The 144,179-nt window shown below is 37.9% G+C and overlaps 4 protein-coding genes across 5 annotated transcripts; 1 reads left to right on the top strand and 3 right to left on the bottom strand.

Annotated features, from left to right (window-relative positions):
- Positions 1-1,171: 1,171 nt before the first annotated feature.
- foxa2 (forkhead box A2) lies at positions 1,172-3,665 on the bottom strand. Its single transcript, XM_081393942.1, has 2 exons — positions 3,321-3,665; positions 1,172-2,640 (listed from the first exon to the last, which is right to left on the bottom strand). The coding sequence occupies exons 1-2, from the start codon at positions 3,390-3,392 to the stop codon at positions 1,480-1,482; spliced, it is 1,233 nt and encodes a 410-aa protein (XP_081250068.1). The 5' UTR covers positions 3,393-3,665; the 3' UTR covers positions 1,172-1,479.
- A 26,599-nt stretch (positions 3,666-30,264) lies between these two features.
- On the bottom strand, positions 30,265-112,917 carry prkd3 (protein kinase D3). Its single transcript, XM_081347630.1, has 19 exons — positions 112,494-112,917; positions 111,470-112,123; positions 70,646-70,784; positions 59,017-59,148; positions 56,130-56,287; positions 48,352-48,544; positions 48,184-48,255; positions 47,910-48,093; positions 46,386-46,509; positions 45,114-45,191; positions 41,626-41,917; positions 39,012-39,064; positions 38,697-38,769; positions 37,909-38,015; positions 37,600-37,761; positions 35,980-36,078; positions 35,059-35,326; positions 33,180-33,265; positions 30,265-33,090 (listed from the first exon to the last, which is right to left on the bottom strand). The coding sequence occupies exons 2-19, from the start codon at positions 111,755-111,757 to the stop codon at positions 32,917-32,919; spliced, it is 2,682 nt and encodes an 893-aa protein (XP_081203756.1). The 5' UTR covers positions 111,758-112,123; positions 112,494-112,917; the 3' UTR covers positions 30,265-32,916.
- A 953-nt stretch (positions 112,918-113,870) lies between these two features.
- On the bottom strand, positions 113,871-124,038 carry mocs3 (molybdenum cofactor synthesis 3). The gene is made up of 13 exons (XM_081394291.1): positions 123,823-124,038; positions 123,288-123,420; positions 123,078-123,170; positions 120,296-120,416; positions 120,127-120,218; positions 119,926-120,026; positions 118,665-118,773; positions 117,543-117,605; positions 117,264-117,427; positions 116,822-116,869; positions 116,478-116,574; positions 115,193-115,294; positions 113,871-114,068 (listed from the first exon to the last, which is right to left on the bottom strand). Exons 1-13 carry the CDS (start codon positions 123,913-123,915, stop codon positions 113,911-113,913), a joined length of 1,374 nt encoding a protein of 457 aa, XP_081250417.1. The 5' UTR covers positions 123,916-124,038; the 3' UTR covers positions 113,871-113,910.
- A 966-nt stretch (positions 124,039-125,004) lies between these two features.
- qpct (glutaminyl-peptide cyclotransferase) lies at positions 125,005-136,608 on the top strand. 2 transcript variants are annotated; one of them, XM_081347269.1, is made up of 8 exons: positions 125,005-125,260; positions 129,366-129,512; positions 129,598-129,879; positions 132,963-133,130; positions 133,514-133,613; positions 134,837-134,953; positions 135,345-135,460; positions 136,257-136,608. In XM_081347269.1, exons 1-8 carry the CDS (start codon positions 125,165-125,167, stop codon positions 136,269-136,271), a joined length of 1,041 nt encoding a protein of 346 aa, XP_081203395.1. In that variant the 5' UTR covers positions 125,005-125,164; the 3' UTR covers positions 136,272-136,608. The 2 variants fall into 2 exon arrangements, with proteins under 2 accessions (XP_081203395.1, XP_081203394.1); XM_081347268.1 differs by lacking the exon at positions 136,257-136,608 and having other exon boundaries at positions 135,345-135,665.
- Positions 136,609-144,179: the final 7,571 nt, after the last annotated feature.

Below are 144,179 nucleotides of genomic sequence, written 5' to 3'. Positions count from 1 at the left end.
CTCATATATACCCCTCCACTCAAATATTTATTTTTCTGTTTTTAATTAATATGGCGTATTTTTCCACTGTTTACATCAAATGCGTCTCACGTCTTTATTCATATGTTGGAAAGAAACGAGAGACTTCATAAACATGACAGAAGATGTTTCTCAGTTCAGAAGTTTTCAGTTTTATTTATGTCTGTTATATGCCTCATTTTGTTAAATGATGCTCATCTTATATTTGTTGCAATTACCGCCATTAAACTATATGAGAGAAAGAGAGCTTTATATAAATATAAATATATTTATATAAATATAATATATATATATATATATATATATATATATATATATATATAATACATTTCATATATATGTGTGTGTGTGTGTGTGTGTGTGTGTGTGTGTGTGTGTGTGTGTGTATATATATATATATATATATATATAGGCTATATATATAATAAATTGCATATATATATATATATATATATATATATATATATATATATATATATATATATATATATATATATATATATATATATATATATTGTAACGACATATATTGTAACGACAGACAAAGGAGGTTCCGTATGGATACGCAAATTATTTGCATATAAAATATACAAGAGCTATAATTTAGCTAATGTGTATAGTAAATATATATAAATGTGTGGGGCATATTATATTAATATTATATGCAAATAATTTGCGAAGTCATATATGATTTTTAAAATGGGTTTATGAACACAACACTATTGTCGTGATAGGGAAAAATATATTTCAAATGTTTTTTTACGTAAAATGCAACATCTTTCAAGAAGCATCATTTGTAAGTAGTTTACAGCTGAATATTTAGGGCATTGATGAATGTTTCGAAATATTAACAATTAAACGCATTTCAGCTTATTTCATTTATCAAAAAAAAACTAATTTCATGATCTATTTTTCTGTTTTTATTGCTGATATTAATTTAGGTCAGGTTTGAAATGCAAACCAATTCAAAAACATTTCAATCAAATTAATTCGATCTATATAATTTATCTGTGGCATGATTCGATATAAATGTAGCTTCACAAGTAACAAGTGGTTCGTATATGTGCAAATCCACTGATAATTCGTTGAGCAAAATGACGCTTATTATTATTATTGTCGTTGTTGACAACACAAAAGAGAGAAAATCAGAATTGAGAAAAAAATCCAAATAACACTTTAATATAGATTCTGTTCTTGTCATCAACTACAAGAATACACATTTACAAGCCATAAATAAGTTTACACAAGTGATTGAAGAAGTTCAATCCGTCCGCAGTCCTTCGGTGTGATTTTGGTCCATTTTCAAAAGCCGCCTCGAAGAGTTCGTCACATTGTCAACATTTCTTTTACAAAAGAATTACTAATGAACATCTAAATGAACGGGAAACGTCAAAAAATCAGCAGAATACATATACACAACCATTTTACAAATGTACAAATTGTCACAAGGTCCGTGCGGGTTTAGGAAGAGTTCAGGATGGGCCTGGAGTACACACCTTGGTAATAGGATGTGTCCGGGGAATCCAGGCCCGCTTTGCTGGCCATGGAGCCCATGGATAACGCGCCGGCCATCGGAGAGCCGTAACCGTAATGCATCACTTGCTCATATGTCTTTAGGTCCATTTTGTGATGCTGTTGCTCCGAGGACATGAGGTTGTTGATGGAGAAGGGGTGATTGAAGGAATAGTGGTGTTCTGGCTTCAGGTGTCCTTCATGCGCCAAAACAGAGTGATGTTGCGCCAGGAGATGCTGCGCCTGGGAGGTCGGAGAGGCTGTGTGCTCCGGGCTCAGACCCTGACCCGACTTCATGTCAGACAGGGATCTTTTGTGCTCGTTGCTAGACGAGTTGGAATGAGGAGACTCGTTCCCGTTGCAGCTCTCGGAGCTGCTGTTCGATCCGCCCTCCGAAGTTTTCCGACCCGGCTCCTTGCTAAGTTTCTTAACGTCGCACTTGAAGCGCTTTTGCCTTCTCAGATAGCAGCCGTTTTCGAACATGTTCCCGGAGTCGGGATGAAGGGTCCAGAACGAACCTTTGCCTGGCTTATCCGGGGAGCGCGGGACTTTCAGGAAACAGTCGTTGAAGGACAGCGAGTGGCGGATAGAGTTCTGCCAGCGCTGCTGGTTCTGTCGGTAAAAAGGGAAAAGGTCCATTATCCACTGGTAGATCTCGCTGAGGGTCAGCATCTTACTGGGGGACTGCTGGATGGCCATGGTTATTAGGGAAATGTACGAGTAGGGTGGCTTGGCGTGCGTGTAGCTCCTCCGGTAGGTCTTCGGGTCCCTCGATCTGTTTATGTTCGACTGGCCGTACATGGGGCTCATAGCGTTCATGTTGCTGTACGAGGTTAAGGCGTTCATGGAGGGTGCTTGCGCTGCCATTGGGCTCATGGTCGGGCTCAGGGCTGCACTCATGCCCGTCATACCCGCGCCCATGCCGGCCATCGCTCCCGCACCGGGGGACATGCCTGTCATTGAAGGACTCATACCCGTGTTGACATAGGACATGTTCATGGTGTTTGCTGCTGTCATGTTCGCAGTCGAACTCATTCCGGACATAGTCATGTAAGTGTTCATGGAGTTCATTCCCAGTCCAGTGTTCATGTTGCTGACCGAGGTGTAACACTGCGAAGGAAATCAGATAAAGCGATTAATTAATGCAACTCCAAGTTGTATACGTTTAAAATTCATTTGGCTTGGCTAACATAAAAATAAAAACATTAAAGTAACTTTGGGTTCCCTAAAGGTTCTTTAATCATAGCCAAATCAGAATTGTTTTTATTAAATAGCTCATTTAGTTGGGGTTTTAAAAACTATAAAACTGCTAGATATTTAGAACCATGCGTCAGGATAAAGTGAAAGTTTGTTTTCGGGAGGATATTTACTTTTATTTTATTTTTTGGTCAGTTTTAGGTTTCCAACATATTGCAGCAAAACGCTGTTGTTGAGTCGATATTACCGCCGCTCAGAAATTAAAAAAACAATAGTAGCCTGGATCTGTTCAAAAGTCAAACGCCCGCGGTTATTTTCGCTTCTGGACGCCCGATGTTGTTGAATAATAAAACCCATGTATTCGTCGGTATCCATAATTGGAAATGAAAAGTTTGCATTGCATGTCAAGCACAACTTTGTTAGGATAGTGCAGGGCGTCGAGATGATGGGGGAGGATTTGGAGGCGCCTCAAGTCAATATTTGATCTCAAAGTTAATATTATCTCAGGGCTAATATTGAGTTGTATAAAACCGGATCGGATTTCGACGAGGAGAAAAAAAATACATATATATTTATTTAGGTGAGTTACCCACCTCGGGCTCTCCGTAGTAAGCGCTCCAGTCTGCTGCGTGTTCGTGTCCCTCCATTTTGACAGCACCGAGCATCCTGGAAAAAAACTCCTTCTACTTTTCAAAACGCTTCCCCACACGAGAAATGCTGGTATTGTGTGTCCTTTGGCAGCCAAAGGTGGTACAACCACGGGATACACTCGTGTCGTCGTTGTGCTCTCCTCCTGTCAAGAGCTGGCGCATGTGTGTATGTGTGTGTGTGTGTGTGTTTCTGGTTGAAATGACGCCTGCTGCTGGCTCTTAGCGCTGTGATATAGCTCTGTGCGCCCGGGCGAGCCTCCAATCCCTACTGCTTCACTCGGCCCCTATTTGAATAATCTGCTCACACCTAGACGTGAGACTTCTCCATTTGCCCCCCTATTGTACACCTGCGCAGCTTGAAAAGAGCAGCCCCATTTGAAAAGATTCATTATATCCTAATCTTATTGTATTCCAGCGGGAGAAAGGGGGGAATAGAAGTTTGGACTACCGTGAGAGGAGTGGTTTGAAATCACATCCAGATAAAATTGAGGAGAACGCCAAAAGCTCTGGGTTCAAGTAGGCTATATAGCCTAGTCTTTATTCAGATGAATCATCTGCCTACATGTCTTGTTTTAGTTTTGTTTTGTTTTGTTATTCATAATTCACAAGCAGCGTTTATTATGCACAGCAAATGTTAATTGATGTTAAATGCATGACATAAGCAAATCAATCTCACTTTCTTTTATTATTAGCCTATTATATTTTATTAGTTCTTTTTCTTTTAAAGCCCATACATTTCCATTAAACAAAATGTTTAACTGTTCATTAAATCTTTAAAAGTAGCCTAATTGAAAAAGGACAGCTGGCTGTTTTTAAAAATATAGCCTTTAATTCTGTAATAAGATTAAATATGAGAGAAAGGATGACAATGATACAGGGATAGATCAAAACGCGTAAATGTTTTCGGCTGTTTTGAATTAATTTGTTTGCCTGCGCTCTAGTTTATGTAACTAATAGCGGTACACAGTTTGCTGATGTAAGAGCAGGTCATCGGTGTTGATTCTGCAAAGCTCAGTGGCAAGATTTGATTGCCTTCATTAAACAAAGTATCCTAACATTTATTCACTTTGTTTGACTCTCCACGATATTTAGCTGGTGGTGGCTTGGTGCACAGACTGAAGACAACGAAATAACAGTTTACTTTATACAACTTAACTGCTTAGATACTTTTTAAGCCTACATTTCATATCCTTCTTTTGGCCTTTGATGGTATGCGATTTGGTATAAAAAAAAAAAATGAGTGCGCCCTCTCTTGGTATACAAATTGATTTTTCCACAGAATAGCCTACGTGGATGCGCTCAGGTGTAATCGCCTTAAAATAACGTTCATGATTATTTACTTGTTTATCACCGTATAACATTGTTTAATGTTTAACAGATCACTTCAGTTAGTGCCATTCAAACAGGCTCGAAACATGTCACGAAATATATTTTTATGTAGCCAACACCAATGCTCAAAGCAAGCGTGTAGCCTACATCAAATATAGGCTACTGCTTTTTTTTATGCATTACATAGGCTAATGAAACATGTAATATATAAATGATCAAAACCACAAACGTTACAGTTTGGTTTCAATTGATTTGATATATTTAGATTTTAGCTAATTTTGCAGACTGAGCATTCCTTAGGCAATCATTTTAATCAAACAATTTCTTTAAATAATCAGCGAGACATCAACTCTTCGACGTGACACGTGCCTCACCAGCATCGTAATGAGATCAGATATAGTGTGTATTTGCGTATAACAGGGATAACCATTTGCAAATATAATCACGGAGTTTATTTGGACCTGTGTGTATTGTGTAAACGGTGTAAGTTTGACGTGCTCACAGACACCGCTAAACGCGTGGAACGTCGCCGAAGAAAAAAACGTCTGCAAATTCGTCGCAGTTTCTAATTGTGGATTGTCATGTTGTATGGTATTAGCATCTTATAAGATGGTACTGTTATGAAGGCAAACCTTCTTTCACAACGTTCGATGAAATATTGTAACAGTAGCCTACTAACTCGTACTCAATTAAAACTGGGTCATTACTGGACATTTTGGCTTAATATTTGCTGAATATATGTAGGCTACCTTGTTTGGAGAACTCGTTGAGTATTAAGAAACTGTATTCCTTCTGTTTAAATGAAAATGGCCTGTCATTAAAATATTTGTGTTTAGTTGCCGTTAGTTGGCAGTTAAATTATTAGAGGCAGAAAAGTTTGACATTGCTGCCATTTGTAGTCGTATTAACACTTGTCCATTGTATTGATCATTTTCATTAAGTACGTTCATTCTATGTTTCTATAATTTATTTTATGATTTAAAATAAACTAATAAAAACAGCCCTATCATTTCAGCAAGCTACTACATCTAATGACATTGAAGTGTGTGTGTATGTGTGTGTGTGTGTGTGTGTGTGTGTGTGTGTCTCTCTCTGTGTGTGTGTGTCCTACTTTATGGGGTCAAAACAAAGATGGCAATATCTGAAATCCTTGTCCTTGTGGGGACATTTTTTGGGGTAGTGAAAGGGGACAGAATCTACAGTTTGTACAGTATAAAAATCATTATGTCTATGGAAAGTCCCCATAAAACATAACAACACAAGTGTGTGTGTGTGTGTGTGTGTGTGTGTGTGTGTGTGTGTGTGTGTGTGTGTGTGTGTGTGTGTGTGTGTGTGTGTGTGTGTGTGTGTGTGTGTGTGTGTGTGTGTGTGTGTGTGTGGTGGACTGCTACATTTGCTAACTATTAATTTAGGTCATAAAATATACATACAAATAACAACATAACAGTAATTCCAATAACAATGATGGCACTTTTCATTATCAGTCTCTGGTAGAAAGCATGGACCATCTCACAATTTGACACAAATGGTCAGACCAGTTATCTTAATACAAAGAATCCTCATATGACTAGATAAATACTACATATTCTCTGAACATCAAGTCCCTACAGCATTGACCAGGTGTCCAAATCTAAATCACACAATTTACATGAATACGCCTTGACATTTTTTTATCCAGTTTTGCCAATCCAGACTAAACTAAGTAACTAGGCTTACATTTTGAGAAAACAATGTAACTACTTTTTAAATTACATGACACAGTGTGCTCCTGGATTATTTTGAAGTTAATTATTAATAGACAAGGGACAGACTGTGAACGCATTCTGTGTAGAAGGTCACTATCTTGTATTTGGTGAAAATGCAAAAGGACCATGTCTTTGAGTAAACACACCACGTTGGAGCATTGGTATAAACTTTGATCGCCTCTGAACTTAGGTTGGCATATGTCACGTTTTTGGAAACATTGAGCTCTAAAACAATAGATGGCACAACTTTTTGGTTTTATTGAGGAGCGCTGCGTTTCTCTATAGCTTCAGGATTTTCCCTGCTTCTCTGCTCGATCATTCATCATGCAGTTCAGCTCGCTCTATGTGTTGCAATGTACTGTCACTGTGGGTGGCGCCTTGGTGATCCTCCTGAATCTGATACATTAGGGCATGTATTCTCAGTAAATATTGCCATGGAATCTCCAAACACTGACCTCCATTCTCCTTTTTGTCACCAGGAATTCATGTTTGAGATCGTAGAGAGTTCAGGATATTTTTACATTTCTAGAACCTGCCTTAGATAGATAGATAGATAGATAGATAGATAGATAGATAGATAGATAGATAGATAGATAGATAGATAGATAGATAGATAGATAGATAGATAGATAGATAGATAGATAGATAGATAGATAGATAGATAGATAGATAGATAGATAGATAGATAGATAGATAGATAGATAGATAGAAACTCGGATGTCAGTAAATGGGTTGGTAAATGAGGAAGCAGGATTTCAGTTAATTCCCTGCTGCTGTTTGCAGGAATGTGTTACTTGGAGCTCCTCTTTCAAAGCTTTTAAACCACAAAAGAGGTCTTTAAACAAAAGTGTGTTTGTTCTAATTTCTTCTTCTTCTTTTTTTTGCCATTTGCACTTTTACCCCTTCATTTATCTGCTGAAGTAAAAAAGGGCCAACAGGTTAAGCTTATGACTCATCTGTGTGAAACTGATAACTGGATCTCTTTCTTTCCAAATAAAAGATGCAAAAATGTCTGTGGTGACAGTAAACATTCCGGAGCGAGGCAGGAGTTTGTTCTGGCTATTATCTGGCACAGCTGTGACAACCCCTGTTGGCTGCAGGTTTGCGGCCAACCAAAGCATGTTTACCTGGAAATGAATCTCTAAAGTATTGCGACGGGGAACGCACACAACGCTGGTTGGATGCAGAGGGGGGGGAAATGCAGACCCGCCATTGAAATGCCATTCAAAGCCAAAGGGGTGGTACGGAAGATATTGCACAGGGGCCTGGGGCGCAAACAGTGGCGTAAATGGGCTAAAGGACTTCCTCAAATACGCACATTTTGATATTGAGAAGCATTCGCAGAGGGCTGCCCCGTAGTGCACTTCTGTTTGGTCTGTAACCAAGGCCCACTGCAATACACTTCTCTTGTAATGCAAAAACACCACAGCACAACCATGCATACCTCAAACAAGGTGCCAATCCACGTCCTGCGAGGGCCTGAATGCACAAAATCAGACATCTCTTCATTTCAGCTAAATGGCAGAAGTTAAACGGGGTGACAGAGGGAACAAAACAAAGGCTATCGAAAGGCTTGAGATGGTAAATCTCTTAATTGATCAGATTAATGCATTATAATGCTTTGGCATGTCTGACAAACTATTTCCCCGTTGAGGACAAAAAGGTTCGGATTAAATCTGTTATTTTAATCCTTCCATTTTAATGTATGCCGCAGCAAAAATGTAATATCACATAACCCTCCATTGCTATTCATCAGTGAGGGAACTGCAAAGTCAACACACGTTTTAATTACAAGCCAAAAGCAATTAAACGTGAGGACAAGCGTCAGTATGCTAATTAAATGGCAGGCTCCCGTGGGAAGAGAAGCTCTTAAATATCACTGCTATCAGTCCAGATTGAGCACTACGAGCTGCCATCGTTCACACTCACCTGACACATTTTCACCTCCGAGCTGCAGTAAAGTAAACACAGGCTTGACTGAAATCAATTCATTAGGGAAACTTATTAAAGAGGTGACAGCATGTGTAAAGTGAAGTTAGCAAGAGATTAGAGTTTCCTGTGTTTCCTTGCCATCTCTTTCTCTCGTTTCATTAGCATGCTTTAGTTTAAGACCAGCAGCAGTAGATTTTTAGATATAAGAATATGTATCTAGAAAGCCCAGAAAATGTCTTAATTGGTAGATTCAGTAAATCAATGCCAGTCATTACCAGTGTTTCCATCGCTTGAACTGACCGATGCAGGCGTTCAGACCCCCTTAAGAAAACAGACACGTATCTCGTTTTACATCAGTCAGAAGGCATTTGACTGTTCCCATTTTCCATTATTCCCGTGTCTGCCAGAGGGCAGTCTTATCTGTATTCCGGGCTGATAGTGAGTTTGGGATTAATGTAGCTGGAATGAAGGCTGACCCAAGACAACCATCACCATGAGCTTTACTCTCTTTTCAGCTTCACGTATTCATATACTAACTTCTTTGACACATTCTATATGCCTAATAAATATAACGATTGTTGCAAAATTCATTTAAGCCTTATGTAGTTTTTATCCCCAGTATCATATTTGATACATACATTTTTAAGACCTGTAAATTATGTCCATGAGCAAAACTGAAAAACCTGTTGTACACAATCTACTACATGCCTTCTATCATCTGATTGTACTTTTGATTATACTTTTGAAAGGTCTTTTAGTATAATTGTACAAACGTCCCTCTTCATGTCATGATTTTTATCATTCAAACACATAAGAATAACTTTTACATTGGTTTTAATAATTCAATATGACCATATACACATATGATACGTCAGGCTTTTGAGGAAGGTTTGTTTATCTCTCAGTCCTTATTATATTGTATCGCATTATGTTTTAAAACAGCTTTGATTATAAAACTAAGCATTCAAATATCTTACTAAGACATATTATTGAAATATATAGGGTGACATCTGATATTTATATGCATTTTATGTATAAAGATCTCACTGATTTACATTATCAGAATTTCATCTTACTTTTTGGTCATATAAATATCAGCAACTGCATCAAATTGCATATCTTTGCTTCATAGTTTTTCTCCTTGAGTACAAGATCCATATTCTCCCCTATATGGGCCAAATGTATCAAATATGATGCAAAACATAAAAGACAGACCTTTTTTTTTTTCAGGTTCAATAAACTGTTCCCTTTCATAAAATTAGATTTTTCTGACCCTAATTTCATATGTCAGGTATTCCAGGGTAAATCGTAAGTATGAATGCTTAGATTTTGGGCTATAAATGTGTTAATAAACACTGATATGTGCTGAAATCTACTCAGTCACCTGTCAGACTCATGTTATTAGAATTCTGCCCTGCAATTCCTTCCTGCCTCACCTGAAGATCCATCCATATGCAGATGGCTAATTTGTAATGTTTACTGAAAAACAGCATGGGGGAACCGGGGAAGCTCAATCTTTTTGTCATCCCAGCCGTTCATTCAAAGGTCCCCCAGACACCACCGCCCCAACATCAGTGCCCAATCTGTGTTTGCTTACCCATGAACAGTGGCAGAATTCAGGGAGGGAAGCCCATAAATTCAAGCTCTGTTTTACAGGCCCGGATAGCTAACAAGCTAGCCCGCTAACAAGGAGACTCCAATGGCAAGCCCCTCAACAGATTAGCACCTCATCAGCCTCCCGTGGCTAAGGACAAATATAGCCTTCCCTCCCGTAAAATACAATGGGACTGCCGGCGATAAACAACACCCCAGCAGGGGTCCGATTCCCCCTCACTAAACTTCCTGACCTTCCCCTTCTCTCTGCCTCACAGCTGCCTGAGCCACGAAGCCCTGCTCCAGCCCTGTGGCCCAATTGAAGAGTTGTGTGTATTTCAGGTGAGCAAATATTGCCACTTGCTTGAGAGTTCAATGGTTGCCCCCTTCAGAGGTTGCGTATTGCAGTCACTCGCTTGCAGGAAGTAGGTGTGAAGCTCTGGGAATTCCTCTCAGCACAGCTGGAGTCATCCAATCAGTCCATTCTTGGATTGGCCCTTAGATTTCAGCCTCTTTGTGGATTCTGTCGGCCTCATTTAACTCTGACGTATGGACCGCTGGAAAGGGAAAGTGTCATTTCTTCTGAAACGGACACTCTTTGGATGGTCGATTCCATAACTCCCAGTAACAGAGGACTGACCTAATGAAGCACCTGCTGTTTCTGAGACACATTTGTCCTCAGTAAGCATTAATAAATGTGCCAACTGGCTATTTAGCTCCTAACTTAATGCAAAGACATTTGAAGTGACTGAGCCGAATAGGCACTAAAAGGAGCTTGATCGTGCGAGTTTTCAGTGAACAGAGAAGAATTTACTTTAGTTCTCTCTTCAAACCAAATCAAGTCACAAATCACGAACACAACAATCTACACACTTTTGCATACAGGAAAATGCGCACAGTAGCCTATACACACACAGAACAGTTTCAGAGAGAACTTAAAACAGTTCCAGTTGCAGTGACGAACAAATGGAATGCATTAGTTCTCTTTAGTTACAACATTATAATGTGAAAGATTATTATTTATTATATTACAACATTATAATGTGAAAGATTATTATTTATTTATTATTTATAAGGCCTTCACACTCACTGTTCCTTGGTGGTGAAACAAACTCCCAACCTTCAACTGAATAATAGTCTTTGATCCCAAACCCTGAAATATATATATATATACTGTAGGTCCTTTTTTGCCTTTATCTTTTAGGGTTCAACAGCTTGTCAACTGGGTCCCTTGTAAAAAGTTTATTTTAAGTATACTACTATCGATGTACTAGTAGTATACTTGTAAGTGTACTATTTCAATACTACTTGGGACTAATTTGGTCCAGTTTTTAGTGCATAAAAGTATACTTTAAAATATACTGTAAGTGTAACAGTAGTAAACTTTGAGTACACAACTAGTGTAGGTTTTTCATTTGTACTTCAACTATACTACAAGTGTACTGATAGTTTACTAGATAAATACTTATAGCACATTTTTTAGTTTAGAAAAGTACTCTTTGAAGTATACTCTCAGTAAACTACTAGTTTAGTAGTTTTTTAATGCAAGTTTACTTGTAAGTTTTCTTTAAGTGAAGTTAACATCGAACTTCTAGGTTAATATTAATATATTATTTTTGCACTTTATGTAGGCCTATACTACTATGTTTCTATTTAGGTATTCATTTTTATACTTGAAATACCTTTAACTGTACTTTAACTCATTCCCCGCAAGCGTTTTATACGTTTTTTTACGTTTCCAGCCAGCACTGACATTTTGATCATTTTCATAAAACATTCTTGGCCCCCAGAATATTTTGTTGTATGAATATCTGACCATGCAATATTACCCACAAAATGACCTGTTTCATACATGCTGTTTCATGTCTGATGATCACATTAGATTACATGCACGTAAGCAATGCTTATATCACTTGTAGTGATGAGGAGTCAATTCCTCAACTCTGAGTAGTCCTGTAGAGTCAGGGTCGACTCCAGCACAGGAATCAACTCTCATTGTCGACTCTGTTGCTGTGTCCGAAATCGCTCACTTGTTCACTGATAATCTAATCACTATATACGTATGTGTGGCCGTTGGGTGCACTATATCAGCAAGGAGTGAACGAGGAATTTGGAAACTGATGTATTACACAGTGCGTCTGAGAGCTGGAGCTGTCGCACTAACAACTTTTTTCACATACTTCTATCCTAAAATAGCTTACTTTAGAAATAAATAACAGTCATTGTTATTTTAATTTGTAATTATACATTTCTTTGTAGTTTTATTTATGCTAATGCAATAAATATATATACTACTAAATATTGTTAATTTCATTAAAACTACTCATAAATCATCAAAAACTCATATTAAGAATAAACACATCAATAAGTGTACATTTATTGTATGTATTTTTTATGTACAGTATTGTATTAATGTTTAATATTTAACTCTCCTGTTCAAGCAGCTTTTTTAAGACAATAATCGTGTGCGTTTAGCATCATCACTCGACCATTATAATGAGATGAATTCATTTAAAAATACCTTCTTTCTGGTTTAATTCTGACATTACATTAAACCACGTCTGTTTCTCATGACATTGCCCTCTGTAAAATTTGCTATCAGCAACAGCTAGGTAACGACATTGATAGCTACTCTTCATTTCAAGGAAATGTCTTTACTAAATTAGACTAATCTGGACAGTCACGCTAAAAGTAGTTTGTTTTAATAAGGGAATTTAAGGCTTAGTGTAAAAAAAATCATGAAGTGTGTAATAACGACTGCAAAATGAATTACACATAGCAGATCAATAAAGGTGGAGCTGGGGAGGGTGGAGGGTTTCTGAAAGCGAGCTGCGACTGCCACAGCAAATGCTTACCAAGAATTTGAAGGTTGAGCAGCGAGCTCATTGGCTACTGATGCAGCAGGAACCAATCAGCTGTGCCCTAAAGAGAATAATGTGATTGTCAACACCATCTAGAGTTTCACGGCAGAAATTATACACACAAGGCACTATGACAGTATTTATATTTCTACATACAACACACACACTTAAAAGTAGTAAAGGTATTCATAGTGAAATATTTACTAGACAAGAATGAAATCTGTTAAAAGATTTAAAAAAACAAAAAAAAAAAAGTGCCCAGTTTACGAAACATCAGTCAGTTGGCTTTATATTCAGCATTGGACCCTCCAAATAAAGGTTCTTTATTGGCATTAATTGTTACATGAAGAACGTCTTTCCATTGCACAAAAGGTTCTTTAAGTCAAGGCACCTTCATTTACAGTATATAGCGCTTTTTACAATACAGATTGTTTCAAAGCAGCTTTACAGTGATAACAGTAAAATAATGCAACAAAGTTTGTTTCGGTTGTACAGGAGATCTAGAAGAAAATAGCGTTATAGTCCAGCTTAAGTAAGTTCAGTGATGGTTAATTTTTTTTGTAAAAAATGTATCTATACAGCCGCTCTGGAGAAAACAGTGATACCATCGTCCAGCTCAGTTCAGTTCTCATATAATGGTGTCAATGCAGGCAGATCAAAAAATATTGTTGAATATAAAGTGTCTCCGACTAAGTAAGCCAAAAGACTAAAGCGACAAAGGCGACAGTGGCATGGAGCCAAAACTCAATCAGGTGACAGAATGGAGATAATAAACTTTCAAGATTATTTTGGCAAGTAAGAATCAATCAGTTAACAAAAACAGAATTTATGTTCACATCTATATGCATCTATACCGACATCCACAGCCAAATGTCGACCTGTCAACAAAACCAGCAGCATGTCACGTGAGAACGGCAGCGCTCAGACAATGCATTCCAACAAGACGTAACGTCAAAGACACACAGCTGGAGAGAGCTATACCTCTGTGGTCAATCTAAGACAGACTACTCTAGAGGGGGTGTCCATGAAAAAGACCCTTCTCAACTGTAATCAGCTCTCTCACACCTCAAATGAAGCTGCTCCTGATCCTGTTTACTCTTTGTGTGTTTGCTTGTTTGTTGGTTTGTTTGTTTGCTATAATGCCTGTCGATGCCTTGCATTGTGAAGGCAGACAGCAGCTAGACGACGCTCCACATGGACCACCCTTGGAGTTGGCTGAGGAATGCTGATGCTAGACCGAATTATACTTAGATCATGGTGCTTTATATGCATTTATGCTTGATCAGAAGCAGAGTTCTGGAATGGAAAGAAAGTTATGTTTATCAGCAGATAATATTAATTGCATACACTGAGTAACTCACAGATCCCATACTTAAAGATAATCTGACAGACATATTTTATTGACTGCAATAGAGCAGGTTATTTCACTGATGTTTAATATTTGGGCCATAGTTATTTCTGATATCTGATGACAAAGTTTATTAAACAGAATACAATGAAAACGGCACAATTTGACGACAGACAAGTGTACTTTATTGACTCCTGGGAGGAAATTCAGGAATTAAGAAATAATTAAATAATTAAGCAATCAATTCATATTTAAAGCTGCAGTCTGTAACTTTTTTTGTGTTCAAAATGTATATAATTAGCGAGTACCCTGAATCATTGCGGTACACCTAAAATAAGTGTTTATATTGGGACTTTTTTACAATGTTCTTCTGCAAGGTGCATGCAGTTCTGTTTGTTAACCTCTAGAGCACCAATAGTTTCGGACCAAGCGGCAAGCTTCCGGTCCCTCTATTGAAGCCAACGCGGAAGTGACTTAAACTGCAATTCATCGATTGGCCAATAGAGACAGGCTCCAAAAGAGAGTCAATCCCATAGACCCCCCATGTTAAAATGGCAGCTTTTAACTTTACAGAAAAAATGTGTTTACAGCCTGGTATAACTAATGATCTTTGCTACGGAAGTGAATCCATCAATCAAAACTAACTCTAGCTGGACAATAACTTTAATCTAGAGCTGCTGTAAAGCCAAAACATTCTCTGTTATTGTAATTTCCTATTATCACTGTAAAGCTGCTTTGAAACAATCTAGATTGTTAAAAGCACTTTATAAATAAAGGTGACTTGACTTGACATGACTTGACTTGGTACAAAAAGTGGTTTTGGTCTATATAGCTAATTTTGCCCTTCATGACAACTGTGAGGAGGGGTGATTTTTTTATAACTCCTCCGTTTACATTATATTAATATAATTTCTGCATTAATTTAGGGTGTGGCCACTTGAGTGACAGGTGGATTGCCGCTGCTGTCACTACTAGTCGCTTGTCTGCTGTCTGTTAGCATCACGTCACCTCAGCTAATCCCGCCTCTTTGCCCATTTTCAGTTATCCGCCCACTTTGGGCTTCAAAAATGCTCTTCAGAAACCTACGGGTCATGTCACGAACACAACGTCCATTGTTATATACAGTCTATGTTTCGGACTGCAGCTTTAAGCAATTAAGCAATAATTAAACAATTGTTAATTAATAATTTAGTGACATAAAATGTACCACTGTGGCTGCGTCCGAAATCGCATGCTCTCTTGAGTATAGACACTTATTTTGAATAAGTACTTACTGGACATACTATATTCACCATGTTGTCATTATCATGTGACTTACGTCGCATCACTGCCATTCACAAACCCTCTCCCGTGAGGCCTCATGGGATAGCAAAGTGTCAATTGTATGCACACTTCAGAATCTCAGCAGAAGTAGGTCAGTGAATTCAGACAGACTTCTTTTGTCATATACTGTTTTTTCTTTCTACATAGTAGGGAATTATACAATTTCGGATGCAGCTGGTTTTAACATAGGGTGAGTTGTAACACCATCAGTTAAGCTTATGAGAAATGAGTTACAGAGATGAAAGAACTATCATACAGTACATAACCACCTCCATCAACGATCATTAGTTATTAACTTAGGGGCCACTACAACACCACAACACCGTTCTAACAGAAAACCCTTAAGTTCTCTCTGCGCAAACTTTAAAAACGCGAACCTGTGAGAATGCTGATGGCGTGCACATGCGTATTATGTGTTTAGTCTATAGGTTTGCGCGTTTGAATATATATGTGCGCAGGCGTGTAGTCCTTCCCTACAAATCAACCCTCAACATACTACTTGTCTGGCCTTAAAATTTAGAATACAGAATTTTTATCACTTCCACGTAGCCACGCGAACCAGAATTATCCCAACAACATCTTATCTGTACAGAGGTAAAGGGAAGGAAAGGAGGCCTTCACAGGGGAGAGACTAGTTGACACTTCAGCACTGCGTTGTCGTCGCGTCCAGGCGCAGGTCCTTCATCAGATCTGGATACGGCCTGGATCCAGGTGGAATGCGGTAAACCTCGGGATAAACAGAGAGACTAATATTAGCGTAGATGCCATTCTTCTTATGATGTAACGAGTACATCAGGATTTATGAGAAGTGTTCCCGGTTTCAGCTGACCTAATCTATGCAGCCTAACATTGAATTATAGAAGTTTATAATGTGTTATGTATATGCTAGGTCAAAGAGATGTGTCTTTAGTCTAGATTTGAACTGACAGAGTGTGTCTGCTTCACCGGACAATGTTAGGAAAACTGTAACGTGAAGACGTGAAGAACTATAATGCGTTAAGAGCTCGCTCAAGTACTGCGGAGCTAAACCATTTAGCACTTTGTAAGTAATCAGCAATATTTTAAAATTTATATGACGTTCAATAGGGAGCCAATGTAGTGTTGACAGATCCGGGATAATATGGTCATACTTCCTGGTTCTGGTAAGAACTCGAGCTGCTGCGTTTTGAACTAGCTGTAGTTTGTTTATTAAGCGTGCAGGGCAACCACCCAGTAGAGCATTACAATAATCTAGCCTTGAGGTCATGAACGCAGGAACTAATTGTTCTGCATTTTTCATTGAGAGCATATGACGTAATTAAGATATATTTTTAAGATGGAAAAATGCGGTTTTACAGATACTAGACACGTGACTTTCAAATGAAAGATTGGTATCAAAGAGCACACCCAGGTTCCTAACCGACGGCGAAGACTTAACAGAGCAGCCATCAAGTGTTAGACAGTATTCTAGATTATTACGTGAGGAAGTTTTTTGTCCAATAATTAAAATCTTTGTTTTTTTCAGAGTTAAGTAGTAGGAAATTACTAGTCATCCAATTTTTTATATCAGCTATGCATTCCGTTAATTTTGTGAGTTGGTAAGTTTCGTTAGGTTTTGAAGAAATATAGAGCTGAGTATCGTCGACATAACAGTGAAAACTAATGCCATGCTTCCTAATGATATCTCCTAATGGTAGCATGTACAAAGTGAACAGCAACGGTCCTAGTACTGAGCCTTGTGGTACGCCATACTGAACTTTTTGATTGATAAGACATCTCATCATTTACTGCTACAAACTGATAACGGTCAGATAAGTATGATTTAAATCATGCTAATGCAATTCCACTAATGCCAACATAATTTTCGAGTCTATTTAAAAGAATGTTGTGGTCAATGGTGTCAAATGCAGCACTAAGATCGAGTAACACTAATAGAGAGACACAACCACGATCGGATGATAATTGCAAATCATTTGTGTCTCTAATGAGAGCTGTCTCGGTACTATGGTACGGTCTAAATCCTGACTGGAAATCCTTGCAGATATCATTTCTTTCTAAAAAGGAACATAATTGTGAGGATAATGCCTTCTCTAGTATCTTTGACAGAAAAGGTTCAAGATCGGCCTGTAATTGACTAATTCTGTAGGATCAAGTAGCATTTTTTAACAAGCAGTTTAATCATAGCTAGCTTAAAAGTTTTTGGTACATACCCTAATGACAAAGATGAATTAATGATATTAAGAAGAGGATCTATGACCTCTGGAAGTATCTCTTTCAGTAGCTTAGTCGGTATAGGGTCTAACATACATGTTGTCGATTTAGATGATTTAACGAGTTTAGAAAATTCTTCCTCTCCTATAGCATGAATGAATGGAATTTCATTGCTATTGGATAGTGATAATACATGTTGAAATTAAGTGTTATTTTATGTGTTTTAAAGCTGTTATGTTTGACATTTAAAAGAGTTTCCGCTATGCTGAAGTTTACCATTGTGCTGAAGAGTAGAGTTTGTTAGGTTAAGTTGTGGGTGGCTACATGATGGTATACATTCACCATATGAGCAATGACAGATAATATCTTGTTCATCATATTTGCATGTTAAGTAAGTTACATTGAGCTTGTTTTATGCTAGCTGCTATTTTTTTCATTTAAGCTGAATTGGTTTCAGGGCACTCATGGGGCATCGTCACTTATTAATGACGCAAAGAAAAAAAAATTAAATCCAGAAATAATATCCAACCAAAATGTTTTTACATGTTAGTATTATCATATGACATCCCCTCCAGCCAATACAATTAAAAACTTTGTGCCATGTACTTGACATTTTTGGCAACAAGAAAGTGAATGAGACATTAGCACACAGGCTGTTAGGTCACATGCTGTCAAGGCACCACAGGTGAGTTAATTTTAGAGTAAAATATATCATTGTACATCCAAATTTCTAAAGTTTCTAAAGTTTTTGGTAATTTTTCATGCACACTTTGTAAAACAACAACTCAAAGACCAAAACATCTGTGCATCAAGTCCTTTTAGGGGATACATGTTTTCTGTACCTTTTCCAGAGAGTCCACTTCTTGGCAACCTAAAAAAGGTCAAAGGTCAGATGTAGAAAAAAAACCTTTGGAAAATGATTTTAGCCCTAAACTAGTTGTGCATTTTCTAGACCCATAGAGGTTTAAGATTATTTAAAACTTTTTTTAAATAATCTACTTACAAATTTGTGTTTATGCTATTGTCAGTTGACCATGATTTCATTAGAAGTTGTCAGTTCAAAAAGAATGATGCAAACTGCTGTGTTAAATATTTTTTTGAGTCAAAACATCTGTTTTTAGAGTGTATTGTGCAATAATTTTATTTGTGATCATCTTAATGAATATTAAATGAAATAAACTGCACTGGACAGACCTAATCTAAATCAGCAGGTTATCTTGTTTTAATTTGACCAAAAAATCTGACTGTTCAACCTAAAATTCTGCACTCCAGGAATTCCTCAATTAAGGTGTCTTTGATCATGGGAACTAGAACATATAGTGTTGTTGTTGTTTTTTTTGTTTTTTTTTACATCACTAGCCCTAATGTACATGTTTGGGTCATATACATGCCCTGTATGCTTACTATGGTGCACAATGTACCTAAACTTGCATTACTCTGGTAATGCATTTTTAATTTTAATTTTTCATCTGCTATATAAGAAAAAGTTACCTAAATGTTTTACAGTGTTCATGTTCATATTTGTATGTAATTTGCAAGTATAGCTAATCCTAGTCCACATAAAGCGGATAGAGGTTAGATGCAGATTAAGCACATGGATCACTCCAATGATAGTCTTCTTTTTTTCATGAAAACTCAGCCTTCCAAACAACAATCGCTTTTTCACATTGAGGGTTATGCCTATTATTTATTTTACTTGTTTTGATGGGCATCTGCATTAATAACCTTAAATGAAACCGGAGCCAAAAAATAGACAGAGGGAGAAGGTATAGGATTGCAACATTACAAAATCCGGATTCGAATCTGAGCACTAACATTTTAATGATAGGTATATACACCACAAAGACGCACTGCCCACAAAAAGATTTATCTGAATTCTATGAGCAGAATGCCCTCTAGTGGCTAGAAAATGAAATGAGGTCTGCCCAACCCTTCCAAAAAGAATAGATGATGAGTTCATGCACACATGATCACATTAATTTAAAAATGATATAATTTTATTATGTTATTATAATATATATATATAATCATTTTAAAAGATTACTGCAGATCTCAACTCTACATTTCCATAAGAATCATTGCACGTATGCTAACATAACCAGCACACATATGCCTTCATGTGATGCCATTAATCAAGATTAATGGGCTGTGATTTAACCAGCACACATATGCAAATGTGTTATCATGTTGTCTCATAATTGACTGAATGAGCTTTTAATCCCTCAATGGCATCTATAACAAATGTGTCTAAATAGGTAATGCAGATGAGAAGGAATAAGACCTACAGGCTCCCCTTTAACTCTGCTTCCCCTTCTGGAGCAGCATCTGGAGTTCATTAACCCATATTTACACAATATGTGCATTTAAGCACGTTTTGATCTCTACGTTTTCCCTCAATCTTTCCAGCATTTAATGGACTGCCAAGCCTTACATCTAGATTGAGGCTGAATCTACAGCAATAAATCTTTCCTCACGACCGCAAGCACAGAGCTCTGCTTCTCAGTGCTTCATGGTTTGTGTGGCATTGGATGGGTGTACTTTTCCTAAAGGACTGGTCAAAGCAGCGCTGTCTGGGGCCGTGCCAAGCCCTGTGGCTGGAGTCTGCATGGTAAAGATGGTATATTCCAGGCTTTATGGAAAGTGAGACCACATGTGTGTGTGTTCCTGTGCAGTAAAAATGAAGTGAACATTCAAACATTCATGATGACTGTGAGCAGGTTGGGATGAATGATGATGATACAACCAGGGGCATCGATGGGCCTTTTTAAATGGCGAAACTGCTGTGCATGTTGTGATTTTATCTTCAAAAAAATGGTACAAAAGCTGTCCCTGTGGCAGTACCCTTTCGAAAGGTACATGTTTATACCTTATATACCCCCTAAGCACATATTAGTACCTTAAAGGTATCCTACATGTGTACCTAAAGTTTACATATTAGTACCTCAATGGTGTATTATTAGGCTACCTTTTAAAAGGGTTTGGCCCCTGTGACAGATTTTGTACCTTTTTTTTAAGGATCAGCACCAAACTATCTCCCTGACCTTCTGAGTGCAAATACACTTGTTAGATGTCTGAGGTCATCTGAGCAGAAATTATTGACTGACTTCAGATCTAGGCTAAAGTTGAAGGGTCACAGTGCCTTTTTCATTCGAGCCAAAACTGTGGAATAGTCTTCCGGTTTCCTCTGAGTAATTTCAAAACATATCTTTTGGGAAGGCTAATATCTGCTCAAAGAGTCCAAGTTAGAACCTCTCATAAGTGTTTTGATTTTTCCTCTTTGCATTCCATTGTGTTTTAATTTATATGCACTTTCCAATGTTTTGATGTCTATTTTAGTTTAACTGTAGCTACAGCACAGCGGTCAACTACTATTACTTTATACATACCATTTGTTCCCTTTCGAATGGGAACTCACACTGCATCCCCTAGAGGACACTATGGGGGAATGCCTCTGGCATGACCGGTGTCTTAAAGGGGTCATCGGATGCCCATTTTCCACAAGTTGGTATGATTTTTTGGGGTCTTCATGTAAAGTTTGTAACATACTTTGGTTAAATTTCCTCAATGGTTGTGTAAAACAACACCCTTTTTACACCCGTTTTGGTGATAATGAGCAACTGCTCAACCCACCCCTCTCTTCCATGGGGGGTGTCGACACAAGACATATAAAGTGCTGCCTTGGCGGACAGTATACAAATGGCTGAGGACGGAAATATGTTAATACGGGACAGTCCCGTCAGTGGTCCTGGGCGGAGCATGAGCAATTTGACATCATATTGCTCAGAAAATCCGAATGGCTTGATAATTTAGTGTTTAGACTTTTTGAGGATTAAAAAAAAGGAGTGAATGTTTTTTTTTCCATTGTATGGTGGTTGTGTCCACACACTGCAAAGACACATTTATATGCAAACACCATATAAAAGTGAATTTTGCATCCGATGACCCCTTTAAGCACTTTTCTAAACATGACAATTGCATTGGCCGGTAACAGCCTATGGCGTCATTACCGGTGTGACTGTGAGTATAAAAGGGTGCCTGAGGAACACGTTGTCCTCTTCTTTGTCTTCAGGGATTTGCGTTTGTTGTGACCGATATCAGTTTGTAGCAGTAAATGAAGAGATCACAAGTTCAGTATGGAGTACCGCAAGGCTCAGTGCTAGGAACGTTGCTGTTCACTCTGTACATGCTACCCTTGGGAGATATAATTAGGAAGCATTGGATTAGCTTTTTCTTTGTGCCATTACGAAACTTACCAATTCACAAACTTAACTGAATAAAAAAGTGGAAGACTAGTCATTTTCCTACTACTTAATTCTGAAAAAAACAGAGATTCTAATTATTGGACCAAAAACTTCTGCATGTAATAACCTAGAATACTATTTAAGACTTAATGGCTGCTATGTCAAGTCGTCGTCATCAGTAAGGAACCTGGGTGTGCTCTTTGATACCAATCTTTCATTTGAAAGTGCTCCAGTTTCACCTTCTGAGTTGTTCGGCACATCCGTTGAGGCGGTGGTCGGTAAATTCAAGGAGGGAAGGTGCCATAGCATCTTTTAAACATTCATACCACGCAGTCCATGCACAAACCAGTGGGGAGACCTGGCCCCTCTCAGTTTGCGGATCAGAGACAGGGCCTGAAAGCAGGTGTGGCTACCCGTAGCCCTCCTCCTCCAAGGAGTAGGTCACAAAGGAGGCGCGAGTACGAGAGCTCATCCAGTGGATCACTTCCCGCGGTCAGCACTCCGGAGCTGGTAGGGGTAAAAAACATCCACCCTCCTTCCCTGTTCGAAGACTATAACATCTCTTTCATCCTCCTGCCCCCCTCCCCCTGTTGATGTGACAGTGTTTTAGCTAGGTGGGGTAAAAGATGAAAGATTGTCTCTGACATAGAGTGTAGTTAGGCCTCCTCTCAGTTTAGAGAGACGTTTTTGCTGAGGCTTCCACTCTTTGAGCTCTGTTTAGCGAGTATGGTTGAGCACAGTAGGCCTCCCCTCGCTCTTGAGGGTCGTTAAGCAGAGTACTTTGCTCCCAAGAGCTCTGTTCGACGGTTATATCAAGTTGATTGGCTCTGTGAGCCTCATTGATAAGCTGTTCTCCCTGACTTTAGAGGGTAGTTAGGCAGAGTATTCCGCTCCCTAGATTTCTGCACACTTACAGTAACAAGTTGTTAGGCTCTCTGCGAGCCTCCTTGATGTATAGATCCTGGAGAGCCTTCTCTGGGCAAAATGAAAATGAGTAGAGGCTCTACTTTCCAGGACTGTTGTCTCTGGGTTCTGGTGTGAAGTGCCATTGTCTCTAAAAATGCAATCCCTTCTCCTTGGGGTCCTCTTTGAGAATGCTAAATCTAGAGATTCTGCTTAGGCAGACAGGTCATAGGCTTTTTCTGACAAGTGGAACTAGCCTCCCTGGTGGTTTCAGAAGTGACGCTGTTATCCCGCTGAGGTGACAGGCTGGTTAATGTCATTTTGGCCCTGGCCATATTCCCTGTAAAGGTTGACAGAAATGCAATATCATATACATAACTATGTTTTTTGTTTTTAGTGGTGTATAAAGACATTACATAATGAACCGTTATGTTTTTCTTACCTTAGAATGAGCCATTTCTATCTACATACACAACGGGTCCCCTTACTTTGAAATGCGCCAACATGTTTCTACAAGAGCCCTAAACGGACAAACGCGTATCGTCACTATGTTGTTCTTCGTGCAAAGAAACTAGCTAAAGTCAGCAAATAAAACACTGACACAATGATGAACAAGTAACAATAATATTTTCAATAACATTTAGTTTTACTGAATAATTAAGTAAACATAATTTCTTACTTCATCTTTCTAAAGAAACCTCATTGCTTAACTGGCTACTCTCTGCTGTCTCAGACGACAACATCTTTTCCTGCCGGCCACCGTAACCTCTGTTGGTTGCAATTCGCAACCTCACCACTAGATGTCGCTAAAATTCACACACTGCACCTTTAAGGAATGTATTTTTTTAAGTATGATTCCAAGCTTTTGAGCTGTACCCTTTGGCCAAGCCTTTTTTGCCCCTGCAATTGAGGGAGCATCTTCCTCGTTTAAGGTATGTAGCTTGGGCAATGGCCGTAGGAAATAGTATCACTGACAGCTAGCTGGTGCATCCTTTAAGGAAATTTTGACTCCCTCATGTTGGTACTGTAGATTCAATGTTGAGTGCTTATGTCACAAAGGCATGCAATCCCCTCAGCATGGTGGAGTGGGTATTTGTTCACCATAGTGTCCTCTTGGATGCAGTGCAAGTTCCCATTCGAAAGGGAATGTCTCAGGTTACGCATGAAAACATGGTTCCCTGAGAAGGGGAATGAGACACTGCGTCCTCCAGAGGACACTATGGGGAATAGCTCAGACATGACCGATGTCTGAAGCACGTGTCTAAATGCACTTACAGTGAGGAAAATAAGTATTTGAACACCCTGCTATTTTGCAAGTTCTCCCACTTGGAAACCATGAAGGGGTCTGAAATTGTCATCGTAGGTGCATGTCCACTGTGAGAGACATAATCTAAAAAAAAAAATCCAGAAATCACAATATATGATTTTTTAAACAATTTATTTGTATGATACAGCTGCAAATAAGTATTTGAACACCTGTCTATCAGCTAGAATTCTGACCCTCAAAGACCTGTAAGTCTGCCTTTAAAATGTCCACCTCCACTCCATTTATTATCCTAAATTAGATGCACCTGTTTGAGGTCGTTAGCTGCATAAAGACACCTGTCCACCCCATACAATCAGTAAGAATCCAACTACTAACATGGCCAAGACCAAAGAGCTGTCCATGACACTAGAGACAAAATTGTACACCTCCACAAGGCTGGAAAGGGCTACGGGGAAATTGCCAAGCAGCTTGGTGAAAAAAGGTCCACTGTTGGAGCAATCATTAGAAAATGGAAGAAGCTAAACATGACTGTCAATCTCCCTCGGACTGGGGCTCCATGCAAGATCTCACCTCGTGGGGTCTCAATGATCCTAAGAAAGGTGAGAAATCAGCCCAGAACTACACGGGAGGAGCTGGTCAATGACCTGAAAAGAGCTGGGACCACTGTTTCCAAGGTTACTGTTGGTAATACACTAAGACGTCATGGTTTGAAATCATGCATGGCACGGAAGGTTCCCCTGCTTAAACCAGCACATGTCAAGGCCGGTCTTAAGTTTGCCAATGACCATTTGGATTATCCAGAGGAGTCATGGGAGAAAGTCATGTGGTCAGATGAGACCAAAATATAACTTTTTGGTCATAATTCCACTAAACGTGTTTGGAGGAAGAAGAATGATGAGTACCATCCCAAGAACACCATCCCTACTGTGAAGCATGGGGGTGGTAGCATCATGCTTTGGGGGTGTTTTTCTGCACATGGGACAGGGCGACTGCACTGTATTAAGGAGAGTATGACCGGGGCCATGTATTGCGAGATTTTGGGGAACAACCTCCTTCCCTCAGTTAGAGCATTGAAGATGGGTCGAGGCTGGGTCTTCCAACATGACAATGACCCGAAGCACACAGCCAGGATAACCAAGGAGTGGCTCTGTAAGAAGCATATCAAGGTTCTGGCGTGGCCTAGCCAGTCTCCAGACCTGAACCCAATAGAGAATCTTTGGAGGGAGCTCAAACTCCGTGTTTCTCAGCGACAGCCCAGAAACCGGACTGATCTAGAGAAGATCTGTGTGGAGGAGTGGGCCAAAATCCCTCCTGCAGTGTGTGCAAACCTGGTGAAAAACTACAGGAAACGTTTGACCTCTGTAATTGCAAACAAAGGCTACTGTACCAAATATTAACATTGATTTTCTCAGGTGTTCAAATACTTATTTGCAGCTGTATCATACAAATAAATAGTTAAAAAATCATACATTGTGATTTCTGGATTTATTTTTTTAGATTATGTCTCTCACAGTGGACATGCACCTATGATGACAATTTCAGACCCCTCCATGATTTCTAAGTGGGAGAACTTGCAAAATAGCAGGGTGTTCAAATACTTATTTTCCTCACTGTATCTAAGATGCCTGCTATGTCTCCTTCAGACAAAGTGGATGACTTGTTTCTCAGGCACCCTTTTGTACTTACAGTCGCATCAGTAATGACGTCATAGGCTGTCGCTGGCCAGTGCAATTGTCGCATTTAGATACATGCTTCAGACATCGGTCATGCCGGAGCCATTCCCATAGTGTCCTCTAGAGGATGCAGTGTCTCATTCCCCTTCTCAGGGAACCATAGTTACATGTGTAACCTGAGACGATATGATTTATCAGTGGTTTAGAATCAGAATTAGTGATTTGTGAATTAATTAATATAATTGGTCCTTCAGGTTTATAAAGACGTTTGCGATTCAATTTGATTCATCCGGACAGTTCAGTTCACTCACGCATTGAATCGTTTGTAGCGGTTTCACACACCCCAGACAGCAACATAGTGTTGGCCCAGATCCGGCCCACATCTGGGCCATGTGGAATCCACGTATACCAGATGTGGGCTGGATCCGGGCTGACACTTTGTTGTTGTCTGGGAACGTAACGGGACACTTTAAGACAGAAAGCAAAACTAGCGCTGGATTAGGTGATACAATCCATTGTATGAAACAAAACTCGCAAATGTATTATATCGGTTGTGTGTCTGCGATGAAGCAGCTCTTTATTGAGCGTGCAGCTTCTGAAATAACATGCTCTGTACTGCAGGTAAAGTCAGTATTTATATCTACATATCAAAAACTGTATCTTAAAAAAGGAGTATCAAAATATGTGGAAATGTTTTTTTGTATTTTTTTTTTGTTTTGTTTTTTTATTAGGGCTTGTGGCCCAGTACTTATGAAAGGCTAGAAACGCTCTCTTGGAGTACAGTACTGGACCTACTGATTTTCATATACAGTGTCACATTCACCTTCATGCCATTCCAAACCTGTTTGCCTTTTTTTAAATTTACATTTCTTGAAATATCTTTATGTTCCATGAAAATAAAAAAATAAAAAATAATGTCAACACAAGCGTTGTTATTTTACTGTTTCTGAGTCTTTATCAATAAATAAAAAGGTCTAGTTTTATGTTAGCTCATATTATTCTGAGAATGATTGTCTTATTTCCGATCTCAGGCCTGTTGGTCCCTTATCTAAACCAGTTTATGATAAAAACCAAATGTATCCTTGGTTTGCAAGGTCTGGTCATGAAATAAAATTTATCTGCCCCGTTTTCCTGTCTCTCGAAGATGAACACTTATCAGTCAGCCATGTGGCACGCCGCACATCTTTAAGCCATTTGCGGAGAGAGGAGATAAAGAAGCTCATTCAGGGTCCCTTCATCTCAGGGGAAGTGGATGAGACTCACTCTTAAGAGACTGACTGACAGCAGACCTCTGTGCGCGCTGTCCTCAGTACGCTTTAGTTCTGATTCTTTTAACGCGTTTTGATAGATCTTAAATATCTGCATATCACTGCTGAACCATTCAAGCTTTTTAATTAAAGAAATAGTTGACCCAAAAATTCTCATCCTGTAATTAATGCAATTCCAAAAAAGGTAATTCAATAATAGCCAGTGTGATTCAGTGTTGCTTAGACTGCAATGTTTTTCTATACAGAGGTTTGGAACCACATGGAGTAAATTTAATTTAATTTTTATTTATTTATTTGTCTGTTTGTGGTGAACTATCGCTTTAAATCCTTGTAAAACATTTCTGCATATTACACTACTGTTCAGAAGTTTGGGGTCTCTTATGCTCAGCAATGCTGCATTTATTTGATAAAAAATAATAATAGTGAAGACAGTAATATTGTGAAATATATTCACAATTTTAAATAACTGTTTTCTATTTGAATATAATGTAAAATGTAATTTATTCCTGTGATGGAAAAGCTGCATTTTCAGCATCAATACTCCAGTCTTCAGTGTCACATGATCCTTCAGAAATCATTAAATTATCAACACCAAATTATTATTATCAGTGATGAAAACCGTTTTTGCTGCATCTTTTTAGGATTATTTGATGAATAGAAAGTCCAAAAAATAGCATTTATTTAAAAGAAATGTTCAATCTTTTGTAACATTATAAATGTCTTTACTGCCACTTTTGAACAATCTAATGCATCCTTGCTGAATACAAGTATTCATTTCTTTCTTTCTTTAAAAATAATCTTATTGACCACAAGCTTTTGAACGGTAGTATATGTTCAATATTTGTATTTATTTTCTCATAGTTTAATCAGCATGGCATTATGGATTTCACGCAATATAAACTCAGTCCCTTTCTGTATTTTAAAGATAATTTAGTAAAATCTAAATAAGCGTTACAGATCTTTATTGGAAAGGGTTTCGTGCTTGCAGCTTGTTCAGTGAACCATAAACAATTGCATATGCTCCTGTGGAACAGTCCTTAAATCAGCCGATGGAAACACCAGATCCTGACTGCCACTTGCGACATTGACCCCCACTCCGTTCAGGGACTCATTATTCCATTTCTGTTTAGCAAATGTCTTTGAAACTTGTTTATGTCTCAGTTGTTGAATCTTGTTATGCCCATAGTACATACACGGTAATACATTTGCTGGAAATAAAAGCAGTTGAAAGTGAGAGGACGTTTCTTCTTTTTGTTGAGTTTATGTGCTAATCTCTGAGTAACATGAAGACATACCAGCACATTTAAATATGAAAGTAAACTAAGCCAGTCCTCTTCTGTTTCATAAATGTGAGTGTTGTGAGGAAAGCCACAGTGCCTGATCTCAGCGGGTACATAACTGCATCCAGCTGTTGTTGACTGGAGCTGATTTGTGGTGTCTTACTGTATACTGTGGAGAACTGCTATGGAGGACGCACACACTGATAAAGGCTCGCCCGCACTAAAAGATTTTTAAAATCTTATCAGATTTACAAAATGTGAGAGACCACAAACATGATGATAAAAAATAAAAATCATTCCACATTTGTGGAGTGCTGCGATGTGATCAAGACAGCACACCATACACAAACCTTCACAAACAACCAGAGTCCCGACTGTGAACAAGGGAAATCTGGCAAAATCTCTTGCCTTTAAATGTGACTTTAGACTAGAGTAAACAAACATGGTGGAGGAGAGGCAAGAAGAAATGGTGATAGTAGAGTTACTGAAAATTCGCAGAAAAAAAAAACAAAGTTTGGATGATGTCGTGTTATGCCTCCGACAGCTCGCTTTCTGATTGGGTATCTTTTCGTTCCACGTGAAGATCTACAGAGTGTGCACACGTTTGTCCTCTGGGTTCCCCCCAGGATTTCTCATCATAAATATTGTTGGATATGTACGCTTTGAAATAAGTGCGGCCCCAACGTTCTTCTGAGTAGTTTCGGTCACTCTCAACACACCTCACACCACAGGGAAATCTGATTAGATAATCTAGAACCATCAAGATAATCGGGATTTTACCTAGGATTGTTGGAATGGGAGACTTATCTTGAAGTGTGTGGGTGCCTTAAAGTCCCCCTGTAGTCAATAAATGTATCCCTTAAAACTCATCTTTGAGCACCAAAATGATATTTATTTTTTCCTTGAAATAAAATTATTCATGCCTTAAAATAACTCTACACCTTTGCCTCATTTAGCATATGCGGTTCTATGAATATGCAAATTATCCCCGCCTCCACTCACTCACACAGCTCAGAGATCCACTGGTTGACGATCACACGTTGACCTGATTGGTTACAAGCTAGTTTGTGACGTCAGAAACACCAGCGATTTCAAATCGCGTTTTTGAGACTGTCTTTGGTTCACTGCAGTTTTAAGGAGAAAACTATGCATTTGCACATGGTTTGTCTTAAAGCATATTAAAAACACCACATAGACGTATAAACACTATTACAAACCTTGATTTTCATTAAAATCTTTAAGATCACCAACACAGAAGCAGAGACCCCAAAAAACAGGCTCCTTAAAGGGATATACTCCACTTTAAAATGAAAATTCTGTCATGATATATTCACCCTCATGTTGTTTCAATCCTTTATGAATTTCTTTCTTCTGCTGAACACAAAGGAAGATATTTAGAAGAATGTCAGTAACCAGACAGTTTCTGGGTCCCATTGACTTCCATAGTATATATTTTTTCCTACTATGGAAGTCAATGGGACCCAGAAACTGTCTGGTTACTGACATTCTTCTAAATATCTTCCTTTGTGTTCAGCAGAAGAAAGAAATTCATAAAGGATTGAAACAACATGAGGGTGAGTATATGATGACAGAATTTTCATTTTAAAGTGGAGTATCCCTTTAACAAAGTGTAAAAACGGTGATGCCATGATAAACGTGTGCCCTGGTTAAGGCTGGTAAATGTGGTCGGAGATTAGCTCATCTTTCCATTGAACACAGTTCTGTCATGAAACTCTAGATGGCGCAGGCTGATTGGTCCTTAACTTAATCTGCTTGCTATCACATTGTTCTCTATAGGGCACCGCTGATTTGTACTCCAGTAGCATATTTTTTATATATACATATTATTCAGAAACCCTTCACCTTCCCCAGCTCCACCTATATAGATCGTCTACAGATCTGGTAATACATTTATGTACAGCAGCAACATGTGTAACTTGCTCACCGCAGAGTGTCGTGTATTTATTTGCAATAGCAAGTCCCATACTAGATCTATTCCACAAAGACCAAATATATCAACATTGTCATACACATTACCATGCCAAACACTGATGACAGAAATTTATTTCTATAATACATACACTTCTTGTAAAAAAAGTGGTGCTAGCCCACAGTTGCCAGGGTATTAAAATGAAGTTGCTAAAATATTCTAAATGGTTTTAGTGGGTTGCTACATGGTTGTTTGGCACAACTCCAAAGAAGTAAGGGTCACGGAGACGCGATTTTAAAAATGCTGTGCTTCTGTGAGGAGTGGCGCAATGGTCAAAGGCGTCCATTTAGCGAATGTTTAAACAGAAAAATAAAACAATTGAAAAGCAATGCAATAAAGCACAAAAATGTGTTATTTTGATCTGCGAGTGCTTGGCCAGTGCTCTCACTTGAATTAGGCTATACTTGAACACAACAACATGCAAAGTGGACATTGCATCGCTAGAAACGAATAACTGAATGCAATTACACAGATTGGCTGAGAACTCACAGCTAGAATCACGTAATTATGTTTAAGTATTTCTGGCCTTATGCTTTGTTCACACATGGCAATTTACTGGTAATGTTATAACTCTTCATCCCTGCAAATTTCCAGAACTGTTTTACCCGTATTTCTCAAAAGGTCTTGTTCACACAAGATCGGTAAACAGAAATTTTGCAGAAAGAACTAACTGTGTGAAGCTGAGCCTAGTTTCTCCAAAGTTTTATTTCTCCATTCTGTCACCTGATTATGTTTTGGTTCCTTGCTTTTGGCTTGCTTAGTTGGGGACACTTCATATTCAACAATATTACTGCTCTGCTTACACTGACACCATTATATGAGAACTGAACTGAGCTGGACGATGGCATCACTGTTTTCTCCAGAACGGCTGTATAGATGAAGTGAACTAAATTAATACCTTTTTTACAACAAAATGAAACATCACTGAACTTACTTAAGCTGGACTATGACTTTGTTGCATTATTTTCCTGTTATCTCTGTAAACAATCAGTATTGTAAAAAGTGCTATATAAATAAAGGTGACTTGACTTGACTTGACAGCTTATGATATTCTGGTCCTTAGACATGATATGACCAAGGTCCCTCAAATATTTGTCCACAGTATTTTCCCACCAATTTATGACCTGCCGAGGCTATTTGTAAAATCAATCTCTCCTTAACAAGGGGCAAATCCAAAACCTTAAAACTGAAAAATCACCCCACACTCATGGAGTGTATTTTTTTTTTTTTATTGAATCAGGATGTACTAAAATATACAGAACACTGACACTTGCCAATCCAGCGGCAACATAGAGGTGCAATGATTTAGAGAAATTCTCGATTCTTTTCTCCCAGATTTCAATGTGTATGGAACAGCTTTCATTTCATGGACGGTGAAAAGAAACTGCATAGAAATGGCTTATTTTACCCTGATATTCGTTAATTCTCGCTAGGGTGTGTGTGTGTAGAGGAATGTGGGTACAATGTACTGCCCACTTTCAGAAACCCAATTCATCCAGCTTTATTTTAATGTTGTAGGTAGTATTTACAACAAAAAGTCCAAAAATATTTTTTCCGATTTTCCAGTTCTGGGATTCATAGTTAGAAAGGTTCATTCTTTGGTACAGCACATACCAAAAAAAAAAAAAAAAAAAAAAAACGAAAGAAAGAAACAAAAGAAAAGAAAAAAGATAACACTGTTCATCTTCTTTCTCTAATAAAAGTTGTTAGCAGTTGTTTTCAATACATTATTTTTTTTTTGTATTAAAAAGAGCTTTGCTAATAGGTCATAAAGCTTTCTCACAGTAGGCGTTTGACCAACACATCTCTCTGCACTGCTTAGCTGTTATTAGACTTTAAGACTGCAGTATGAGGAATAAATAAAAAGAATGGCTCTGTAAAGAATGCAGCTGAGGACAACAGCTCTAAAACGATGTAAGAACAAGAGTCACGACAGACACAAATGTCTTTGGTCCGAGGAAGATGCTATCTCCCAATCCATCTGACAGATTCAGTTCAGACATTTATTCAGAGTTTAAACACACTGTAGATTAAGTGTGGTTCTCGTTTTATCCGCCGATCCTCTGGGTTCTTGAAGAATGGTGTGCTGTCATCTCACATAATTCATTTAATTGTACCAGCTGCAGTGGTTGTATTGTTTAGTGCAACAACAAAAAAACGACCCTTTTGAAATCATTCAATCTGCTGTAAAACGTATGTCGTAAAATGAATTAGAAAATAATATAACAGGAATTAAAAAATGCATGTTCCAGTTTGATGCATTCAAAATGAAAGGCTGTGAACGACCACATCGCTCTCTCTGTTACTATCCTCTGTGTGATTGTAACGTGAGTTTCTGACATAGTGAACACACACCTCGATAAGAAACAAACACAACAGCACCTTTTGGAAAAGAATGCACTTCCAACATGGAAATCCACAGTTTCCATGACTCTCGCTGACATCCCGAGAGCGCTCAACCTCGCTGGCCTCGAGACAGTTTGCTCTCCTCATCGTCCGCTTCCGATTGCTGATGTGTTTCAGTCTCCATAGCGACACACCATTAACAGGTTGCTGTCTTCAAATGACCCCGTTCTTAGTTCAGCTCGTATGGCCACTAGGGGTCCTCGTCCATATCGTCCAGGTTTGGAGCCATGATGAAGTGCTTAGGGTACATCAGACTGTGCTCGAAAGCGTACTTTTCCCAGCGTGCGTCATCGCTTTCGTGAGTGATGTAGCGCTCCCCTCTGCGCGTCTCAAACTCTCGCAGATCAAGCCACGTCTGGTAGTCCTGGGACAGCACAGACATGGACAGGTTGAGGTATAAAGTTACAATAAAACTTTCAGAGAAGGGATTTTACAGGTCTCTAGGCTCCTTACCTGTAGCCATGGATGACTGAGAGTCTTATCCACACTGTAACGCTTCCTCATCTTCACTTGGAGAAGATTGTTGATCAGATCTGTAGCTATGGAGTTCAAATACATGATAAGGATGTTACAGAATTACAGATCTGGGCCGCATTTACCAAAAGAGTTATCTGAACACATAACAAAAAAGTGAGCTGTTAGTATACTTCGTTTCAATTAAAAATAAGACAGTACGCATTCAGTCTAGTTTTATGTACATATCAGAGATATACTTATAAGAGTTATAAGAAAGAGTTACAATTATAGAAAAATAAGACAAGAATACTTGGCATATACTGACAGTTATACAGAAAATATATTTGGCCTACTTGAAATGTATAATCAACCCTAGTAAAGCCTGACATGGAAAAACAGTCCATAGAAAAATCCATGTATAAAAAAAGATTAAATGCTGATAGACTATAATGTAAATAATTCGATCTTTATAGCAGTATAACAGACCACTTACATAAAATGCATATAAATATCAGTTGCCATTCTATATCTGCTAATAATATTTATTAAGTCTGATATTTAAATGTTTAGTTTTATGATCAAAGCTCTGTAGTTTTTATTGAGAGATGAACAAATAAACATTCATCAAAAGCCTGATGGATCATATTTGATCCTCAAATTTGAACAATAATGCATGGATAATCAAGTAAACCAGGTTGCTTCAGTCCAGCAGGTGTTTATTTTGAAATATTACTAAAAATATAAAGGTTAATCTTACGTTTACTTTATAAAACTGATTAAAGATTTCACAGCAAAAAGAAGGTGAAGGTGGAGGTTTGTACAATTATACTAAAAGATCTTTTACTTGCTAAAAACGTATAAACTATAATCAGGCGACAGAAGGCATGTGGTGGATTGTGCGCAAAAGGTTTTTTCTTCTGCTCACCAAGGATGCATTTATTTGATAAACAGCCCACAGTAGAAACAACAATATTGTGAAATATTGTGTAATACCGTGAAATTTAAATGTAATTTATGCATTTAAAATATAAAATGCAATTTACTCCTGAGATGCAAAGCTGAAATTTCACATGATCCTTCAGAAATCATTGATGCTAATATGCTGCTCAATAAACCTTTCTTATTATTATCATCAATGTTGAAAACAGTTGTGCTGCTTAATATTTTTGCGGAAACCGTAATCCTTTTTTTTTTAAGATTATTTGATGAATAGAAAATTCAGAACAGCATTTATTGGATATATAAATCTTTTTCAACATCATAAATGTCTTAATGTCACTTTTATCAAATGAATAAAGCCTTGCACAATAAAATTGAATTACTGACCCCCAAAATTTGGAACGGAAACAAATATAGAGCTGTACAGAGGGTTTCTTCACACACAATTCAACATTAAATCCAACTAATGTAATGATGAATTTAAGTATAATTGCTCCCACAAAAATAAACCAAGCTATAAAACTAAATTCGTAATGATGTGAAATGTAGAGACAGAGAAATGACATTTATAGAGTTGTAGAGGAGTAGGACAGACTGAAATTGGGAGAGGCTGGTATAATCTCTCAGGTCTCGGGCGGAAAGAACTATTCTAAACACACATGGGGGTGGACAGTCTGCTCGCTGTCTGACACACATCTAGACATCTCCCTCTTTCTACTGCGGCGGAAGACAGAAATCACGCAGTATAGCACATATTCATATGAAAAACACCTTAGTCGTTTGTAAAACAAAGTCATACATTATTGCCTTTATATTTGGTTGCAACTGGTGCAAATGGTTTTTGTAGCAAAAACATGGTGGTGCTGAGAAAACAGATTCATTTTTTAGAAAGTAGCTGTGTATGAGTTCAGGTAAACCAGTAAAGCAGGGGACTTACCATCTGCAGAGATCTCTTTCCAGGGTGTTGAAGGGTACATGAACGCTGCGTTCTGGATTTGGTCATTAATATCCTCGTCCTCATTAAAGGGGAAGGTGCCACTCAAACTGACGTAGATAATGACTCCCACTGACCACATATCGAGGGAGCGGTTGTAGCCTTTGCTGCGCAGCACCTCCGGGGCCAAGTACGCTGGTGTTCCCACCACTGAGCGCCGGAAAGATTTCTCCCCGATGATCCGAGCAAACCCAAAGTCACACAGTTTTACCTGGAACATGAGAGCAAGCGGTTGAGTTTGGTCATGTGTTGTTACAGGGAATTTCAAATTTGGATTACCAGATGTGACCCAAAGCATTTACTCGAACGAGAAGTTAATACTTCAATATAAATATAATATTTTGCAAATAAAGTGGTAAAATATGTATTGCAATCACACCTCTTCATTAAATTGAGGTTAAACCACTGGAGTCACATGGATACAGTACATTCATGTAAATCAATATTTACTATATAGCAAATATCAGTGATTATTTATATTGCTGCAAAACATAAACATATTATCACCCAGCTCTTTGTATAAAGTATGTTCAGAACTTTATCTGCAGTCATAACAGTATACTCACTTAAAGCGATATATACTATAGCAAATCTCAACAGCCTGCTTGTTTGTGTAGTCCCAAAATGAAACTATATTATCGTCTAGCTCTAATCTGCTAAATGTCACTATAAGGCATGAAGATAATTATAAACATTAACATCATGATTTTCTGTAAAGCAGCTATGAAACAATGTGTATTGTGAGAAGTGCTTTACAAATCATTTTGACTTCACTTTAAAAAACCCAGAGGTTCCCCAACTCCACTTATGTGTTATTATTTAGTAATTCCTCAAGGATAGCATGGTTTATTCACTGTTGTTTACCTGAGGAAACGGCTCCGCAGACGCCAACAGCACATTTTCTGGCTTCAGGTCACAGTGAACAATGTTCTTGAAATGGAGATGTCGCAAAGCCACAAGGATCTATGACAGTAAAGCAGTCACTTAATTCCATGCATTCATCAACTGGATGGTGTTTCTAAAGCTTTAACTGGCCATCAATGTAATATCCACTTTAGATGTCAAGAATAACCTTTGATTTGTTTCTGATTATCATCAACAGAAACTTTGAAACACTGTCATGTTGCTCTATCTGATTGAATAAATCAGAGAATTTCTAAATGAGCAGCTACTGTAAAGGTTTCATATGACAGTTTGACATATGACAAGTTTTCTAGCTTTCTGGACTGACATTTTAGGGTAATGCCAGTAACACACAGTAACAATTCATAACATCACATCCCATGGATATTACACTTAATCATAGTACTGTTCCAGATGTAAAGATTCAATTTTTTTTTTCAACAAAATGGAAGCAGAGAAACAGTGACAACATGACTGGTTGATGGGTGGTTAGAGAGATGGTTGGTAAATTCTTGTTTAAGATTCATGCTGTGCAAGAAAAAGGTTAATCAACACAGTAAAAGGTAAAACAGGCAAGAGGAAATATAAAATTGTTTGATTAAGATTAAGTACCCAAAACAAAAACTCATGTCCATTATCCATTATTGACTTTATCCCATCTCATATTACATTACACTTAAAAGTTTGGGGTCAATTGCATTTTTATTTTATTTAAAGAAATTAATACCTTTATTCAGCAAGAGGCTACAAGTTGATCAAAAGTGACAGTTGCATTTTTACAAATAAAAAATAATAATATTTTTTTCTATTCTTAAAATAAATCCTGAAAAAATGTTTCACTGTTTCCACAAAAATATTAAACTGTTTTCAGTAATAATGAGCAATGTTTCTTGAGCAACAAATTAGAATATTAGAATGATTTGTGAAGGATCATGTGACACTGAAGACTGGAGTAATGATGCTGAAAATTCAGCTTTGATCACAGGAATAAATGATATTTCAAAATATATTACAATGAAAACAGTTATTTAAAATTGTTATAATATTCTACAATATTCTAGTTCTTACTGTATTTTTAAGCAAGTAAATGCAGCCTAGATGAGCAAGAAGTATTTTTCAAAAACATTAACAGATCTTTCTGACCCCAAACTTTTGAAAGTAGTGTATGAATGCTTTATTTGATAGGATGACACAGTTGGGTTGAACATAGACAACAATAGCAACAACAACGTTCATTCCTTTCAATGTTTAAACCAAAGCAAAGTCACTGACTATCAGGGTGAAATCACAATCATTCAATGTTTCCATTTACTTTCATAGAAGCACTGGCTCCTGACACCGCAGACAGAAGCATCTTAACCACATGGCAGCAGCTCTGGGGCTTTAGATCCATGGCTAATGGATGAGCTCCCGCGGCCCCCAGGGGCCCCACTGCTCTAATCAACCCACAGACAGGCCGCTCTAATTTAGCTCTAGATGACATCCAGATTACTGCCTCATCTAAACAAAATGCACTTCAGAATAGAAAAACGGAGAAATTTGATTTGAAGGGATAGGAGGAGAAGGAAAGTATCTGCAAACCTGTGTGACCAGAAACTTGGTGTTGCGCTCTGGAAGTTTGCTCTTCTCACTGGACAGGATCATCTCCAGCATGTCACCATGGAGTTTCTCCATGACAACAAACACTCGTTCTGGAGTCTCAAACATACGCTCCAGGTTTACAATACCAGGATGGTGCAAATTCTACAAGAAAAGAACAACCACGTCAAATACATTAAAGAGAACAGCTCTCTCCACCATAATGCATTAAGGAAGTCATTAACATTTTTGCAGTGGTGTCCACATCCACGACTCTTATCTTGCCATAATCACGTTAAAAAGACTGATTACCTGTAAGATGGCAACCTCGTTTCTCAGCTGGCTCTCCTGTTTGGTGGGAAATCTCATTTTGTCTATTACTTTGATGGCCACATCTCTGCCTGTTTTTCTATGTTTCCCTTGAAACAGAATAGAAAATCATTAGAAACGCAGCACAAACACATTTAAGGAAAAGATTTAACAAAAAATGCTTTTAGGTTTTGAGTTATAAAACAACAGATCGTTCAAAATTGAGACGAAATGTATTTGGTGTGTACAGTGTATATTATAAATAGTACATGTAAGGGGACACTGTATATAAGCCCTACATAAGAAACCCAGATAGAGCAAACTTGTAAGATCCTGAAAGGAGACCGGATAATAATCCAGCTACTTATCAAATAGATAAATAGATTAGCATGAAATGATTTTATAAGAGTTTATATTGTAAGATTTATAATGAGAGAAATGATTTTAGAATGTCAGAAGAATAATATACTGTGAGATATGGGAAAGCAGCAGATATATGGTCAGTAATATAATTTAACAGTCATTATTCTTAAATATTTGAAAACTGACCCATCAGAATCAAGTAATCCATTGTGCGGTGCAGTGTAGTTTTTATTAATATTTTTAATTAGTTTTAATTTTTCCATTTTCAGTTTTCCTTTTAATTTTTTAGTCTATATACTTTTTATTATTTTTATTTCAATTTTAGTTATTTTAGTACATCAAGTTAAACTAACCGTAAAGGAGAAATTTTAACCTTGGTGCTGTGTATTATATATACATATATATAAAGAATACTTTTTCCTCTGTACCTCCATAAACGATGCCAAACTGTCCAGAGCCCAACACTTCATCAGCAAATATCTGATAGATTGAGCTGATGTCCTAAAGACAAAGCAAACAAAGTTCAAGATTGACAAATATTAAAATCAACTATAATTTTACCAGTACATTCAACCCAATACCAATTTCTCAGTCTAAATATTGATAACCCTAAATTTTCTCTCTCAGCTTTTCATAGTTTTCTTGTGGTGTGACTTGACCGTGGCCATGACCGAACAAGCAGAAGTGTGTATAATAAGGGATGTAATTGTGAAATATTGTCAGTAAACACAGTCAAAACTCACCACATTTTCCTGGATTTGACTGTTAGCTACAGAAATGCTGATGGACAGTTCCTCTGCAAATGCACACGCACACACACAAAACAAAATACAGACATTTGGATTAGCCTTGACATTTCTTAATAAATAGGTAATATGATTTCAAATTTGTATGTGGGAAAATGTGAGGCAGAAAAATATTTAATTTTAATTAGTATCACATTCAACACATGCAACAAATTGTAATGTAACATTTATCAATTTGATTGCCGAGACATATTTTCCACCATCCTTTTTCTGTTTGCCTGTGCAAAATGTGAGAATAATTTAAGCAAATCCTATCTGAAGTATATAATAAATTGCACATTACTAGAATGACAAGAAGGGTGAGCTAGACAGTAATTGTAAAGGTGTTTTTTTTTCTGATTATATTTTGGGTTGGATTTGCACAGGCTTCGCTTGTCTTCAGACAAGCTCTTAATTAAGAATGCCATTCATCTATGGGCTGAAATCTCCTCTGAATACTGAATTAAAAGTGTGTTTGTTTCATAACTAAACAGCTTTCATTAATCCAGACCTGTCAAACCTCTTTAATCTTCTGTCTCTCAACACAATTAAATGAAGGTGCATCAGGATATTAAAGACTAAAGCTCAGCCGTTTACTCTCCAGAATAGAGCTGCAAATCTGCCTGAGAGTCACAACTCAACCATCAGATTAAAGGCACAGTACATTTCTGTTTTTGTTTCGTTTGCTCTTCTTCTTTTCTGTTGTCTTGGGCTTTATACTGACACCTATCAATGTAGATGCACAAATTTTGTTCATTAACTGCTACCACGTTTTTTTTTTTAAATCTGTGAATGAATAAATAAAATTTCATGAATAAAATAATAATAATTTCATGAATAAAAATTTCATACAAAACTAAATAAAAATTGCATCCTTGAATCTTCATGAATCATAATCTGTGGTGTGGAAGCCACACTTGTCTCAGTTTGTACTATTGCTTCATCAATGACTGCTTGTTTGAACATTTAAGATTTCCAAACGTATGAATGAATGAATGAAGCATTTATATAGCGCTTTCATATGTACTACTGTACACCCAAAGTACATTACAAAGGCCTTTATCACATGTGAATGTACAGCATTTTAATCATTAATATGTAGCAATTAAGGTAACACTATTACACTACCATTCAAAAGTTTGGGGTTGGTAAGATTTGTTAATGTTTTTGAAAGTCTCTTATGCTCAGCAAGGCTGCCATTAAATACAGTAAATGTAGTAAAATATTCTTACAATTTAAAAGAACTGTTTTCTATTTTAAAATATTTTAAAATGTTATTTATTCCTGTGATCAAAGCTTAATTTTCAGTATCATTACTCCAGTCTTCAGTATCACATGATCCTTCAGAAATCATTCTAATATGCGGATTTAGTGCTCAATAAACATTTCTCATTAATATCAATGTAATATCAAAGCTGCTTTTTTTCAGGATTTTTTGACGAATAGAACATTTAAAAAAACAGACTTTATTAAAAATATTCACTTTACTGTCACTCTTCATCAGTTTAATGCATCTTTGCTGAACAAAAATATGAATGTCTTTCAAAAACAAAACACATTGAACTGTATATTAAATAATGCATTAATGGACACAAGAGATATCTACTGATTTTTTATTTGCCACTTTTATCTTTGTTGGTGTGTAATAGTGCTTTGACAAACAACTACTGTAATAGTGCTTTGACAAACAACCAAAATGTTAAACCAAACCTTTTTATTAAAGGAATAGTTCACCCAAAAAATGAAGCCATCCTAGGTGTACAGTATATGACTTTTTTCTTTCAGCCGAACACAATCGTTATATCAAAAAATATCCTGGGTCTATCCAGTTTTGTAATGACATTTTGTAAGATTTTTGTAAGAAAAATATCCCCATTTAAAACTTTGTACACTATAATCACTTGGCTTCCAGCAACGGCTGTACACGCGTTCACGAGAGAGTCGAGTTTAGGTGGAAGGGTGACCTCTGACCCGACATATGCGTAGGACGTATGAAGTAGGCGTAGCGTAAGCTTAGCTGAGAACTGAAGAAAGCAGAAGTGCAGAGGATGGAGTAAAACAAAACGCCGGTCACGAATTAGAAGTCATGTTAAACATGTTAAAGGTACTGTTTTTCTAAAAAAAGAAATTTCATTTGTCATAAAGTGCCAGATGCACAAAATATACAATGATAGCTTAAATTTTGGTCTCTTCCTCACAAAAAGCTATCGTACGACTTGAAACGTACACGTTAAAAAAATGTTTTTTTTTAAAGTTGTAAAGAAAACTAAGATCATTGGAGTACGTTTTATAAGAAATCACCATTTCAGCCATGTTTATTCCAAAATTTCACATTTAATCCATTGTGTTACTTGCCGTATCTTTGCAATAACTAATAATGTAATTATAGTGTAATTCACTAGCAATTTCTGAGTGAAAATCGTTTCAAAGTAAATCCTGCACCTAATTTTTCATAGAGACTTTTTTTTCTTTTTTCTTTTTGGAGCTTGGTGGTAGAAGCTGGCAACCACTTTAACTTATGGAAAAGAACAGTATGAACACTTCACATGTTTTTGAAGACTTAACTACTCACTGTGATCTTTATTCTGTCCCGCAGCGGCGCCCACGCTGGGCTGTGGTGTTACTGGAACGGGCATCAGGGCCTGGCGGATGGCCCTCTCCCAGCTCTGGGCCACCTCCAGCCCCACGCCTCCAGCCGCCAGCGCAGGGTTGTGTATGTGGAGGTGGGGGCCGCCAGTGTTCTCCCCAACGTAGTACACCATGGTGGCTGTGATGACCTCAAAGCAGTGTGGATTGCCTCCCAGGGCTAAACTACTGAAGTCACGCGCAACCTCCACCTGCAAGATCTCTGACAGGGGAATCTCCTGCGGGTCAGACAATGAGTCAGAAATTCAGACGCTGACTCACTGACAGTTAGATAAGACTGTTTAAACAATTAAACAACCTTGGATTTTGCTCTTTGAGTCTGGATATGAGTCATTAAATTAGTCCATGTGATGCTGAATAAAAATCTCCAGTCTAGTTTGAAGTTTGGCTTGAAAATTTCATTAATTCTATGGTGTCTCGTTGATGAAATCTAAAGAGTCCATGTAGTTCCTCCAAGTTCAAACAGATCTTCCTTATCACGTCAAAAAAGCACCATCTACAAACGTAGATAAAGGTTGCCATCCAGAGTTAAGCGTCAATCTTCACTGACGATGCAAAGCCTAATGCGCCAAGTCTGATAAAGACAGTCTCTTAAGAGTCCACCTTCTGCTCAGCCCCCAAACTTGCTCTCAGAAAAACAGTAGCTGTGGCCAATCAGAGCGAATGCTGCGCCTGCGGTCTTCTCTGAATATGAGATGAAGTGCTTGTGGTTTGGTGGGTGAATCATGTGACCCAACCCTATGAAGAGCCCCATGATTACAGGGCCGAGCAGCAGAAGCGTGTGTGTATACGTGTATGAGTGTGTAGGCAAGTCTTACTCTAGCCACTGATACATTATGAAGGAGATGGCCACACTTATGGGGGTGGGCTGCGGTTATCCCAAGAAAGGCCTGAAACCCCCTTACCCAAAAACCAAAAGTAGAGGGCTTCAATCTTCAAAAGAGAACACTATGATTTCCAAATGTGCAAATCTGACTGGTTCTGTTAAGTTATAGATGGAAATCAAATGCATGATCATGTCTCGCGCTGTACTTTAAGTTATAAGGTTTAAAGCATAAGGTTGTTTTGAGGATCATATACTGTACTCATTTTGCTGAGAAGTATGTGCTTCTTTACCTCACAATCAATTTAGCTGAGAAAAAATTTACAATAAAGCCAAATGAGAGCCTTTGTTACCAAATTGGTCAAGTTACTCTTTAGGATAATGTACAATAGTGCTTCAATAATGGTGAATCTCTCTTATTTTGCCAAGAGTATGGATTAATGTCAAAACTTAAAAGAAGTAGTACTGTATCTCTTTTAGGATTTAAGACCCGAGCAGAGCGCCAAGATGATAATAAAGTGGTGTGTAAAACAGTCTTAAACACACCCTGAAGTCTCACACAGGGCGGTGAGGTTTCCAGACTTTAGTTTTACAGCTGGGAATACAGGAACAATCACAGAAACACACAAGTTCTTAAAAAAAAAAAAATATATATATTTTTTTTTCAAATCTATGGCAATAAGACCTTCACATCCACAGATGTGCGCTCATTAGAGAAGACGTAACCAAAGCACAATTCCCAGGGGTAGTCATTACACTCGGTTCTGAAGTTTGAGGTTGGTACGATTTTTTTATGTTTTTGAAAGAAATATGCATTTTTTGATCAAAGGCAAAGCTGAATTTTAAGCATCAATACTCCAGTCTTCAGTGTCACATGATCCATTAGTAATTATTCTAAAATGATGGTTGCTGTTGTGATGCATTATAAATTATAGATTTATTTGTCAGCATTCTTCGATTAATAGAAAGTTTGGATCCACTTTAAATTAAGTGTCTTTAACTATACAGTGTGTACTAACATTTAAAAAATACATTATTTGATACAGTGCACTTATTGTGTACATACATATATATATATTTTTTTAAATTGTACTTTTATTTAAAAAATACCTGCATGTAACTACATCAGTATTTCATTTCTGTAATTACTGTTGACCCTTGCCTTAAACCTTAACCCAACCCTAATTACCCATACCACCAAACCTGTCCCTAACCATACCCGTATCCCACCTCAATAGCAGCAAGGGTTTTGCAATACAGCATGAATTCAACATAAAATGTATATACCAAAATGTTTTTCAACTTCCAAAGTAGATAGTAGTTAAAGAATATAAAGTTGGACTGGAAGTTTAAAATAACAGCATTCATTTTTTTTTATCAATTGAATGGATCCTTACTGAATAAAAGTATTATTAAAAGAAATTCTCACCAGTGGTGCGTTTAAGTTGTCCACTTATATTAAAATGCATCTGAAACACGCATTCTGAGCATATACAACCTATACTCACTATACTAATATCTAGCCATACAACTAACTACACATATATCAATGCACATTTAACATCTTATATTATCATACTCATTATGTAGAGTTCATTTTTGTGAAGTTAACTTTTCATTGTTAATTTTTATGGAATCCAGACTCATTAAATATAATTTAATTGTAATAAAACATGCATAAAGGCTATTTAGTAAAAATTATTTTCCAAAGTTGTAAATAATAATAATAATAATAAAAAAAGAGTATTGGGGTATTCTCAACAAGAAAATATTGTATTAGTCTTAAAAATGTAATGTTTAATTAAAAAAAATTACTTGTTGTTTCTTACATTTTGGAGAAATGTACTAGCAATTCTGAGTGAAAATTATACAGTAAGTAAAGAAATAAGAAAATACTACATTCGTTTTTTTCAGTGTATTTACCTAATTAAATTGCAGACTTATAAGGTTTAATAATAACATTTGGTCAACTCAGCATTCCAGTTTACTTAAAAGTGAACATACATCCTTTAAAATGCGAAGGAGCATTAAATGATCTACCACCATACTTGGTGTACTACTAGAATGTACAAACACATACTGTATAATGCAATACAGAAATGCAGTGATGCCATTCAAGTCTCAGTATAAGAGTTATTATATTGGTTTGTTCAATACAGAAGTAGAATATAGCAATAACCATATCACTACACAGTGTATTTGATGCATGTCCTGTCTCTTTCTAAATGGCTTTTGGCTGCACTGAAGCAGAGGAGGAGGAGGGGGTATTCTGTGGTACTTACCAGAGACCTCAGTGGTATTTATGAGAGGGGAAAATACTACTGCCTTTAGCTGTCAGCAATGCTCTAGATGAGCAATTAATTATAATGTTCTGACATTACAAAGATCAAAGATGAACTACAGCATAATCAGTTTCGTTTGAAGTATATGAGCAATATTATAATTTCCAGTGACATTCTAAAGGTTGTTCTCAATAACATTAAAATATAAAAACCAACAGAGAATATAATTTATACATGAACCCTGACAATTATAACACACATTTTTTTTGTAATCAAAGTATTTTAGTTAAATATGAGTAAAACTCTTACTTTGTAATATTTGGCTCCTGAGTCATTCTGAAACAGAGTCAGACTCTTGCTGTCCAGTCTCCAGTAGTGTCTCTTTCTCTGAGGACAAAACAGATTTAACTGACATCAAAACTAAGCAAACAATACAGTACATTTACTCTAATGTAAATTAATTTGACGTACGAGACGATGGTATAAGGTTTATGCTACTTATAAAGTGTAACTGCAGACAGGACATTTGTGGGTGGAACAGGTGGGACATGTTCCCACCGCTTTTTGCCAGGGTCGATATTGTCCATACCACTTTCTGAAAACTATACTAGGGTGGATTAGAACCCAGAACCTCTGAAACGCTTAACAAAAATTCTACCACCAATCCATCAGTGTGAATCTATGTATTTATTCACTGACATGAAAGAATCTCGGAACTAACAATATATTTTACTATAGTAGATGTAAGAATGAAACTTAAAAGTAAACTCAATGTACTAGTAATAGATTTTTGGGCATGGTATTTTTTTTTTTTACACATATCTGATTAAGCATTGCATGAGCAACCAGCTGAGCTACTGAAAAATGGCTAACACAGTGTCCTAACCAGTCGCGATGCGATAAGATTCCAGCGACAAACACTAGAAGCGATGCGACTGCAAGATGCGTCAAAATCAATCAAATCCCACAGCCAATCAGAACAGCGTGTGGGCGGAGTCTTGACGGCACTCACAAGAAAATGGATAAGTACATAATCAAATTCACAAATATTATACCATTTAAACATTATTAAAAATACATAGGCTACTGAGTTACTAAAACAATCTTTGTCAAAGAATACACTTGTTTGTTCACAGTTTGAATGTTCTTGTTTCCGTTTGTTTAATTTCAAAATCTGAGGTGAATTATCCATTGTTGCTTTTACAGCTACAAAGCTGGAGCTCTAAATTATATTTAAAGTCACATTACACGCTTTTAACATTAAATAAAGCACATAAAGACTACCTGAGATTATCATTGCCACACTTTGTGTTTGTTGTTTCAGCGCGACATCGCAGAAAAATAGAAACCGTTTCTAAAACAGAATCGTCACGTGTCGCAGTCGCGGCTGGTTAGGACAAAAACCTTTTATCGCGCGTCATGTGTAGTTAGGACCCGGTGTAACACTAACTAGCAGTTTCAGTTAGTTATTCATCCAGTTATACAGTTATGCCCATAGCAGATGCTTTCTTATTAAAGTGCATTCATCACATAAATAAACAAAACAGCAGTTTTACATGTAAATATGGAATCAAATCTTACAAGATTGTCTCGGCTGGTGTAGTGCACCATCCAACCTTCTTTGACCATAGTGGAGCTCCTCCGTTTGGTGTGTTTGATGGACTGAACTACACGCATCAGTGGGATATTGGTGCTGGTTGAGGGGCTTCAAAGAGACACGAAAAAACATCAGATCTATTGCGTGAATGTGGATCAGTGATCAAGAAAAACTCAGAACTTTGGTAAATTTGCATATTTCTCACTTTAATTTGTTAAGGAAGGAGGACTTTGATATGGAAATCTTGTAAACATTTTAGGATTATGTATGTAATCCTGGTTCCCTGACAAGGTAATGAGACGCTGCATCAGTTGCTGATGCTATGGGTATGTGTACCACTGAACCCGGTGTCAGAGGCATGTGTAAATTAACGTCAATCTTAAAATCACACTTAAAAAGTCCACAGCCGAAGCAGGTGACAGATGAAGTGTGAAGTCGCTCTCAGCAAATCTACATATCATCATACCGGCCACTAACACCCCAGCTTAAGGGAACAGCGCACCGAAGGAAGCGTGCAGGGCATATTCATCAGTTCTCTATCTGTCCAGTCTAAATGAACTGGAGAGGGCAACAGAGAATAGATCGCTAACCACAATAAAGTCCATCCAGCTCTGCAAAAGGCCCCGCTCTGACCTTCATTTAGCCTGTAATGGGCATCAACTTTGCAAGTTTCTCCTCCTTTTTTTAACAAAAAAATATATACCCCACAAACGACCATTTGTAGAGGTCGAGTGCCTGAGCAGGATGAGCCAGATCAGACGAGGAATAAACTTCCTTAAGGCAGTTGGCTGCACTCTCGCCTCTATTAACTTCACCACCGTCTCAATGGCAGTGCCGAAAAGTCCAGAGGTTGTCAAGGAGGACGGTCTAATCACACCCCTAAATGCTCGACACGTGCACAGTTCCTTGACTGCCTCAGGGGACAACCCCACACCCTGGTCAAGGTCTTCAAGAAGGCCGGCCTTCAAGGCATGCCTTGCCCACCAGCCGCAATGTTGTCTGACGTGGCTTAGAGAGCAAGATGGGACGGGGGCTAGCTAGGTTCTCTTCAACCCGGGGCATCCTCACATATCCCTGCATGCATAGTCCCTCTGCATTCGAATAATTCATCTGTGCAGAGGTAATTACACAAGCTGAATAAGGATTCTTCCATGAACCAGTCACCTCAGTGTGCAGGTCCAGGAGAAATGGAAGGCTCACTGGAGAGGGCCAACCGACTACAAGCGATTCCTGCGTCACACCAGACCAGTTTAAACTTAATCTGGCCATATCATGGGTCATAAGCTCCACCAATTCGTAATATCCATCTCTACTTACTCCACGTGTAGTTCCCTGGAACTAGATGCGAGTAACATGCTCTCAGCCAATGATCAGGCATGAGTGCCTTGGAGCTAGCAGAGAAGCCAGAGAAAGGCCTTTTTGATTATAGAATTTTCAGTTTTGGGTAAACTATTCCTTTATGCTTTAACTCCAACCTTCACAAGATATTTATTGTCCAGAGCATATACCTGATGGTCTTTACAGGTTCTTCATCTTTCTCACGGTCCATGAAGGGGGAGTCCATAAAGAATATCTTGTCTTCTGGAGTGGTAGGTTCCTCTGAATCATCCAGACCCCGACTGCTATCGCTGTTCACATCACTGCTGTCTACTTCCATCGTGGTATCAGAGTCAGGACCAGGGCTGGCCGGCTCTGAAAGAACATACAGTAGACTTATGTGATGATTTTTAATGTTAGCACATTGTTTCTCATTTTAATTGGATGTGGCTGAAATGACCATACCTCCATTGAAGACTCCAAGGCAGTCTTTTGGGACCTTTGAAGCACACCGCTTATGGCAATTGAATTTACAGTCTGTTGAAGAAAACATTTTGTGGTAATTTTTTCCCCTACATTTGACTAGAAATATTTAATTTATTGGAAAGAGTGAAGGAAGACAGCGATACACACCTTTACACTGCATGCCCTGGCGAAAAAGCCCTTTTAGCAGCCGTTTGCAGTACTGGCAGATGGTGGGACGGGTGTAGTTGTGAATCACAAAGGTGTGAGGTACCTTCACACGTCCCAGCACCATCTTCTCCATCCAGATTGGCCGACCGCTCCACGATGGCATCCGCTTACCTGGCTCCTGAAGGAGGCGCTGCTGCAGTGGAGAGCAATGGAAGAAAAAGAAAAAGAAAAAGAAGATTCAGAAAAGAATAAAAGTGCAATTCACATACTGTTCACAGTGCACATACACATACTGCATACCGCAGAATAATATAAGCAGTACGTTATGACGAACATACACTCCGGTTCAAAAGAAAATATTATATTATTATTATTATTTATTTATTTTTTAAAGAAATTAAATAAAGCTTTTATTCAACAAGGATGCATTAAATTGACCAAAAGTCATAGTACAGTCTTTCACATTGAAGCATTTTTTTTCTTTTAAATAAATAAATACTGTTCTTTTGAACTTTCTATTCATCAAAGAATGCTAAAAAAAGTTTCACAGTTTCCACACAAATATTAAGCAGCACAACTGTTTTCAAAAAAAAAAAAAATATATATATATTTTTTGAACAGCAAATCAGCATATTAGAGTTTTTTTAGAGTGCTGCAGCAATTTGTCTAGATGCATGTGAAAGAGTGGAAATTATCTTTACTGATTTGCTTTTCACATATTACAGTAACAACATTCTGGAATGGCAGCTCAGATTCATTACTGCAAATAAATAGAGAACTGAAATCTTCATTGCGGTCTTCTCAAGAATGTTTCGAAACTGACCACTTAGTTAAAATAAAACCTGTTCAACCATAGATGATTTTACAAACATAGATGATTTTTGAGACTGACCGATAAAAAAGTGCGAAATCAGAAATTCTTGATCTGATTTGCCTTAATTCTATTTTTTTTAAATATCTTTTGTTTTCTATGCATTCATGCACTTGTGTGGAAAAAGTTTCATTAGGTCTGAACTGCAACCAGCCTGATTTTGTTATATTTCACAATGTACCCATGCTTTAAATACAGCTGCAAGCTTTGGCGGGGACAGTAAATGCAGTGCCAGGCCTCAAGAGTTGTTTATTTGAAATAAAATGAGCATAAAATTAAAAGGGAAAATAAAGTGTTCAAGGGGGATATTGTGAGACAACTAAAAGGGACATAATGTCCTTGCCATGTTTGGGTTTCGGCTAATGCAAGGCCATCGCTTTATCACATGCATATCCTTTAACCCATTTGTCACAAAACAGTGTTAAATTGAACTAGCATTATGAATTAATGATGGGTGAAAGCATAAAAATTATTTGGATACCTATCCCACATTTAAACAGTATGTACAGATGGTGGACAACGCGGCGGCAAAATTGGGATGTGTATTTGCTGCCTTTTACCGCTGAGTGGCGCTGTAATCACAGACTTTGAAAAGTGTCAGTTTATTCTCTTTATGATGTAATCTGCCGCGGCAGTAATCTGAGCTGAGGTCACAGATAAATTCAAGATAAATATTGTGGTTAAACGAATTCAAATTCATTAAATTTAAACAAAGTAGACACACGTTAACATTGTGTGCCCAGTTTTTCTATAATTTAGAAAGGCTATGTCAATAGGTTACTTGTCATTTTCTTCGTGTTATTTTAATGTGTTTGTAGATTTATTAACTGACACATAACAGTGAAATAAATTAAAATAATTTACCGTGAAATTAAAACATTTTCAGGACTTGCAGCTCCTAACCGATGTAGTCGGTTTAAGCATTCTTTGTTATATTCAGAACTAAATAGCCTTACATGTTACAAACTTTTAAAACAGAGAAAATAGTAGCCGTTGGCTATTCAGACGGTAGCTCTGTGGTCAAAGCATTAACAAGAGCCTCTCGGAGCTTCAAACGATCTGAGATCGAATCTCAGTGTAGCCGAAAGTGTTTATGTTTTTCCGTTCTTGATGCTTAAAGGTGCATTGCGCAAGTCTCTGAGTTTTTGCAGAACTATGCCCCCTCTGGCGACAAGCGAAACTGCAACACTGCAACTGAACGCGCATGACGTCACGCCCAGTCTCAAATTCCGACCCGAATCCCTCTTATTTATTTTACTGTACAGGATTATAGAGGCAATCGCAGTGATCAGAGAAGGGCTCATTCAGCCCATCAGGCAATTGTTTAAAGGGGTCATATAATGGTACATGCACTTTTACAAGTTGATTGCACTAAAATGTCTGTTGGCAGTGCCTGTACACAACCATCCTATCATGATAAAAATCCATCCAGTGGTTTTGTTTTAATCTCCTTATATGTTTGACCCTCTGTGAAATCAAGCCGTTCGATATTGTGACGTCATAAGATCGTACGCCCCTCCCGCTATTGTGATTGACAGCCGTGTTTCAACACAAGACCCGCCCTGAGCAAGCTGTGACAGCCGTCGTCATAGTAGTCCGCCATTGTTGATATGCTGGAGTAGAATGGCGTCTAAGCGATTGTGGTGTTCTGTTCTTAGATGTAATAAGGAACACAGCAGTCATTTGGATGTTCCTAAATCCGAGCCGTTGAAGAAGCAGTGGCTGAGTTTTGTTTTTGAAGCGATATGCCCAAAGGATTGACGCGGGGATTCCCTCACGGGGATTCCCCACGATCGTCTGTGCTTTCATGTTTGCGCGAATCATTTCACACCAGACAGCTTCACAAACGAGAAAAAACGGATCGGTACCAACGTGTTCCTGCTGAACCTCCAGAAGATGTGAGTGTAATGTTTTATTAACCTTTATATTAGTATTTATATTAATCTTTGCGAAATTTGCAAACCTTGCTGCAGGCTTCACGATGAATGCGTCTAAGGTTTACACTCAGGGTACATTACGGCATGTTTTCTATGTACGACGTTCTCAATATAATTCATAATCCCACGTTTATAACGAATAACACGTGGTTATTGTGTTAGATACGGTCAGAGAATGTCTAATACGGTGTACCCACAGTACAGAGGGGCGGGGTGAGCAAAGCTCATTATCATTTAAAGACACATGCACTGAAACGGCGTGCTGAAAACAGAGCTGTTTTTGACCAGGTAAAATTAGTGTTTTCTTACAATACTAATGAGAATTTTTAATTAAAGTATATTACAAACTTTTAATTTAGACCCTAAAGAATCATATTAGCTTGTACAAAAATGGCATTATATGACCCCTTTAAGCATGTATGGGTTAGAAAAACGGATATTTTTAACATGAAATGTTGCGCAATGCACCTTTAAATATGTATCTGTTTATTAAAGTCAATCATCTTGTTTAATTATCAATTGTACATTACAACATAAATTTGCTACATTCCCGCTGCAAAGACGACACATCTGATGAAGGAAGACTGTCAGCCGATTGCACCAGAAAATGAAGATGATTCGTCTTTAATCTGCTAAATAATTTTTTGTGTGTGTGTGAATCATTCACGAGATTGAGATGACAGACAGTGATATGGCCCGGCCATAGCAACGGAAGACATTTTTCAAAACAGATCGAACAAATCAGAAAAATACTTTCAATACAGTATTGCTTTCAATTAAAAAATAAACAATGAAAATGTAAAAGAAAAAGAAAATTAATTAAGTTTGAAAACCCATCGCACATTTTAAGATATGAATAAAGTGTCAGGACAGTTTATTTATTTAAACAGGGTTGCATCGATAGAGTTTATTCCCGTTGTGATGCAAAATAAGAAACACAGAATAGGCCTATTCTTGCAACATTTTAAATTTCTATTGTCAAAGAAATTGCAGCTAAATTAAAAAATTAAAACGGTACAAAACGAAAAAAGTTCAAAGCAACATAAATTAAGAACAGGCGTTTTTCTTTGCCTCTCTCGCGCTGGATATTTTTTTAGTAAGTTTGGTCTCCCTCACTGCGCGCGGCGGGTCTTTCTCGAAATTAAGCATTTCAGCGTAAAAAAACACCATACAGCTGATAATGCTGTATATGTCGCTGTGTGTCATCCACACAAATCACGAAAGAAAAAACTGTAACAAATAGCTTTTGTTCCTTCAAAGATACAACATGCCTTGCTGAATTCACCTCACAATAAAACGAGGTGGGTCGCGAATTAAAGAGCAATGTATCTGCTAAATTGAAATTGTTTGTGGAAAACCTTTAAATACAATCAATAAAACTACAATATATAATTTAATAAGATATAGGGCCTACTGTACATAGGCTATGGACTTTTGGAGATTTTGAGATTAATCCTTAAAAGAATTTTGCCTTTGCCTGCTCATCAGGCTGGCTCCGACACTCTCCATATGAAAGACGGAACATTAACACCTCTGTCCTGCACCCCCGCGATAAAGCAACTATTGCCTTCTCCAAACCCCCCACAGGCTAGCTGAGTTTGCAAAACAAAACAAAGAGTTTGCCACTCGTCGTGCCAAACACTTTATTATAAACTTCAATATTTCATTCAAAACAATCTCAAAACGCTTTGAGGCATTTTGAAAAGCCGTGGATGCATTACTGCCACTGGAACCATGAATGCAACAGAATGGTTCTGATTTTATTGTTTGTCGTTTAAACGTCATATATATAAATTATTATAGGCTACAGAAGTAAAGTCATTGTATAATATTTGTTCCTTAGTGTAAAATGGAAATGCATGGCGATTTTATTTTGTAAATAGGCTATAAGCAAAAAACTATGTTTTAGAAGACAAATCTCTCTGCATCAACAATAGACTATAAAATGCATTAATAGGCTAACATAAAAAACACCAGTAGTCCAAGGTAGATCGGGATTCGAACCCGTGTCATCTAAATGATCGTAACGTACGTTTAACCACTCGGCCACTATTCACTCTTTGCTACATGGCCTAACGTTCCAGTGTGTGTTCGCTCACACGAGCGAGAAGCGCTCTTCATTCAAATGAACGCGCCGCCACGTTTGTCGAACACTAATTCAACATGCCAGAATAAAACCTGGCTTTAGAACAATGCATAGCGCCACTCGTCGTGGTGTGCCAAAAAATTACAATAATTTAGTTTAATTTATTTCAGTGTTAATGTTTGAGTTAAAAAAATCCTCTACAAATTAAATTAACCCAAAGTCGGCTATAAGAGTCCTTTAGGCTACGTAAAAAAGCAAAGGGCTTACAGTCTTAACATTTAGGCTACTTTGCTTAAATTCGATACATTTATTTTCAGTAGGGCCCAATACATTTGTAGTAGGGATGTAATTTCAGTATGCTTTACCAACGCTATGTATTCAATTAAAGTTCCAAGAGGTCTGGTTTATATATTTCCTTCCCAGCTGACACTAATATGCAAGTGCACAGCAAAAATCACAACTTGTGCTTGCTGCGAACGCAAGTTATTTAAGGTGTCTCAACTGTACACAGTCTACCCTACAGTGTGAATTCGTTACAAGGTTTCATTTAATTACATTAACGTGCAGCAATTTGTACAAATAGAGTCTATAGGCCTACTATACTGTTGTAGACATTTAATAATCTCATTTAGTATCATATTTGTTAAAATATTATAATGTTGTTTTTTCCATCTATGTTGAATATGAAAATATGAACAGCACGAAGATAGGATGCATTATATCGAGAGATGGATATGGAGTGGGTCAGACATGATTTTGACCACTTCATTAAGTTTTGTTTAGTAGAAAACCTTTTTTTTAAAGTGAATTTTGTTTTCTATAAATTGTATCTTAATTTTAATCATTTTTTCATCACCCAATTGTCTGGATTCAATAAGTAAGAGAAGCAAACAGACACTAATCATGGAGGCGCCCGCGCGGTCACTTGTATTGCATGTCAGCTGGAGCGCATCTCATCCTCCTAATTTAACGAAACTCAGCATATGCCTCACACAGACATGATAAATACATCAAATACACAAAGCTTGAAATGTCTTCAAACGAAATAATTCAAAACGAAAAAGAAAAAGGCTACTCTCTGATTATGTCTTTGTGCATTTCTCTCTAGGTGCGTTCACTACAAATATGGCGATCGTCAACTTCATCTTTGCAGTCGACACTGTCAGAAAACACTAGTTTATTGATAAAAATCATATGAAGACAAGGCATATATTAAGTTATTTTAGCTGTTATGAGAAAAATAAATCTAACGAAACCTAAAATCTAAATCTAATAAATAAAAATAAAAAATATTAACGCCAATTCAACATGCCAGAATAAAACCTGATTTTTGAACAATGCGTAACGCCACTCGGCCTGGTGTGCCAAAACACTTCATTTTAAACTTCAATGTTTAATTTAAAACAATCTTAAAACGCGTTGTGAATTTTTTTTAAAGCAGTAGCCTAGCCTATATACATTAAGGGCATTGAAACCAGGATCTAACTAAAACGTGTTCCGCGTAATCTCTCAAAAATTATGCCACACTACTCCATGTAATTATTATTTTTTTTTTTAAGGACTGCTTTTGAAATCACTATAAATTACTGTGCAATTGTATCGCTCACGAGAGCTCTTCGTTTATCTAATTCCTCAATAGAATAGTAAAAATATTCAGCGTCATTGCTCCTAATATCGTCTCTATTTCTAACTTTTGATTCTATTTTTTCAGCTGTAAAATTGATTCTATCTTTGGTTCTATTCTGTTGTAGCCTAATAGGCCTATTTATATATATGAAAAATATGCCTATTAGGCTTAGGGTTTTATATTTAACCCACTTACATTTTAAAATACGGCAATTGCTGCTGTTTTGCACAATGTCCCTTTGCGCCACCTGGCGGTCATTTCGGGAACGACTTTGAAATGCGGCTGGTTTATTTTCACTGCGCCGGCTGGCGCGGCGGTAATAGGCATTCTGGTTGTCCACCATCTGTATTCCACTTCATAAAATATCAAACCAAGTAGTATACAAGAAATCATACTAGACATTTTCTAACTAACTTAATATTCCTCACTACTAATTTTTTTGTTAAAATGTGGTCAATTTTAAAAAGCTTGTGTCCAGGTGTCAGTTCCCCTAAGGTTTACACAGGTAACATGTAATATTTTATATTATAAATTAAATATAATAAATGTATATTTCATATTTTTATTAATAATTTATAGGGGTGTAACAATATATCATATCACAATATTTCGCAATGCAAAAATGCAACAATATGTATCGTGGATTGTAACAATATGTATTGTGTATAGTTCAAGCCCAAAATAAAAATGACTGTTTTCAATTCAAGTTTACAGAGTTTTAGTAGTACATTAAACTACTATATATATATATATTGTTGAATATAATGTATAATAATGCAATGGCGGAATATTTGTGGGTCCTGATAATGCCAAATGTCTGATGTTAACAGTAGAAAGTGGCCTACGTTATTTTAAATATATACAGTATCTAGTCAGTGCAAGCATATTCGTCTAAAATAATTCTGTATTTTAAACTTCAGAATCATGAATATTTTTATTCTGGTGTTACCATTGTCCTGTGCATTGGGTTCAATGCATCAAGTCCAGGCCAATACATTTACACCCACAATGTAATACCTAAATTTAGCATTTTACCATATGTCTTGGAGTATCGCAATAATATTGTATCGTGAGTTCAGTATCGTGATATGTATCGAATTGTGACAGGAGGGTATCGTTACACCCCTAATAATTTATAATAACCCTAATAAATGCCACTTTTGATTTTGATTCCTTGTAGAGAGCTATGGAAAGATTCCTAGATGATTTTGAATTTTCAAAATAAATAAATAGTAAGTAAGTCAGATCTTTCCTCACCTCTTCCAGGCCCACGACAGCATGCTCGGCTGGTGAAGGACGGGGAACAGACAGCGAAGGTCCGGGCAGAGACTGATTGGAAAGGCGTCTTTTCCTTACACCGCTACAGTTGTTAGGGATCTTAAAGGCGCATCTCTTGTGATAGTTCAGGCCACATCCTAAAAATCCACAAGGAAAGCTTTAGTGTTTAGGATTAGAGTCAGAAGAAAGCATGAGATTTGGTTTAAAACAAGATCAGGAATAGGATTAGGGTTCGGTATAAGGTAAAGAAGATACAAATCGAGTATAAGGTTTAAGGACTCAAGATAAGATTACACAGACACACACACAAGGCTAATTTCATCAGACCTCCAGCAGAGGGCTCCGCTTCTCTTTTCAAACTTACAGACCTGCGGCCAGATCCTCCTGAGAAACCAAATGAATCTCCTGAGGACTGGGTGGGGATTTTAGATCTAAACTTCATGAGTCTGAAGCGTAAAGTGTTTTAGCATGCCTCTACATATGAACAGCTTGTATCCATCAGTGCGGCTTCTTACAACTGGAGCCCATAATCTTCATGCAGCTTTTGAATGTCACATCCAGCGCTTGGCAGAAACACTGGGTTCCATTCAAACAGCCCCTGATTTCAGCTTCAAAGACTGATGGCAGCACTGACACATCACACCGCGTGCCTGAATCCATCCGAGATCTTTAAAGCAGACTCAATAAGAACACTTTGAACCAGAAGAATCCTTTGATTCAGGTCACTTGTTCTTTTGTTGCTGTCTTTTGAACCATTCAATAGTTTGTTATGTAATTTTCATCAACTCAATCTGAAATTATTTTAATTGAAAAGTGCAAAATGCAAAATGACAAAAAATGTAACCGGCAAAAAGCATTAATCATCCAATTGCTGCTAAAACAGCTTTCCCTCTTCTTTGGGTAGTTTTCCACAAGTTGGAATATGAATGCAGGGATTCACTCCCATTCAGACACAAGAGCATCAGGGAGATCAGTCACCTAGATCACTCGGCAAACAAAGATTGGATTACATAAATCCTTTCTAAATTTTTCTTCTTTTCATAACAATGGTAGTAATGATTTGTGAGAGCTTCTATTGTGCTACGATTAGCTACTTACCCCTAGCTGGTTTTTACTAAACACCTGTTTTTTATTGAGTTAATTATATTCTGTAAAGTGATTATTATCAATAATAAAGCTGTAGTCACACTAGACTTTGCACTATACTGACTTCAATTCATACGAACATGGACATGGGAGACTGAAAACAAGATGTTTCACGTAAAAACCCAGATAGAATTCAAGCTAAATCAAAGAATAAACTGGTTTCAAACAAAATCAGGCCAAAACAAAGTTCATTTTGGGAATTCTAAGCAGCGTGAAAAAAACAAAACATGAACATAGCTTTAAAAAAAATATACAACCAATATGTGTTTTCCCGTGTATTATTGTATATTTTTGAAGCATTGAAAAAAGGTTTTAAAAACTCAATGAGATTCTGACTTTGTTTCAGTAAACAGCAAATTAATATAAACATGCAAAAAAATATGATATCATTTGTTTTGTTGGCTTTTTGATAGTGTAAAGAAAACAGTTTTCCAGAAACCTGGAAACACCTTGTAACAAACAAATTTAACATGGATTTGCATATCATCCACCACTCCATGCACATGTATTTATATCAAATATATGTATATGTTCGAATGTTTTATACCCGTATTGTTCCGAATGGGTCGTCTCATATTCAGGGTCTAGACTTTCACATATCAATAATACACCCGCAACAATAGGGAGCGCCAAATACGTGTAAGAAATACGGTGTAACGGTGCTTGTCCACTGGTGCGGAGCAAAGCGAGCGTTTTCAATTCAGCTTAGCTCAACTTCAATAGGACTTAACTAAAAATGTTCGATCCGCTCCGCTCGCTTCGTGCCAGTGGACACGCACTGTAAAGCCTTGATTAAAGAATGATGCGGTGCAATCTATTAGCATTACGCCACAGAACAAGTCTTGCTCAGCACTTGCCCTCCGACTTCAGCGAGAAACTGCTGTCTTTTCAGCTTTATGTGATTGGCCTAAGGAAAAAACATTCATATCCCCTAGATCAGATAGGTAATGCGGATCAAACACCTGTGTTTTCTGACATGCCAGCATTCGTCACTGAACATAAAAAAGGTGAGAAATCAGTCATTGTGAAATCTATTGGAAATGAGAACTAGGTTATTTTTATGGTATGCCATAAAGTGTTTAGTTTTGTGATTGTTGGTTCTTTTTACCAATATAAAATATGAATTAATTGTCTTCAATATTTGAGATTTATATTATATATATATATAGATTTTTCCATTAGCATTCTTCCTGCAGTCCATGTAAAATGTCTGGCCAGTAAAATAAAATAATTTACTAGCCAATGGCGAATCAAGCTTCAGTGTGTCCGTAGAGGTTTGTTATGTTACCCATGGTGGCGATATACTGTATACTAGGATCAAAATTATTATTGGCACACCTGCCAAAGTAAGTGAATTAAGAAAATATATTTAAAAAATTAATAATAATAATACTATAACCTTTCTAATGCACAGATGGGGCATGAATACAGTATACACACAGTAATAACAATTGTGGGACATGATGTGTCAAGTGCATGAACGATTGTTGAGATTGTTAATCCTTGTGCAATGATTGTTAATCCTTGTGCAATGATTGTCATGGCAATGGCAAGTATAAAATAGTGGTAGACTGTTGACAGAGATATTAGTTTAGTCATAACTGCAGCATTCTACACACAATAATACTAAAATTTACTTAAATTCACATGCTTAAACAATGATGAAAACCACTGGAGCAAATATTTATTTAGAATATAAATGTTTTTATATGACTGCTACCTTCACATTTGAGGCCCTGCCGGACGAGTCCCCACAGCATCTCTCCACAGTAGTCACAGAACGTGGGCGCTTTGTAGGAGTGGACGTAAAGAGCATGAGGTCGGATCTGGAAATCTTCCACTGTAGCTTGAGCTGGAATCAAAATGCAACTTAAAGGACAACTCAGGCAAAGAATGGATGATTCAAAAATCAACTGGACAAAATAATACAAATGAAAAAAAAAAAAATGGAAAAAAAAGAACAAAATGACAAAACATTAGTCAGCATTAGCAGCATATAATTAAAAGTCTAGCAGTCATAATGTTTCATAACATTCCAAAGAACAATGAAACTACTTGTTTTATGTGCTTTTTAACAACTGGTTCAACCTTCTTTCTATCTTTTTTTTTAGTCAGCGGTCTATGGACCAATGGAAGATGAGCAGTTTGATCTCCTGAGGGCAAAATCATAGACAAAACTACACAAGGCTGTCCTTTAGTTTGACTCAAGGTAAGTGATTAACTGGTGTGACTCAGAATGGAATGAATTAATTTAGATAATTCATGATGAGGTATGATTCAGAGGATGAAAGAATTGAATATCACTTCATGTGTGTAATGAGAAAGTGAACATGTAAGCCTGTGGAACAACACTGTGCAACAAATGTGTTTCTACAGTTGCTGTTGAATAGTCTGTGGTTTTATCTTAATATGCCACTACTCTAACTGTGAATCACACACTGACTGTACTGGCAATGCAGTATTACTGTTTTTGGCAGAGCCTGAGGTTTAGTCTGATACACACAAACCATTAGCACTTTCTTGTCAGTCGTTCGGTAAGAAAGCATCTGCCAAAGAAATAAAATGCACTCCTAAAATGAAAGTATAAGGTCTGGAAACATTTGCTGCTTGGCAAACAACATGCAATCTCTTGTTTCTGATAAAACCACACAGTATATCTAATGGGGAGAAAGAAACAGTGTCCTAGATTTCTGTCACAGGTGGATGGTATTCCTCAAAATTATGAGCAACTAAAAAGCAACTTGTTCTCCATTGTTGAAAACTATAAATACACACCCAGTTTATTTACATGACAGAGTTCCTAAAATTTTTCCTCATTTTGTGACATAATTAGACTAGACAGTAAATAATGACAGGGGAATTTTTGGAGTAGCTTTTTAAAATCCCATCCCTAATAAAATATCAAGCCACAAAAAAAAAAAAAAAAAATCAGCACACTTTCAAAAACCAACACTGGTCCAATATCATGGCTCTAAAGTACTCTTCTTTAGAAGACATGTCAGATCAACTCACTCCCATTCCATCAAAATCACTACCAAGTGGATTTGGTGCTATATTAGATTGATGTCACATACTAGTTTGTGGATTGCTGGATGTCACGCTGACCTTGCTGAATGTTTCACTCTTACAAGGCGCCTTTCCACTACAAACACACAGAAGTGGCATAGAAAACATAAAACTGCCTTTAAGCAAACCTTGAATTGCCTGAAAAAGTGAATTGCATGCTTGAAAGTTGATGGTTCGTTCTTCTTCAAAGTCAATAGAATGTGAGATGTAAGAATGCCACAGTAGCTATATTTCCATCCACCTATTTTTCTGCGAATTTTGGGATATCATTTTTTTATCCGATAAGAAGAAATGCACATCAACTATGATCGAAACACATTTACAGAATAAATCCCTATATTGTTTTTAAAAAAATAAACAGCTGACGCCAAAAATCTCCCCCACAACTGTATTCACCACATGTGGCCACCCTATCAGGCTTGTGCACAATTCAGAATTGAATTGAGAATGACTCCTTAATTCCAATTCAATTCTTGAATTTGAATTGAATTTGAATTATGTCAAAAACAGGATCTAGAATTACAATTCGAATTTGAATTAAAAGAAGCAGAATTGCAATTCAATAAAAATTCAAAGAAATTCATATACATATTTTAAGTGAAGTGTTTAACAATGAAGCTTTACAGTATATGTCAGATATGATTGCATTATAAATGGTATTAGTTTGAACTACTTGTACAGATTACATTAAAAGGATATGTTTTCCCCCAGCAATGAATGTTAAAAGCAATGTTAAAAACAAAACTAATTAAACAACATTGAGGGGGTAATGCAGGGTTGAGGAGTAAATAGTTACATGAAATGAAATTTCTGTTATTAAATTACAAAATTAATGTAATTGCATTTAGTTGTATTACTGAGGTAAAATGTTTAATTCAATTAGTTACTAATCAACTTAAAACGAAAATTGCTTTGCATTGATAAAGTTATCCAAATAAAGTAATCCAAACCACATTTATAATGGGTAACTAATAACAGTAAGCAATAACATTTCCAAAGTAACCTTCCTAACACTGAATGCATGCAAGACTCAACACATTCTTTCTGTTTTGTGACTGTGTGGAATTTCTTTGAATTGCCATGAATTTAATTCCACTTCCTGTCATTCCAATTCAAATTCAATTCAACGTCCTGTGGGGCGGAGTGAATTCAATTCAAATTCCAATTCATGAATTGAATGGAGGCCAATTCTGAAATTCTGAATTTTGCACAAGCCTGCACCCTATACAAAGCAATGGCAATGCATTTTTCTGTAGGAACTGGGGCACGATGGGACGGCGTAACTGGACTACCCAGGGACCAATTTCATTGCATAGCATCTCAAATGTTGGTTTGGTCATTCTGAAATGCCTGAGCCAAAGTCTGTCATCAAATTCCATTTTTTATTTTGATATTTTGCGTCAATTTCCCAGAAAGTGCAGATTTTGTTCTTTTGAACACATGGGAAGAAAACTGTGTTTTGTTCACAAATGTTTTATGTGAAACTCCAATTTTGCTTACAAGTTAAATTCGCAACTTTGGATGGAAGCATAGCTAATGTCATGACAACTAGGGATGCGCAAAATACATATTTTCAAGATCAACTAGCCAGTGGGTTGCCTAAAGACGGCTAGGTCCTAATGAAGCCCTGTATATCTTAGGTGACATTTACTTACTATTTGTTCTTGCGTTGAAATTGTTGGTGGTCAAACAAAACTCTAGAAAATCTGAAGTTTTTACAAAGTGTATCTTCCAAATATTTTATTTTTTAAGAATAAAAGATGATAATGTTAAGATGTTAGAATGATAACTTCCCCAGGTTTCTTTCAAACATAATATGCTGGTCTTTGTAACATCTAATTTATAACAAGAAAATAAAAAATAAAGTCAAAAACATAATTAAACATGAATATATAGAAATTTCATTTATATCATAATATATACCCTATGTACATTGCACAATCTGTAATTTGGTCACGATTCAATTCGAACCACTTAAGATATTTTGGAACGATTCAGAATGATTTCCAAATAAATTTTTGGAACTACAACACTAGAAAAAACAATAAAGAGTTGTGTTTTTACATTGAAATCTCTATTATTGCCTTTCAGGCACTAAAAATATATTTAAAATATGTGAAATTACAAACTCCTATTTTGTTAAAAAGAAGTTCCTCTCTCTGTATTAGGGGTCAATTTGACCCACATATTGTTATGTTGAAAATTAGCTGCACAGACACAACATAAAAACATTTTTTTGCAACATACAGTATACATATACAATTTACTAGGTGTAAATTGTATTTATTGCTATTGTAAATAATAGCCTCTGCCTTTTTTTTTTTTTTTAGCCTGTACCCTAGTGAGGATTCTCACACTTCTTTTCAGTGATGCAACAAACTAGTAACTGAGATCCAGAAAACTATCAACCAAAAACTTCTCTTCACAGCGAATTCTCCTTAGATGATTTAGCATTTCAGTATTCAATTTCATAAGTTTAATGCATGCATTTCATAATCAATCTTTGACAAGCAACAAAGTTTTTACCTGACTCTTTGCTATCTTTCAAAGTGTTGATTTTTGGTTAATTGCATTAAAACCAATGGGGGTCAATTTGACCCCGAACACAATCATAGTCACAAATGTTTTTACAGCCTTTGCAAAACACATCTGTGTCAAAACTTTGCATGCATATTTCTGACCCTAAATTACGGTGACGCATTGCTGCCACATACATAATATTTTTTCCCCTCAATTATGTCGTAATAACGATATCTTATGTCGTTTTAACGACATCTTTTCTCGTAATAACGAGATCTTATGTCGTTAAAACAACATCTTTTTCTCGTAATAACGAGATCTTATGTCGTTAAAACGACATCTTTTTCTCGTAATAACGAGATGTTATGTCGTTAAAACGACATTTTTTTTTGCCCTTATAAGGACATGTGTAGTCATGTACAAAATATGCCTTTATCCACGTAAAACTGACAGCCTATCGCGCCTTTATCACACGTTCAAAAAGCTTAAGCAAATAGTAGCAGCCCCCAATCATGCAAAATTAATCAATGAGGCCCTTTTTTGAAAATATATTTTAAATGTCCCTTATGATAAGGCCAAAGTTTAGGATGGAGTTGATGCATATACTGTATTTTAAGCATATTTTATTTCACTGCAAAGTTCAAATTGGCAAAATAATGCAGATGTCCCAGAAGTGTTATGGAACTGAAGGTCTTGAAAATCATTTAGATCTGAAATTTTTTTAATGTCAATCTTTTTTTTTACATTGATGATTCTTCATTTCACTGTTTGTCTCAATTAGAAGGTCACATATTCAAATGTTTTTTTGACCATGGCCTTCTCTGATGTTAGGATACAAACCAAAGGAACAAAGAATCTAAAACTTGAACAAATCAAACTGGGTAACAAGTACGAAAAAAAAAGAGTGCATTCCTTTTTGAACATCAAAGAGAGAAAGTAGAACATTTGAGCTTGCAGTGAATCACATGGCAGGCAGCAGTCCAGAGCACTGGAACACAGGCTCATAATGAGGCATTCATGAAGACAATATACACATTATGACAAATGAGGATCCCGGCATCTCAAAACTCATCTATTAGTCTTCAGGCAAAATATCCAAACACGGTTAATAAACTCTAAACTCTTACTCTAGAAACAATACATGCAGTCTTTCAGAATTCCTTTAAAGTCCTCCTCAGAAACAGTTTCAGGAGCTCCTCAAATAAAGTGTGATCTGTTCCACTGCTGAACTTGAAATCGAACCAAAACACACAGCTAACAGTTTGAAACTCCACTTGAATACACAGCACAAATAAGGACAACAATATCTACTACAGCAGATCCTGTCGACACACTATCTCAGACAAAAGCTCACAGTGATAGGCGTCCTGCTGTTCACTGAACCAGAGCTGCTCTGCACAATCCCCGTTTCTTCTCAGCAGAAGCACGACCATCACCTACTGCAACAAAAACAAGCTTTTGCCTTTGAGCTGACCGCCAACAAAAAGATGCAGAGTGTTTTATTAGCACAGCCGATGGATGCAGGGAGGAGAGAGACAAGACAATATTGAGGGGCAGTGTGTGAAAGCATATTCAGTTGTTTTGACTAAACCAGAGATTAACAACTAACGGACCGTGGTCTAGATCTGGACCCAAGACTGGTCCCATCCAAATCATTTCTCATAATTGTCATAATATTAAACTATGTTTCAATGAGGCACAGAATACCAGAATCAGAACGAGCTTTATTGCCAAGTATTTTCATTGCACACACAAGGAATTTGTTTTGGTGACAGAAAAAGCTTCCAGTACACAGAGACAACAACAGCACACAGATAGTAAAATAAAATACACACATGCACATCTGTATGTATATGTATATGTATATATATATATATATATATATATATATATATATATATATATATATATATATATATATATATATATATATATATATATATATATATATATATATACTGTATATAGTACCGGCCAGACGGCAACAGTTCAAAGAGAAAGTGACTTGGATGTGAGGTATCCAAAGTGATTTTCTGAGCCCTTTTTGGATGTAAACAGATCTTGGAGGGTGGGCAGGGGAGCACCAATAATCCTCACAGCAGTCCAAACCATCCTATGTAGTCTTCTGATGTCTGATTTTGTAGCTGAGCCAAACCAGATAGTTAAGTGCAGAGGACAGACTCAATAACAGTAGAGTAGAACTGCATCAGCAGCACCTGTGGCAGGTTGAACTCCTTCAGCTGTGAAGGAAGTACAGTCTCTACTGGGCCTTTTTTGCAATAAAGCAAATATGATTGTCCCCTTCAAGTCCTGAGAGATGGTGGTGCCCAGGAACCTAAAGGACTGTTCATGATGGTGAGTGAGGGTAATGCTGGGGTGTTTCTCCTCTAGTCCACAATCATCCCCACTGTTTTGAGCACGTTCATCTCCAGGTTGTTATGACTGCACCAGACAGCCAGCTGTTCAACTTCCTGCCTGTATGCAGACTCGTCACCATTGTGAATGAGGTCGATGATGGTAGTGTTGTCTGCAAACTTCAGACGTTTGACAGGGAGAAGTGCAGTGGGGAGAGAACGCACCCCTGGGGGGCGCCAGTGCTGATTGTACAGGTGTTGGATTTGAATTTTCCCTTTCTCACTAGCTGTTGCCTATCTGTCAGGAAGCTGGTGATCCACTGACGAATAGAGTTAGGAACAGAGAGCTGAGTTAACTTAGGCTGGAGGTGTGCTGGGATGATGGAGTTGAAGGCTGAGCTGAACATCATCTGTCGAGATGTTGCAGGACGTAGTGCACTACCATGTTGACTGCATCATCCACAGACCTCTTTGCTTGATAAGCAAACCGCAGGGGGTTCAGCAAGGGTCCTGTGATGTCCTTCAGGTAGGCCAACTCTGATTTTGGAGCGATTGAAGCAGGAAGGGACTTCGCACAGCTCCAGTAATCTGTTGAAAATCTGCGAGAAGATGAAGGCCAACTGGACAGCACAGGTTTTCAGACGAGCTGGTGAGACACCGTCTGGGCCTAGTGCTTTCCATGTCTTCTGTTTCCTGAAGACCAGACGCACATCCTCTTCACTGATTTGAAGTGCAGGAGGGGGAAAGAGTGGGGTTTGCTGGAGGTGTTGTTGGTTGTGCAGAGATACCATCAGAGTGGGTGTGAGACTGGGATTTTCAAATCTGCAGTAGAAATCATTCAGGTCGTCGGCCAATTGTTGATTCCCTACAGAATTGAGGGATGGTGTCTCGTAGATTGTGATGTCTTTCAGGCCTTTCCACACTGACGCATGGTCGTTGGCTGAAAACCTATTTTCCAGCTTTTTAGAGTAGCTTTTCTTAGCCACTTGAATCTCTTTGTCAGTGTGTTTTTGGCCTTTTGTCCCTATTCCTACAGGTAGACATAGGCATCTTTTTTGACCTGACGAAGCTGTCCGAGTTTCACTAAGAACCATGGTTTGTCGTTGTTGTATGTTAAATAAGTCCTGTAAAGATTGCACATATCCTCACAGAAACTGATGTATGATGTGACAGAATCTGTGAGCTCATCCAAATCAGTGGCAGCAGTTTCAAAATCACTCCAATCAGTGCACTCGAAGCAGGCTTGTAAATCTCGCTCTGCTTCATTAGTCCATCTTTTAACAGTCCTTATTACAGGTTTAGCTGATTTCAGTTTCTGCCTGTAGGTCTGTATAAGATGAACCAGACAATGATCAGAGAGTCCTAAAGCTGTTCTAGGGACAGAGTGATATGTATCCTTTACTGTGGTGTAGCAGTGGTCCAAAATATTTTTGTCTCTGGTAGGGCAGGTAATGTGTTGTCTGTATTTTGGCAGTTCGAGGGTGAGGTTTGCTTGATTAAAGTCACCAAGAATAACAGTAAGAGAGTCCGGGTGTTGCTGCTCAGTGTCTGTGATCTGATCAAACAGCTGTTGCAGCACTGCACTCACGCGTGCTTGCGCTGGAATGTAAACACTTACGAGAATGAACGAGCGAACTCCCGCGGAGAATAGAAGGGTTTACAGATAACGAAGAGCGCTTTTAGATCAGGACAGCACATCTTAAACACTGTCACATCTGTACACCAGTGATTCAGTGATGTGGAAACATGTCCCACCGCCACGCGATTTCCCCACTGATTCTGCGTCGCGATCCGCTCTGAACAGCTGGAAGCCGGCAGATGTAACGCACTATCCAGAATGGCTCCATTCAGCCACGTTTCTGTGAAACACAGAGTAGCAGACTTTGAAAAGTCCTTACTTGTTGGGGAAGTTCATCCGTTTGTTGGGTAGAGAGTGGAGATTCGCCGGATGGATAAAAGGCAGCGCAGTTTTAAAGCCGTGCTGTCTGAGCTTGACTAGCGTGCCAGCTCGGTTCCCACGCTTGCGTGTCTTAAAAGTGCTGGAGCATCACTGCTGCTCCTCCAAATTCAACATTCAACAAAACGTAAGAATAATCAAAAACCAGTAGAAGACTGGGTGGTGTGTTCTGCCGAATGTTCAGCGGTTCATCCCTGGTGAAACTGATCAGGACAAAAATCAGGACAAACTAGGGGTGGGCGATATCTCGATATTTACGATATATCGAGATATTTTTTAAACTCGATATGGATTTTGACATATCGTATATATCGATATATTGTTTATATTTAATTCTGATTTCGCCACTTTGCTTGTCTTGCCTTCTCTGTGCTGTGCTCGCCCCCGCCCTCCTCCGCCTCCTTGCTTTTGTTCCCCCTCCCTCGCGTGTTGTCTCATTCAACCAAGTCCGCCGAGTCCGGTCAGGCACATCAATCTTTCCCCGCCCAGCGAGTGCTTGAAGTGCGTCAGAAACAGCACGCGCGCGATCAGTTGTTGTTGTTAATTTTTTGTGTAGCGTCGCCTCTCGCTGCATTGCTTTTGTTTGAGGGCGCTTAACACACTCACACTTAACATGCTCCCCTGTAGAAACGGGCCTGGCAGCTCGCGCCAGGTCTAGACACGGTGAAAGTTTCCTGATTGTGACGGATGGCCGAATTTACATGACACATTATAAATTAGCATTAGCCTACCTATTCTGCTATAGATACAGTGCCAAAAAGAAGAGAAGAGGATAAAGACAGAGGTAAAGTGATGTAATGAATGAACAGTTTATCTAATTGCATAGTAGTAAGATACTGTAATTTAATGGCAGTTATTTTTACCTTAAACTTTATGCTAACAGTTGTTCTGAGTTCTCCAGAGGCCCCAGACAGTGTGATTTTGTAACAATCATGTCAATTTTTAGATGCATTTGTATCACTTTTTTTTTAATTAATGTTTTACTCTACAGTTGTGCAGTTTTTGGGGGATATATGGCTTTTTTTTTTTTTTGCCAAAATTAGTAATGATATTTCTATACAGGTTTATTTAAAATAGTGCAATATGTATTATTTCTTCCTTTATTTTACAGTTAAATTATTATTTTTCTATACAGGGATTATTTTTTATTTTTTTAAATGTCGCAGAAACACTTTGTTCATGAACTGCCTACCTATTTGCACTTCAATAAAAAAAGACTTTGTGGTATTTGGCATATTTGTTTTTGCAGTAGTTTTTGGGGGGTTATTTTTCCTGTAAAGATATCGAGATATATATCGTATATCGAGATATAGCAAAATATATCGAGATATATTTTTTGCTCCATATCGCCCAGCCCTAGGACAAACTAACAAATAAACTAACTATAATGGCCATACACGTCTTAAATCTTGACTACTCTGATGATAACCCCATAGTGTAAAGGCAGCTTAAGAGTTATTTTTTGTCCATTTGGCAATTATTAAGACTCAAAGGAGAAATTGTCAATCCTGCATATTTTTAATCAAAAAGTCGTTTTATCTATTTCCTTTTTCAATAATTTATGACTCTATACTGGACAAAGCAGCAGTCACAAGCTGCTTTTCCACTGTCGGAACAGGAACAGTTCCTGTTATATTTCCACTTGAGCTTGGTTCAATACAGCACAATTACAAATCATTCTCTGCCGGGAATTCTCAGCACGGTTGTCTAACCGTCAGGAAAACTCTCATGAATAATAATCTGAGTTCTGGGAGACCGCATTGGGATTGGAATCAGTCATGCATATTGTGTTGATTTCCAGTGCTGGATAGTGCTGTTTGCCACTGAGGAGTGAGGAGGATGTGAGGAGCAGGTGTGCTGAACAGCTCCCATGTGAACACACCACTGACAGGAAGATCAGTTTTATACAGCAGGCCTACACAGGATGCACAAAGCATTCTGCACAGGAATAGAGATGAGCTCAAACACTCAGTGGTGGAGACCTACTGTACTAAGTGAAAGCAGAACTGGATAGACCTGGTTGCAACATATTTAAATGTATCTGACAAAGTCACTTGTTCTTGTCTTGTAAACAGAACCCTGTGAGCCAACATGATTGACCATAAATCTTTTAACACATGGCTCTGTACACTGAGCATGTCGTAAAATTAGAAAACCGATTGTGATAGGTGGTCTTATGGGAATTGGTCTGCCTGTGTTAACAGGCATTTGAAGGGAAACCACCTGAAGTTCACATTGACTAGATTAACATGGGCCCCTCCATCTGGCACACATGTGCCACAACCGAATACAATCTAATCACAGAGTGAAACTTATCTGCTCTGTCTTGCAGAGATGTGAGCAATATATGGCCATCAGTGTAACTGCAAAGCTATAAATCATTGCATAATTGAGTGAAGATAACCTGTTCTGGCTACACTACAACTTGCTTAAAAAAAAAAAAAAAAAAAAAAAATAAGGAAGCTACTGTAAGTATCTGGTTCTTCGTGTGTGATTGCCACTTTTGCTATAGAGATATGATTTCAAAAGTTTTTCTTTTATTCCCAGAACCTGTTTGTTATACACTTCATACAAAGAGCCCAAAAAAGAAGACAAAATAAGCATATTAGCTTGTTAATATCTCCCCAGCACTGTATATATACACACTACAGTTCAAAAATTTGTGTTTAGCAATTATTTTTTTTATAGGAGAAATCTCTTAAGACTATAGAAGCTTGTTTTCTCAACAATTTCTAATGCAAGTTTTTAATCTCACAAATCTGACTTTTATTCTCACAATTGCAAGTTTATATATCATAATTAAGACATTATTTCTTAGAATTGTGAAAAATAACTTAGAAAGAGAAAAAAAAATCCAAAAAGGTAACTGCAACTTTATCTCACAATTCAGAGTGAGATAAAGTTGTAATTACCTTTTTTGAATTTTTATTGAGTTTATAAAATTGCAATTGCGAGGAAAAAAAAAAAACAGAATTGTGAGATATAAAAATTCTCAGAATCATTACTCCAGTCTTCAGTGTCACTAGATTCTTCAGAAATCATTTTAATATGCAGATTTGATGCTCAAGAAACATTTCTTTTTATTATCAATGTTGAAAAGAGTTGTGCTGCTTAATATTTTTTGTGGAGATCAATTCATCTTTGATGAATAGAAAGTTCAAAAGAACAGTTTTTATTTTGAAACAGAAATCTTTTGTATTGTAAATGTCTTTACTGTTTATTTTGCATTTTTGCTGAATAAAAGTGTTAATTTCTTTAAGGAAAATAACAACAACAACAACACCAACAACATTGTGCTGATCCCAAACTTTTGAACGGAGGTGTATGATAGATGAAATACATACGAATGTTATACATGAAATTTATGAGAATGGTAAAGCTGGTGTTAATTTAAAGTGATACTTTTTGCTAATACAATGCATATTATTAAAGGCACAGCTAGCACAACTCACCAGACAGGACGACCTCAATAAGATCTCCCTCATGGATATCCTCTGCCGACATTAGCCGCTGGAGGATGTTGTCTGAGTTCAGATCATGGCGGAAGAGCAAGATCTTATCGTACAAGCCAAAGAATCCACATTCTGGGAACTGAGGAGGGGAGGATGGGATATGTTATTAATAATCAAATCAAACATCAAAGGAGCTTCTTTTCTTCATCAGAACTTAGCATTTTATATTGTAAACTTTTGAGAAGATCTATCTATCTATCTATCTATCTATCTATCTATCTATCTATCTATCTATCTATCTATCTATCTATCTATCTATCTATCTATCTATCTATCTATCTATCTATCTATCTATCTATCTATCTATATAGAGAGTATTTATATAAAAAGACTAGCATATGAAGTAGCATTTGTATGTTGCTATGGAAAATTATGGAATATTAGCACTCATTACATAATATCTGAATACTCAACGCCACCCACAACCAGAATCAGGTATTCAAGAGATGTGCGATGAATCCTAATACCCTAGAGCCAAAGACAATATGACGAGAGAGAGAGAGACACAGAAAGGAACATCCAGGCCCTGTTTTTCAGCAATGGCTCCCCTCTAAGGAGATTACTAAAGCTGGGAGGCATGCAGAGCAGAGCGCCTGGAATATTAGCCCTGCAAAGGGAAGGTCTGTAAAACATCTGTTGAAATCAAGCCCACAGTGATGAGTCACACTACTGTTCTCCACTTCCTCCACCACAGCTCTTCTCCAAATAGAAGAAATGCCAAACACTAAAAAAGAAAACTATTTGCAAGATAGAAAGGACTCATTAACCTTGCTTTTTTAAAGCATTTTTTTTTTGGCCTCAAGAGGCGCACTAGCGACTGATGCTAGAGGCTGTGGTCTTTAGCCTCTTTGTTAATGCTCCCGCCTCTCATGCTGGTGAGGCCGGTTCAAATCCAGCTCGGAGCGTGTGCGAGTAGGACCAGTTACATCTAAATTCATCCATAAAGACAGAGTGAAATATTTGCACACACAAATAAAATATTTTATTTTAATAAAAAACAAATAAAATACACAGTAAAATGATTTTTCAAAGTTGTACATAAAACAAAGAGTTTTTAACTTTCTTCTCCAAAATGTAATGTTTTATTCAATATGTTACTTCCTGTTACTTTGCAAGTATTTGTTCAAATTTACTAGCAATTTCTGAGTGAAAATTGTTAAATCCTATTTTTCTTTTTTCAAGAATTTGAGCAATTAACCTGATATATTAGATGACACTAGTTAAGTTTAGAGGAAAGCATAAACATTCCAAAGTGGAATAGTCACACAATCAGAGCGGTGAGAAGTCCTGTCAGGAAATGGTGATCACAGCCAATTCTGAGGTATTTCCTCTTATCAAGAATCACCAAACACCCTCCCATTGAGAATATTTCACACTGATATGTCTCTGGTGTACTCTGGAATCTCTGGGATCTACATCAGGTCTTCTTTAAAGCTAAAGGATTTTTAGAGAAAGAATAATTGAATATGTCAAGTCAAGTCAAGTTGTATTTGTGTCATAATGTACACGCAGTGCTTTTCACAATCCGCATTGTTTCAAAGCAGCTTTACATCAAAATCATCATGATGTTAATGATGATTGATGTTTATATCTTTATGCCTTTTAGTGGCATTTAGCAGATTAGAGCCAAGTGATAATATTTTGTGACAATGCAAGCAATCAAACAGTTGAGATTTGCTATATAGTATATCTTGCCATACGCAAGATATTCTGTATGTATGAGGATAAAGCTGGACATACTTTTATATCTAACTTTATATAAAGAGCTAGGTGATAGTATAGATGCATTTTGCGACTGAAAAATCAGGCAGTTGAAATTTGTAATATATAGATATATATAATACATATTCATGCTTTACATGAATGTACTGTATGTATAGGAACATTTACATATACATGTATACATACACACACACAGATAATAATACAATTTACATTTTTGCAATTATATAACGTATAATAGCGTATTTCTCTGGTACGCATAGACTACAGACAGAAAAAAGCTTTGTCTGCAGTCACAGTACGCTTTGTGTCAAACCTTTCTTTAGTCTGGCTGTTTGATGAGAAAGAGATGCAATGTAGTTGCAAAAAACGCTTTGATGATCCGTACAACTGTATGCAGTGGATGACCATTATTCTGTTGTGCAGAACTGTAGCCTGACTTCGTCATACTCATATTCTAGTCAGAATGTTACTGCTTCATAGGGCTTTTATTATGGGGCGTGTCTCAACCGAACCAGGAAAAAAAAAACTCTGCACTCTGCACCAATCAGAGCAACGGAGTAAATGACGCATGTTCTTCATTAATATTTTCAACCAACAAAATGTTGCGGCTCTCTGTTCCTCTTTTAAAATGAATGCGCTGTGGATATCTTCTATAACAGACGCGATGGCGGAATCTACACATGATGTTTCATAAACAAAGTTCGGGAGGAGCACGTACAAATAATCAATCCAATATCAACCTGTCATCAAACAATACCATGTCTAACGTTACCCTATCTATCAGCATGAGGAAGCATATTCACTCTGGCAACTTACCTAACACTCCTTGACAGTTTTTCAGCATCCCTCCACCACCCCGAATCCTCACTCTTGTCTTGGCTTGTTCTCTCACAACCAGGAACACGGGGGGAGTATGGCTACCGAGCCCACAGCCCTCTCCTCGGACAGCACGTCATATACGCATTTATACGCATCAAAAATGTTGTGGGCGGGGTTCGGGCTGGAACCCAGGCTAGCAGAACTGAGGAAGAACTGATGACGGCACGGTTTGATCTTTCATTGAGCAATCAGCAGAAAGGGGCGTTTCATTCCCGCCCACATATAGAGATCGAATTTTCAAATCGAATCGGTTTTATTTAATTTACATTTGGTGCATTCGAACAAAGTGTGATAAGAAATAAAAATAAGAAAAAACGACAAGAGATTAATTTTTTCTGTTCATGAGAAGGGTCGAATATGTAATAAATGACCAGTTTTTTTGAAGATACATGGATCATAGAGACTAAAGGGTGGGCTCTTTCGATTTGGTGCAGCAACCACCCAAAACACCCTATAGCCGCATAACAACACCATGGCATGTAGGGTAGCATAAAGGTATAATAACCGAATTTTAGAATAAAGAAATAGGACATTGCGAGTGGTATTTTTGATTTTAACGTAAATGTAGGACAGACAGAAGAAATCTTCGTAAAGAGGAACCGTTATGCTTTTTAAATTTTCAGCTTTCTTTAGTGTGTAATGTTTCTGTTTGAGCATGAAAAAGGCCTGCAAAGTTATAAAGCACAAAGTCCCTCCAGCGGGAGTTCTCTATATCAGTGCACTCTGTTTCTGAACTCCCTGAAATCCTCCATTGTAGTCTTGAGTTTTCTTGCAGGAATGTAAAATGTCACATCATTTAAATGATTCCTGCACAATACATATACAAAAAAGGGGCGGGGCCTGGTTGAGTTGCATTGATATTGTGTTGAATCTCATTAGTAGTGCGTTTCCAAAATACACTTGAACCGGATGACCAATCACAGTGGTCCAGCCAACCAATCAGAGCACATTGTGCTTTTCAGAAGGAGGGGAATACAAAACTATTATGAGGTAACTTTATTGTAGAGACCATCGGTGGAAATAGTTCTACGATCTACTTAAGCTTACGAAGCTTTTTGCAGCCCAGAGCGTTACTGCAGACTGGAAAGAGAGGTGCTGTAACAATGTAAAATATGTGGAAATATAAGATTTTAAAAATAATTTATTGAACATTCAAGCATGAAAACCTATTCTAGAAAAAAATCAAGGACATAATATGACCTTTTAACACTTTTAATGTCAAAAGAGAAGTACAGTAGTCAACATTTGAAGTGGATCAAAACCTTTCATCAAAGTTATACATGAATTTTGAACAATACCCGTTCTTGTCTTAGGACAACTCTGATGAACTTTTTTGATCCACTTCAAATGTTGACTACTGTATATCTGTTCAGTTTAATACCAGCATTCTGTGTCTAACATATTTTCATGGATATTGTCTCTCGGTCTAGCAGGAAACTTCCCCCTTTTTTTTGAGGGGGGAGTTTGCTAGCTCTGAGGAAATGTTTCTGAAGCCTTTCACAACAGGCCAAATGGAAAAATTGGATATCAGAAACAAGGGGATGAAAGATGGTGGATAGGAAGAGAGGGGGAGACATGAATAGATGGGTGAGGATCAAAGATGCCCCTTGGTGAAGGGTCTGGATGGGGTTACGCCTCACTGAAAAAAATTCATCTGACACAGCTGCTTCCCGGCTGGGTCCCGACACACAATGCATCTAAAACAATACTGCCCATAATGCCAGGGCCAATGAAACTCACGGCCACTGTTTTTGGCATTGCCCCAATGTCACCTGTGGGCAGAAAAGCTGTGTACTGACTCCAGACCAGGGTCCCACAATTACTCAACACAATGAATTCACCTAAACACACTATCAAGAGACTAACATATCAGAAAGACTATCAGCTGAAATCATGAAAGAAAGGCAAAAATAAAAATAAGAGTGAACTGTTGATTTATTGTTAGTCCACAACATGTCATGAAGAGATGGATGTACACATAAAATGGAAAACAATCACCAGTGCTGGCAAAACAGCCACATCGTGAGCCAATTTTTTTTCTAATTCGCATACCATCATATAACTGTAGTATGAAAATGTTCTACATTGTGTCAATGCTGCTAATATTGTGCACAGAACTTCACTTGATCAGATGCTTTCTTAACTGCTATTTGAAAGGAGAGCGTATAACCCTGACACTCAAAATAATTAATTGGTTTAAGTAGGACAAACTTAAATTAAACTAATTTGTTCAGTCAAATTAAATTTTATGAGTATTTAGCACTTTCTTTTTCTTTCAAGTTCACAGAAATTATATATTTGAAGTAAACTGAACTGTTTCACTGTTTTGAGTTTTATGAAATTATTTATTTAATTTAGACGAACTTAAGTTTAACTGAAACTGCTGAGATTTCTATTTCCCAGCATGCTTTGCCCATGGCACTCGAAAGGGAGAGTAAATGCTAAAATTAAGTGTAATATAATGTTTGTTTGTTTTTTGTGCAAGATTAATGTTAAGTGGGAAATTTAGTAGTGATTAATGTTTTGTTATGCTAATTTAGAAAAAAAATCTGTTAATGTTGGTTTTATTATAGTTACCATGATGGTGACAAGTGGTGCATGTGGCTTGGTTTTAGAACAAGAATCTTTTGCTGCAAAACAAAATATTGCTACACTCATACAGCAAGTGCTATAACATGCCATTGTTAACATATAAGCAAATTAGCAAGTTAGCATGTATTGAACTAGCTTGTTATAGCTAAGTTTATACTAACAAAAATATTCACATCAATGTCACATGACAATTTTAAGTTAAATGTATGAATTAGTGTACTCAAATATTTTAAGCTAAGTACAAAATAAAAATCTGGCAGTTATGCTTGCTTAAACTTTGAATTTCTTAACTTAAAAAATGTAAGGCAATCATTTGCCTCAAAAATTTAGAGTTTTGCCAACTTATTTGGGTTTATAGTGTGCAGCACATATTTACATATTCAACTTTTGTCTTTGAAAATGGGGCAGATTGTGGAAAACAAAGTACACCTTGGCCATAATGCAATGCGCTCGACCTGCCCTTCCATGTGATAAATAATAAAGTTTCATTAAAAATGTAGAATGTTTATTAATTCTCTGACTCATTATTCGATCAAACTGCTGAGCGTTTTGAACATTTTTACACAAAATCAGGTTAAAAATGTAAACGTATTTATTTATGAGATAATAGATCTCTTCAGGTATTTAAAAATATATGTATAGTAATGAGTCAAGGAAGGAATGAAATGTTGTGGATATTTATTTTTTAAGGTCAATAGTGTAGTTATAGAACAATTTATCAGCCAAGTGGATAAATTGGCCAATTTATGGCCATTCGAAAGCATTATATTGATTATACTGAACAGTCATCCTGGTTTCTAGACATTGGAATTGGCATCAAACACTGAAAAGCCCATATAGGCTACACACTGAGTGCATGCATTGCATTGCATAATAGATACTAGATCCTGCAGAAATAGCAGGAGTAAAATCAATGGTGATATGCTATCCCGAACATAGCCATTAGTTTCATAATACCTTTTCACTCCTTAAACGACATTAAAATAACTAATCTGCAAAATGCAGCTGAAATCCATAAAATGGCTTGGTCATGTTGAAACCAGCATAATTCCATGCAGCCAGGCTTGCTTTATCCATTAATGTACAAGAAACATGAAAGCCTTAGTCTTTCTGTTGAATTATATAAGCTCATTTCACAAAGCTGGACACTGGACCTAATCTGCATCCCATTTCATCCACATACAGTATATGAGCATCCCACGGCTGTCTAAATGCCTCTTTTTTTTAAGCTGGAGTTGTCTGTACAACATACAAGATACATACAGACACCAACAGAAGATCATTTGTTAACTCTCTGCTGGATGCTGGCAAAGACAGTCATAGGTTCAATTCCCAGGAATGCATGAACTGATAAACACTGAAGGTGTCAGCCAGATGCATATGTAGTATATTAAACAATAAAAACAAATCCATGTCATGACTCCTTTAAAAGAGCAAACCTTCCATTTGCAGCTTTTAACTTATGTCATACCGCATAAGTTTTACAGGCTGCTCCTGACATGCATCCTTCCTGAGAGAAGAGTCACTGAGAGCTTTCCTCTCTGCTCTGTGCCCAAGTCTGGACCTGGACCCTTCAACTTCCTCCGGCTGGCACGGCCCACACACTTTCCACCCTACATTTCCCATTGACCGCAGCGAGCCAGACCACTGCCATAGAGATACAAAGAAGCTGCAAATGTTGCCCATACCAAGACAAAAAATTCGTAAAAAGTAAGGATGCACGCCGAAAATGGCATTTTCGGGTTTTGGCTGAAATAGAATTGGCTTGTATTTTTTTTATTCAGATTCAATAAAATTATTGAATTTGATTAAAAAAGTTTCATATTAATACACTTATACTAAATAAAGTAATAAATAAAGTAATAATTACAGAAAAAAAAGTTATTTTCGGTTTCGGTTTTCAGCCAAGTACATCCAGAATTTTCGGTTTCAATTTCAGCCCAGAATTTTCATTTCGTTGCATCCCTAGTAAAAACAGAATAAATATGCTCTGGTTACTGACTTGCATGAAGGGAAAGAATTGTCTTACTTATGCTGTGTGTGTGTGTTGTTTATAAAGCTGATTTATAGATGCAGACCCACTCATAAGCACTGTGCAAGTCATGGGATTTAATAATTTAAGTCTCAAACCATTTGTTGGTTGATTGTCCCAGACAGTGCAAACACTGCAGTGCTTTCAAAACAAGATGTTTGAGCAGCCTAACATGTCAACTTCTGGACTTCGGACAAAAGCATGAGTTTGGAGCAGTACTAAAGTCCCTTTAAGGCAAGTCCTTACGCTCTTGGCTGTCTTGGCAATGTCTCCTGGCAGGCATACGGTGCCTGATCAGCAATTACATCTGACAAAAATTTTATAATTTTGCTTCTCTAGCCTAACTCAAATCAGAATAAAAAACTGTACTTTTTGGGTTGGCCCACATGCTATCGAACCAACAATAGGTAATTTAGTGACATTACTTAGGTGTTGCTAGCTGGTGAAAAAACAGTGTTACTAGTAGACAGAATCTGGCTTGTACAGTCAGGCTGTTTTATGACTCCAAAAATTTGGAATAGTTCACCCAAAAATTTAAATAAAATAATTTATTGAGTGTTATATTGTTCCAAACTTAAATTACATTATTTCTTTCACTTCACACAAAAGAGAAAAATGTACCTTTTTCTGTGTAATTACAATCATAAGTTATAATAAAAAAATAAAAATAAAAATAAAAACAAGCCCCAAAACTGGTCTGGGGAGGTTTCCATACTACAACGTAACTCAATGATTAACGAGTACAATGCATCATTGGAGAAATTAACTAGCTATTAACTAGCTAATCTGCTTCTCGAAATAATAGTAACACTGTCGCACATTCGTCATTTGAACCATGCTGGTTCAACAGTATAAAACTGTCGTTGTCATGTAGGTCAAACTATGTTTCAAGTCAACCCAGATAGCAAATACATGGTCATCATGAAAACATCAGTTTTCTGAACTTTCAAAACGTCTCGGGTTACGTATGTAACCCTCGTTCCCTGAGTAGGGAACGAGACGCTGCATCGATACTCGATACTTTGGGGAATGCCCTCGGCATGACGCGTCTGAAGTCTGTAATGGAACTATTCCAATCTTGATTGGTGCTCGTCACTCGTGACGTTGCATGTGACGGTGATCCGGAAGCTATAAAAGGACAACGGAACATAGCCGTATCAGCTTTTAAAGGGTCGAAGCAAGTCGTTCTCAGGAGCACGAAAAGTGAGGCCGAGAGATGCAGCGTCTCGTTCCCTACTCAGGGAACGAGGGTTACATACGTAACCCGAGACGTTCCCTTTCGTAAAGGGAACTCCCGCTGCATCGATACTCGATACTTTGGGGAACGAATACCCACGCCGCCACACTGAGAGACCCTGCCCTGGTGTGAAGCAATCTGGCACACTCAAGACATGAGAACTTGTGAACCTGGTGTAGAGGACAGATCCAGACTGTAATGTTTGATGAAGGTGTGTGGGGAGGCCCAGCCAGCGGCATCACAGACCTCTTGAAGAGAAACCCCTGCTAGCAAGGCTCTAGAGGATGCCACTCCTCTGGTTGAGTGAGCTTTTATCAGGAGAGGTGAAGGCAGATTGCGCACCTCGTAAGCTGAAGAAATAGCCTCTACTATCCACTTGCTAATAGTCTGTTTGGAGACCGGGGAGCCCTTCTTGGATAACCCAAAACACACAAACAGCTGGTCCGACTTCCTCCAGCCCGAGGTCCTATGTACATAGGCCTCAAGAGCTCGGACCGGGCATAACAAGTGTAATTTAGCTTGATCAGCCGACACATGCGGTGGAGGATGAAAGGCCGGAAGGATTATAGACCGTGCCACATTCGTGGGCACCTTAGGCACGTAGCCAGGTCTAGGGTGGAGAATGGCTCTCACTCTGCCAGGAGAGAACTCGAGGCAAGAGGGAGCCACAGATAGCGCCTGCAGGTCGCCAACTCGTTTCAGGGAAGTAATAGCGAGCAGGAAGGCTACGTTAAAGGATAAAAATTTCTCAGACACCTTATCCAGGGGTTCGAAGGGTGCCAGGGATAAACCTTCGAGGACCACTGCCAGGTCCCACGTGGGGACCCTAGGCTGGATAGCAGGCCTCATCCTCCTGGCTCCACGAAGGAAACGAATTATGAGTGGGTGTGTCCCCAGCGTGCCCACCCCTAAAGGCGTGTGGAAGGCTGATATAGCCGCCACATAGACCTTAAGCGTGGACGGGGAGAGCCCGTCAGAGAAACGATTCTGGAGGAACTCCAGTACTGAAGCCACTGGGCAGTTAACTGGGTCCAACTGATGTTCTCTGCACCATAAAATAAAAATTTTCCATTTAAATGCATAAAGTTTCCTCGTGGAGGGGGCTCTAGAGTTTAGAATGGTCTCAACAACCTCGGTTGAGAGACCAGAATTTATGAATTGGTCCCCCTCAGGGGCCAATCCAGTAGCTTCCTGGGCTACAGCCAAGGGTGAAATATCATGACCTTGGGCTGAAGAGGGAGGACCATCCTGATCCGGATTCACCGCGGAAGGCCTGCCAGAAGGGCCCAGATTTTTGGAAGCCATATTTGGGCCTGTCAGTACAGGGCCACTAAGAGTAAGCTGATCCCGTACTGCTGAACCCTCTTGTACTCTAGAACCCCCGGGGGCAGAACAATCGGGGAAAGTATACACAGACATGGCCTCAATCATGTCTGTATCATGATATCCAGACCCAGCAGAGCTGGAAGAGCATGGGAGAGGTGGCGCAGAAGGTGGCCGTCCACATGAAGGGGAAACAGGAGCACCTCTGACAAACCGACCTCCATCCCGGCTAAAGCCAACTTGGGGTGGAGTTCGAAATCCCCGGGCTGCAGCCCCTGCCTCGACAGGATGACTGCCCCCTCCTTGATCAGAGAGACCACCGACATAGTGTCTGTCAAAAATAGAACCTAATGGTCTCTCTGAAGTTTCCTCAGACCCTGTGTTTCCAACACAGGTACTAGGAGCAGGAACCATAACTTCCTCCCCATGATCAGAAAACGAGGGCATGTGCGCGTAACTCTGGTCATGCGGAGTGGGTTCCCTCTCGGGGAAAACCCATTGGTCCTGAGCCACTACTACAGGGCCCCCATGTACAGCAGGCCAAAGAATAGTATGTTGAACACTGCTGCCAGCGAGCCCACTCTTTGATAAGGTCACGTAGTGGTGGCCTGGCCTAGCTTGATATACATGACTATGGTAAGGAAGATGAGTGTCTGAGCTGGAGACAATTGTGCCTGCATCATGACTATAACCTACACCGCCCCCAGGAATCGGTTTCTCTGAAGAGGCAATGGTGATTTTTCCTATACTCTGAGCCATATTCCCGAGCACCTCACGAGACTCGGAACAACACCTCGGTGTTGAACCGTCTGCTCTAGTAGTCAATGGACAGGAATGAGGATGCCCTGAAGACTCCATGGAGCTAGGACAGTGACCATTCATTCCGAGGAGGTGCGGGGATACAATACTAGGCCGAATGGAAGAATCCGGAACTGATGTGCTTTTCCCCCAAAAGCAGATCTCGGAAACTTCCCGTGATGGGGTTAGAAGGGAATGAGGAGTTAAGGACCTTGTGGATCTATCACGACAGACCAGTCCTCGGAGCTGGTCTGACTGACAGTCGGAATCTTGAATCTGAACCCCCTCGGAGGTTGATCCATTACCCTGAGATCCGAAACAAGGCCTTACTCCCCTTCCCTCACAGGAACTATGAAGTACCGGCTGTAGAACCCGGGCTCCCGAAACCGAGGAAGAGCCCACCTTGAGGTTTCCTTTGTTAAGAGAGACTAGACTTCTTGTTCCAAGAACCAACCCTGCTCGGGGCTGGCAGACATGTGAACCACCCTTAGTAGATAATATTTGTATATTAACTGCACTGTAAGCAGGACCCTCCAGGCTATATTTTGAAGACCCCTCGGGGTGTCTAAATATGCTATTATGGGGACCAGTCCCTCGAGACTGGCCTTGGCTAAAAATGTTCAAATGGTTTCGGTGACCTGAAGCAGCTAACTGGCAGGGACTAACCGAAATATGCTCTCTACAGACCTCCTGAGAGGCAGCGAACTCGACAGGGCCGCAACGTTTCCGGGCAGATACTGCGAATTGTGTTCGCTGGAAGCCGATGTGTCCCGAAGCGCCATGGGCGGCGGGAAGTAAACATCGATTTCCTAAGGGCTGTATAAGGGGGCGAGACTCCTGTACTCGCTTTCCTGGGGGAACGGCCATAAGGTTCTGCGTGTTACGACAAGACCTCTTAGTTGAAGCCATCTTAGCCCGAGAGACAGTCCTCAGACCTGTCCTCGCTATAAAGGGCTTCATACGAGAATGTCTCTTCTGGCCCCAAGCCTTATACGGGGGGGCACGAGAGGAAACCTTCTCAAAATATGAGGAACTGGCGGCTGTCCCATGAGGCTGCCCCCTGGCAGCAACCCCATGAGACCTAGATTGACAACTGGGGATAGCTGAATGTCGCTCTGCCTCCTGAAACCTTTCGACAACGGTTCTTGCCGCGTCGCCAAAGAGGCCAGAAGGTGAAAGGGGGGCATCGAGAAGGAAAGCCCTGTCTTTCTCCTCGATCCCCAAGCGATTAAGCCATAAATGTCTCTCTGTGACGACTATTGCTGCCATAGAACGACCAATAGCACGAGCCGTCTCCTTAATAATACGGAGAGATAAGTCAGCTACTCTACGAAATTCAGTAATACCGTTGAGTGAGACCTCCCAGTTATCATCCACCTCTTTGAGGAGGTCAGCCTGGTATGCCTGTAATAACCCCATCGTGTGTAGGCATGCACCGGCTCGACCCACCGCCATATAAGCTTTCCCTAACAAATTCGATGTACGAGATTTGGAGGGAAGTGTCTGAGCTATCAGGGGTGACGTAACGTCGGGGAGAAAATATTTCGCAAAATATTCCTCAACCCGAGGCATCACCCCATAACCATTCTCATTAGATTCCCTAATAGATGAGTAAATATATACATGGGGGGAAAATAATTGAGATGAACATGGATTTTCCCACGATCTCGATACCTCAGTATGAAGATCAGTGAAAAAGGGAAGGCTCTGACACAAAGATTGTGACTGGGTCTGCAGGAAGCGCTCATCCATTTTATTTTTCTTAGTCGCTTCCTGCTTATTATATGGCCATTCAACATTTAATTTAACCACTGCCCTGGTCACAACCTCCAGCAATTCCTCAATAACGGGAATATGGGGTGGCGAATCCCCATATCTATGTGATTCAGTGTTGATAATATCTAACCCCTCGGAGCCAGATAAATCAAACGCTGTGTCTTTAACACACGCAGCGCGGGCTTCCGAACCGTGCGCGAGACCAGTGGAGCTGGTTAATAAACACTGAGAAAGGGTCGCAACCGTCTCAGTGTTATCTGCCAGCTCCACGTGCGAATCCCATGCATACAAGCGGCGCGCTGCCTCAACAGACGCGGGACCTGATGCACTGGAAACGCGAGCCTGATCTGATTGATCGAACAAGCTCAAACGGGAGCGGAGCTCTCTCATAGATAGCTGAAAACAGTTTGCACAGACAGCGCCCTCAAGCACTGCCCGTGCATGCTCCACTCCCAGACAAACAACACAAAACGAGTGCGTGTCACCCTCGCTCAGATAGCGCGAGCAAGGGGACGCACACCGCCTGAGTCGTTTCTCTATATTCGCCATATATATATTGAGATAGACAAACAACACCAAATAAGACAATACAGTCACACAGAACGCTTGCTGAAGACAGAAAGCTGATACGGCTATGTTCCGTTGTCCTTTTATAGCTTCCGGATCACCGTCAGATGCAACGTCACGAGTGACGAGCACCAATCAAGATTGGAATAGTTCCATTACAGACTTCAGACGCGTCATGCCGAGGGCATTCCCCAAAGTATCGAGTATCGATGCAGCGGGAGTTCCCTTTACGAAAGGGAACAAAAGTTTTTTTTTTTTTTACTTTTTTTTTTTTTTTGCAAATGTTACTTTTGAAATGTTCTCTGGGTTTTCTGAAACATTTTAAAAACAGCAGTTTGAGAACAGCAGTTTGAGAAAATTATTAAAGACGTATTAACGTTAGTGGAAAGATGTTTGCTCATAGCGTTGGCTACTTTTCTGAGAAAGTTTTATGTTCATATTTTGCTAATGATGTTTTTGGTTCACTCATGAATACAGCAGATCTGAGCTGCAAGCAGTGCGGGGCCAAGAGCAGTGGGAACGGAGCGAGGCCAGTGTGCATAGCTCCTCCATGAGCGAGTGCCTCATGGAGGAGCTATAGATAGATAAAAAGAGGAGTGACGACAGTGAAGGATGAGAGAGGACCAGGCCTGGACTATTAACGTTGTGTTTTATGTTTTATTATGTTTATATGCAGCAGTCGTCCATGAGGGGCTGCTGCTTTACTTTCGTTTTGTGTTTATTTTAAGATAATTAAGTTGTTGAAAGTTTGCTGGTTCCCACCTCCCACCGCCTCCTTCCCTGATCCTTTAACATTGCTACAATCTGGTTCTCGAGTTCCAAGCCATGACTCTGTCGCAGCCGTTAACAACTTCAAGGGAAGATTGTCATTGGATATGGTATGGAGGCACATTTTAGTCTGTTTCCTGCACAAAGATATTGTCTGAAATCAGAAGGCTTGGAATACATTGCATGGGACACTTTTATGATGCTTCTATGTTGCATTTGCATTCTTTTTGAAACTTGAAGACTTCAGTCCCTGTTCAATGTTAATGTCAGCAGTCTTCAATATTTAATTCTTTTGCTTTTTTATAGAAATAAAAACTATTTATTCAGTTGGACACCAGACGCTACAATTAAAAACTTAAGTGTCTACTCTGCTCCATGCAGAGTCACAGCAGGAGTCAGATTTCACTTATCAGGTGAAGAGAGTCAAGAAAAGAGATGACTGACGAAGGATTTGGTGCGCAACAGATCCTGAGTGTCACTGACAAATATCTTATGTACTGTCACTCTCTATAGAATACATATGACCGCAAATGCAAAAGTGAAAAGAGAACGCACATTCAAAAGTGATTTCAATACCCCTTAAATAATTTTTTCATTTTTATTGAGGTGTTTATTTAAATAGTTCTTATGTTCAGTAAAACACTTATGACTTATTTGGAGAGATTTTTTGGACTTTTGATAAAAAGGCTACCTTTGGTTCCAAATGCCATAACTTTTGATTGCTTTGAGAAATCAACACAAAATGCCCAGATGCAGTTGACAGCACACACAAACAAAGATCTGCTGCGAGGAGATGCGGCTCTGTGATGGGCAACATTGCAATTCTGACGAGAAAAAAACAGGCACTATGCGTGAACATTCTGTCCTTTTTAGGGTCGCATCTTCCTGTTTTTGGTTCGTTTACATTTCTTTGGTCCGTCTTGCGTTTATATATCATTCGAACTGCACCAGTTTGGTTGGAAGTATTCAGCGAGTATTCAGATTTAAACGAGCAATCATGACAGCCCTACTTGTTTTGTTGTTGCTGTTGTTGTTTGTAGAGTTACAAGTCCTTACTTTTAAGTATGTCACTTAGACATGATATCATTAAAAATGCCTTCAGGGTGTAAAGGGTTAAAATTCATACCTGGCTAGCCACATAAACTGTACATTCCTAGTTCTTCAGCCCCCGCTTGTTGTTAATGAGACTGACTCACATGAGACATTCAGCAGATACTTGTTCACAAACTAGATGCATCAATCATTCATGAAGGCAGCATTCCAGTTCATTCTGTTTGGTTATTAAAGATGACACTAAACATTCTGTGAAAGGTTTATTCATTCAGGTCCAAAAAAAAAATGATATGCTCCTCCACATCCTGAACTTCAATGCTATTTTCTTGTTCAGTTTTTATAAACAGAAAAGCAGTCAAATGCAGTTTTGGAAGCAAGATTTTTGAAAGGGTGTTCAGGTGTCCAGGCAAGACAAGATTAAACATGTAATTACTAGCAAAATAATTGCCTACAACATTCTAAAATCTGTAAGTTTAATGCGACATATAAGCTATGTATCATTTCTTTTGCAACGACTCTATTATTTTTCCAGTTATAGACCAGCGCACTCAAGCACTGACTAGAAATCAGCACTGACAAGAATCAGCATTCACGCGCTCAAAAATGTGTTTCGTGCTGACAACAATCCGGTGGTGGCTAGAATCACGCAGCGGAGGAATGGAAAGTTGACAAGCCATTAAAAAAGTTGACTTAAGAACCAATATATTTTCAAATATTTTCAATAAATCATGTTCCCAATCACTACGGTTTAAAATTAATTAAACTAAATTATATTTATAACATTTTTAGGCATTAACTAATGCCTAATGCCAAAATTTTCTTTGTTCACCAAGTAATTTACTGCTCAGGCATTATTGTTAACTCGCAAGACTGTAAGGAGAAAATGACAATTTGATGGATAATTAAAATATATTCTGTAATCACATTTTGGTAATTTATTAATTCTGCCGTCACATCTGAGCGTGAAACGCTGCTTGGATAGTTTCAAGATAGTTAAAAATAATTAATAATACAATAATAATTTAATTGTTCATATGTGTTTGTTCTTGTTAAAAGATTATAGGCAATTGCTTGGACTTGCATGCCATTCAGGCACACTATGGCTCTGCAACCCGCAGTAAAGAAATTAGCAGAAAAACATCAAGCACAGGGCTCACACTAATTTTCAAATCAATTTTGAAAGTTCAAATTTGAAAGTTCAAATAAATCATTCTGCTTTTTCCCTGTTAATATTCTCCGTTGAAAAGAAAGCTTCTTGTTTGCTGACTGGCTGTTCGCAGTACAACTGCTATTAATTAAATTTTGAATGTCAAATCTGTAACCGTTGCATTTCGTTAAAGGTACACTGTGTCGTTTTTTTAAGTATTTTATTAGCTAAATTCAATGTCTTTATTCATAAATATGTCCTCATTGGTGTGAAATAACCTCTGCCAATGATCTGACTTATCCTTGTAAGAGAATTATTTCTTACCTTTATTTACATTGAACGGGTAAGTCCAAGGAGGCTTCCATGTCGTTCCAATGATACCCCGTTCTTGGCTTATTTTGACCGAGTCGTTGAATCAGTGAGTTGTTCTTCACTCAAAAGCAGCAGCAAATGAATCAGTCCAATTCACAAATACATTTTTCAGTGTTATTTGTGAACCAGTTCAGCAGGTAAATTGGAAAGAATCAACTTTCCCAAATCGGACATGTTGCAATTTCATCAGTTCGAAATAACGAAGAATGATATGTTTTTTATGGAATATAGTGGAGTAAAAAGCATGATATTATGCTTTGGAATATAGTGAAAGGTAAAGGTTTCCAAAATAAAAATACTCTGATAAAGTACAGATGCTTGAACAATGTACTTTTATTTTTTTTTTATAAGATTGGTCTCTGCTCACATGCTTGGTATATTAAAAAAAGAAGAAAAAAAAAAGTGTGCAGAAAACTTCTTTGACGTTCTGAGGGAGTTTGGTTCGTGATTCATGTTAAAGGAACATTGGTCCCACTTTATATTAAGGGTGTTCACACCGGTTCAAATAAAACAAACTCTGGTGCGATTGCTTTGTTATTTGGTTAAGTTGAATAAGTGTGAACGCTGCCATCAGAACACTGGTGCGCACCAAACAAGCGGGCCAAGACCACTGAAAAGATGGGTCTTGGTCCACTTTCAAACGAACTCTAATGCGGTCTGAATGAAATATGCCAAACGCAAAACGGGCCAAAGACATGTAAACGAACCAAAATCAGGACACAGTGTCACAAGATGCGACTCTAAAAAGGTATAGTATTTTTAAACTATTTTTTGCCACATAAAACACAAATGTAGTTTTTCTCCATTTTTAAAATCCTATATGGTTTATTATTTCACTAGTTTGCACACTTGAAGTATCAATAAATTTACATTTAAGTATTTTAAAGTTTAATGTTTTGATAGTAATATTATGTGGCAGTAATAAAATAAAATAAAACTTATTATTTACTGACTAGTGCTAGCTAGAACAAATATATAGTTCATCAAACAGTACTTTTTACTTTTAATACTTAAGTATGTTTTAAAAAAAATACTTTTAGTACTTTTAGTCCCTATTTTAATAGGGTATCTATACTTTTCCTTAAATGCTTGACTTGTGTACTTCGTCCACCACTGGCATAAAGTTAGACTTTTCTCAATTTTGCTGCGTCACTGAACATGCCCTCATACCACCAATGGCCTCGGGTTGCTTAGTCACTGCAAAGCACTGTCATTGTGAACGCCATTTCAGAGAGGACCAGATTGTGTCTGAGCTTCTGAAGGCCTTTTAAACTTCCTTGTAGTGTGATTATCAGCTGTGCAGATCACAGGCAGGAAACACAAACACCTCATAATAGAGTTTAGTCAATCTGTGCAAACTACTCTCATCGATAAAGTTAGCAGCATGTTTCAGGACTCTGAGAAAAGTGAGGCCTCCATATGGTTTTCATTGTATGAACCTGCCACTATTAACATAATAGGAGGAAATCTCCATTTTTTGTGCACTAACAGTGGCTCCATTGTTGTGTCTCCGTGATATGTGGGTATTTTTCTGTTAGAAGTTGTTGTTGTCTTTGCTTCTGAGCCGTAAAAACATATTAATGGAACAAAAATCTTGACAGCTGTCTTTCTTTTTGGGCAGAAAGAGTACAAACGTGACAGTGTCACACCATCTGTATGAGATTTCAAACTATTGCATCATAGCATGGTGTAAATTTGAGATGTACGCAACATTTATCTGCCAATGACACAGGCCACAGATAAGATGACTGCATATGCAAACCATGACAACAATTTTAATGGGTAAAAAATTAACATGCTGCTTTGTCGGTATCTGGAGGAAACCATCAAAACAAGTCTGAATCCAATGTTCACATAAAATTCTGTCTGTTCGGATGTCTTAATGTGATACATTTTTGAGGGCAGCATTGCCTATAAAATCTCATAATCGCACGCGGCTCCGATGGTTAAAAAAAAAAAAAATGGAGACAGAATTTTTGGTGACACTTTAATTAAAGCTTTTATGTATAAAGCGTTATAAAGGTATCCATAATGTACATTATAATTCATTATATCTTTTCATAAATAATTGTAACCAAAGTTAAAGTGCCCTCTGAATTTGGTTGTTTGTTAAGTGTTTTAATGCATTATATTTTCTAAATGTGGAAAAATGAATAGACAAGTATTTTAATGTATCATAACTGTGGTTACAATTATTCATAAGACCATAAAATGCATTATAAGGATTATTACAAGGCATAATTAATGCATTAAAATACTTTTATAATGCGTTATATATAAAGGCTTTAACAAAAAAAAAAAGGTTTAGGCCCTAGTATTTAATTCTATTTAGACCAAGCAATTATAAATGGCATTACATGTGCACTTGAGTATCTCTAAAAGTTTGGAATTGGATAATATGTGAAAGAGAAAAATGGCCTGAAATTATGACATTAGGCCTATATCATGAAAGCACTTCAGCTAATTTAGCTTAAAGCAGTTTCCCCAAATGGGGGTTTGTGATAGCCTAGAAATCTAGACGCACTCTAGCGGCAGCAAAATGTATTTTGCAGCCAGGGCAGTCTAGCAACTCTCCACAGACTTTCGAGCTGCAAAAACCTAAATTGGGTCAGGCCAATCACATCGTGTATAGAGTAGGCGGGGCGGACTTAACATAATGACGACAGAGTTGCGACGGTTACTTGCCACTTGAAAACAAAGAATGACGGCTGCTGCTGGCGAACATCTTTCGAATTGGCTTTGTCCGCGACTCTGGAGGACTTGGAGTTAGGTTTTTCTTTGAGAAAAGAGCATAGAACAGCACTTAAGTCATTCTTAAAAAAAATTCTTAAAACAGGAAGATGTGTTCGTAGTTTTGCCGGCCAGATTCAAAAGTTGAATCTATCAGCTAACGTTAGCTCCGCTGTTGGGAAAACGCTCTGGTTGGTTGAAGCGCTGTCCTATTGCATGCAGAGGGAATTTGAAAGACAGCCGTTTATCCCGCCCCTCGGATTGAGCCGTGTCTATGGTGAGTTGCCAGACCCAACATCTTGATGTAGGTCTGGCTTGCCAGGCTAGGTTTGTGAGGGAATTGCAGGGGGTTTGTGATTTGATGAAAAGCTAATAATGATTTAATGCATTTATAATATTATAAATATATTTCTGTCTTCATTTTTTATAATTAGAGTTAAAATTATCATTATTATTTATACTTTTTCGTATTTTTTGCTGTTTTTGTCGCTGTTGTTAAATACTTAATAAATTAAAATCTCAGGGAGTACTTCAAGAAAATATTAGCTATATTTCAAGAGTCCGGCTGACAAATAAGGATTGGGAATCCCTGGCTTAAATCATGCATCTCAAATAATATCATATTCCAAAACCTGTGATCTGCTTAGCTGGCCATCAGTGCATGGCACCCATTGAAGTTCTGCAATATATGGTGCCTTAGAAGCTGTTTTAACTGGTTTCTGGCTCCAAAAACAAACAAAAGAAAAAACAGTCAAGTCATTAATTGGCATGCATTTCCCTTCTTTTTCAGACACACATAGTATGTACTTAAAAATGTAAACATCCCAATGTGTCAAAGTTCACAAAAAGTCCTATATGTATGCTGGATGCAAGGACATGTCATTTCATCAGAGCATCTTTCAGAGGCGTTTGGACTTGAGATTCCTCTGGAGAACATCCAAAGGAAAGAGTTGATCATACTTTCCATTCTGTAACTGGCCATGACTTTGTGAAGGCTTGAGCTTTTCTGAATTCTTGACACACATTCTAGAGGATCGCAGAACTTAGAGAATAGTCTTTGACTTCTATCATTGCCATCAGGATGTAAAACAACAAACGCATGGCAGTAGAAGCTTAGTTTTATGGATGTGCAAACTAACATCTTTTTTTTTTTTTTTTTTTGCTAAGCCTGTGTCGAAAATGGGACTTTTATTTTGACAGTGCTGAGAACACCAGCGGATGAGCTCTATTTTACATTTCTATTAGTTTCTTCATTATAGCAATGTCCCTTTTAAGGAAAGTCTGTTCACTCGGCAGCCATATTTGCAACGTCTTCAGGCAGCCATTTCGGGCATCCAAGACCAAGTCCTATCTATTTGAATGGGAGAATCCTGAAATCTCAAAAACTGCTGGCCAAACTCACAATGACATAACATTTAAAAAAATCTGACATGACCTGTCTCATAAATGTTGTTTCTTATGCTCAAATAGCTTTTAAAAAGCGTATTTTTCAGGCCAGACCAGTCAATACGCATGTGCAGTCCTAAGCGCGAGTCTCGGGTTTCTATGGGAACCTGAGCTTCTAACGGCAGCTGCAGTGATGCAATGACTTTCCCAATCAGTGATTGGCTCTTTTACTTAGAAGGTGGGACGTATTCAACCATACTGCAGAATTGTGTTGCTGTTTCTCCCATTCGTAAGTAATAGGAGTGAGCAGTCTTTCTAAAGTCTTTGATTATAGGTTGCATCACTTCCGGTTTAGGCAAGGTCTTTTGTATGTGCTTCGTTAATGCTGCAGTCCGTAGTTTTTCCTCTTTGTCGACATCTCTGTTCGAAATCTGCAATTGCAGTTATTCGCGGAATTACCAACTTTACGTGGGTTGTGCCTCGGCACGGCACAGCGCGGATGATTCCAATGTTTTGAGGAGATTGTGCGGCTGTCAGTCGGTGTGGATACTGTCATTCGCAATCACAGATTCTACTTTTTGGAAGTACGACCAACATAAGAATTTTCACTGGAAAATGTCGTCTGAACAAGTAAGTAACATCCACTTTTGTTCTGACCAACTAAGGGCAAAAAAGCTTTGCAGTAAATCGCGCTGATTAAATCTAACGATCGCTTATGTCACGTCAAACTGTGCAAATTATACTTTGTTCTCAAATTGTTAATGTTAACAACATCAGCATTGCGTGACTACATTTAATGCCCTTCCGATATTATCCTTGTTTTCACATGGGCCGGTTGCAGTCTCTTTTTTTCTGGAGCCACTCCGAAGTCCGAACGAAGTCTTTTGCATTTTACAATGGGTGAATCTCCAGTTGTCACTGGTGATTGTAGTTTGAGCCTTTCTGGATCTGCCATCAAATTGATAAGTTTAATTATATCAAGTGCTGTGAGAAAAGGCTATAAATCTCCACCTCCAACATCCTCACACGCAATATAGCTTACAAGCCGGGACATCTTCTTTATGTGTACAGATGTGACATAATGACGCTGTAACGGTCACCAGCTGGAGTGCCCTTGAAAGCCACCAGAGGGTACTCCACACCAGACTATTGTCACTCTCACAAACTACATTTCCCAGAACTCACTGCCCAGACTCATCATCACTGATTGCATTCACCTGTATCTCATTACCTTGTTAGTTTCAGCCTATTTATTCCATGTTCACTCATTCACTCACTGCAAAGTTTTGTATGTTGTTGCACTGCACTTCTGAGCGTTTTCCCTGGTTTTCATGTCTCTTGGTTTTTTGGATTTCTTGCCTGTTCCGTGGATTACTCTTGTGCCTTTGACCCCTGCCTGTTTTGTTTGTTTGTTTGGACTGCCTTCCTGTGCTTGACCCTCTGATTGTGTTGGATTACGATTCTAGATAACCCTTTTAATAAACTGCATTTGGATCCTCTACCTTCATGTCTCGGAGCAGTTTCGTGACAGACGCAAAGACATGCTCGAATTTCCCGCGGAAATCCACCAGTACCGCTGGAATTAAAAACATTCTTACAACAAGCTTACCGTTTTGAATCGAGCTAAGGTAAGCAGATAGTTTTAAACACTGGCTGGTTATGTACTTGCTTATTTTGGATCATTTTTAACCCAAAAAAGTTGCGTAATGCAGCTTTAAATTCAGAGCCGTTTTACTCAAGATACCTTCAGAGGAAAGAGAAAATATGAGCATTTTTTTTTCTTATCAAATAGTCAAATAAAAACACCAACAATAAAGATAACTAGCTAGGTTAGCTGATTACTTAAAAGTCCATAGATATCGCTGTCAGTTCGGATTGCAATTAACACTTTCTTCAAAAAGCAGATGCAAGCCTGTTTTTCATGCGATGTTCGCCATAAAGTCTATTAAACAAACAAAATAAACGGTATACATAATAGTATTATAACGTTAACTTTTCTATTATTTGTAATAGAAAGGCAAATGCTAAAACACATTTTCACCTACCATCAGAATTCAGCAAATACACATTCATATAATTTGAACAAGTCTTTGAATTTCTAATAAACATTTAATTTTAGAAACCTGGTGAAGTTTTGCATATATTTCTAAAAATGTCTTTATTTGTAAATGCATGAATGCTATAATAGTATTAGTAATTCATTATTAAATGATTTATTTTGAATTATTATGTAAAATAACTATACATTTCGGCAATTATTATGCATTTATAACCCTAACCCCCTGGTATAATGCCCCTTTTTACATTTTTGTATTTTATACTAAATGTCATCAGATTTTAAACTAGAATCACTGAATGCACAGTGCACACTTCATGTTTCAAGCATTTGTTAAAGAAAACTATAAAACACCCAGTGCCCCCATGTGAAGTAAGTCAATAACATGCTGCACCACTTTCAGAAGCGAAAACTGCAAGCAAACACTTCCTGTAATGTTGGCTCCCTCCTCCAAGCAGAACTGCTTCAGCTCATGTGACATCTGCAGGCTTTCAAGCATGAACTCCATGTTTCAGGTAAAAAGCCGGGCCTTAATAAAAACTTTTTATACAAACTGTTTCTGTTGTTCAACCATTCTGAGATTTGCTTGCATGTTTTGCTGCATAACACACCTGTGCTACAGATGACTGAACATTCTCCAGAGAATTCTCTGATTCAGAGAAGATTTCTTTTCCAGAAAACTAACAGCTCTAAACAGCTCAAAATGAATTCAATCTGATTGTAATCAATGTCTAAACTGGAAGTAGTTTCAGTTACCAATGAAACAGAAACTAGTAGTCAGTGATAATAAATAAAATGTAGGGTGGGAATTCCCCTCCAGAAGCACAGCTGGCACCCACTTTTGAGGAGGCTTTGTGACTGGTACATTTCTTTTTCCAAATTAGGGCTCAATGCTAAGGATTTTTTTCTAGCCAGTTGTTCAGATTTTTACTTGCCCAAAAATCACAGAGAAGCTCTGGTAATTATTACTTTACCCCACCTCTCCATGTTAAACTAGTCCCGTCCGAACAGGGCTTTAGACAATGAAACCACGAATGACCAAGACAATAATACAAGACAAATTCAAATTCTGCTGTAAAGCAGCTCTAAAAGACAAATGTCATTTTTCAGCTCAAGTCAGTTCAGTGTTGGTTCAATGACTGCGTAAAGTTCATCAATTATGAAATGAGTTCAATTCTGCCGTAAGCAGCTCTACAGAAGACAAGAGTGTCATTATTTAGGCTAGCTCAACTAGGGTACATTTTTATTCAATTCAGTTCAATAACAAAGCGATTCAATGATTATTATGTAAATAAGGTTTTTATCTGAGAATCATCTGAAAAGCCAGAAAGTCGCCCTAAAATGTCTCAATTCAAATGTTCTTGGCAAGTAATAAAACACATTATGTCCATCTGTCATGAAAAGCTCCAAACTATTTTCTGAGCTCCCTAGTACAATATATATTACAAAATAAATCAAGAACTTTATATTGGATAACCAAAATAAGACAAGTAGCTTGTAAATGGGATTGAAGAGGTTTGCTCATGTCCTGCAAACATATTCCTTAAGGTATGATCACAAAAATGGTCTACTGACAATAACGTAGTGATATATGAAGACCTGGGGTGCTTCTCAATATCCCTCCTCGTCTCCTCTCTCCTCCGTCCTCCATCCTATGACCCGGAAACCGATCGAGCTCAGCCATCTTGAAGGACATCTCAATTCTCTAATTGCACCGCGAGGAGTCGAGGATCGAGGAGTTAGGAGGCTTCCTGAGGAGTCGTGAGCGAGGATACACAGGTGGATCCTATGCGGAAGAGTTTTATCGACTTAAACGTGACGCACGTTTAAATTCTCCTCCCCCTTCACATCGGTCACAATCATTTTAATGTATACTTTACCTTTGCAGTTTAAATAAACCACACATCTCACATATTTCAACAGGGTATCTTGCTTTATTATTATTTATTATGAATTTCTTAAATAAACCAACTTCAACAACATAAGGGCAGATCCTTTGAGTGCTGCTGATGACGCGATGAAGTGACGCTCGAGTGATCAAGGATTCCAATGTATAAAAAAAAGTTACATTCGATCCCTCCGTCCTCGCATCTTTTCCTTGCAGCCTTCCCTCGCATCCTACAGGGGGCGGAGCTGAGACGCGAGGAAAGGAAGCGAGGAAAGGAAACGAGGATGCACAAATAAGAAATGAGAAGCACCCCAGCTCCTTTCAAACCAACTTGAACCAGATGCAAATTCCAGATTGCACAGACTCCTACTGAAATTTTCGATTTTACAGTCGAAAATAGAGTAAACAACCGTAAATGTGACAGCACCTTCACACCAGGGTCAGAAATGAACCTTTCCATTAAGGGGCAATATTTGCCCCTGGGAACTTTTTTTGTTTGGGCCATTTTTATAATTACCTTATTAAATGTATGTGTTGTCTTTTATGTCAAATACTTATATTTAATGTGTTATTTTAACCAACCAAAATACTATAGATTATTACAAATAAGATTATCAACATCAACAAAAGCCCGTGTCTTTACACCGTGTCCTACTACACGCAAAGCGCGATAAAGGGTTTTTTTTCCATGTTAATCTGAGTTTTTGTCCTAACCAGCCGCGACGGTGACACGCGACGATTCTATTTTAGAAACGGTTTCTATTTTTCTGCGACGTCGCGCTGGAACAACAAACACAAAGTGTGGCAATGATAATCTCAGGTACTGTTTATGTACTTTATTTAATGTTAAAAGCGTGTAATGTGACTTTAAATATAATTTAGAGCTCCAGCTTTGTATCTGTAAAAGCAACAATGGATAATTCACCTCAGATCTTGAAATTAAACAAATGGAAACAAGAATGTTTAAACTGTGAACAAACAAGTGTATTCTTTAACAAATATTGTTTTAGTAACTCGGTATGTATTTTTCATAATGTTTAAATGGTGTAATATTTGTGAATTTGACTATGTACTTATCCATGTTCTTGTGAGTGCCGTCTAGATTACTCTCTGGTGCTGTGCACTCGACGCGAGACTCCGCCCACACGCTGTTCCGACTGGCTGTGGGTTTTGATTGATTTTGACGCATCTCGCAGTCGCGTCGCTTCTGGTGTGGACAGACAAATTGCTTGTTGCTAGAATCTTATCGCATCGCGTCTGGTTAGGACACGGTGTTACACTGCAAAGGTGGATAAGAAGCTGCATCTGACATGGCATTTATGTTTATTTACACAGACTGTTTAATGCTGTTCAAATGTGGCATACATATGTACACAACAATAGCCTAATTATTACAAAATTAAATACAGGAACTCAAAACAAGGTCCAGCAGCAAAGTTATGGCTAAATTTGTATTGTTGGTTAATGCTTTTGATATTGTAATAATGATTACATAAAAAAAAAATAATAATAATAATTTGTGTCCGGGGAAACGGCACTTCCTATTCTGGACATATTCTTATTCTTATAAAGTAATTATCTCGACAAAATAAGCTAAGAACCATTTATGAATTAGGGCTAGTTTATTGCTTTTTACGCATTTGAAAATCAAGATTTCACTTTTTATATGTATAGACTATTTTAGTAGCATGAAAAGCAAAATGGTTTTGGTCATGACTTCAGTCTCGCAAGAGTTCTGTACTCTCGCAAAAAATAAATCACTAAAATTGTTTAGCCTACAATGTGAAATGAATCTCTTACATCATATCTGCACTTTGTTAATAATCCACAGAGTGTAACATTCAAAAAGAGAACTAAAAGTAAAGCCACAATCAACCCTTTTCATGCCGTCATTGATCTGGTTTAATTGTGCAAGGGCATTTAATGTCCCCTTGATTTTAATATTTTGTTAATTTTAGTGGCATTTTTGCCCAGTTATTTTCAGACCTTGCTTTACATGAATTATGCCTATTTGCAATAATCAGAATAAGGGTGTGATTGTAAATGGAGATATTTGAACATGATTACAAAGGAAAGTCAAAAGATCACATTTCCTTAATTCCACTGAGGTACCCAAGATGCCCTTTGGAAAATTTTCTCATCACGCTGGCATAACATGAATCATCAGCTTTTCATGCCAAGTTCATGCCAACTTGAGTGCATGCTATCATTAAAGCAAAAAGGGGACATGCCGAATAAAAAAAGAAATACTGAAATTCATTAACTATTTTAATGTGGATGTTTCCAGGAACTGTATAACAGCCTGGCCAGTAGATGAAAAATGGTTTCTTCCATAGGAGAGAGCAGATGTGTGCTTGCTATATGGGCCACTGGGGTTGGGCTGGGGGAAATTTATTTCCTGCCCATTTTGCAGTTAGTTTTGGCCAGTGGGAACACAGCATACTCCAATTTCCAAGTGCACCCTCTATTTAACTATTTTTTTCACTATTTGAGTTCTTTTGCAGTCCATGTCCAGGTCTCTGTCACCATGGTAACGCCGTGATATTGTCAACTAACCTCCAATGAACTTATAATGATTAAGTGACTCAAAAAACACAAGACAGATTTCCTTTTTTTTCCCTGTCAGCTGCTGGTGTTATATATCTGCAAGGATTTTCCATGGAAATTAAAATGACCAGATGTGTTTAAAACTATTAGACTAAGAACCAAATAAACACTGCACCAGTTAAGTACGCAAACACTTAAAAAGTAACCATTTTACATAAAAGACGTTCAGCAAAGTCAACTTGAAACAGCATGGCAACGATATGAATTTGCAATTTGCATGAATTTGATTTCTGTAACGCGATGTATTTACAAGTGAAACAAAAATTAGGCTAATAGTCAGCGGAAAAAAGTAGGTCAGGATTTATTGGATTGCGAAAAGACAACGACGTTCCCCTCTGGAAACATATCAAACACACACATTTGAGTTTTTTTTTTTTTTTACCAGGCAGGACATTAACGTCAATTTTATTTCTTCTTCAACATCTATCATTATTTGAATGATGACTGGGTCACTGACAGGGTTATAGGGATAGTTCACCCAAAAACAAAAATTCTCACCCTCATGTCGATCTAAACCCATAGGACTTTAGTTAATCTTCGTTTTAATGAAACCTGAGAGAGCCTATACATTACCATGCCAAACACTCCAAGAGTTGTCATGTTAGAACTATATTGTGATATGTAGCCTATACAGTTATCATGAAATAAAATTACTCATATAATTTTTGGTCATATTACTCACCCCTAATCAACTGTATGGTTTTACTCATTTACTAGTGAACAAGCTCATGAATATTACTGACCAAAATCAAACTAGATGCCCCCACATATTCTAATGACATATTCTATATATATTTTTTTTTTTAGAATTTGCCAAAAAGTCTGCACATTTTCTTCCCCTGAGCTTGCTTTATCATTCTCTGATAGGAGAAGTCGGACTGTTAAATTCTGGGCCAAAGAACACTGTAAACTCACTATTTTATACTGTGAAGCAGAGCAGAGAACTGCAACCCACAATCCACCAGCTGTCCAGCAGCCCAACATTTTAAATGCAGTTCAAATCAATAGACTGTCCCTGAAACGAGAGCAGCGGTTGAAAGAAATTACCTAATTCACACTAGGTCAGTTTGAGATGTTTGATTTGACATCAGGCCTCAGGAATGTGAGGAACGCTGATTGCATGCCGGTGTTAGAGCGATGAACTCTTGTTTTACGATGCCTCCCTCCGTGACTGCAGACAAGAGCCTGGGTGACACCAAAACAGGAAGTGCCTTGCTATCAGATGTTTATTGCACAAGTCATTCTGAACTACACGTCCATCAGCTCAGGAAACAAAAGGACCACAGCAGTGCAGAAGCATGAACAGTGACCTTTGTGTAGAATTAGTCAAAGTCATAATGAGTCCACTGATTGGTAATGAGAGTATAGGGTGACAGTGAAGCGGAGCGCAGATCACCGTATTCCTACATAATTCATAAGTGATCCTATTGCTCATCCCTCTCCATAGAGAGCCAAGTAGTGTGTTTTTTGCATTCAGGAGCAGAGAAGTGTCCTTCTCATCTAAAACTGCAGATCTAAAAATTAATACCCAGCAGTTTTTTTGAAGAGTTGATGACATGTTTTGGTCTGAACACAATAGCCTTTCACTTGTCCCAAATAGGCCTACATTTTTCTGATTCTGGGCCATTAATTTCAGAAATCGCACATAATGCAGTGGTTTCCAAACTATTTAAAAAGTGTCGTACCCCCTGAGGCATTTAACATCCTTCTCTTTACCTTTACCTTTACCTTTACCATTAAGGGACAATATATGCCCCCTTAAATTGATTTCAAAGTGCATTAAACACCTTTGTAAAATAAATGTTTAGATGCTACAAAAAAATTTTTTTTTGTAAAAACAAAGTGATACTTTTAAATATTAATCTAAAACCGCCAGTAGGTGGCAGTAAGTCACAGTCTTAATGAGTGAGCCATCAAGTCATTCATTCATTCATTCAATAATGAAGCAAGCGGCTGAATGGGTCATTGAATCGATTCATTCAAAGCCGCAGATTCGTTCACAAACACAGCTGTGTTGCAGTTCTGCTGTGGCTTTCGTTGGAACTATTATTTTGTTGCAAAATAGAGCAAACAATGCTGTATTTAAAATAAACAATACTTAATATTATCCTTTTGTTTGTTGAACTGTTGTATAAAATAAATGTCACATTTGCAATAGTGTGGATATATTTGGGGAAAATATTTGGGGAAGCCTGATTTTTCTAACTGCACGTATGCAGGTTGCACGTATGCAGGTTGCACATACATGGATAACGAATTTAATTTAGTCTACAATGTGCCAGCAGTGCCCCTGGGCCGTTGATTCAAAAGGTAGTCAAAGAAAAAACGGAATAAATGGAAGATTCAGAAATGCGTCCAAGCGACAACATCAATGGATGGCTACGTGGATGAGAGATTGTGCAAGGAGGTTAGAAAATACCATTTGATCAACCAGAGGCGATTCTAGGATTTCAATATTAGGGGGCTCAGCCCCTAAAGAGGGTATGATTCAAAAATATTAAATATGTTGTTTGTATGCTATAATAGGAAGGAACAATACATACAATAGGTTCAACAGTACCTATCAAGTCAACCCCTGAATATTGATTTTATTTCAAATTATTTTTAACTGACCAGATCATATTCATTAATATTCATTTAGAATATAGACAAACCAATACTGTAATTGTCTATAGATAATTTTAAATCTGTCCTATATTAAACCATTATTTTTTTGTTTTTCATTCACAAAAAAACAACAGCACATGAATCTATCAATTTGCCACTTCTATAATTCAAAGTGACATCAAAAACTACAAATCCCAAATGTCCCAATCAGCAGCTGGGTCATTATTTAGTAGAATAGAATAACTCCACATGATGTTTCTCTGCATCTGTCATTCACTCTGAAAGGCAGTTTAAATAAGTGCATTGACTGAGTGTTGTCTGTCACTGCACTGTAAAAAAAAAAAAAAAAATATATATATATATATATATATATATATATATATATATTTATATATATATATATTTATATATATATATTTATTTTTTTTTTTCATGATTTATCATAACTTTTCACAAATCTTTAGGCAAATAAATGTTGTTCAGATTTAAAAAAAACTTGAGAAAATTTCACAAAAATTCTTTATATCATGCAAATCTTACTTTTTAATTAGCTATTGCAAGTTTATATCACGCAATTGACGCAAGTCAGAACTGCAAGATAAAAAGCTGAAATTACTTTATTTTTTATTCAGTGGTGAAAACAAGCTTCTATAATCTTGTATCGCTCAACATCACATTATGTAAACTGCATTTATAACAAAGAATTGCACAGATGCAGATATCATAACTAGGCCTATCTACCAATAAATGCACACACCCTGTCCTTCAGACGCTGAGGACTGAAGAACACGATGAATAACAGTGACTAAAAGACGGGGAGGAGCTGAAGCCGGCCGCCGTTTTTATGAGTTTTAAAGGAAGCGATGACAAATTTGTGTTCAGATAATAGAGCTTAACACATTTTGTTTAGGGGGGCTGAAGCCCGCCTGTGCACGTGTACACGTCAAATGGAGTATGCTTTGAAAGTCTATGCGCACTGTGTGAAAAATTAAGTATATTTTGGGCTTAATGGAAGAACTACAAACCAGGCGTTTAAGGCTGGTCTTTTCTGCTAGAGAGATTAAGTCCTTTTGGAATGAGTTTGTGCTTTTTAACTCTGCAGATCGTTTCCATGCACAAACAGTTCAATCAATCAATCAACATTTATTTATATAGCACATTTAAAAACAACACAAGTTGACTAAAGTGTTTTACACTCCCAAAATTACCAAAACAGATACACATAGACACAATACTGATCCCTATTCAGTCTAAGGACAGTTATATGCAAGAGTAGAGATGTGTTTTCAACATAGATTTAAAACATTCAAATGAGTCACAGGATCTAATATAGAGGGAGGCAAGGAGTGGCGCTGCCACTGAGAAGGCACAATCTCCTTTAGTTTTAAACTGTTAAACTTTAATGTTGTTTATATGTCTATGGTGTTTTTAATATGCTTTAAAGGGATAGTTCACTTTGAAATTAATTTTTGATATGTTTTAGCTTACCTCAAGGGCATCCAAGATGTAGGTGTCTTTGTTTCCGCAGTAGTTTCAATTTTAATATTTTTAGGTCAAACCGTTCTTGTCTGTCAGTCATATAATGCAGGTCGATGGTCACTGGCTCAAAACACAAGCACAGAGTCCAAATTAAAACAATTCCCCATCGTCCAAATGAAACAATTCCCCATCATAAGTACACATTGATGGCCTAAGACACGAAACGAGCGGTTTGTGTGAGAAAACGAACAGTATCGTTGTTATCTCTTGAAAACAGCACACGTCCAAATGATCTGACGGCGCGGGCGGGTATAGATATATATATATAGATGTCGCCTTGGCTACGGTTTCGTTCCAATGAACTGCAGTAGCCAAGGCGACATCTATATATATATCTATACCCGCCCGCGCCGTCAGATCATTTGGACGTGTGCTGTTTTCAAGAGATAACAACGATACTGTTCGTTTTCTCACACAAACCGCTCGTTTCGTGTCTTAGGCCATCAATGTGTACTTATGATGGGGAATTGTTTCATTTGGACGATGGGGAATTGTTTTAATTTGGACTCTGTGCTTGTGTTTTGAGCCAGTGACCATCGACCTGCATTATATGACTGACAGACAAGAACGGTTTGACCTAAAAATATCAAAATTGAAACTACTGTGGAAACAAAGACACCTACATCTTGGATGCCCTTGAGGTAAGCTAAAACATATCAAAAATTAATTTCAAAGTGAACTATCCCTTTAAGACAAACTGTGTGTTTCATGTTTGAATTTGCTGGTGTTTCTGACGTCACAAACTACCGTGTAATCGTCAACGAGTGGATCTCTAAGCTGGTGTGAGTGAGTGGAGGCGGGGCTAATTTGCATAGTCATAGAACCGTGTTTAATAAATTAGTTACATTCAAGCTATTTTAAGGGGGAAAAAAAACTTTTAAATATGTAAATTTGGTGATCAAAGACTAAGGGATAAAATTGACTACAGGGGAAATTAACTCTGAGACGATCTTAAAGTTCTAGTAGCTTGATGAAATTACACAATAAAGGATAGTTAGAATAAAAAAGAAAAAACACAATAGGTGCCCTTTAATGATTTGAGTATCATTTTGGCCGCAAACGTCCTGACCAGACTTGAATATTACTATAAGAAGTTGGAATGGACAGCACATCTGCCTTGCTGTGTTTGTGAATAAATGTATTGTGTAAAGGCTTCCATGAGTGTCCTCCATTCGTGTAAATAATAGCCACCAGAGACCGAGTTCATCCAAAAGCATATCTAATGAGGCATCAGCATATAAAACACTTTCCTGTCTGCTCCCTGTTGACTGTGGCAGCGTTACGTTCTGCTGAGTGCTAGAATTCATGCTTTCCCAAGTCAGGTCAAATTCCTCCAGCAGAGCACTGGGGAGGCTGAGTGACTGTATTAGTAACAGCACACAGTGTGTGTGTGTGTGTGTGTGTGTGTGTGTGTGTGTGTGTGTGTGTGTGTGTGTGTGTGTGTGTGTGTGTGTGTGTGTGTGTGTGTGTGTGTGTGTGTGTGTGTGTGTGTGTGTGTGTGTGTGTGAGAGAGAGAGTAAAGATGGCCAGGATGATGGGAGAAACCAGAGTCATATTTTCCACCGATATCAAAGCCATATGATCCTGCACAACTGGATCTCAGCAGATGGCGTTTGCTGTTCATCCCTTGGGTTTGGAGAGAGTGATGCAGAACAGCTCTGAAAAACGTTCCTGGCCTGCATTCTCTTCAGCGTTTCCAAGATTGTATCAGAAAATGGATTTATTGTTGTAGAGACCAAGGTGCAAATTAACAGAAATCTACACCTAGGGAACAACATAAATACAACAACCTTCTCTTGGTTTTATTTATTGTTCTGCTTACTGAAACATTGACACATACCTTGAATATGAAGTCAAAGTTTTATACTCCTAACTATGCTGATAAAAGCTGATGCTGCCTTCGAGTAATATCTGAATGACTGCTTTAAAAAAATATATATATATACTATTAAAAATGAAAAACTTTACCCTTAATATTTTTTTTTTAATTTTTGTTTTTATGCACTCATTGTCATGCTATTTTGTGAAAATAGTAATTTATCAGAGAACATTTACAATATACACTACCAGTCAAAAGTCTGGAATAATTAAGATTTTTTCTTTTATGTTTTTGATGAAAATGAAAGTGTCTTGTACTCACCAAGCCTGCTGGAAATTCTGCTTTGCCATTACAGGAATAAATTCGATTTTAACATACATATATTAATTATAAAACAGCTATTTTAAATTTTAATAATATTTCACAATATTACAGTTTTTACTGTATTTTTATCAAACAAAGGCAGCCTTGGTGAGAAAAAGAGACTTCTTAACATAAAACATAAAAAAATCGGAATTATTCCAAACTTTTGACCGGTAGTGTAATACAACTTCTCATATTAGGGATGCCGTGGAAAAGCCATAAAATGAACAGAAACCATTACTTTAAAATCTGATAACATGAACAACACTGACACAGCAGTGAAAATGTGAAATAATCCTGCTTTAATTTCATTTCATGTAAAAAGCTTATGATGATTGGATGATCTATTGGCAGGTTGCACAGTTCCAGCACTACCTGTGTGTGTGGTAGAGAAATTCAAACAAACGTGCAAACATGCACAATAGCATAAATAAATTAAAAAATCACTTCAGCTTATGTAAACAAAAAATTCAGTAGCGACTGCAACTTAATTTAGTATTTGCGTTTGCATTTTGTAAAAAAAGTTTTTTTTTTTTTTATATATTAACCAAGTTATTAGAGCTTAGATGTGACGGTAATAATGCTACCAAAATTAAGAGCAAGTGTATTCATACAATATTTAGAATTTGTTAAGTTATTCCTAATAGTCCAAACAAACTTAAAATATTTTTTTGAGTTTTTGATTTTGGTCAAGAATTCTCATACATTTTTGCGTTAAGTGGAATTTGGTAGGGGTGTCAATTACAAAAAAAGTGAGAAAGCCCAACTGCACCCTCACAAGTGACCGAGACTGTTTTCAGGTCAGATGTTTGCTCAGAGTGCCTGTACTAGGACTTTGTCCAACATTCTTTTGCCTTTATGCCAACATCTTACAAGATTCCATAAAATATCAGTGCAGTATTTTCCCCTCTGAATAATTACTTTGCAGCACCTATGAACTTCATAAATAACAGCAGCAGCAGCAGCAGCAGTGCACTGGCCTGAAGGAATGTGAACTTGACCCCTGGAAACTTCACTGGACAGACTGTACCAAGCCAGATGAAGCATGTCATTAACACACTGTGCTGCTCTTATGTGGTATATTGACATGTGGCATATATTCAGTGGCTTTCACCAGTGTAATGGCACAACTACTGTTATTTAAAAGGTCACCTGACCGTATAGATGCTCTCAGAACAAGAGCATGATTTGATGCCACTGCTTTCATGCTTAAAATGGCTATTTTTTATTTACACAGTTTTTAAGCGTAGGTGGAAAAGCCAAAGCCTGAGATTTAGGTTTAAAACAGCCCAAACAAGCCAGTCTGACTAAAAGTGTAAAAAGAAAAAAATACAGCATTTTAAAATCCTACAGCACCTCCCAAGTCTTTAAATTCTAATATTTTTAAATAGAATATTGCGGTATTTATTATGATTGATCCATTCATATATTTATTTTATTCTTGTGGCCTCTTAATCTTTAATCAAAATAACTCTTGCAGCGACATCTTTTCTGTGATGACGTGTTTACTCACACGAGGGCGGGACAACCTGTCACTCACACGATCGACCAATAGAAAACTTTCCAATCAATTCCCCATGGACAGAATCAAGTCCCGCCCTACATTTTTTCTTGTTTGAGAAGCCGTTTCACACGGATAGGGATACATCACAATAGGGAAGAAAAGACTAAAGCAACTTCCGTTTCATGCAGCTTTAAAGTGCCCCAATTATGCTATTTTAAAGGCTCCTAATGTTGTTTTGGAGTCTCCTACAACAGGTTTACATGCATTAAAGGAGGTCAATAAACACTTTCATAATTGAAATTACATAACTGAACTTCAGCTCCGTCCGGAGACTTCCTAAAGCTCAGCGATTGTTCACACTGTAAAGATTGCAACGATGGCATCGATTTTACCATATCAATGTGAGCGCGAGTCCGATGATGAAACATTGGAAGAACTGTAATTCAACCCGAACCTTCATCGCAAGGATGACTTGAGCGGGACGTTTCTCAGAGATACTCTACTCAGTTTGATGTATACAGTTTTCTGTTTTCAGTTGAAAACGGTGTTGTGTAAGCGGCCCCTAAGTTAATAACTAGGCCTAATGATTTTTGCAATAGAAATTAATCAATCAAAAACCTAATTAAGCTGCACAATGACTTAGATGTCTCTAGATGACTAATCTCTAATGACTCTAGAGCTGCCGTACAACCAAGACAGTCTTTGTTGCATTCATTTTAAATTATCACAAAAAATCTGCTTTGAAACAATCTGTATTGTTAAAAGCGCTAGGCTATATAAATGGAGGTGACTATACTTGACATTATGAGATGTTGCAACTGTAATTCCTCACCCTCAAGCAATCCTAGGTGTATGACTCGCTTCTTTCAGCCAAACACAGTCAGAGTTATATTAAAAAATATCCTGGCTCTTCCAAACTTTATAATGGGAGTGAAAGGTAAAAAAAAAAATACAACCCAGAAAAGCGCATTCATCCATCATAAAAGTAATCCTTTGGCTTTGCCAAAACATGGCTCCAGCAGGTTAATAAAGGCCATCTGAAGCAAAGCGATGCATTTTTGCAAGAAAAATATCCATATTTATAACTTATAAACTGTAATCACTGGCTTCTGGTAACAGCCAAGCGCAGACAATAGAGCAAAACAAAACACCGGTAACGAATTAGAGTTTGTTACTTCCTACGTCATACGCCGGAACTCAACTCTCGTGAACGCACGGATCGCATTACCGTAAGCTAGTGATTTACAGTTTATAAAGTTCAAATTATGGATATTTTTCGTACAAAAACGCTTCGCTTCAGAAGGCCTATTTAACCCCCTGGAGACGTATGGACTACTTTTACGATGGATGGATGCACTTTTTGGGGCTTAAATTTTTTTTATATACCTTTCACTCCAATTATAAAGCTGGGAAGAGCCAGGTATTTTTTAATATAACTCTGATTGTGTTTGGCTGAAAGAAGCAAGTAATACATCTATTGCTTGAGGGTGAGTAAATTATGGAATCATTTTAATTTTTGGGTGAACTAACCCTTTAACAAGTGTATGTCCACAACAAACCAATATATTTCTACATATAATCATGTATACTTCTAATGTATTGTGATGCATACATGTGGGAACATATCATTAACTGTATCAATAACAGCACATACTTTAGCCGAGCACTAACGTTAATGACTGATGTAACATTAAAGTTTGTAAAACAAATCTTGCTCCATCCTTTATCATTCTTCAAAATAGTAAGAACAACAGACAATCTGCATTTATGGGCGCAATTTTAAGTTAAAGTGGCCCACAGCTGATTAGACCTACACAATATAAAACACAAATTGGGTGTAACGATACATCGATATGGATCGATGCGTCGATATAACGTCTAACGATACGATGCATCGATTCCACACGTAAAATATCGACACCTTTATTTTGACACTCTCCACATTCTCACGTATCATCCTTCCACCAAAGCGCACATATCCGTTTACTCACCAACCATACTGTCTGCCGGTATGTCTTTATAACGTTAATCTCCTCATCTGAAATAGACGCCTGACAAGACTGACTGAACTCTAAACAAGTTTTTTCACAAAAGCCGGTATTGTCCGCTGTCAAGGCATCGCGTGTTCATGTTTTACAGCAGAAACGGACAAGCAGTCGCAACCTTGTTGGTGAACACAACACGATAAGTCCGTTTTAGCGACTCAGCGCGCAGTATTCAGGTCAGATGTCACTTTGAAAAGACATGCTGGTTAAGAGGAGTTTCGTCAAAGCTGACTAAGTGATCGAGGATGGATAATTTCAATGAACTTGAACCCGTGATATCTTCTTCGGGGCGTAAAAGGAAAATAAACGCTGAAACATTTTCACAGAACCTTACTAAAGCAGCTCGTTTAGTGGTGAGGGAAAAGCTCACTGTATTGTGTGTACGTTAATCACAACAACAAAGTTTGTCAGGCGTCTATGTCAGCTGAGGAGATTAACGTTACAAAGATTAACCGAGTGTTGTATTATTTATCATAGCAATTACTTTTTTTTTTTTTTTTTGTTTGACTCAGAAAGATGAAATGTGAATGTATCTGCTCTGCTAAAAAAAAACAAAAAAACTTAACATATTAAAGCATGCTTTCAATTAACCTTATTTTTGTAATTTACCTGTATTTTTTAAGTTATTATTATTATTAATCAAAACAACCCAGCTGCAGTTTGACTGATATTACTTGGAATGCACAATAATAATAAAAAACATGATTTATGAAAATGAACAAGAACGGAGTACTTGCAAATGACCTCTTCTGTTGTAAATGTCCCAATTGGGAGAGGGTGTGCAATTTTCAAAGAGTTTAATAAAACGTTCATGTCATATATTTTGGTTGCATTTGTGAGTTAATAAAAACGTAACTGGTTGTGTGAACATAATATCTAAATATCAATTAATCGATCGATATAGCCCTGAATCGAATCGAATCGTAATCGTATCGCAGAATTTTTTGAGGTATCGGCACATATCGTATCGCTGGCTGAGAGAATCGATATCATATCGTGACGAACTATCCGATTTACACCCCTAACACAAAACTACATATTTTGAACACCCGGTATACATCAATAATAATTAATCATATTTACAGATTGTGATTCTGAGGGTTGGTCTAATTGGTGGCTATTGACCCATCTTTAATGGATAAGTGTTTTGTAAATCTCATTTAGACGCCATGGAAATTTGAGAAGCAATCATCAAAAGATTATAGTCTACTGCTGTTGTATCGCTGTGGTCATTATAACCACTGACTCTTCACATCCTCATACTTTGGAAGTGTTTACAAAGATAGTTTACTTTCGCAGCGCAGAAAACAGTGTCCTCTCGACATGTACACAACACCAGCTACAGCGTTTGAGGGCAGGCCAGAGTAGACGTTGTTCACGGGCAGCCATAGCCACGGGAACATATTTTATCAGGGGGGTGCTGGGGGCGGGGCTTAATGGGGCGTGGCTTGATATTGCAGGGTGGTGCTGGTAGAGCATTTTAAACAAAATCCTAATATTAAAAAGCCCAAACAAAAAGATGAACATACAAATGAATGAGGACAGAGTTACGTGAGAACGCTCAGAACTCATGATAAATTTTAAAAACACAGCACAAAAATCTGCATCTTAACTTATGATAGACGCTCAGGAGTTGGTTCACACAGAATGCATAATTTTTTAAAGCGAAAACTCAAGACGCCCAACGCGGGGAGTGGAACGGGGGAAAGCGCAAGGTCTCGAGGCGCGTTTTAGTTTAACTTATTTTAACTGGAGTGCTGCGTTTTGAGAACGCTGTGTCATGCGCGAGACGCGAACGCAACAGTTGAACGCACGGCTAGTGCGTTCACACTGAAAAACAATGGAAAAGTAGCAGCGTGGAATGGAAAAACACGTTCTGTGTGAACAACCCCTAATGCCAAAGAATGCTTTAATCAAGACATCTACATTTAATCTTTTCACCGACGTCTGAGTGAACATGCATTAAATGAGTGTCAAATGAGTTCTTAGATGCTGGTCCTCAACCAGTCACGCCACTCACTTCCGCGAGATCTGCTTTTGCCTTTTTGATATATTAATTTCTTGTAGAGTCCTAAAACCATATTCGACAACATATAGAAACGAAATAATATTTAGATTAATTTTATAAAGGTAGAAGATGTTCTTCAAAAACATGTTGAAAAACCATAGGTGGACATTATGCAAATGTGTTACCCATGTTACGTATCATGGAAGCGAGACTGGAATTCCTGACGACTCGTATGTTCAGAGTTGATTCTTTCTTTTGGGAGAGTAGAACTAAATTTATTGTGCACGTTCGACTTTGCAGACCATTTAGCATTTACATTCACACACAGCTAAACACATTTGGCACAGTCCTTCAGCCTGTTCTGACACAAAGTGTTGATCAGTCTAATGTTTTTTTTTTTTCATATCTGACCAAATTAAAATGATCCAGGCCAGAATAGACCTTCTAGATTTTCTGAATCATGTGATATATATGATTTATTTAAGATAATTTTTATATAATTTTATTTACAATTTCACTATATATATATATATATATATATATATATAAATGAAGAGTTCAGATGCCATCTGACATTTTCTTCTTGAATGATCATTTTTATCAAGCTTGTATATTTAAGTTCAGTAATTTCACTTAAATAGCAATGAAAATGACCTATTAATTGTCATTTAAGTGGAACTACTGAACTTAAATATACGAGCTTGATAAAAATGATCATTCTAGAAGAAAATTTCAGATGGCACTTAGAGGCTTTTGCATCTGAACTCTTCATATATATATATTTTCAATATGAAAATGCACCTAAATGAACTGATAAGAATGTAAAATGTATACCTTGAAATGCAATGTAAGTCGCTTTGGAAAAAAGCGTCTGTCAAATGCATAAATGTAAATGTAAATGTTTCAAATGTGACATTATTTCAAGAAAAGCTTAAAACTTCTTGGTTACTGTCTGATTGAAAAAGTGTGTTTCCGTTCTAACAGATTTTTACACGCATGCACTTATCTGCCTCATGCATCACACAGACACTGAGACACACAATCTCATGAAGCACATCGTAGGGTAAAGATGTGCTTGTACTGTGTCACTGTGTTCTACTTGTCCACACCATAATAGTGTTTCCAAAACACTAGACCTCTGTTTAAAATATAAAAATATTAAATTGATCAACAATAACACATGTATGCCTATATGTAACTATAACGTCACAACAATTGAAGACATTTAATGCAAACAACACTAAAACATATTATAGGTCAATGACAGATAAGACCTTTTCAATCTAATCAACTATCAACACAACATCAGTATCTCTCTCTCTCTCTCACGTCTAAACTACTTAGTTAGAATTGTCCTAGAAACCACTAACACACCATGGAAATGGCCTTGCAACACCCTAGTAACCACAGAGCTTTCAACATTCTTCAAACATTCAGTCTCTCTTCAAACTACTACTAAAGTAACCATTTCATTCCAGTAAGATGTTTACTGTAATACTACGTAATAATACTATTACGACTGAGGATAAAAATTCCCAGCCATTGCCCTATCCATCTGACCAGCGGAAATGTGCTGCACAACACACACATCCCACCTCATCTGCCGTGTTTGTGGATCAAAGCAGATTTAGATGAGATTGAATGAAAATGTGTTCTTTAATCAATCACTAATGCTCCTCATGCTCATCCACCTAAATCAACGTCCTGACGATTACAGGAATAAACTCACATCAGTCAATTAGTCTCACCCTTTTAGAAAAATTAAGAGAATTCAATTTCATAAATAATCATGTGCTCGAAATATTAAGCAAGAACACAGTAGGCTATGTGTAGGGATTTGATAGGGACACTCTTTCAAATGATGTTGTGATGTGTGACCAGGCAAGATTCAGTACGACTCTTGATGAAAGTGAGAGATCATCACACAAATAAAACTTTATTACCTTTTGATCGACTATGGAGCAGACCAAATCCTTGACAGAATTGATTGACAGATCGTGAGGCTCCAGGGTGACCATCTCCCTGGTGAGTCCGATCTGAAGGAGGAAGGACACTCCTCCGTGAAGGGAGCTGGTGGGGCTCGGGACACTGTGATTCCCATTGGAGAGGCGGACGTAGAGTGGCACCGGAGGGCTGGGGGATGGAGAGGGGGTCGGGGGGGCAGTCTGATGCTGAGAGTGGACGAAGGGTTTAGGTAAGGTCAGAGGAGAGGTGCTACTACTGGCAGACATTAGTTACCTCCACAGGTCGAGAGTAAACTGTGTAAAACGGACAAGCTTGGAAACCGTGGCCGATATCCGATGAGGGAACAGGTCGTGTTTTTAATCAAACACAATGTTATTCTGTCCTAAGGCAGGTGAACAGAACTGGCACAGTCATGTGCAACCCGTGGTGTACGAGGCAGCAGAATTGGAGCAAGGAATGAGGTGCCTATTTTTCACTACGTCACCCTCTCATATATGAATATGGCATATTCATGGCCGTCTGTGCATTATCCAGCACATGTTGAATTGATAGTGTCACTCCACGGCTGAGCGATCAGGATGCCAGCATGATGCTTGACAAAGTGCTTTCCGTTGTAATCCAGCTCCTCATATCTGTTCGAAACAAAAAAAGATTAATTTCAGTCTTTCTTCCACAAGTCCCTGACTGGGACCTACAGAACTCATTCATTCGGCCATTATCTATAAGAATAGCAAGTTATTGAATATCAAATTCAAACTCCTTGTTTTCTGGAGGAGTTTTGCACATTTTTGTCTTTTGCTATGAAGAACTCCAGCTCACATCTGGAAACACATCTGGAGACCCTCCCACTCTAGATCGCATAACTGGCACAAGACCACAAATACCAGCAAAACAAGTTATACAATGTCTTTGTTCGAGCTTTATCACCATGCATCCTTAACAACTGATTCTCAAGACGAAATAAGCACACTGAACAGAGGAGGGAAAGAGAGGAACACATACCTTTAATGCTGGAAAGGCGTTTCCCTGACAAGTGAAGAGATTAAGCTTACTATCAATGGAAAACGAGGACTTGAAAGCTTCGGGGTTTCTTTTTTAAAGCTTCTGGTGTTTCATTTAGCCAGTTAACCATCGCTCGGTTACAGGCTCCGTTACATGAGCTCGATTTGAAAACTTTCTAACCTCTTCTCATGTCACATTACACGCGTCTTAGTATGTGCTCTCCATCTCCGCGGGCAAATAACGAACGCCGCACAGACAGAGAAAGTAAAGGCTGAAGGAAATGGCAGGTCTGTCGAGCTGAAGAAGTGAAGTTGAGCTTCAAAAGTGCAGAAATGTTTTTCTTTCTCTCACTGGCGTACGCGCATGTCTCTCACGCGCAGTTTCCGTTATGTGAGTATTCCGCGTGTGCGCGCCCTCTAGCGGCGTCATTCCACGGCCTCTATGACGCAATATAGCATTATAGAGTCCTGAATGATACATTGTAGCGCCGGCCTTTATCTGTGATTGTCCACAAAGCTCAAGCTGTTCTTGCTCATCATAATTATAGCATTGATCACAAATATATTACTATTATGTAAACGGAAGGGTTTAGTAGTTCATTGAAATATAAAAATGAGGGGGGGGGGGGGGGGGGTTCATGCATTAAATTTCTAATAATTTTACTACACATTAACTAATGACCTGTATAATCATATACCTGTATGACTGTATTGTATAATATTTGTAATGATAGCTACAATTAAGTAGTCATTATAGCTAAAAGTTTTTGTTTTTTTTAATAGAGATTCATACATCATCTGAAAGCTGAATATATAAGCTTTCCATTGATGTATGGTTTGTTAGGACAATATTTGGCCGAGATACAACTATTTGAAAATCTAAAATCTGAGGGTGCAAAAAAAAGAAACATTCAGAAAATCACCTTCCATTTATATTTACGATTGTGCTGCATCCACTCACAAAAATATATATTTTATATATTTAAGGTAGGAAATTTACAAAATATCTTCATGGAACATGATCTTTTATATCCTAATGATTTTGACCCATACAATGTATTGCTGGCTATTGCCACAAATATACCCGTACGACTCGTGACTAGTTTTGTGATCCAGGGTCACATATATTAATATAACATTTAGTATATTCCACACCTGCAAGGTGTATGTAAACTCCTTATCACAATTATATTATAAATTATCACTACAGGTGTACTGTATAAAATGTACCATGGGATAGTGATAACTGGAAAATGGAGAAATCTGATTATATTACACACATTAAAAGATGCACTGAAACACAAAAATGCAGGGGAGTGATGAGGTGCCATAAAAAAATCTAACAAAATATAGCATAAATGAAATAAATAGACAAAGTGAAAATCATTAGAACTTTATTGCTTTTGTTCATGAAAGAGTCAGTATTGAGGGAAAGAGTGGTCTATGTTCTTGGCCCAGGCCATCAATCCTCCACTGATGTCCTTCACCGTGATCTGTTCAGTTTCAAGGCCAGACATGTTCTCCAGGAGCTGAACTGCCTTCTGGGAGTCATTGCCAAGTTTGCACACCACAAACACTACAATACAATAAAGGTAAACACACAGATAAAGTTATCTGATTCACTCTATTCAAGCTCATTTACTCTCTCTCTCTCTCTCTATATATATATATATATATATATATATATATATATATATATGGGTTTGGGGCTGGGTCTGTGGGACGGTTTCTGGGGATTCACTTTTTATTTGACTTACCTTTTGTCTTCTGCATTCTCCTTACCATTGTCTCCTGTTCTTCCCTCAGACTCGTCCCCCAGAAACAGTCCCACGGACCCAGCCCCAAACCCAATCTCTTAAAAATTAATAAAGGCTGGTTTCTAAAGTACTTCTTCCTGCCTCCATGTATTAATGCTCATGGGTAGCCTAAATGGGTTCCATTCAGACCTTAACATTAAGTATTTTACTGTTATGTGTCAACAAGATTCAACAAGACATTTTCACCTGGCTAGACCCAATGTTTAGATCTGTTGTGGTATTTATGCAAATTAGCACAAACATAATTAGATTATGCGCCGTTTGTCCATGTTAACAATTTCAAAAAAACTTGTAATACATTTTTTGTTTGTCTTGATGTAAGTAATCAACTCAGTAATGTTCATGGTGATATCTAAAGGTTAAAATTTTTACTCTATTCACGTGAGAAAAAGAATGAATAGGCGTATGAATGGGCTATATTTGGGTCTTTTTCTAAGCTTTCCCCTAATGGGATTCTTCAGGGCTTTTTTTTTCCTTACTCAGGACATATTGAGGATACAAAATCAGTTGAGTTTGCTTCTGTTGCAGTTTGTTCAACCTTTTTTCATAAAATGACTGGACTTATCCAATTAGTTTAAATAGATTCACATCTCATTAAAAAAATCGAAATATACAAATCTAAAAAATACTTGATTATTCACCACGAGGCCAGCTGTTTCTGATGACTTTCTTGAGAAAACCGATGGCATACAGACGAGCGATTATTGTGGATAAAGATAGGATCATTATGTATGGCTCAACACCATCAATGTTCATGCCTGAGCATAGTGACGTTTAGTGTTTCTGCACCACGTTTATTTGAGCAGAAAGAACTGAGGTGCAGGAGAAGGGAGTGTTAAACACTGATCACAAAAAACAGCATATAACAAAAAAAGATTCTTACCTGGGACTTGAGATTTGGTCTGTTGTTTGAGATTACTAATTGCATCTTTTAAAAGTGTGATGTGCTCAGCCTTTTTATCCTCTAAACTAGCAAGTGGAATGTCTGTCATGCAAGGTAAGAAACTTAAACTGAAGGAATTAACTTGATTTTTACTAAATCTCACACTAAATATGAAGAATGAAGAAACGTCAGCAGCAGTGAGACGAGTGTTAGTGCCTCCAAACCAGAGCATGAGAAATGAACAAGTGTTTATTCTGACCTGTAATGCTGCCTGAATCATAATCATACACTGTTCGCTCGTTGGCCAGAGGAGAACTGAGCGACTGAGCCTGGGTTCTCCCAAGGTTTTTTCTCCATTCTGTCACTGATGGAGTTTTGGTCGCCTTTTTTCGCCTTTGTTGCCATCAGCTTTTGGCTTGCTTAGTTGGGGACATCACTGAACTTACTTAAGCTGGACTATAACGCTATTTTCTTCTGGAAACAAACTTTGTTGAATTATTTTCCTGTTATCACTGTAAAGCTGCTTTGAACAATCTGTATTGTAAAAAGCGTTATATAAATAAAGGTGACTCGACTTGACTTTATGCCAAGCGACTAAATGTGGTCACCTGGGGCCTGATGTGTAAACATTGCTAATCTAAATGAATCTAAATGTGTATATCAAATGGAAAACAGAGTTTAAAATCATTTAGTTTGCTTCATTACTTCGCTAAGGATACTGATTTTAAAAAGGTAGACTGAGATGGCGAACAGGAACATAGTTTGTGTAACACATTATTAGATGTTTGATTACATAGTCAAACAAAAGACTAATCATATTGTGTAATCATACATTGTGAGCGATACAACTGTGCAGCGTTTACTTCAGTAAAGTGGATCCATCGAGTGAATCTCTGAGCTGGTGTGAGTGAGTGGAGGCGGGGCTAATTTGCATATTCATGGTTCCACATATACTAAATGAAGCAAGGGTATAGAGTTATATTCAAGTTATTTTAAGGCATGAAGAATTTTTTTCACAGAAAACAACTTTTAAATATGTAATTTTGGTGATCAAAAATGAGTTTTACAATTACTGACAACTGTAGTGTAGCTAACGAGAGTAGATATTATGAAAAGCTTCAAAAAAAAAAAAAAGTTAATCCACTACAACATTAATCATAAAGGTAATTTAGGAAAATTTGAAACTCCATAGTGCACTGACAAACATGTAGAGTTTCTGTTGTATATTTTAATGAAGCAAACGTCCAAAAGTAAACTGTTAAAGAGAGATCATGGGAAAGGATACTGATTGAGGTTGACAGATGGCAAATGTCCACCTCTACTTTGGGTCGAACGTCAAGGAGGAGATGAGGGGTTGAGCTGTCCAAAATGGCTCTGTACTCCTGCAATGAAAGACAAATATTATATAATGTGCAATATTTGAGGAAGGAAGCTGCACAGAAATTCAAGATGACAGATCAGATCTGCTTTATATAATGACCAGCTACACACTTCCACAATGCTCAGTAATGAACTGGCTAACATAGAGCGGTTCTGCTAAAGATATCATCTAAACTACCAAATGGAAATTTAAACACCCCTTATTACATTCCTCTGCATGCCCAGAATTATGACAAATCACTGTACTACCTGCACAGAGACTCTCTGTTCTTTGGTTAGAAGATTCAGTCTCCGACACTGTAAATGAAATAAAACAGAAATAACTGAGAATAAATCAGCACTGGATTTCATCACACAACGTTTAAACCAAGATGTAGGCCATGTCTGATCAGGTGACCTTAAACCTTTTTGGTTTTGGAGTTGATTTTTGACTGAATGTATTTGCCATGGCTGAAAGGAGTTTTCTTTCCCTAAGTTTAATAATACAGTTACACTGAATGTGTATGAATTGAATAACTGCATGCTTTTCAAAGCTCAAGAGAAGCATGTCTCTGCAAAACACACTCTCCATAATGAGTGTGTGACAGTGACGCCTTGTGGACGTTTAACCACAGCTGATTAGTTTGCATCATTGACACACACACAAGGATGACTATAGGAAGGAAAGTGTGAGATTTCCTCATGCTCAGACCTTATCCGTAGCAGCAGAGCCACAGAACTGCTCATAGTCCTGGAGCTCAGTGAGCGTGGGCTTCTCTCCACACACCACACACTCGATCTGCCTGGCCCGCAGACGTATGGACCGGAAACGCCCCTCCTGGCCATCAAACATCAGCAGCTGCTGCTCAAATGAGGCTGAACAGACCAGTTAAGGAGTTCCTTCATTACGTTCTGCCTACAGTTTGGTAATAAGTGAGCTTAAAAGCATAACTGTTTCAGTTTAGGATGTCCTTAAGTGTAGAAAGGATACATCCTTGACCGGACGCAATTTTCAGAACTTCTAATGCTTGAAGGCAACCCATTATACCAGGCACTGCAAGTATCAAAACAAGTCACTTCACAGTCATATCCACAATGCAGAACATTGTAACATAAACTTATAATTATGGGATTATGGGATTGTTACAGAAGAAGAATTCATATTCACTTTTTTTAAAGTCAGAAATAACTTAAAAATAGTTTTTTTGAGGTAAGATCTGCAGTAAAAAAGAAACAGTATTGTTGTTTTAGACAAGCAAAGAACTTAGGATTCAGTTTTAAGTAAATGAGAGAGACTGTTTTTGTCAAGACACTCAACATACGCCATACAAAATTCAGTATGGAATTAAATGCAAGAAAGAAGACCAACTGCAATTTAGTATGCAAATGCCAGTCAATTTCAAACTTCCTTCTTAAATTACTTTAATCAGGACCTATTATGCTTTTTCACGTGTTCATCTTTCTTTAGTGTGTAATGTTGCTGTTTGAGGATGAAAAAGCTCTGAAAGTTACAAAGTCCCTCCAGCGGGAGTTATTTTCTATATCAGTGTCACTGTAGTCTCGAGTTTTCTTCCAGGAACGTAAATGTCACATCATTTTAATCATTCCTGCACAAGGCATACAAAAAAGGGGCGGGGCCTGGTTGAGTTGCGTTGGTAGTGTGTTAAATCTCATTAATAGTGTGTTTCCGAAATACACTCGAACCGGTTGACCAAACACAACACACTGGTCCAGCCGACCAATCAGAGCACAGAAGGAGGGGCTTCATAGAGACATGCAGGAAACTAAAAGCGTTACTGACAAACTGGGAAGAGAGGAGATGCAATAATGTAAAATATGTGAAAAATAAGGAATTTTTTCACGCATGAAAACCTATTCTAGCAGAACCCCAAAACAAAATCAAGACTTTGTAAAAGGGCATAGGTCCTCTTTAAATTGAACAAACCACTACAGAAGGCTGAAACTATCTACAAAACAAAGTTTGTATAATAAGCAAGTAGTTCTGGCTGAAATAAATACAGAACACTGTGGATAAGAATGATGAGAAGAAGATGATGATGATGAAGAGGAAGAAGCTATGGAGTATAATCAGGTCGAGTAGAGTCAGACTGACCCACTCCCAGGACGCCTCCATCAGAGCAGTTGGTGACAGTCTCAGGAGGAGGTGGAGAGGGGAACAAACACCGGTAACACGGCCCTCCTCTGTAGTTGTACACCGTGAGCTACAAGAGAAAACATTGAAATAATCAAAATCTCCCAATTAAAAAAACACACACTACATACTGCATATATACTCTCGTTCAAAGGTTTGGGGTCAGTAAGATTTTTTTTTTTTTTTTTTTGAAAGAAATTCATACTTTTATTCAGAAAGGCTGCATTAAATTAATCAAAAGTGTTATTCAAAACAATTCACACTAAAATTAGGTAGCAAAAAATAAAATAAAAAGTCTTCTAAATAATAAAAAAGCTGCCCCTTTACTCTTGTGAAAAGTCAGTGGATGAACAATTGTGTCTGTGGTTAAAAAGGTATTATAAATGCACCATAAACGTTTTCATGCACTATATTCCTGGTTTTCTAAAGACAAACGGCAACTTAATTTTAGGAACAGACAGTATATTAGGATGTTAAACTTAAGTTAAAATGGAAACTCTTCACTTCACTGTATTGGGAGACAATCAAGATTGCAGTATTGGTATCTGTGTTATACACACACTAAAACTCATTTCTTTCAGCATTCTTGTACTTTCTCTCAACTTTTTTTCTTCTGCGTAACACAAATAAAGATATTTTAAAGAATGTTGATGTCAAAAAAGCATTGCATCCCATTGACTTCCAGTATAGATAAATATACAAATATACAGTATTTCATTTTTGGCTGACTGTCCCTTTAAAGGCACACTATGCAGTTTCCGTTTTTCTCAAACAGCGACCCCTAGAGTCGCTGTGGAGTACTTGTATTTAACGTTACTGTCGTAAATACCACTCACGCAGAGCCGTCTCTGCACTCTTTTTCGACCGCGCTTTCTTCTATTTCTTCGTCGACTCTGCCATGATTCACGTCTGAAATGCGTGCTAGTGTCTTCCACAGAGGCGGCTTCATATGTTGTTGATGCATGTGACGTCGTGCCGTAAAGCAAGTTGTGATTCTCGCGGGATTTCTGCTTTGCTATCGGGATGATTCGCCCTACGAGTTCGTTTACCATCAAAATGATTTCCAAGCTGTTATTTTAAGGTATACTCTTGCATAATGTGCCTTTAAAAGAATGTGTAAAAGAATCCAAATACTTGCGACCACTGTAAATAAAGACTTCAAATATCAATGTACAGCTCACTGTCTGCAGGTTTGATTGAGATATTGAATAGATGAGCTCACCTGTCCTTCCACTCGTAGAGCACTCGCTGACACTAAAGGCTTGCCGGCCAGGACACAGGCATCGTTCACGAGGTACCGTGTAGGAACGTTGTCTGAACAGTCTGCCACAATGTCATACATGAAGATGCAAAGTCAAGGAGACAAATAAATGGGTTTTGCACTGTACAGAACAGAAAAGCTCAAGATTAACTTCTCAATTGCATTTCATGAGTGGATATTGTTGAATGAGTTGAATGGCGTTCTCTCTGGAGAGCTGGAGGTGATAGGGAACACACTGAACTGTGGAGTTCAACCTGGAAGAGATCACAAGCAGTCAACTCTCCGTCCTTCAGTCGTTCACCTGTGCTGGTTTCGTGAGGTAGGATGGTACCTGCTGATGGCCTGGGCGGCAGACAGGGCTTTAGGCTGACCTTGAGTCACTTCTGAATGAAGCACCTGTCGGTGCAAGTTACTCAGTTCCACCACATCATAGTCCAACAGGCCCAAACGTCCTGAAAACACAAACTACATTAACAACTGCCAACTAGTGCCATAGAACAATTACAGCTGTGTCTTCATGCAAGTGTTTGCTTTGGGACACAAACTAAAATGAGATTTGAAGGTTTTCACGGGACCCATTATGAACAGCGGATTCAGTCTTCATCTCTTCTACTTTAGCGTTTACTGTAGACTGGTAACTATGGTAACTTCTGTTTTGTGTGCATTTCTCTTAAATTAAAAAGTTAATTTAAAAAATAGACCCTCTCTAACTATTACAGCTGAATATGTTTGTTATACACTACTGTTCAAAAGTTCCCGGTCAGTAAGATTTTTTTAATGCTTTTGAAAGAAGTCTCTTCTGCTCTCCAAGGCTGCATTTATTTGATCTAAAAACAGTAATATTGTCATATATTATTAGAATTTAATAATGCTTATTATTATTTTTGTGGTATCATTATTTTCAGGATTCTTTGATGAATAGAAAGTTCAAAAGAACATAATTTATTTGAAATAGAAATCTTTTGTAACAATGTAAATATTTGCATGTTTTTGATCCATTTAATGCATCATATAGTATTATTATTCTTTTTACTATATTATTATTATTATTATTATTTACTTGGTAGTGTATATATAATTTAAACTATTCAAACTATAAGGTTTAATTTGTTAACATTGGTTTATTTAGTTAACATGAATTAATAATATTACAACAGCACTTGTTAGTCTTACTCAATGGTAATTACAACATTTACTAATGCATTCTTAAAATCAAAAGTTGTGTTTGTTAATTTGTTAAAGTCCCCCTGTGGTGAAAATCAAGTTTTTAATGCTGTTTATATGTATATGTGGTGTTTTTAATATGCTTTAAGACAAACCATGTGTAAACTCATAAGTCGACACCATTGCTGAGTATTTTCTCCTTAAAACTGCAGTGAACCAAAGACTCAAAAGCACGGTTTGAAATCGCTTTCTGACGTCACAAACTACCTTGTAACCAATGATTTAACCACATAAGCATCTACACTACCAATGCAATAACTCTGGAAGTGGTCGAATGTGGACAAGCTCAAAATGTTTTAGGCCCTGTTTACACCTGGTTTTAAAATACGTTTTGGTCGATCACAAGTAGACAAGGGAGACACATTGTCTTAAACCTGGTGTTTTAATCCATCCCGGAGAAGGCGGTCTTTTGTGGCTGTTCAAACGCATTTTGCATTTTTCGACTACCTCTGGAAGTGGCCATTTTAGACCCCGTTTACATCTTCATTAGTGTCGTCCACTTGTGATCGGATTGACGAAAACGCTTCTTAAAGGGACAGTTCACCCAATAGTGAAAATTAGCCCATGATTTACTCAACCTCAAGCCATCCTAGGTGTATATGACATTCTTCTTTCATACGAATACAATCGGAGTTATATTAAAAAATGTCCTGACTCCTCCAAGCTTTATAATGGCAGTGAAAGGCCGTATATTTTTTGAGGTCCATCAAAGTGAATCCACCCATCATAAAAGTGCTCCACGTGGCTCTGGCGGATTAATAAATGCCTTCTGAAGTGAAGCGATTTGTTAGTGTAAGAAAAATATCCATATTTAAAACATTATCGACTAAAATGACTAGCTTCCGGCAGACGGCTGTACGCATCAATTTACGGCGAAAGAGCGACCGCGGAAGCGCAGAGGATAGAGCAAAACAAAACACCAGTCACGAATTAGAAGTCTAAAATGACAATTTTTAAAGAGAAATGTCGGAGGAGCTTGAATGTTGCCGAGCCCTGTTTGTTTGAACCGCGAGAGGCTTCTAAACTTATATCCTATGTCATACATGCGTCACTGTTTACTCTTGTGGTGTAACCCCTAATTTCCACCAACTGCGGAACGGCTGCGGATCCGCTCCGGAACGGCTGCGGATCCAATAGGTTTCCATTAAAGTCAATGTGTGTATTTTCACTGACTGCGGAACGGCTGTATTCCGACTCCGGCGATCCGCAGCCGTCCGGAGCAGATTCGCAGAGCTTCTATTTTTGCCGGATGCCGAACAGCTCCGCAGCAATTCAGCACTTATATCGCGCGATCATATGTGAATTCGCAAGATCTCGTGGGTCCTCGTGGGTCCTCGTGACTTCAGCTGTCAGTCATCCGCAACAAATCCGGACCTGGTGGGTATTGAAGGACGGCGAAGCACGGAGCCGACACGCAGTGGAGCCGATCCGCAGCCGTTCCGCAGTTGGTGGAAATCCGGGGGAAGTAGACATGCGTACGGTCGTCTGCCGGAAGCTAGTTATTTTAGTCGATAAAGTATGAAATATGGATATTTTTCTTACACGAACGCATCACTTCACTTCAGAAGGCCTTTATGAACACCCCGAGCCGTGTTGAGCACTTTTATCATGGATTGATGCACTTTTATGGACTTCAAAACAGAAACGGCCATTCACTGCCATTATATAGCTTGGAAGGCCAGGACATTTTTTAATATAACTTGTGTTTGTCTGAAAGAAGAATGTCATATACACCTAGGATGACTTGAGGATGAGTAAATCATGGGGTAAATTTCATTTTTGGGTGAGCAATCCCTTTAATACCGGATGTCAACAGGACCTTACTTGTACAGATAAACTCCTCTACTTAACAGCATTATGAACATAGTAAACAAACATGGTCACTTTACCTATTCCAGCTGCTGCCAGATACTGCGCAAGAGGACATCCTAAACCTCCACATCCCACAACCAGAACAGATACATTACTTATGGCAACCTGGCCTGTGGAGAAAAGAAGATTTTTATGAAAAGAAAAGAAAAGAAAAGAAAAGAAAAGAAAAGAAAAGAAAAGAAAAGAAAAGAAAAGAAAAGAAAAGAAAAGTCAAAATATTGTTTAACCTTTAACACCAAGTTCTGGTAGGATAAGCTGCCTGCTGTATCTCATGATGTCATCATTGCTCAGCGTTACATTTGATTTCAGTGGTGAAAGATTGGTAACCTTCTCCTGTAACTCTGTTAATGTTGAGTTTCCCTGAAAAAAAGGGACAAGAAGCCCTTTCAGTTTTCAAGAAAATGCTCAGCTCTTATATATTATATATATTCTTATATATTTCACCATAATTATCTGTCATATGACACTGGTGCCTTTCAAAATATTATTCTGTCCAGCAATTAATAAATGATTTGAGCTGTTCTATCAACCCATGCCTTTAAATCTTTATCTTCAGAAAAATAATAGTAATAGAATTTAAGTGTCTGACCTAACCTAAACCTTAAAATAAATTGTTGATACTGTTTTCACTCCATACAACAACACATATAAATTGGCATTAAATATTCGTTGTTAAAATCATTACATGCATAACGGTACAGAATCACACAAAGGCTTTGTTATCTGAATATTTGCAGAGTTAACAGAATAACTATTGCAGACCTTTTCCATTTGATGAAGTTTCTTCTTCAAAGCTGTAATCTCTCTCTCTCTTTCCAAGAGCTGTGTCTTCAAACTTAAAATGGTATCATCCATCACGAACAATCACCTCGATATCAAATTATTATTAAGAAGCAGTTATTATGACGAGCAATTATGTGTATATAGAAATCACACTGCACAGGACTTCCGGGTTTCCGCGCGTGTGCGACCACGTGTAGCGCACGTAACACGTGATTACAACAGCTCCATAATACGCGCTCCCCAGAGATTAATGTAGATATAACCCACTCAATGTTATTACATTTATTTTGAAAAGACTACTGAGTATTAAAGGGATAGAACAATCTGAAACATTAAGTAACACGAGGGTGCAGCTGAACAAAAGTTACTGAGATAACAATAGCTCTTTTATAGCTGTATTTTGCTTCAGGCGAACTGTCCTATAAGTCCAGTTGTTTATGGGTGAAAATCCCCTGCTAAATGGACATGTCACCAGATCACTGCCATTATTTTTAACATCACTAATATGCACTTTAGAGTTTTCGTAAATAGTATTTGTAATTTAATATGGTACTAAAATAAACAACAGTTAGCTTTGAATTATTTTACTCTGCTTTTTTGTGGCGTAGAAATGCGCCAGTTTATAATATTATCTTTATAATTCTTTATTTTTTATTTTATAATGTTTTTTATCTTTAAATATTGTTGGTAACCAGACAGCTGACGGTAGGCTACCTGACTTCCATAGTAGGATAAAATACTATGGAAATACTATGGAAGTCAATGGGTGCCGTTACTGTCTGGTTACCAACATTCTTTAAGATATATCCTGTGTTCAACAGAAGAAAGAAACTCATAGATGTTTGGAACAACTTGAGGGTGAGTAAGTGATGACAATATTTGCATTTTTGGGTGAACTATAAATGGAACCTGTAATATACAGAACCCATTAGTACAAAGAAAACAAATCAATATTATATAAATTGTTTCTTTATTTAAGAACAGGGAAAGAAGGCGAAGTAACAAAACAAAACTCCAGCGCTCGACAACAGCTGGCTCTTTGTGCCGAATCGAAGTGGTAACTCATGAATATTAATAAAGCCTCGCTGACGTCGGTTGGTTGCCTTTAGTTAATATTCATGAGTTAAGCCTTCAACACGCCAGCAATGTCTGTCTTTCAGCCAATCAGTTTGCCGAGCGTCACGGAACGTTATTAAAATTCATAAGCAAGGCGTTCGCCATAGTAGGGTTTGTAAAGTGTTCTCTCACATGATCGGAGTTGTGTGGAGTGTGTATGTGTGTGTGAGAGAGAGCGTCGTGAGGACAGAACTGAGGAGATGAGATGGCCGAACGACGCTGGACCGCGAGACTGTTGGCTTTCATTGGCATCATAGCGACGCTGACGAGCTGCGACACTGTTCCCTGGCAGGAGGAGAAGGTAGCAATCTTTACACAATGCATGCTTGGTTCCTTTTAAGAGAATTGGCAGAGAATAGATACCTAAACAATGTTGAGTTAGAATTATGAATTCTATGTATTTTTCTCGTGAAGGGAGGGTGTTTTCCTTAGGGAATATCTGTCTGTTTTTAATGCATACCAAAAAGAAAAACTGTTTTATTCATGCATTCGTTTTTTTGTTGTTGCATGTCTTCTTTTTAATTTCAAATATCCTATAGAATCGTGACAGTGATCACTTAAACTGACTCAGGAAAGTAAGGTTAATTTGCTTCATGGCTTTACAAGATCTGGTCACTTGCATCTTTAGACTTCAGTTCATGTTGCTCAGTCTGTCTCCCATTGTCTAGTTGCTATGGGAGCAAGATCCCCATCATTGATCCATCAGCAGGATATCTTAATATAGACTTTCAAACTCTTTTGAATTAATTCCGATCAGTATTTGGGGAGATTTTCTTTGAATGATGCTTCTGTTGCACTATTGCTTTTGAGCATGTGATCAGATCATTGAAAAGGGCAAATTATACAGTGGAATGTAATCTTTTATAATCTTATTTTCCTCACCTTGACACATACTTTTTTGTATAAAACATATCTGATCTGCCAGATGTCTTTTACTTCTGTGTTGTTCATAACAAGCTACTTTCATTAAGTGGCTCAAATAAAACATGCAGAATCAATAATCGCAGCACAAGAATAATTGGACTTTGAGACCACACAAAACGAAATGTCATCAGAAGATCAATATCGTGTTTAAAGCAGATGTAGTTTAATTAGGTGTTTCTATCCATCTTAACATTATTATTCAAGAAAGATCATATAATCAGAAGCCTTTCAGACTCTGTGAATGTCCTCCAGCTGTGCCGACTCATTTCAGAACCCTTCTGTTGCCATGTATAGTGTAGTTTGAACACATAATTATCCTCTAGACATATGCAGTGTATAATTTATCCTACAAACAAGACTATACTAGTTTGGTTGCAACATTACCATTAAGCAAGAGTATTGTCATCATGTTTTTTTTTTTTTTTTCTGACTGTAATGGGAGTCACTGAATTAGGTTGTATTGTAAGTTGGGTTTTTTTTTCAGCTTTGTAGATTGAGAAAGAGTAGACTTTTTAATATATGACTCATTATTAATAAAGAACATTCTAGATTCATTTCATGGACGGTGTCTCAACCACCTTAAAGGGTACAGCCCAAAAAATCATCTTTTACTCACCCTCTCATGTCATCCCAGATATATATGACTTTCTTTCTTAAGGTGAACACAAATAAAGATTTTTAGAAAAAGAATCCATATAATGCAAGAGAATGTTGATGCTTCAAAAAACACATACAGCCATCATGATGGTAATCCATACGATCCCAATGGATGAACCTATGTCTTTTGAAACAAAATGATAGTTGTATGAAATTGAAAAATTCTAATATTTTAAACTTTTAACTGTAAACCATCGCTTCTGGCCAACTGTACACATTCACAAGAAATTTCGAGTTTATGCATGACATAAATGTTAGCATGTTGTAAAGCTACCACAATTAAAGTGACACAGAAGCGCACAGAGGACGTCACTAGTTGCAATGTTTCATTCATTGTAAGCCAATGAGATTTTATAGTTTGTCATGCATACATTTAAGAATTCGAATTAGAATAAGTGGAGGTATTCATTTGAGTTACATGCGAAAATTGGTTTCCCCACACTACTTATCACTTATTACTACTTATTATCCCCACACTACTTATTACTTACTTCTGCCCATTGTTGTTCAAACAAACTGTACATATATAGTTGTCTGCATATTTAACTGTTATAAGAGAAAGTTTTACAGTCAGGGCTCTCCAACGATTATAACATTTAATGACACATTTTTGTAATAGTTAATACATTTAATAATTAAACACTTAATAATTAACACTACATAATTGGTCTTATGTAGTTTTTAGGTTCATCCGTTTGCATGTATGGGATTTATTGCAGCACAGCTCCTTAATCACTATTGTTATGTCAAAATACATAAATGTGTTAGTTAGTTAGCTCCGGTCTTTAAATGTGATTGGCAGAGCAATGTCTTTACCGTTTACTCCTGTGAAGTAGTAGTAGGGATTTTACGCCAGTAGGTGGCAGCAAGTGACTTTATGAATGAGTCATTGAATGATTCATCAGCCGATTTCTTCAAAATACTGTGCTCAGGGATGCAGCGGTTCGTTCTGCTTTGGAACTATTTTGGCAATGCAAAGGTATATCAATAAAAGAAGTTACTTTACGCTTACTGAAGTGTAATAAAAGCAATATCAGACTCAAAATTATGCTGTTGCTCCGAATATCAGCACGACTATGATTACCTGCAGCCGAATCACTGCTGTGCTGATATTCGGAATAACAGTAGGTATGTTAACTTTACATGGACTAATTTTCATCAATCCGAAGGAATCCAATTTGACTTCAGATTTGGATAGTTCTGTTGATTTCAATGAACCCTAAATGTTGCAATCTGAAAAAAATTTCAGCGCATGTGTTGTTCCCCTGTCACAGCATTAAGAACTAAAGAAAGCCACCGCTATAATATTACTGGAGCTACTGTGAGTATAATTGTCGTTTTGTCTTGATGACATACCTGAAAGGAAAGCTGACAAATATGTCGGAAGAGGTCGAAGTCCATAGTAATCGATTGTCGAGTTCACACGCATAGGTTTAGTTACCTATGATCACGCGCGTGAACTCGACAATCGACTACAGTGGACTTTGACCGAAAACAGGAAGAAAATACAGGTATGTGCGCTGGCTGAAATAACATCATTTTTATTCATATCTTTCACATCTACTGCAGTCAGATTCACCCGTGATCACTCTGAAGGAATCACTCACATTGGCTGTGCACTTGTAATGACACATCAAGGATGTTAAGAGGATAAAAGCAGGTTTAGTACTTGCCCCATTGAAGTCAACAGGGTGCAAACTCAAAAAAGAGGATAACACGGTGTAGGCAACACCGATTTTTGTCGTTGTTCTCTGTACTGACAGCACTCCAAATTTACCAAAAAATGAGCTCAATGTTAAAATTGACCGGAGTTCTCCTTTAATAAAAGCTGCATTTGGATCTCAACCTTCGTGTCTCGGAGCAGTTCGTAACTCTTGGATCTAATCGTGACAAGTGTATTGTAGTACCTGTACGTTATAAAATAGTATGCAATAATAACATATTCAGTGTTTATGATTACATTGATTGAAATCATAAATGAATGCTGTCTTATTAGGACATTACTTGCCCCTGTCCCTTACACCTACCCCTAACCTAACCCTACCTGCTAAACACTCTATTCCCACTATTAATTAGGCACTTTTTTATTTATTTAATATAATCGCCTTTCTGAGCTGATATGCAAAGGGAAAAATGGAGAAGAATGAGTTCAGAATTGGGCAGATTCAAACTTGAGTTGGTCTCGTCAAAAGCTAACGCCACCAGCCTTACACTCTACTACGCCACTGACCCTGTTATCGGGTTTCTTTTGTAATTCTGTCTCAACCTGACACTCCCCATTTTTCCATGTTTTACAATGTGCTGTTGAGAGAGGGAAGATTGCATCTGTACAGATAATCTTGAAGAATACAGTGAATGCAGTGTTGTAGTCGAGACCAGAAGAGGGTTGAGTCAAGACCAAGACCACATGCTCCCAAGTCCATGGAAATACAGAGACCATGAAAATATGTTCTTGGACCATATTTCAATGATCTTGGTCTTGTCATGGACTCGTGAGCGATTTTCAAATACTATTCGGACATACCACTCTTTTGGCGTACTGTTTTTCACAAACTATCCTGTAGGGAAGTAATCGATTTCGGATGCAGTGTGTATCTTAAAAACCAGTCTGACAAAATACTCTTCTAGTCTGAAACTTCACTCAGACTCGAATATGTTGGTCTCAACAACAACACTGCTCAAAAGTACGAATGCACACAACACAGAAACAGTGAAAGTGGATACACATCACAAGCTCATATGGATGAAGATTAATGAGCAGCATCTGCAGAAACCCACTGTGTAATAAATAAATTAATACAATTTGTAATTAATTTTCTCTTCAGCTAAAACATGTAGCAACCACACTGAACTCCAGTGAACTGAGCAGTGTCATATCTCATACCGATCTGGACCGAATGTGGCAGAAAGACCTGAAGACTATGCTTGTTGTGCGGTACCCTGGTTCAACTGGAAGCCAACACGTTCGGGAGGTCAGTATGTGTGTGTGAGTGTGTGTATGAAAGTTCATGTTTAAATGTGACAGTGTAATCAGTGTGCGAGTTTCTCTCTCTTCAGCATATTAAATCAACCCTCGGCTCGATGAACGCCGGGTGGGAAGTGACAGAGGACGCCTTCTATTCTCATACTCCTTACGGCCAACTTCCCTTTACCAACATAATTGCTACTCTCAACCCTGCTGCAAAACGTCAGTTGGTGCTGGCCTGCCACTTTGACTCCAAATACTACCCACCACAATGGGACGGCCGTGAGTTTCTCGGAGCAACAGATTCTGCTGTCCCCTGCTCAATGATTTTGGAATTGGCGAGAGCCCAAGATGACGAACTAAAGACCCTGAAGGTATGGCAATGTACACAGAAAATAGGGATGGGTCACCATGGTTGAACAACTGACTAGTCGATTAGTAAGGTCATCATCTAATGTACTGTATATCTAGATTTTTTAGAAAATAATTTTTGGTGACAGCAAAAAACACTGTCACTTGTTTTTATAGACCCCTTTTCAGTAAGTAAACATTGTGATGTTTTTTGTGGGCGGAGCTTAGGTGGAGGCAAAACAATTCCCCTGGCTAGCAAGTTTTGATAGCTTCTTTTTTAACAATGACTAGAGAAAATCTCATTTTATCTTAATATGTAAAGTCACTCACTGTCCAGGAACACAATTGTTATTTAAAAAGGTTTACTTTAACAGACAGAACCAGATTGGCCGACCCGTACACACTCACTCAATGGATGGACGATCTGACAGGATTAGCTCCGGTTAAGTGGCCTTACCTGACATCTACACCTACCTGATATAGAAAATGAGCGTAAAGAGAAACTGAGGGCGTATAAATCTTTAGATGCCTATAACTATTTGCTGAATGGTCACGTTCACGACTTCTGTGGTACGATCCAAAGTTCTGCCAAGTCAGCGCCAAGGTCAGAATACAACCATGCAAAGAGTGACATTACAGTACAATTTTAAAGATGAGTATATTTTCTAGAAATAAAAATTCCAGATACAGCTAATACATTTTTGACCTTTATGTACTTGATTATGCTTTTGTGGTAGATTTTCCCCTACGCACCTGACTTAAGTTTACCTGGCATCTCCAGTCGACACCCAAGCGTCTACAGTCGACACTTAATAATATTTATACTCTAGCACTGCGTCTACAGTCTTCAAGTCGGACATCGTCTCGTCCCTTTTTACACTAGTACTCGAGAATAAGATCTCAAGTGTCCTATAACCTTCTGCGCAGCATTAACTAAACAGACTCCAGACAATGCCTTCAAATATGCTTTAATCACGGCCGGAGGATCTCAGACCTATTTCAGAGAGAATCCCACCAGCAAAAAGAATACAACAGTTTTTATAGAATAGGAGCATGGCAAAGGTGACATGATTCATCACATCATTTTCCTACAATATGATTGGTTCTTATTCAGCAAACCCTTCTGTTACTAGGTATAAGCTTTGTTATTCAAAGTCATGAGTTAATCAAAATCATGAGTTTATATATTTAAACATTTTTTCTAGTTTCACTTCCCCTTTTGTTATATTCGGGCATTATTCAGACGCACTGACTGACTTTGACCAAAGTGTTTGGAAACATTTCAGGTTTCAAAAGCATATAATTGTTAATCCTGCTAGAAAAATAAATGTTAGTGATGATTAATTAAAAAATCCATCACACTTTCTTAACAGGTTCTTCAAAAAGTTTAGTCACAATCAATCACAACAATGTGTATACAATCACAGATGATTCACAAATAATCACAATAGTTTAGAAAACATTAAAGGGTTACTTCAGGATTTAGCATTAAGCTTTGTATTAGTAGAAAACCTGTAGTATTTTCGAATTACCATGCTTTCCCCCCTCATATCCCCCTGAGAGGAGAGATTTATGTATTTTTTGTCTGGAAAAAATCCTCCGATGACGCAAAAATCGTCATTTTGCGTCATCGGAGGATTTTCTGGCCAGAGGCTAAAGACTACAGCCAGTAGATGGCGTTGTTCCGCATGTTTTCAACCCGCCCATACAGGGTGGGATCTCACTCACAGAATGTACACAGTATCAGCCGTCTTTCTTTGGAAGCTAAGCTAGCATGCTCTTGTTCTGTGGAGAAAGCTGAATAATAGGAGAAAGCTGAGTAAGTAGGGGTTACCATCTTCCTTTTCCCGGACTTGTCCGGCGGGCGAGACTGTTAAAAATGTCCGGGATTCGGCTTTTGCGTTCTACGGTCGCCATTCATTGTTTACATGCACACCTCTCGTTTCAATCTAACTGAATTAATTCCGATCGGTGAATCTGACTGTAGTGTTTACATGGACGCTAAACAAGTGCGTTTGATGCGGTTGATGTGCGTTTTAACATTGCTAAGAAAATTCCCGCTCCTCCGTGAGAGATGCGTTCTCCCGCGGCCGTCAGCCTCGTCCTGCTCGCCACAGTAAACATGATGAATGGCGACTGTAGAACGCAAAAGCCGAATCCCGGACATTTTGGGTCTCTAAATCCCTGGCAAACTCATCACTTAGGCTAGCCTTGTTGTTTTCAACTGTGCTCTCTAACCGGTAGGCGTGGCCTCCTAAGGCAGCGAAGCAAGTGCATTCTGGGAGTTGTTGTCTTTCATCCACATAAGCCAAAAATACATTTTCTGGCTTTTCTCAGTCTAGAAAGCTCCAAATTCAAAAATTTCTCCACATTTCTTCTACTTAAATGACATATTTTAAATACACATTCATCTTCCCAGAGGTGAAGTATCCCTTTAAGTGAAAAATTTTCACATTGGAGCCTGTACTCGATTCTGGCACCCAACAACACAAGATGACATTTAAAGCTCCTTGTGTAGCCGAATTTGTGTTGGTTTGTATTGAATTGAATTTCCACTTTTTTTGCCTCCAGCTAACGCTGTGACGTAATTGTGAAGTCGGGGCAAAAAGGGTCTATAGTAAAATTTTCTTAGAAAAGTTTTATACATCCATCCCCCTTTAAAGCACTGCCACTACAAACATAACCACGAGCATTGAAATTAAAGAGATTGTGATGAATAAATGAAGGAGCAACGCAAGCTCATTGGATGGAAATACATCTACCTACATTTTTGCAAAACTTCAAAACACATACATACAATTCACTTTAGTTCCTTGCATTGTTGCTTTAGCATTTGCTTTTTATCTCACATTTGCTTTTGTTAACTCTATCGGTTCGATAGGTGGAACATTATTTTGCTATATAACGCTATAGAGCATTAACCTTCAGTAAAGAACAGTATTTGACAGTGGGTAGGGTATAGCTTTATTTTGTGCCAACTTCCATATTAATTCGATTGGAATTCATGGGATTGATTATGAATTTACATATTAAATGGTTTTTCATTTGTGTGTATTCTGTAGTGTCACAAGTAGATGGCAGTATGTATATGTTTTTTCCCTCACAGGACTCCGGGTCAGATCTGTCTCTGCAGCTGTTCTTCTTTGATGGAGAGGAGGCTCTGTATCAGTGGACCTCTGAAGACTCTCTGTACGGATCTCGTCACCTAGCCCACAAAATGGCGACGACACCACATCCACCAGAAGCCACCAACACCAGCCAGCTCGACGGCATTGTACAGTTCTCTCATCAACAAAGATTAATACAAAGAAAAGTTGACACACAGCCAAACTTACATTCCTCCATGGATTACAAAATTAGATATTTTGCTTGTACAAATACAAAAAGTACCATTAAAGTGGCCCATATGACTTATGTGATGTTATAAGATTTCCTAAACTTTGTGTGAGGAACAGAACAATATTTAAGTTGTTATTCACTGATAAATCATACATTCATACTTCCTCGTTCACTGTATCAGAATATATATATATATATATATATATATATATATATATAACTGGATAATCATATATTGTGAATGTACGGCTAAAGAAAATGAATGCAAGCAAACAACAAAACTGGTTAAAGTCCTTAATTCATTCAATTTCTCCCCAGGATCTGTTTGTTCTGCTGGACTTGATTGGAGGTCCTAATCCTCGCTTTGGTAATCAGTTCTCTAGTACGACCCGATGGCTTTCCAAACTTCAAAAAATTGGTTAGTAACTTTTCTGCTCCGTTTTTCTTGAGTCACATATCACATATCCCTTTCTTTTCCTCTGTTCTTTTCTTTTCGTTTTCTCTTTCTTTTCCTCTGAGAAATTTAGTTAGGTTTGGTTATGGATGACAATAAGTCTAAACAAATGTCCATATGAAAATAATTGATGCAAATACGTGAATGATTCAGTTCACATATTCCTCATATATGTGAGTCAGTGAATCATTCATTCAGTTGTTGTTGTTGTTTTTTAGTTTTTTTTTTTACCAAAAACACTGATTCGTTTAAAAACTAAACACTGCTGCAACGTGTTGCTTTTGTGCAGTTGATTTTCATTTTCTTTCATTCAGAGCTATTTTCATTAGCATACCCTTGTGGAAAAAGTACATTTTAGCATACTTTTAAAAATAAATATAAAATATACTTATGTGCAAACTTATAGACAATATATGACACTTATTTGAATTTACATGTATATTGGATTACATTTAAATTAAATGCAGTTATATTAAATGCAGACCCACCTAAACGACCCACCTTATTATGTGTAATTTCATATTGACTTCTATTGTTTAGTTGGAGGATACTGCTGATGTACTGACCATTAGACCAACTGAAATCTACTTTTATGTCATTTTTATTGAAATTTGTATTTAAATATACTTGTAATTACACATTTGTAATGATGAAGTTGCAATTTAGTACATTGAAAAATATATTAACTTTAAATGTACTATTTAATAACTACATACTACAGCTAAAATTATAATTAACTACTACTATAATCAACACATCAAATAAGTGCACTTCTTTGAAGCACGATTAAACATACTGATTTAAAATATACTTAATGGTAAAATATTTCATGTTTTTTCTTAGTCACAAAAGTACATTCTCTTTATGTGCACTTAAGTGGCTTTTTTATTCCAGTAATATTTTATAGTAGAGTGTACTTTGGAGTGTGCTACTATAAGTGCACATTCCATACAATGAAGCACACTCACAAGGGGAGCAAAATATACTGTAACTGGTAAAATTATATATAATTTCTTAGTTACTCAGTATACACCACTAGGTGTCAGTATAATCAAAGGTGGCTGCCGTATTGACAAGCACAACATAAACAAAAACACTACTGAATGCACATTTAACCTTTATAAAATAATAAATGTTATACTCCAAATGAGCTGATATTGACAGGAAAACTCTTTACTGTTGTCTAGAGCGTCGGCTGCATGCGCTCGGTCACCTACAGAATCACCCTAATGAGGTTCAGTACTTCTGGCCTGGCCTACATGTGGGTCTAATTCTGGATGACCACATACCATTTCTCAACCAAGGTAAAAGACTTGCTGAGATTAATATGAATGTTTATATAAAAAGGCATTTAAGCCTTATTTATGTATTCCTCTGCAGGCGCTGCGATTTTGCATGCAAGACAAAATATTTTGTTGATCCTGGAACAACATTTCTGTCTCAAAATGTTGTCCTAATCTTATCCCTACCCCTAAACCCAACCCTACCCATAACTTAGCCTAAAATCAGAGGCAAATGAGAGGTGAATAACACTGATGTAGAAGCACATAACCCTTGTTGTAAGCCTAAACTTGTCATAAACTGTGAACTTGTCCCTCAGATCTGAGTGGTTGATGGAAATGTTGTTCCAGGATCAGTAAAGATGTTGAGGTTGTACTTGGTGAAATCACATTCACCATTTCTCTGCCCTCGCAGGAGTCCGGATTCTTCATCTCATTACGACTCCTTTCCCTGCGGTGTGGCACACTTTTGATGACAATGAGGATAACTTGGATCGTACCGCCATCGGCAATCTCAACAAGATCCTGCAGGTGTTTGTTCTTGAGTACCTCAACAAGACAAGTCAGAACCCTATTGCTGAAAGCACTTAATCTTTCCAAACTAGACCATCAGTCCCCAATGACATTTCTCTGACAAGCATTGCGAGTTAGCCAGTTTCACCTATTCCAGGTTGTTTTTTGACAATTTATTTGTCACACAATCAGTAAGTTCTTCTGTAGTATGTGAGTTCCAACCAAAAGCACATTACTAGGCAAATGTCTTCAGACTGAAGACCTTTAGGGCCAGATTTACTAAACAGGGCAAATTAGCGTGAGAGCGCAATTCCAAAACAGCGCTGATGGGAGTGGAAAGTTCTGTGCGTGATCTACAGACATCGCACAAATTAAAGAACAGACACTCCTGGATCATTTCCATAATGACCAACGCAATCTACCAAGAGCAGCGCAAATCAGCGTCTGGTTTAACATGCTTATTTTGGGCAGTACTGTAAATAATGGAGCAAATACAAGTAAATTGACTAGTGCAAACATTAGTAAATCAACTTGAATGATTCATTTAAATACTTTCCCCCCATAAATACTGCGTCTGAAAGGGAAACTTCTACAAATGCATATGCAATAAGGTCAGCCACAAAAATAACCCTGTCCACACCTTTTCAGGACAAATTCAGTGTCCTTAGTAGATCCTGACAGTAGTTTTTTAAAGCCAAAAGAGGGTTTGTTAGTAAATCTGGCTCTTGATTCAGGATCTGACTCGGTATACAGGGTTCACTGTGTTTTTCTTTTTCTTTTGTCACCTGTTCATGCCCCTGTCCCTGTGCAACAGAAGACCAGGACATGACGGCAAAACGAAATACTTACAAATATTGGTACTCAATATATCTTATTTTTGCTGGTTACATGCATAAATAATAGCATTTATTGTAGCCTTATACTGTGTAGCCTTTTTGACTTAAGTGTAAATTGTTTTATGAATCAACAAACATAAAGTTTAAAAAGAATCACAGTGTTTCATGATGCCTGTGTGATTCTGCGAGCTGCTGCTATTGTCATGTGCCCAGGTGTCAATGTGTTCCTCACTGTCCAGTGAGATCTGAAATGTTACTTTAAACATGTATCCATTTTAAATAGCTGATTATAAAGCAAAACAGCGAATAAACAGTTTACAAAGCAGTGGTAAAACCATTCTTGGCTTCTGAGTGTTCATTCATAGCTTTAGTTTCAGTACAGATTAGTTGAGGATTTGTGGAGGGTTACATTCTTGCATTTATGTAAATCTTAAAGCTTTTAAAGGGTTAGTTCACCATTAAATGAAAATTCTGTCATCAATACTCACCCTCATGTCGTTCCAAACGCGTAAGACCTTCGTTCATCTTCGGAACACAAATTAAGATTATATTAAGTGTATTAAGATTTTGGAATAAAGTTGTTATTTTGGGGGGGGTTTGCGCACAAAGAGTATTCGTGTCGCTTCATAACATTAAAGGGTTAGTTCACCCAAAAATTAAAATTCTGTCAGTAATTACTCACCCTCATGTTGTTCCAACCGCGTAAGACCTTCGTTCATCTTCGGAACACAAATTAAGATATTTTTGATGAAATCTGAGCCATGTTTCACTCCTCCATAGGCTTCTATGTGACCGAAACTTGCTGGCCCAGAAAAGTTATTAAAGAGATCGTTAATATAGTCCAAGTGACTCCAGTGGCTCAATCTTAAGTATATCAAGCGACGAGAATACTTTCTGTGCGCAAAAACAAATAAAAATAACGACTTTATTCCACTTTTCATTTCCTTCTCTCTGGGCCTCTAGTTGGTTCGCGTAGTCTTTTTGCGCACAATGCGTAGCGCGTCTGTGTTACACGTCACCACGTAGGCTCACTATTGGCCGACGCCGGTCATGTGTGTGTTGCGTGATGACGTGCAACACAGACGCGCAGCGCAAAAACACTACGAGGCCCAGAGAGAAGGAAATGAAAAGTGGAATAAAGTCGTTATTTTTGTTTGTTTTTGCGCACAAAAAGTATTCTCGTCGCTTGATATACTTAATGTAGTGCCACAGTAGTTACTTGGACTATTTTAACGATGTTTTAATAACTATTCTGGGCCGGTGAGTTTCGGTCACACTGGAAGCCGGAGGAGTCAAAATTCTGTCAGATTTCATCAAAAATATCTTAATTTGTGTTCCGAAGATGAACGAAAGACTTACATGGTTGGAACAACATGAGGGTGAGTAATTACTGACAGAATTTTCATTTTTGGGTGAACTAACCCTTTAAGGTTGAACCACTGTAGTCACATGGACTATTTTACCGATGTCTTTACTACCTTTCTGGTCCTTGAAAGTCGCAGTGACGTTGCAGTCTATGTGGGGTCAGAAACCTCTCGGATTTCATCAAAAATGTGTGTTCTAAAGATGAACGAAGGTCTTACGCGTTTGGAACGACACGAGGGGGAGTAAATAATGAAAGAAATTTCATTTTAGGGTGAACTAACCCTTTAATAGATTTTTTGTCCTAAAATTGTATTGTTAAAGCATACAATATATTACTCAACATTATTACATCTTCATAGAGAAAAACAGTGTAAAGAAATGTTGCCTTGAAATGTTTAATTTGATGAAAAATATGTTGATTTTAACTAGAAAAATAAAAATAAACTGGGATATCACTATTAAAAAAACAATAGCACAAACAATTACTAAAAATGTAACTACAATGAAAAATAAAATAAAAACAAATTCAAAATATTAATAAACACTATAATAGCAGTATATAACTAATTCTAAAATAACACTCATCTTGAGCAAGTTGATTTATGTTCACTTCCAGTTCTGATCTGTTTTTAGGGAAGGACTGATTGTAACTAGAAAAATGCATTTCCGGAGGAACTGCAAAGTGTGCTTGCTCGGGTGCAGTGCACTTACGTTAGCAGGTAGTGGATAGATGCGAGAAAAAATGCGAGAATGTGAGAAAAAAGATGTCAAACTGTCTTTTATTTTCGAATTTAATTCCTCAATCAGCGCTGGACCGGCATTTTCTATCTTCCGCTGACATGACGCCAGACTGGCTGCATTCACTGAGGTAAATTATAATCATCAAAAATAGTATATGTAATATTCACAACAATAACCGTTAAAAATACTGTCATTTGTATAACAATGGCGAAATGTATTACTTACACACATACGTAAACTCCTCCATCGTTAGTTATGACCGTTCTGACTGGTGATGACCTGATGCGCGAAATGACAGTTGGGTGTGTGATCATCGCTCTCCACTTCCTGTGAAGTGATGTATCGATGTTCCCTTATTCCCTATGCTGTGCGCAGTGCCCTTCGAACTGAACATGTTCGCTCCCTTCGGATTAGAACTTAAGATGGCGGAATACCCTGTGAAGTCCACTTCGCAGTCCACAACGCACCTCTAGAGCGACGTTGTTGATTGTTTGAGCATGTGACTGCGCGTTTCTCCTTGTGTTCTATTGTTATGCGCAGCATATTTCCCGCGCGCACAAACACAGCCACAGACAATTAATTGTTTGTTCGGTTATCGAAGAAGAGCATGATGTATTTTGTATAAAGTTTTTTTTTTTTTATTAACTGCTTTGAGGATTGGAAATGCACAATTCATGCATACAAATCTGTATATATTAATAAATTAAGATGATTAAAATAGACCAATGCAAAAAACGAAATTCATGCCTGCATTTATTAAGACAAACCTGGTAAAAACGAATGCAGTCTATACACTGACTTGGCTGCTCTGTGAAATGTAATACAACAGTGCCACCTACTGTCTAAATGCATTACCTAACATCAAAAGGTGAAACTCTTGCATAGACATAGGTAAATGGGTTTGTCTATTAGACTGAAATAAAAAAAAAAATAAAGAAAATTCAGATCTTGTACATCCTCACATTGGAGTCCCGAGTTCATGTATAAAGTTTGGTTTCGATATGTGACAGAGTTCCTGAGATATGGACGACTTCCTGTTTGGCGACTACGCCGCTGATTTCGTTTGGCTGTGACGGGCAAACGCTTCCGAAAATCAAAAATCCTTCTAGTAACTTTGATGAGGCTTGCTCGAATGATCATGTACGTCTAGTTTCGTGAAGTTCGGACCAAATTTGTGACCTGTGAAACTTTAGTTTCGCTTTCTGTTCAATCCAATATGGCGGACAAACGACATGGACTTGTGATGTCATCTTCGCGAGCAACTTACACCGGTGCTGACTGGACGTTTTAAAGTTGGAATGGTGTCTCTGTCTCAAAGGGCCTAGGCGCAGGAGCTGGCCAAATAGCTGGGGGGGGGGGGGGGGGTTGCCAAATAATGTAAAAAAAAAAAAAAATTTTATCTTGTACATCCTCACATTGGAGTCTCGAGTTAATGTACAAAGTTTGGTTTCGATACGTGACAACGTTCCTGAGATATGAACTACTTCCTGTTTTGGCGACTACGCCGCCGATTTCGTTTGGCTGTGACGGGCAAACGCTTCCGAAAATCAAAAATCCTTCTAGTAACTTTGGTGAGGCTTGCTCAATCCACTATGGCGGACGAACGACATGGACTCGTGATGTCATCTTCGCGAGCAACTTACACCGGTACTGACCGAACGTTTTAAAGTTGGAACGGTGTCTCTGTCTCAAAGGGCCTAGGCGCAGGAGCTGGCCAAAATTTTTCTCCCGGGAATAATAATAATAATAATAAGAAGAAGAAGAAGAAAACTTAAGAAGAACAATAAGTGTGCGCTTTCAGCAAGCACACTTAATTATTTTGAATGTTTTAGTGGTTCATTTAGAAGGAAGTGTGTGTCTCCATCTGAAAACGTCTGTAAGCAGGAAGCTTTTAGTGTCTATGTTTGTCTATAGACTGGTTTCATCCCCCCTAGAACTGGGTGTTCCCATGCAATAAGAACTTACAGACCACATGATCATGATGCTGCCATGAATTCCAGTGTCAAAAGTCCCCTGATTTATTGCATTCTCACACAGAAATATGGGTTTTCGTGCACTGGGTGTATTTCTGGTATATTCATTTAAAAAATGTAGTCACTGCAGTGAGGTACAATTAAAAATGTTCTTGAGAAGTACCATACTTCCACAAGTTTACAATGTTCAGTCCAGTGTTATTTTAGTATTAATCATATACTGCTATAGTATTTATTAATATTTTAAAGTAGCTTTTTATTGTAATTAAACTTTTTAGTAATTTCAATTTAGCTTTATTTTCATTTATTTTTAATAATTTATTTTTATTTCAGTTTTAGTTTTAGTATTTTTAGTACTTCAGCTTAAACTAATTGTATTACTGCCAAGACAGCATTTCAAATTTTAGTTACATTTTTCAAAGCTTAATTTTTTCATCTCATTTTTATATTTTATTTCAATAAACCAAAATGATTTTAATATTTTTAGATTATTAACAATAACTACACCGGTTCAGTCAGACAACTGGAATCATATGTCGGGAATATGCATTACACAGTTAACATGTTAACATTTCATTGCATTACATAACAACATATACAAAACTAGGGGGTCATCTGAGAACAATTGAAGCTATAGCTTTTCTCAGACCTAACTACTTTTCTGAGCCATTTTATTTATTTATTTAGCCATTTTACCTTAAGTAATACATCAAAATCATTCTTTGTAATTAGTATGGACCCACTTTAACTAATTAAACACTGAATCAGAAAGTTGATGCTATGGGAACGCTCTTGCGTGACTTCATCGGAAGCACGTGGGAAATTACCGTATTGTTCCGAATATAAGACAACCCTCCCTTTTCCAAGATGTAGCTTTTGGATGAAAATGAAGAGAATGATTTTATTTGAAAATAATTTTCATACTGCATATTTTTTAAGTTAAATTTTTTGTATTGAAAGTATAGTAAATACTGGTAAAATGTAGGCTACCAACAATCACATTTAAAATAAGTTTTTTGCATACCACAAAAATAACTTGTAGCCCATCTGAATTATATAACAATTAGGCTCTCCATATCATAGTGAAAACCATGTATTCTACCAAAATTTCTGGGTACCATCTTACATTTTAAAATCGCGTACAGGGGAAGTTTGGTCCCGTCAGCAAGGCATGCAAACGTGACAATCACGTGGCTCTTAGACGGCAAGCTTTTCTGTGACTGTTTGCATTTTTAAGACTGTCTTTTTGAGCTTGTGATATTTTAACATTATTATATTTCTGGGCACACTCGTTTCACTCATATTTGGCGCCACCAGTTGTTGCGGGGTATTATTGACATTTAAACGTTTAGACCTAGAATATAAGACAAATCAGTTTTTTCAGATGTATTTCTAAGAAATGAAAAAACATTGTCTTACATTTGGAACAATACATTACTCCAATCTCATTCACGAAACATAGTCCATTGCCAGATGACGGTACACCAGGAAGCTATAAAGGACACCCGGACCAAACATCATCAGCTACTGTGTCTTCAGTAAGTGCTTTGTGTGAATCGTTTGTCTAATTTGGTGTTGTTTGTCCCTTATATTATCCTGAAGAGAACAACATAAGCAGAGTGTCGCTACTCTAACCCCCCCTCAGAGAGACCAGGAGTCGAGGCCAAAGCCAAAGTTCTCCCAGGGGCGGACAGATCTGAGCACCATCATCCTCTCGATGAAGGCTTCAGTCCTGTTGTCGCTGAGCTCAGGACTTCGAGGGCAGGCACCTCTGAAGAGAAGTGGCCCTAATCTAGTTTTAGTGTGCCCACTTCTCCTCACTGCCCTCGGGAGGCCGGTCCGCCAACCTCACCACCTTTGGTGTTTCGGGGCGCAGCAGTTTACAATGAGTTTTTGGCCCAGTCTCCGCCCGGGAATGTTGCAGAACTGGGAAGCTTACTCCCTCCAAGGAGGGAGTTGGAGAAATATGTTCGGTTGTCCCCTGTCGGCAAGTCATTCCAGGGTACCTGGCATATACTGATTCCTCTTTCAGACTATTTGGCAGCATGGCAACTTCTGCCAAATGTGTCTCCATGGGTTTTGCAAATGATAGAAGCAGAGTGTCTCCTACTGTCTTGCCCACCCTCAGAGAGACTAGGGGTTGAGGCGGCACTCGCAGCTGAAGCCTTCTCAGGGGCAGATGGATCTGAGGACTGTCACTGACGCCTCAGGGCTCTGGACTTTGAGGACAGACCCCAAGAAGAGTGGCAAGATTTTAGTGTGGCAACTTCTTTTCAGTGCCTTCGTGAGGCCGGTCTACTAACCCCGCCACCTCTGGTGTTTCCGTTCGGTCTAGCCTGGCCACCTTGCACCTTCGCAAAATGCATGAATGCAATCAATTACATTTATGACTGATTTATTTGGTCAGTCTGGAAAGATGGCGGTTCAGCATCAAAGTGTCACCCTCGCTCACATAGATGCTTGGAGTTAAACTAAACTCCAAGAAGAACTTTCTCCATTACACTTTTAGGGGTGATATGGGACTTGACTATGATGTACTGTAAGCACAGATGTCTCTTATGCTCATATCAACTCAATTCTCTCAGCTGTTGGCAATATCAGACTAAGCTAAGCCATCATGGTAAAACAGTTTCAGAGACTGTTGGGAGTGGGACATGAGACCATTTCAGTGGTGACTTAAGACCATGGGGTTTTCCCTAAGGGGCAACCCATTTCGCATCATCTGGGTGACGTGCAGATGCCTTCACACCCTAGAGATGTGGAAGAAACCTTGGTTCTTGACCCAGGTTTCTGTGCTGGAGGCCCCTGTCTGTGGAGATGTCACCATCCTTTATTGCATTTAAATTCCCTGGAGATGATGGCTATATTTCTAGCACTGAGATACATGCTACCGGATCTAAAAGGCTTCCATGTCCCTGTCCACTCAGACAACACATTGGTAGTTTCATTCATAAATCACAAGGGGGGTCTGCGGTCTTGCACTCTCTGCAGATTGGAGATACTCCTCTGGGCCCAGGGCAAACTACTCTCAGCGAGGGCAGTTTACATCCCTGGGCACCTGACTTGGGAGCAGACATCCGGGGCTATGGCCTAGGGAAGTGTGCGCATCAGAGGAGACGTATCTGGTTCTCCCACATGAATTCAGTTCCATTGGGGCTGGATGCCATGGTTCGGCCGTGACCGAGGCTACACCTGTACTCTTTTGCCCTGATCGCTCTGCTCCTGGGAGTTCTAGAGACGGTTTGGCCCCTGTGGGGGATCAACTCATGAACTCTGGTCTCTCAACTGAGGTTGTTAAGGCCATCCTTAAGTGAATGAATTAATGCATTAATTTTTTGGTGCAGAAAGCGCATCAAAGTCAACTGCCTAGTTGGTTCAGTGCTGAAGTTCCTTCAAGATCGCCTTTGTGCTGGATTTAACCCCATAAAGATGCAATCTGCGTAAGAGGTACAGTCTCTGTTGTAGACGAGTGCAAACCCATTCAGTGTGTGTTTTCCATGTAAGTGAGCTGTCTATATTAACACCCTGTGTACACGTGTAAGTCTGCGTTTGAGTAATGTGTTGGTCATGCATAACCACTTCTCAAACTAGGAAAGAAAATAGGATGGGACTTCATTTTTTCGAGAAGAGAAGAGAAGCTATTTTGACTAAGATTACGAGGCACATGCATTTTTAAAACATAATCATGTGCAGAGATATAAAGCGTTAATAAATACTGTAATATTCCATAAAAAATCAGATTTGTCTATTTTGATTTCATGGTGACTTTAAAGGCACCTAAGTTAGACAATTAATTTAAATTAAACTGTGTCTTAATACAAT

This window comes from Scardinius erythrophthalmus (genome assembly GCF_964197995.2).
Source record: "Scardinius erythrophthalmus genome assembly, chromosome: 19".
Lineage (NCBI taxonomy): Eukaryota > Metazoa > Chordata > Actinopteri > Cypriniformes > Leuciscidae > Scardinius > Scardinius erythrophthalmus.
Note: the sequence above shows the minus strand (reverse complement) of the source record. Positions and strands in the feature narration are given on the sequence as shown.

Excerpts from the sequence above, each read along its gene's own strand:
- mocs3 (XM_081394291.1), bottom strand. The coding sequence starts at position 123,915 with ATGGATGATACCATTTTAAGTTTGAAGACACAGCTCTTGGAAAGAGAG. Across the intron at positions 118,774-119,925 it reads CTCTACGAGTGGAAGGACAG|CTCACGGTGTACAACTACAG; the intron begins GTGAGCTCATCT and ends TTTCTCTTGTAG. Across the intron at positions 114,069-115,192 it reads GACCAAATCTCAAGTCCCAG|TGTTTGTGGTGTGCAAACTT; the intron begins GTAAGAATCTTT and ends ATTGTATTGTAG.
- qpct (XM_081347268.1), top strand. The coding sequence starts at position 125,165 with ATGGCCGAACGACGCTGGACCGCGAGACTGTTGGCTTTCATTGGCATC. Across the intron at positions 125,261-129,365 it reads TTCCCTGGCAGGAGGAGAAG|CTAAAACATGTAGCAACCAC; the intron begins GTAGCAATCTTT and ends TTTTCTCTTCAG. Across the intron at positions 129,513-129,597 it reads GAAGCCAACACGTTCGGGAG|CATATTAAATCAACCCTCGG; the intron begins GTCAGTATGTGT and ends CTCTCTCTTCAG.
- prkd3 (XM_081347630.1), bottom strand. The coding sequence starts at position 111,757 with ATGTCTGCCAGTAGTAGCACCTCTCCTCTGACCTTACCTAAACCCTTC. Across the intron at positions 46,510-47,909 it reads GAACCTGTAAAGACCATCAG|CCCCTCAACCAGCACCAATA; the intron begins GTATATGCTCTG and ends GTCTCTTTGAAG. Across the intron at positions 39,065-41,625 it reads GGGACAGAATAAAGATCACA|AGGAACTGTCCATCAGCATT; the intron begins GTGAGTAGTTAA and ends GTGCATTTGCAG.
- foxa2 (XM_081393942.1), bottom strand. The coding sequence starts at position 3,392 with ATGCTCGGTGCTGTCAAAATGGAGGGACACGAACACGCAGCAGACTGG. Across the intron at positions 2,641-3,320 it reads CTTACTACGGAGAGCCCGAG|TGTTACACCTCGGTCAGCAA; the intron begins GTGGGTAACTCA and ends TTTCCTTCGCAG.